We start from the raw sequence: 144,179 nt of genomic DNA on the forward strand, positions 1-144,179 counted from the left end.
AATAATCATCATTATGCCTCTTTTTCGGAATTTTTTAAGTTCATATAGAAGATATACATGTCTAAATTAATAATCAGTTTAATTTTTTCATTTCAGACAAGAATTGCGAGCGGCATCGTGTACGCAGATGGACAACTCCAGAGCCGAGGCGCTCCACACAGTAGCCTCTACATCCGCCATTTTCTATTAAATTGCTCCATAAAAATTCACTTTATACTCTTTGAATACATATTAAAATGAGGCATAAACGTTTAAGAAACTTAATTATTTTTTCCCTTCTAAAAAAATTCCCAAAATATTGCTATTTTTTGGCCTTGTAAAGCAGACTACCCCCTTAAGGTTAAAACATGCCCCACAATGCTATTTTATAGAGAGGAAGAAACAGTAACATGTCATTATACTTCTATTTTTAAATGACGTCATCGGTATGTGACATTTCGACGTGATTTTTACATTCCATTGACGTTATGTTTTGGTCATTAATGATTAACTTATGACTAAAATCTGACGACAAATCATGTTTGCTGGGCAGCTATTAAATTTTGACATAAAAACAGTGTTCCATTAAAAAAAATCGATTTGACTTTAACCTAATCTTGGTAATGCCCCATTACAAAATCTATTATTTTTACCTTCTTTCCCCTAAGAAAACCTATAACTTTTATATAAAACTTTTTCCTGTATCTCTCTTAGTTTCTGAGATATGCACCTGGGGCGATTAAAATGCCCTATCCTGTATGTCACAGAAGTATTTACTTTAGTATGTATACCTACATTGACAATAAATTATCCTCTGGGGTAAGCCAGAAAATGTCAACTATAAGAATATTGAATAAAAAGTGAAAGTTTTCATTACAAATTTTGAAGTTGATTTTGAGAGCTCCTATATCTGCGCTGAAGATCAGATGTGTATCGCTGTTTGATATATTTAATAAAACCTTACAATTTTTGTATGAAACATTTTCTAGTATTACGATTTCTAATTTCTAAGATTCCAACACTTCTGCAATATGAAAGAAAACTTTTTTAAGTAACACATAAAAATATAAAAACGTAATTGCTATCAATGATATAATTTGGAACATGAATAACAAATGAGCAAAATCAAAATTGAACTTTTACTCACGAATAATTTTAATTGAATAATAATTTTTCATAGAAACGTATTCCAGGAATTAGTAATGCTATCAAGTGACATTCTTCATCGGATTCTTGTCGTTTCTACGTTGAATATTCAACCAATATCCATCCTCTGGTATCATTATCAAATGTTTCTTGCTGAATTTTATTGGTAAACTTTTGACGCAAAGTTCCAACTCGCATTTCGCTAATATATGAAATAGTACTACTTTGACTATAAGTAGGCCAAATCTTTTTCCAATGCAAATCCTCGGCCCTAATCCGAATGGAAAATAAAACGGAGGATCATGATCATTATCTAAAAATCTTTCTGGACGAAATTCCATGGGGTTGTCGTAATATTTGTCATCATGATGAATTGCATAAATCGGAATCCATATAATCATGCCCTTGTATATAGTAAAAGGCTTTTCGCCCGGCAATGCAGGCGGCAATTTATAAGCTTCTTTACATACTCTTTCTACAACAGAAGGTGAAAAAAGTCTGAGAGCTTCCTTTATTACTGCATCTAAATATTTGAGTTGATTAATAGCCTCATAAGTTACGCTTCCGTTCAATTTGTCCAAGAGCTCATCTATCTCTTGTCGTAATTTGACCTGAACACTTGGATTAGTCACGATTTTATATGTTATAAAAGACATCACGCTTGAACTAGTTTCGAAGCCAGCAAAATAGAAAGTGTAGGCTTGAGCGAAAATATCGTCTATATTCAATTGTATCTGACCCTCTTTGCCTCTGTTATTCAACATCAATTGTATCATATCCGGACGTGTAACATGCTCGGCATTGCGAATGGCAATCTCGTTCTTTATCCTGCTCTCAAAATACTTCATTTCTTGATTATTTAAAAGTTTTATATTAAATATTCGTCCAAGCTTCGGGAAGGTCCTAACAAAAATGTACTTTATGCTGCGTATTGCTGACATATGAGTTATATCTTTGCCACAAACATAGAACTTGTTTGTCGGATCTCTTACAGAATCGATCTTCATTCCGTAAATACATAAGGCAATGACATCGTTCGTATATCTATCGAAAACATCTTTTATATTTACATAACTTTTATCCGCTGGTAATGTTGAAATTGTTTCAGCAAAATCCGCAGCATGTTTCGACATTAAATTAAACGTAGTCTTCATCTTATGAGATGTAAAGAAAAAATTTAGTAAATTTCTTATGTTTCGCCACTCTGTATTTTGTAAAGAAAACAGACTCTGCGTAATCATATAGTCATTAAAATTGTTGAAAGTGGGACGATTAATAAACTTATCGGAATTTTTGATGATAATAGCCTTGATCAGTTCCGGATCTCGTAGCATGAGAACTGGCTCCGTTGTGGCGTATAATCCAATGTACTTTGCATATCGATTGAAATTGTATATTCTTCGGGTAATATCAACAAATGACATTTGGCGAAGTATAATTGGTGTCATGACACCTAATATCGGAATAGATGGTATGTGAATGATACCATGTCTTTTAAAAAAGTTGAAATTTTTGAAGAGATAATAACCGATGAGAGCATTAATGATGATTGATAACACTGAGATTGACCAGTATTCCATGATAAGTATTACTCGAAAACTTTATATTTTAAGAGAATTAAAATGATACTTATTAAAGTTCAACAAAACTATTCGCGAGGATAATTGGTAAAATATATAACAGGCTAGCGATCTTATTGAGATCAATAACTAGAAGCGACTGTCTCCTCATTAATCCTAAGCTCTCTGTAAAGGCGCTAGTGTAGTTGTAGATGAATATGGAAATAACGGGATAAAAGAGGGAGAAAATACCGCGAGGAAAGAGGATCGCATGATATTACTATGACAGAAAGAAAGAAAGAGAGATTAGATTAGATATCATCAGTAGTAATATCAGGGCAATTCTAACTCCTCCGAGAGGTGAGCGGGGCGCGGGGGGTATTCGTAGGCGCGGGGAGGGAAGGGAGGGAAGGCCCAGTATGGGGCCCCGCCGCCGCCGCCGCCACAAAATAATCATTATGTATTATAGTATTCATTTTAAGATTTTGTAACGTCTATACGACTTCCTAAGGAGCACAAAGTTATGAGAAGACTTATATAACTTCATAAAACGTGTGTACCATTTACATATCGAAAAATTATACGACTAAAAAGTTAATGTCGGTTATATAACTATTTGTAGTTTATAAAACGTCTATAGAAACACATAACATTTAGTCAATATATGTATATTCATTAGAAATTTGTATAACGTCTATACGACTCTACACAAAATAATCATTATGTAGTATTCATTTTAAGATTTTGTAACGCCTATACGACTTATATGTTAACAATCTTATAATACTCATTACAAGTTTTTAAACCGCTTATGTAACTCCGTATATTTCAATTCAACTTTTGAGTTGAATTGAATGTCAGGTTTTTAGGACATTTATACAACTGCAAAGACAAACGTTGTTGCGTTGAAATAATGTGTATATTTATAAAACGGTACGTACATTATAACTCACATTCTTTCAAAAACCATGCTTTACATTTTTTTTATTCGCCTCTAAAAAGAACTGCAATGTAAAAAAATCAGTTTTTTCGGAAAAAATATAAAAGTTGAATTACATTGTTGCAAATTGTTTATGTCCTAATAAGGTTTTTGAATGTTACTATCCATTCAGTCACCTTTCTTACTGTTTGGCGTATCGCCGGGTAAATTTTGCCACCGAATGTGGTAGATTTCGATGGCAAATATAATATGGTAGTCTAGGGTTAAGTCTAGAATTGATTGAACAATACTTTGACAAATATAATCGTTAAGTTTTAAATTGAAATATTGATTATTAACCAAATTATTATATAAAATGTAAATGGATTACCATAATACCACCTCCGTTACTTTAATTTACATTGCTTAAATTCGTCGAGTTTAAACGCGCGAACTCGGTTCAATTTCTATCTCCCAACCACACATATCAACGATACTATTTTCAGACTTAACAGTGTAGAAGTACCTTAGCTCTTATTTGTCTAAGAGCAAGAGATTATTTTTATTGCTGAAAATTGCTTGAAATTGAGTGGAAACATTCGAAATCGATAGATTTAAGCAATGTAAATTAAAATATTTTATACACTTACGGATCACGTTCCACTTGCCATATTGTCTTTTATTAGTCCTTTTATTGCCTATATTTCTTACTGAGCAATTCAACAGCTGTTTCATATAAAATTGAAAAAATAACTTATATTTATCACTTACATCGCTTCATCGTTATCTCAAATTTATTGTCTGTCTCTAAATTTACAATATCCTGAATATATTTTATATATATATATATATAGAATATACTATGTATATTCTATATACCAAACGATTTAATAAAAATTATTTCGTCTTTATAGGCTTTATGTGCATATTACATTTGATGCTATAGTTTACTTTTTATATATTTCATTTACACAACAGATTATAATTTAATTATATGCTACAATTTATTTTATTTAATACATAAATAGTTATCTTACTATTTGTAAAATATTATACTTACAAATTGATGACATAATAAAACTTTCCATCAAAGAAAAAAAACAAAGTTGAAAAAACGAAGTTGAATTCATCGTTCAAATTCGAACGGAACACGTGTCTTGAGATTGCGTATGTCACTGTCAATCAATGCTACAACCTTTTTTTTACCCATCCTTTATCGACGACCGTCGGTAGCAGCAATCAGGACCCGCAAACACTCGAGTTGGAAATTCGATTTACGAGCTGTTTAATTTCCACCAGTTATTCATTAGCTGGTTAACAACTCGTTATTAGAGCGAACTGAATTATTACACGCGGGAGATTCCTCGCTTATATGCGTGTACATACATCTCGGTTTTCGAATCTCGTGATGTACCAATGTTGTGTTCCGCAAATGGACGGAACCTGGCATATATACTCAAAATGATAAACAACTTTCGTATGATAATATGCAGAAGATCGTATCTTTTCTCAAAAATTATTGGTGAAATAAAATTATCATTTTAACAAAATTAAATTCTAGCTGAATAAGATAATATCCAATATATAAATATATATAATGTATATTATAAAAATAAAAGCAATGTGCATATTACATTTGATGCTATAGTTTACTTTTTATATATTTCATTTACACAACAGATTATAATTTAATTATATGCTACAATTTATTTTATTTAATACATAAATAGTTATCTTACTATTTGTAAAATATTATACTTACAAATTGATGACATAATATATTATTATAAATTGTTATAATAATAAATTTTTATGATATTGCATAACTAAAAAATTAATTACTATCTTTACTCTCAACATTTAAAAATAGTAAATCAAACAGCTTAAATCTACACTATTGGAAAAAATGTGTCGAATTTAACATAAACCGCATGTTGCAAATGATCCACTCAAATTTTTGGATTAATTTAACACAAGATAAATATGTTAGAATGTCATACAAATATAATATTATGTAAGAAAATAAATATAAAAAAAGTAGTAATATCGACATAGTTTATCAGCAAACCGTGGAAGTATATTTTTTTCAGAAAATTAACATTTATATGTTAAATTAATTTACTATTTTATTCATTTGTCTTAGAATTTACATTTTAAAACACATTGTTTTTATGTTACTTGTTCACTTACTCATAAATTGTGTTACTTTGACACTAAGAAACATTGAATATCAATTTCGCAAAAAATCTTTAAATAACATAATCACATTATGTTAAATTAACACTCGAATATGTTAAAAAATTCAAGACAAACTGTTAATACAGAACGTGAGTGGACCATTTCCAACACAAATACACAATTTTTTTTATTGTGTATCCAAATAAATTTACGTTTAGAAAAAAAGGAAAACTTAGAGGATAGCCTAAAACTGATTTCTCAACGCTGGACAATATAAATAAGATGCCAAAAATTCGTGCTTGATTCAATAAACTTCAATAAGCTACTTGTGTTCAATAATAAGTCACTATTTGTCATCATCGTGATAATAATTTCAGCATTCCATCAAAGCGTCTCACATTCTTAAACGGTTTTATTATTACCAAGGCATAACTCGCATCGCACTGCGCGCGCGAATAATAATTCCGAGACAATAATATCGCGAAGTTGGATCGCGTTGCGCGAGTAATAAAATTTGCGATCGCAAGCGAATTTGATGATGTTAAAGAAGGGAAAAGTGGATTCCATTTAAATATCAAATTATATTCTTATAGATACGAAATTTTTTAAATAAATAAATTTATATGTATTATATATACGTTATTTTTATGTTTGTTGCAAAATTTTAGTATTTTTACATATTATTATAATTATTAAAAATATTCCTAGCAAAAAATCTCATTTTTGCACATTACTCTAACATTTTAGTAAAACTACATAATTTTATAAAACAAATAAAAGAATATAAAATTTAATAAAATATGACATATAATAAATTTATAGATATATCATTATTATTATTATTATTTTATTTCTAACTCGCGAGTAAAAATAAAACAATAAAAAAGACATAATGAACCGTAGCCATCATCGATGCTATATCACACATCGACACGATTTGTGAATAACAGATAAAAATAAGTTCCAAATATTCATATTACGTTAAGCAGAGTTATAAAACAATTTGTTACTTATAAATTATGCATAAGTAATGCATGTGAAAGAAAATAGTTAAAAACTAATATGATCGAAGAATTACTTATTTCTAATTTCTAAAGAGCTACTACAAGTCTAATTTAGCAATAATACATTCTTTAAATTGTATATCATATATTACAATATCTATGAAGAAATTATTAAAAGAAATTATTAAAAGAAATTATTAAAGAAATTATTAAAAATTTCTATCAAAACAGTACAATATCTTTGGTGTGCTATTTAAATAACTCAATAAAACTGATTTTTGCAAAATAAATATAAAAATATAAGATATATAATAAACTTATCACTATTATTATTGTAGTTCTGATGAACATGGATAAAAAATAAAATATTATAATATAAAAATACAATAACCTTTAGACATACTATTAATACGAAATGGTCGACACTATTAATACGAAATGGTTGATACGTTTTATGAACCATAAATAAAGAATAGCTTGAAACTAAATCTTGTGTGCCTTCCAACAAACGACACAGATGATACGGTATGACACAATGAATCATTACATCCTCGTTATTTGCCAATGTTAAACAAAGATGAGATGATCACTGTGTTGTATTATGTCGCTTGTTGGAAGGCACACCTTATCTATCAATAAGCATTTAAAAGAATAATTCTGTTGAATCTCAACAAAGATATTATAAAAACATTTTTCATTTAACATAAATTTCAAAAATAATTGACTACGTTTACACATCATCATTAATCTGGTTTAATAACATAGTTATAATCCTCTGAAATGTATACAATCGAAATGGTTTTAATTTATCCTATCATAATTGAATATAATGCTTTATTTTTAAATTGGCAGCATTATAGTCACTTTATTTTAAGTTGGCAAAACAATTTTAAAACATTTATATCTTCCTCTTAAAAACAGTTTTATATATAAATCTACATTTCTTCACTAACGAATTCACCAGTATAACTGTCCTTTATGCGACATTTTACATTAGCAGTTACAACTACTGTTGTTACTAAACCGAATTATCATGTAAACATAGTTATTGATAAAGATACTTTTCAAGAATGTCATAAAGAGTTTAAAAAAAAAAAATCAATCATGCAAATATTTTAAGCGTATTACATGCGTTTTTTAAGCTTTTATACATCATTTAGGAATCTATATATATTTGCATTCTCTCTTAGGACCATCTATCTGTATCGCTTTTGGAGCAAGCGAGACCAATTTAATTAGACGAAAACATAGTTACAGGCCCGAGGAGTATAGCGAGAGACAATATCCTCACCGGAGCATCACAGAGGGAAAGCCTGCGAAAACGCGGGCGTTAAATTGCGGTGAAATTTGCAAAGAGATCCGTCTCTTCGTGATAGTAATGCGTGCGACACCATCGGGCCAATTTCCCTGTGGCAATTCCTCACGGCATCGGGGGAGAGAATACGTCAATCCCGACGAGGTGATGCGATGGCTGAAATGTTGCAATCGTTTCATGGAATGTGCACCACATACGATAGATAGACGATCGACAATGAGTTCACGAAACTGTAACGGAGAATGTAGCACATAGTTAATTTTCCCGACTGCAAATATTTCATGTTTTTTCATATGACATACTAGGCTTTCTTTTTCTAATGCTTTGTATCGTTGATTATCATTTTTTTTTATTAACAAAGATACATACATAGTTGGAAAAAATGTGTTGAATTTATTATAAATCGCATGTCCCAAACGGTCCACTCAAATTTTTGAGTTAATTTTACACAAGATGAATATGTTAGAAGGTAACACAAATATTACGTAAGAGAATAAATACAAAGAAAAATAACATCGATTGTAAACCGTAGGAACATATATTTTTTTTTAGAAAATTAAAATTTATGATATGTTAAATTAATACATATTTCATTTATTTGTCTTAGAATTTACGTTTTAAAACACATTATTTTTATGTTACTCGTTTTTCACTCATAAATTGTGTCATTTTGACACTAAGAAACATTGAATATCAATTTCACAAAAAATCTTTAAATAACATAATCACATTATGTTAAATTAATACTCGAATATGTTAAAAAATTCAACACAAACTGTTAACACAAACGTGAGTGGACTGTTTCCAACACAAATACACAAATTTTTTTACTGTGTATATATTTGCTTAATACCGTTATATTCCTTAATAAATCTGGTGTTTCAATTGAAAAAAAGTTTACAAATGTTTATTTTATGAAAGTTATAAATAATCGAGTTTGGGGAATATATCATACCACGGTGTGAGGTTCCCGTAATTTAAGAGTTAGTATCCTTTGCACGGGTCGTTGTTACACGTTAGTTTAGACACGAAAAATGCATACGTGTCGATCAAGAGTAGGTTGAGTAGGCTTTAATAGTTAACTTATTTACATCATAGGATATTTGTTTAATAAACGAAAATTGTTCGTAGCATTTATCGATAACGTTCACGAGACTAAGAGTTGGCTTGCGACAAAGCGAGTTAGTATATTGCTGAATATGAGAGTAAATTCTTGTCGAATATTTATTATTTTCTAAACAAGACTCTTCAATCTTGAAGTAGTATTTTATTATTGTATATAATACATATATGTATAATTGTAATAAATATAATACATATGTATAATTAGCATAAACAAAATTTAACAGCATTAAATATAGTTTCATATAATTATATGATTTCTGTTTTTTAATGATTAATCACGGAAAACGTCAAGACAAGTTCGAGATTACTGAATGTATCAGAAGTAAGATAAATGTACCAGTTAGTGGATATGAATTATTCCTATTGTTGGACACACACAGAGTGACAAAACATTTTTAATATTAAAATTTTAAATATTAAACTTTTAATGTACGACTCTAAATAAATCCGTTGTTTATAAAAATTTAATAACGCGAATTTATTTAGAATCATATCATTAAAAATTTAATACCATGTATTCAAAATTTTTTATTACTTTTTTCCAATAAATTAGGTCATGTCCATTAACTATCCATTAACTGTACATTTATCTTACATATGTACAGAATGATTCTTAAACATTGTCTAATACTTCAAAGACTGATTTTTTATGTCATTTTATAAAGAAATATGGTATTATTTACATATAATGTTTATATGAATATATATGATCACAAAGCTCTTATTTCGGAGATATGCACTGAAAGAAAAAAATAATTGTAATTACCATAATTTAACTATAATTTATAGTAATTTTTTAATTATATATCTTTGTAAAATTGTAAATATAATTATTACTAACGTTACAGATGAATAATGATAAAAATAAAGCGCCTAATCATAATTATTTTTATCATATAATTTATTATTATAGTCATAAATACCAAACATTTTTCTTTCAGTGCAGAGATTTTCTAAAAAAAAGGATTAATTTTTACATCCAACATTTTTTAAAATATTTACATAAAAAAATTTAATATAAGTATATCATTAAATTAAATTATAATTAAAAAATATCTCTAAATATATCTTCCTAATCTAATTTTCCAGTGCGACGATTTAGCCACGCGCGTGAAAATGTAATATATACCACGGTAATATTTATTTGCGAACTGACGTTTCTTCGCACCCGAGATTCGTACGGTGCACATCCGATATACGTTCGCTCAATAGAAGGCGAGAAGTTCGCCGATTGACCCGATAATTCGTTCTATCAGACTTTTGTTAGCCGCAGCAGAACGAGCAACGTCTTCCTCCGTCTCCGGTGCAGTGCAGCGTAAGAGTACCGAACACTTACGGCTGCTTCGGAAAATAATCGAAGATCTTCTCTGTCGTGTTCCATGAACCATAGGAAGAAGCCGTGTAAATCAGATTAGACGCCATTTTGAAACTAATGAGCCGGGAAACGGGACTGAATCGAGAGAGGAGAGAAAGAGAGAGAGTGATTTCTCTCTCCACTGTACATGCGGCTCCTCTTACCCTCCTTTATCTTCTTTCTCTAACCTCGCTTCGCCTCCGACCTCTTCCGCTTCCTCTGAAATTTCCAAAGCATTTCGCTCTTATTTCCCTTTATTCCTCCTCTTTGTTCTCTTATCCCGTTCTCCCATCCCCTTCCCCGTCTATATATTCTTTCATCCATTGCATCCTGGATCGGCCTTCTGTCCCGTTTGCGTTCTTTTCAGTACTTGCAAACAATAACGCATTCCTGTAGCCGCGGCACGGTAATTAACCATTTGTTAGACGTTGCGGAAACAATGGTCCTCGTCCGTTTACTTGCGCGTTATCTCCTTTTACTTGTACAATAGTTCGCTGGTACAGCATGATTAGCTTTAAAACAAAAACAATCAGGATTTGCCGTTAAAAATACGCTATTTTACAGTATTCGACAAATTGACAAATTTACGAAACAATGAGATATTTTACTATATAGGTGCAATCTACTAATTTGCAGCTCTTGTTAATCTCGAAGTTTCGACAAGAGACTCCGACGATTCAAAGAATGGATAGCATATTTCTTCAAAGATGGCAGCATACCTCACTTTTTTTTCTCTATTTTTCTTCTATTTGCATTTGTCTCTCGTTTCTTCATAAAAATAATATTTGTTTTTTACACGTAATTTATAAAATTTTTCCTTTCCTATCTTCATTCTTTCTCACAATATCGTAGAAAGTTTTAATTTTTACACACACACAATTTTTGTAGCCTCGTACATTAAAAATCTGTAAAGCCTCCTTTGAACAATAATAATTCGTATCAGAGTTCGGCATAAAATTTGATTTACAATATTACATTACTTTTATTTATAATTTTATACAATGTAATATGAAAGAAATGTGTAAATATCACGCACATATAAAAGCATATATTAAAGCACACATACCTTGAAATGTACGCTGCATACAAATTGAAAAATATATTTAACGCAAGACACTATCACGTCTCCTGATAATTATAAATAGAAACACGATTTCTACTTTAAAATTATCTGACCCAAATTATAAATCTAAAATGAGTTTCGTGTTTTGCCGTGAGACACGAAATGAAGAAAGAAACAAAAGAAAAACTTCTCATTATAATTTTATTCAAATGTTCTCAAATAAATTCTACAATCTAATTGACTCTATAACGTCGAGTGTGATGTGCGACATGAGATTTATATGTCGAGAAAAGGATATGTCGAGAAATCATTAAAAACGTTAAATATTCTTTTCAATAGTTATACAAGTCTGCAAATTTTACTTTTTTCTACAATCTATAAAAAAAAAAGAAGTTTTTTGTGCGCCGAATTCAAATTTGCAAGGAGAAATACTGTATCACGTTAAGTTTAGAAGTTAAGAAAAATGTGGTTAATATTTCCTAAAAACGCGTTTTTACTAGTTTTAAAAATCAATTTAAAAATATACATATATTAGTTCCTCTTTTACAAGACAAAATAAAAAACAAAACGGTCACATATATAAGAGCAATATTAGTTGTAATGTAAAAAACTACTTTAAAAATTCGTAACTAACGAATCCATGTGCGAGAGATTTCAAAATGGGCTCAAATTATTGTTTAAACATTGTACTTTAATATGAAAATATTAAACCTTTTACCTCGATATCATCGAATCTCTTGCGCGCTTTGTTTTTAGGAACGGGTTTAGTCGCACAGTGTCAAGTAGAACAACTGTCTAATCTCATGCAGCCCCAGTGGGAAATCATTGCAAATAATAAAATTTTCAATATTAAATTTGATATAGATGTAAAAAATCATATTTTGTAAAAGATTATTTATTTCATTAATACAACAATATATAAACAATTATAATTTTTAAGCTAATGAAACAAATATTTTTTTACAAAATATGATCTTTTGTTCCCATATATCTAATTCATTACTAAAATTTTTACTATTCGCAATGTTTTCGCATTGAGATTGCATAAAGTACTTCAATTGTTTTACTTGACACTGTGCAAATAAACCCATCCCTAAAAAATGTACAAGAGATTCAATATAATATCGGTAAAAGTTTAAATATTTTCATATTAAAGTACATTGTTTACGTATTAATTTGAGCCCTTTTCGAAATCTATCGCACATCGGATTCGTCAGCTATGAATCTTCAAAAGTAGTAAAAAACACGTTTTCACAATTAAGTATCAATCCCATTCCTTTTAAACTCAATATGATAGAATTCAAGAACTTATTCGGATTCTGCTCACAAACAATTACCTACAAGAAGCTATTCTTGTTTTCGAACCTCAAAATATCATGCAGACTTGTGTTACCTTATTAATTCATGTGCATAATAAATGTTATGTTAGATAAGTATAGCAAGTTTTTGATTATCCGTAAAATTGACAGTGTCTATAATCCTCAGCTTCCATGATCTGACGTACCTTCTCCAATATCGATTATCGCATTAACTCCCGTCTTTAGCAAAATATTATATTACGGAGACACAGTGAGAGAGAACGGTACGGTAAATTTTCGTCTCTTATGCGGTTTGACCTATTAATTTGTTATTCCGTCAACGACCGTGCTCGTATCTCCGTTGCAGCCCTCTCTTGCGAAGTTAATTTCGTCCGGTCGCGTTAAATCAGAGAATTTAACGAACGTTTCCTTCTGACCGATAAAATTTGCAGTTTACGACGCTTGTTTGCATGCGAACGAGATGAGAAATGTAATACGGAGAAATAGTAGTCGTGCTTAATCGTTGAAACTCCTAGCGTCTACTAGCGTACAGCGAAAGTTTTACGTGTATGCACAGAGAGGAAAAAAAACTTTGACTATTAATCCCAAAAAATAGTGTCCCGTACGCGCAGTCTCGTCCGCGGCGGTGGCTGCTAATCAGGATGACGTTAAGCCGCTTAGCCGAGCGTGCGAAGCTAAATGGTGATAATAAAAACAAGAGTGCATAAATTGTACAAGTGAGACAAAAAATTTCCAACCATTCAGTTAGGGATTTAATTCCAATTTACAGATAGAATATTCAAGGGAGAGTATCTTCCACTCTCTTGTGTTCCTGCCAGTCGTCTCCGACAAGTACGACATCCGGGTTTAATTTTGATCGACGAAATACACATTGATCTGTAAAATATATTTAAAGAACATGCGCAGTTAATCCATAAAAAAATAGATAAAATATAAGAATATATATATGTATAACACTAAACAAACACTGCATATGCTCGTTTAAATGTTCATTTTTTCTTTTTTGTATGTAAAAAAGTGTAATGTTTTTGAAGTTAAAATTTAGAAATGTATTATTAAAATAACGTGACTAGTTAATTAGAATTGTCCAAAAATGTTTATTAGATAATAAATATTTCTTATATTTTTAATATAAATAAATAATTAATTTAAGTCTAATATAGATAAGAAATAAATTTAACTATTTATTTATTTAAAATATTGTCACTTATTTAGAGAATTAGTGATGAATCATTAATATTCGATTCATGTATAATAAAGGTGTCTACTTTAATTATAACCATATAACATATGATAATATAAGGACAGTTAAAAAGATCACATCAACTTGACAAGAGGATCTCAATAATCTAAATTACTGTGTTAAATTATATTTTTAGAGGAGAGAAGCGAATGTCGCGGATATATAATCAAACTGTATATATAACTGTCGCAGGTGGAATCGAATCTGTTCACCAGACCGGAAGAGCAACGATTGCAGGCGCGATAGTGAAACTATGCCAGACAGATTAGTACCAATGCTCTCCTGGGCGAATATACCTACAGCTAATTACCTACTGCGTCACGCTTCCGTGGTAGGAATCCTAATTATTCGCAACTTACATTATCTCGTAGTTGTTCGAAGAAACAACGAGAGAATTTAGTTGAAGGAAAGTGAACTCGAGTCCTCGTGTGATCAGATTTGAAACGGACAAATCGCGGTCACAAATTGATCAAATCTCAATTAAATATTCAAGGATAGAACACAAATTTAACTTAATTCAAAACACAGAAAATCGGAACGCGGAATAAAATTATTTTACACAGACACATATATTATATATAATAATATTGTATATAAAACGATCGATACAAAAAATATGATTTAAAAAATGAAATAAACCATAACATATAAAACATTAACAATAAAACACAATAAAGTTGTATGAAATCACGATAAAAATCAAGCATTTAACAGAAATACGATTAATAATCATTAAAAATTAATAATATTGTTTAATAGGTTTCAAAGCCTAATATTTTTATAACAAACAATATATATTTGATAGGACTCTCGAAAAACAAACAATAATAATAAAATATTAATAAATAGGCAATGAGAGCATTCACAGCGCAATACTTGGAGCGCAATACATATAATATATTCTCAATACTTTTTACATTACGTGTTACAAAGTTCAAATAAAACGTCCGTTATTTTGTAAAAACAAGTACTGCACTGTGAATGCTCTCATTGCCCGTTTATTAATATTTTATTATTATGGTAATATTTTTATATCACTACTATATGGTTACTTTTTATTGTATTTACGAAGCACATCTTAATTGTAATGATATCAAACGGTAATTTTTAAGAATTTTTGCGGCTATATGTATAACACTTATGTGTACGTTGATACATGTACGTATATCTGTACACTCACGCATTATACATATATATATACATGCGTAATCATATAGACACAGAATGCAACCTTGCTAAGCTAAAATAAACGGAATTATTAATTGGAAACGTATGTGTGTAAATTCTATTGTATCCCAGCATTTGCGCAAGTATATATGTTTAATATACCGACAATGTATATATTATTAAATACTGTTGTTACTTAATTGTTTTAAGTTTACGACAAGAAGTAATCAAATTTTTATTTTATAAATTTTAGAAAAATATGAAAATTTATAAAATAATAAAATATTAATATAAAAGTATATTAAATAAAATTTAAAAGAATATACATAAAAAAAATGCTTATCTTTATCTCCTAAGCATCGCTATGTTATTAAAAAGTTGCATCAAAATATTTTAAATAAAATATAATTATCATATTATCTACCTATATCTGAACAAAAAAAATTTAATCGTAAGATTAATTTGTTTCATTAAATTATTTCTTAAATAAATTCTTTAACAGAGAAGAGACAATATAATATAAATAATTCTTTATTATTTAACATTAAATTAATAAATCGTACGTTTGAATAAACTGCTATTGCTATAATAATTACTATGGCTTAGTCTTACTAGAGGTCAGTAAAGACAAGGTCACAAAAGTACAATGTATGGAATGTACATATGGAATTTACCTACAAATGAAACGTTAGATTTTTATATATTAAAAAAATATTTGTTAATATTAAATGTTATTTTATAATCAATATATTTAAAAAATAAAAATTCAAAATGCTAATAAATATATAATAATTAAATTTTTCTCAATCACAAATGGTAATGTAAAACATAACCGATTGTTGATAACTAAGTTATAATTTTACGGCTATATGCATAAAACTTAGGAATACAAAATACAAATCCAATATATTTTATTGATTAATTAAAATATAATAACAAATATTATTTGACAGAGATGACAAAAAAATTTTATGATTTAGAAGTATTATTTTTAAACGTAAAATTTATTGACTGCTTACTTATAATTAAAATTATTATTAATATATAAAATTATATTATATTTTTAGTATATAAAAATATAATGAATAAGTTAAGTAACATTTTGTAAAGATTATCCTATGTAGAAAATGTTTCTATACTAGAAAATTCAACAGTAAATTAATCAAAAAGCTCTAAATATTCAATTAGTAACAATGTGATAAAAATTTTATTTGAATTAAGGTGTTTAATTACAAAAGTGACCTTTTTTATTTTTCAAATTACCATTTTCCAATATCACTTCATCGACAGTAATCCGAGTAATCGTATATGTGAATCTGAATTGTGAATTATAAATTATATACGTGAATTTGAGATGAATTCAAAGAATACCGCGGTGAGTCGATTGTGCAGCCGGTCGATTGTGCAGCCGGTCGATTGTGCCATTACCATCTGTATTAACTCGTCACGTAAACTACCTAGATTGAATCTGTTCGATAATGCTGCCAACACAAGAACGTGAAGCACAGCAGCAAACATTGGCAAACACCTTTTCAACTTCACATGGAAACATCGGGCTTTTGTTTACGATTGATAATTTGACAGTCGTTGTGAAATTTAGCAGTCCTCTGAGATATGGAAAATAACTCGCTTAAGGAGCAACCCGTAGAAAACACAGGTTTCCTAACGTAATTTATCATTGAGAAATCATGCCGGGTAATTTATTATCATAATCTTTATTACAGATGTTAACCAGGACGAGTTGATACTTCAACAACAGAGACGTATCGAGAAAGAGGTTAATATGCTCTTTGTATTATGTTTAAAATATATCTTTGAAGACGTATTAGTTCTATTTAATTCATGTGATTGGAAGTAATATTTTTTATATATTCAAATTAGCCTCTTATAGTATTTTTTTTATTTGTGAGAGTCTCAATGTGAAATAAAGATTATTTATATTTTATTAGTTACAATTTATTACTCGATAAAACATAACTAGATTCAAGCAATTATTTTTTACTGTTTTTAATAATATAACTTCGTAAATACTAACTTGACAAATTATAGAATGTTTTCTTTTGAATGAATACTAAAATTTCCATTTTTTAATATTTATCTTCTATTTTTAATACTAAGATTTCCATTTTTTAATATTTATCTTCTACATTTCAGATTTCGGAATCTATAGCATTAGTTGGTGAAAAGGAACCACTAAAAAGCTTAGAACAAGAATATGCAGAAGACGATGTATATCTTTCAAAGGCAAAAGCCTTGGCTCAAAAATATTCTTACATTAGGAGAACTAGACCAGATGGCAATTGTTTCTTTAGAGCATTTAGCTATGCTTATTTGGAGAAATTAATTGGGAACAAAGACGAGTACGATAAGTTTCGTGATCTAGCTTTAAAAAGCAAGGATAGCCTTGTAGCTCTAGGTTTTCCTCAATTTACAGTTGAAGACTTTCATGATACGGTGAGACTCTACTTTTCTATCTTTAAATTATTTTATTTATACATATTAGCTTATAAACATGACACAAATTATGAGAATTATATTTTTAAAAATATATATATTATTATATAATATACAAGATTTCATAGCCTGCACAGTATATATAAATGTATGTGTATATGATGTTTGCATTAGCTAGTATGACGGCATAACATAGAATTTATTGTGAGGAACATGAGTTGATTTTCATGAATTTTTATTACAGTTTATGGAAGTCATTGACAAAGTAGGTGGTGACACAGAATCCAGTCATATGGAATTACATAAATTGTTCAATGAACAAGGTTATTCCGATTATGTTGTTGTGTATCTTAGATTAATTACATCTGGTCAGTTACAGCGTGATGCTGATTTTTACCAACATTTTATTGAGGGGGAACGTACTATTTCAGAATTCTGCCATCAGGTTTGTATGTTACATTTTTCGTTCTGATGTTAACATTTCATCGATCTTTTTATATTAATATTTATTCTAGTATATTTTATTATATTTATTCTAATATATTTATTATATTTCTTTTTTTGCTAGGAGGTCGAACCAATGTATAAGGAATCTGACCATATTCACATTATAGCAATGAGTAGTGCCCTAGGAACTGGTGTTAGAGTTCGTTACATGGACAGAGGTGCAGGAACTGAAGTGACTGCCCATGATTTCCCTGAAGGTGCTATACCAGCTGTGCACTTATTATATCGTCCTGGTCATTATGATATTCTTTATCCTTGATGAATCTGACGTTACGTCGATTTTTTTAATATGGTATGAAATGATTTCTAAAACGGCCAGATCTAAACTTTAAACTCTATTTTCAAAAATGTTTTAATTATAATACAATGTATTATCTTCGATTTAAAAACAAGAAGCAGATTTTGTGTACACATTTTAGAAACCCTTAAGTGCGTTTACATATGAGTTTGTCGATATATCATAATGTTTATAAAAATTATTTTTAATTTTAAGGCTAATTGTCTGGAATAAATATCAAAGAAACTGATGTATTGTGTTATTTAATTCCTGTACTCTTTTCCATTCTTGTTTCCTTATTTAAGTACTTATATAATTATTTCCCTATTTAAATATTTACATAAATAATGTACAAATTCAAGCATCTAAAAATACATATTGAAGTAATCTTAAAGAAAATATTTCAACTTTATATTCCTTCCATACAGAAATAAGTCGTACTTTTATTTATACATATAAATTAATATTTCGAATAATATATATACATATTCTTTCTTAATCTACAAATCACAGAAATTAGACATTTTCTAGTCTTCATATACTTATTCCCATATTATAGTCAGGCCTTATATTTAAGGCTTCCTTAAATTCATCTTCAGATACTCTATGAATTATTTCATTGGCTACTGAGCATCTAAAAATAAATTTAAGGAAGTCTTAAGTATAAAGTCTGAATACAGGCAATGGTATAGCAAGATTCATAACAAAAAGAAAAAGAAGAGAAAAACAATGTTACATAAATAATTTTCAAATTATATCACAAATTTAGAAAAACGCATGTTCTTAAAATTAATAATCAATCCTGCAATATAACATTTGTACAAATATTGTTTATATAAATACATATATCCTGCAGATGTTCATCCCAGATAGCAAAGTATGTCTCAGCAAAATCGCACATATCTATGATTGCTTATGATGCTGACAACTTGCCATAGATTTATCTTCAACGATTTCAAATATACCGATATTATAGCAACATGCAGGCAACAATGTGTATGCATATTGCCAGTAGTTTAATAGCACAAAATAGCTGTATCAATGTATCATCGGCAATATGATAGCATTATATGATGCTGTATATCATTATGGTAACATGATGACAGTAGTACGAATTTTGATGACGATTTTAAAGTCGTCAACAAAGAAAATTGCTAGCAAGTTGCTACTCAAAGTTATCATATCGTGAAGGCATCGAGTTACCAACAAATGAGGACTCAGTTGCTGCAATTCTGGTAATAACACATGCTTAGCAATGCATACTTAGCAAACAACATGCCAGCAACAAGACAAACACTATCTGGGATTGTATAAAACTCTTATGTACAACATAAATATATATATGTATATCAATCCTACATTATCGTTGCATAGATCGTACTTGCTCAGTGACTTCTTCTAACATCGCTGAACTTTTATCAATCGCATCCATTTGATATTCCAAATGATTAGCAATGAGTGCAAGCTTCTTTAAATTGGATTCTATCGTTTCCAATCCATGCTCCTGCTGTGCAAAATTCCTTGCTGCATGCATTAAAATCTATGAGGGCAACAGAATATATTTAGTGACAGAATCACTATAATATCAACCAATTTTCCTAGAAGCCAATGAGAAAAATAAGATATTACTTCGCTGCTTCTGGAACCTCGTTGTATCTGCCTGGCAAGCGAAGCAATATTGTTGACATTAACTTGCACTCTATCTGCCAATCTCATCTTCGACTCAATGAACAAGCTACGTGCGCTTGTACTGGATGCTGAAGCCATATTGTATTTTTCATTAATTGTCGGATAAACCTTGCTCTTAATATTATCCAGGATAGACCGTGTTTTGTTGATTGGTATTTTTATATGAGAGAGATTATTTCATTATCTGAAAACATTACAATTGAAAGCGATGTTCCTTGTAATTTGCATCTTATCTAATCTTACCTTAAAGATATCTTTTTTTATATATGTACGCTTTTATGCATTTGATGTTTTGATGTGTTGCATCTAAAAGAATGTATCGATCTTTACACACACAGGTCACAGCGTTATAAATGATTACAAATGCTTGCAACAAATTTGACATGCAACTGACTGTTGTTGACTTAGAGATTAGAATCTTTATTGCTGACTGTTCTTTGCAATTGCACTACGTTTTTAAACATTGAAAAGAGAAAGGAAAAGGAAAAAAGTTTGGTTACAAAAGTCTATTTTTTATTCTTACTCTCTCTAAACTAGTGCACGTATGTACACAGTGCAATAAGCAAGTGAAACAAAGGTTTGTTTTTTTAGAGGTTTGTTCGCATCGTATGCTCCAACATGCTCCTACCATTACTTCACGCGCTCATTGGAGTGAATAGTTAGGGCTACAGCATACAAAATTCCGTAACAGTGACCGTAAGATGTAAACTTAAGCCGATGAGCCAATCAGGATGCTTTAGGTCTACGTAATCTAACGGAAATAGAAATAATAGTAAAGGCCATCACACGTACAAAAATTTTAGTCGTAATCGTAAGACCGTAAGCAAATCGGCCAATCACAGTCGAGCGTTTTTAAACGCGAGATCGTAATTTTGATTGTGATTGGTCGATTGCCCAAGACACAATACGAGGGAATAGCGATAGCGATAGGAATAACATGATTTCAACCTATCAGAAATCGGATATATCGGAATACGCAGTTTCTGATAGGTTGAAATCGTGTTATTCCTATCGCTATCGTTATTCCCTCGCATTGTGTCTCGGGCTTTAAGCTGATTCTACATTAGTCGCATCGCAATGTCGCAAGCGTGTCGCAAGCGTTATGATCCAATCAGAGTCAAGCCAGCTTGATGTTGATTGGACCACAACGCTGCGATGCGATTAATGTAGAATCAGCTTCACTGTTTTTTATGCGGGGTCTACAATAGAAGTCGTAGAGGTCGTAAGGTCTTAAGTCGTAGAAAATTGACCAATCACAGTTGATTATTCTTCTCATATTCGACTGTGATTGGTCAATTTTCTACGACTTAAGACCCTACGATTGCTACGACTTCTATTGTAGACCCCGCATTTTGGAGCATGCGACTCGAACATATCTTTTCTGTCAAACGTTTAAAAACCGTTACACGTATGAAAATATAATCTAAAGTGTAAATTGTATAATAAAGTATTTTCGATAAAATATTCAATAACAATTCCGCTAGAAGTGTGACAATGTCAATATTTGACCTTCTACCATTCGAGACTTTATCTTAGGTTTTTGTCATTAAATAATTTCATACACAGTAGCCTTTACTCCATACAAATAGACAAGTGTAGCATAGTGCAAATGGTGGAATTGACGATCGTCATACAGTTTTAACGTATTTTAACCTATAGAATTCATCAGAAAAATAATTTTAAAAGCTATTTATTACATATTATTAAAAGGGTATTTATTGCATATTTTTTTCGAAAATTACAAGGTATATATTTTATTGTCTACGAAGAATATATGAGACAGGTAATATCATCAAATGTGTCTATTATTTAACAATTATGAAATCATTTATGAAAATCTATGAAATGACCTGAGTATCCTGTAAAATTTATGATATCTAATTGCTCAGGAATCGAGTTACTTTGTTCTTAATGTTATGATTTGGTATAAAACAATTTAATAGATTCAAATAGGGTTTGAATTTTTGGGTTTTAACTGTTTTTATAATGCTTATTTTTTTTAACCTTATTGAATAATACAAAACTTTATATATGTACATGATTATTAGTTGGTCTTAGAAAATAAGTTTGTAAAGCATATTACTTTATATAGAAAGTTATACAAAGTTGATATTTATTTATATCTATAATATAGTCTTTGAAGTTGTTAATAAAATTGGATTATGTTTTAGTAGACAGCATTACTTGTAATATCAGGATGGAATATGAGGATAATGATGTCCGCAATGAAAAAGAATCTCCTGACAAAAATATCAAAATTAAGATGGAAACATCACAAGATGAAAATAATGATTTGAAGAAAAAAATGAAAAATAAAGATATCCATAAAATTAAACATAGAACTAAAGATATTAGGAAAAGGACAAGAATGTCACAAAGTGAAGATAGTGATTTAACAAAAGAATCAGAGAATAAAAATGCTTATAAAATTATATATAGGGATAAATATATTGAGAAGAGAAAGAAAATGTCGCAAGATGAAAATAGTGATTCAATAGAAAAATCAGAAAATAAAGATACCCATAAAGTTAAATATAGAAATAAATATAGAAATAAACATATCAGGAAGAAGATAAAAATGTCACAAAATTCAGATAGTGATTCAGAGAAAGAATTGGACAATAAAAATGTCCATCAAATTAAATACAAAGATAAAGATATGTGGAGTAGAATAAAAATATCACAAAATGGTAGTGATTCAACAGAAGACTCAGAAAATGAACATGTCCATAAAGTTAAAGGTAAAAATAAAGATATTAGAAGTAAGATAAACACATCACAGGATAAAGGAAAAAGGATAAAAATATCACAGAATAAGAACGACAACCAGAAAAACAAATATGCTGATGAAGCTGGCTCTAGAGATAAAGATATGGAAGAAGAGTATTGCGTTGAAGCAACACACTTAGTCCATAAAGTTAAACACAAGAGCAAAAGTATCCAGAATGAGAAAAATACCTCACAGGATGAAGATAGCAATTCAATGGAAGAGAATAAAGATATCAGTGAAGTTAAATACAAAGGTGACAATATCCTGAATAAGAAAAAAGTCTCATGTGATGAAGATAGCGATTCGACGGAAAAATCAGAGAATGAAAATGCTCGAATTAAATGCAAAGATAAGAATATTAGAAGTAAAGTAAAAATGTCACAAGATGATAATGATTCAATGGAAGAATCAGAAAATAAAGATGCTCATAAAGTTAAAGGTAAAAATAAAGATATTAGGAGTAAGATAAACACATCACAGGATAAAAATAGCGATTCGATGGATGTTTCGGAGAATGAAGATATTGGAAAGAAGATAAAAATATTACGGAATAAAGAGAACAACCAAAAGAACAAATACACTCAGGAAGTTGGCACTAAAGATGAAGATGTGGAAGAAAAGTATTGCGTTGAAGCAATACACTTGGTCCATAAAGTTAAACACAAGAGCAAAAGTATCCAGAATGAGAAAAATGCCTCACAGGATGAAGATAGCAATTCAATGGAAGCATTAGAGAATAAAGATGTCCGTGAAGTTAAATATAAAGGTGACAATATCCAGGATGTAAAAAAATCTCACAAGATAAGGATAGCGATTCGACAGAAAAATCAGAATATGAAAATGCTCAAATTAAATGCAAAGATAAAGATATTAGAAGTAACGTAAAAATGTCACTGTTGGAATGCATGTGATGCATGTGATGCATGTGGTTATGACCTACAGGCGTATAAAAATAGATGGAGTTAGAGTAGGAGACTTTAGCGTGTAACCGGATGAATCGACAGGCGCTGAAAATTCCGGTTACGATGCGCATGCTTTTCGTGTTTCACCTTTTGCTTTTTCGCCTTCCGCTTTCTTCTTGTGTGTGACTTGTCTCATTTATTGTCTCATATATTAATTGTAATTAATAGAATGACTCACAAATCTTTTTATTTGCACTTCAAAACTCTTCATACGAAATATAAACGATTTAAAATAATAATTGTTACAACCGGAGGTTTTGTCCGGTCACGTACATACGAATATTATTGTCTTGAAAGCGTGCCTTTAGTGATTATTATTTCCAACGCACAATAAGTAGACCGACTGTTTTTGTAATGAGGACTGTTTATTTTATAAACGAGACAAATCACACAAGAAGAAAGCGGAAGGTGAAAAAACAAAAAGTGAAGCATGAAGAGCATGCGCATCGTAATTGGAATTTTTAGCGCCTCTCGATTCATCCGGTTACACGCTAAAGTCTCCTACTCTCTAACTCATCTATCTTTATACGCTTGTACCCTGTAAGTCATAATCACATACATCACATGCATTCCAACACAATTAAATGTAAGGATGGAGGCATAGTGGAAGAATATTGTGTATAAGAATATTATATAAAAATAATAATATTAATTTAATATTAATATTAATTTAATATTAATATCATGTAAGAATGTTATATAAGAATAGTATATTATATTCTTTTCTATCACAGATGAAGATATCGGAAATAGGATGAAGACATTACAGAAAAAAAATCACGATTCGAAGAAATTTTGGAAAAACAAATACATTCGTAAGGTAGAGAATGAATCTGAAGATGAAGGTATAGAAGAAAATTGCAGTGAAGCAACATATCTAGCGCGGCAAATGGCATCAGCAGAGAGACTTTGCCAAAAAGAAATATTCGTAATATGATCTTGAAAAAATTTTAATTTGACGAAAGTTTTTTAAATAAAATGTATATATATATATATTTATATAACTACTTTTCATTGCAGAAATTGTACAATTTAAAAGTGCAACTAGGGCACACGGTACCACCGCAGCATAATATTGAAACACGAGCTGGGTGTCATATGCCGACACGAAAGGAAATAGAAGAATTTGAAAAAATAATACCGATCAAGAAAGGCTCATATTCTTTTGAAGAGGACAATATTATTGCTAATAATTGGAAAACATTTTGCAAGGTTAGTATACAAGATATATCTATCTGATTAGTATCTATATAATTCTTAGAAATATTTTTAAAATAAAATTTAAAAATTTTTTCCATAAAAAAATATCTAATGCAGAAATTTTTACAATGTTGATTCTGAAACAGATACATAATTGGGATGTAAATGAAACTAAACCGTTTTTACAATTAAGAATTGGTAACATGACATACATGCGTAATATTAGAGAGAGACGGAAATTTGTACAATTTTTAGCCGAAGGTTTACCAGAGAGAACTTTATATAGTGTCTACCATAGATTTAGAAATTTGTATGAGAATAACCTGCAACGAAGGTAATATATAATAAAATATATTTATATACAAATATATTTATATATATTCTTGAATATATATCACATACAAAAACATATCACATATAATGTATACTGTATGATATTTATAGAATTTTTTTAAAAATTTTATTACAAAGGTTCTTGGTGAAGTTTCTTTGTCGATGCCATTTGCTGTGATATGTTCCTTTATTGCAATATTTTCCTTCCACACTTTCATCATCTTCCATCCAATGAATATATTTGTTTTTCCACATTTTTTCTCACTATTAGTATGCGATATTTTTCAAGAATAGATCCCAGTGCTGTTCACATAAATGCTGTCTTTTTTAATGTAGATCAGTGTAAGAATCACAACAATCTCATCCAATCGAACAAAGGCTAATGGCAGCATCAAATAATCTAGAAACTTGAGTAATTTGCTTGCTTTTTACATTAGTCTACACTCAAAAAGGATATCATTAATGCACGGCACATTGTACATGATCTTAATCTTATATGTATTTTTATATAATTGTGAAGTATAACTTTAGCTATACTTCACAAGTATAATTTATAACAATAATAATGAAATATTAAATTAAAATGGCTAGGTTTAAACCTGAAGAAGATCAAATGATAATAGATCATTTAGAAAATAATCCATCTCTTGACGTAAAACGTAAATATGCTGATTTGGCTAAAGTTCTTCGGAGAACAAGACATTCGATTTGGCGACGTTATCGAATATTAAAAAAGAAAAGAGTTAAAAATGAGGAAGATAATTAATATATTAATATTCTTAAGGCGTGCCACATGAAAATCATGGGTTTTCTCTGGGTCCAGATCCATTCTTGGAATGCCAACATTTCGTGAACCTTGCAGTCCACTTTATCAGGGCGAGGAACAGCCTGATACTGAGCTGTTCCTCCAGACCGTTGCCTTTATATTACGCTGCTTGTTGGAATGGTAGGGGAAACAGTAGATAATTGATGTATTATTTATTTTTAATAAAAGCGTTATTTTAATTACGATGAATTATTATAACGTTTTGAAATAAACTACAGAAATGTAATAAAAGAGAAACTAAAAAATTCCACCCTCTGTTTATACTTCTATGGTTTTTCATTAGCATATATACAGGGTTGGCAAGTAACGCGTTACTTGTAACGTCGTTATCGTTACAAGTTACTTTTTTCAGTAACGATTGGGTAACGACGTTACATTTTCTTCTGAGTAATGTTCATGATAACGCAGTTACATTTTTGAGGTAATGGTAACGATTTCACTAGTTACTTTTATCGTTACTCTATTTCTATTTACATAAAAGTTTTAATCGTAACTAGAGCGTATATACATTTATCAGTTTTTGAGTTTTATTTCTCTATTAAAAAATAGAATTCTGACATCTTTTTTGTATTTACCGCAGGAATTTAATTACGTATATAATGGCGTTTTTTATTGGCAGAACTAGTGCACATTCAGTGCACTTTAAAGCCGCTGTACAATCGACGTAAAGATGTATGATTAATAAAAATATAGAAACGAGCTAAACCGCGAAATCCTCAATACATTTTATTATGCAATTTGATAAAATATATTTTAGGCACTTCATCAATTGAGATATCTCATTTTTACATTTAGAGTTGTGTACAACGGCTTCAATGTGCACTGAGTGCGCACAATGAAAATACTATAATATTCTATATATTAATAGTGTCAAGAAAAGAAAGTAACGAAAAAGTAACGACTCGTTACGTTTTGAAAAACGGTAACGGTAACGAGTTACTTTTGCAAATCAATAACGAGTAACGATAACGAGTTATTTTTATAAGGTAACGTTGCCAATCCTGCATATATATAATATATATAATAACATGAAATAAGATTGTAAATATGCTAATGGGAAGCTCCTATTAGTTTTGTTAACATATGCTAGGATGAAATTAAAGAATGTATTTTTATATAAATATATATATAATAAGATATTATAAGTATATATGATAAAATATTAGAAATATACATACAGAAGTATGTACGATAAGACATAAGATATTAAAATTTTTTAAAATTTGCTTCTCTAATCATAACATTTTATTTGTAAAAAATTTATTTGGCTTATTAATGAACAAAATTTTTTGCATATAATGCTCTATATAAAATGTTCTATAAAGTAAAAATGTGTAAAAAGAAATAATAATAGCGTTACACTTGGTTCGCACAACTCTTTGATTTCATCAAATCAGACAATTTGATGATAAAAATTCGATAAGTGGACGTCTAATAGTTTGATCATTAACCCATGTATTAGAGCATTGTCTTTTATGCATTTTTCCGAATAATTTGTGTCGTGTGATTAATTGTACTGGTGAGGACCCGAATCGAGGGTCGAAATCCACGTCTTTATTTTCTTAATAAATTGCGTTTAAATTACACTCGAACATCCTGTGTTGGCTCATATCGACATTATTTATTGTTTTAGATAAAAGAAATAATGTTCATTAAATTTTTAATATCGGTTGTGTTATACATATTAGACTAAAAATTATCTCGCACATCATTACGTGTAAAATATAGTAGAAATGGAACTCCCTATATTTTAATCTATAGTGTGTACACATTACTCAATTCTAATTTTATACTAAATTAAGTATGAAATACTTGTCACCTAATTAAACGTTTATTATTAATTAATTTTATTTATAGCTTCTTTGAATGCTACTTTGTTCATAATGAAAAGAATTTAGAATCATATAACTTTTTTTTATTAATACATCTTTTTATAACAAATAAATAACCGACATGCTAAATTATGCAAGCGCTGTGAAAAATAAAACAACTCGGTAAATATACGTATATTTTGATTGATAAAAAACTCATTTAATTATATATTGATAATCACATATTGGTGGAGAGATCTATGTCGCAACAAGATTTATAGATTGAAAGCTAACACTTCTATTAGCAGTACAAAAAATATAATAAAATGAATAATGCTAGCCAAGATTTTAAAACAATAAACTACCTTCATTCAGCATTTAGGAGAATAAGATTTACAAACTTTATATCATTAAATATTTAAATGAATGATGATCAGTCTCGTCTATAACTTGTTATTATATGTATAATATAACTAATATTATGTATATGTATATTTGTACATTCCTTACTTATTTATTTGCTCCGTTTTTAAAATAATTATTATTAATTACTATTGTTTTCATCGTTCCGTTTAATTAAAAATTTAAATAAATCTAAATTCTAATGTTTTAAATATGATCTGAGAAATGTTTTTTAACTGTAATCAACGATTAAATGAATCATATATTCTGATTATTACTTTCAAATACAGTATTTTCAGTTAAAAGATTATATATATCTCAGTATCTATATATCATCTACCTAGCATATGTAACGTTAAGATTTTCATTTTTAATGAAGTTAAAAAATATGATTGCAGAATTCTTCGCATGATAATCTTTATATGCATTATGGTATGATCATTTTCGTATTTTATATAATCTAAGTAATTTTTGTAAATGTGTACATACGTAGCATGAATATGATTATCATTCATTTAATTATGAATTATTTTGATGATGGAATACACCTTGATCAAAAAGTTCCCGGAATTCATTCAGAAAATTCAAAATACAAGTTTATTCATCAAAAGTGATATTGTTCCCTTCAAAGTACTCCCCATCGACTGCAACGCACTTATGCCAGCGCTTGATCCAGCTCTCGAAACATTTCTGGAACTCTATTGTCGGTATAGCCATCAGAGCCGTCTTCGATTTTTCCATTACCTCCTTTCGGCTGTTAAAACGCGTTTCCCATAGTGGTTTTTTGACTCGATCGAACATAAAAAAATCGCAGGGAGCCATATCGGGTGAATTCGATAGCTGTTGGATGGTATTTGTTTTGTTCTTGGTCAAAAATTCACGGATAATGATAGCACTGTGCGACGGTGCGTTATCATGGTGCAAAATCCATGAATTGTTTGCCCACAAATCCTTTCTTTTTTGGCGAATTGCCGCAAACGTCTCATAACGCCCAAATAATACTCTTTATTAACTGTCTGATCTTCTGGCAAAAATTCGTGCTGTACAATACCGTTGTAATCCATAAAAACCGAGAGCATCACTTTCTTTTTCGACTGAAAACGACGTGGTTTTTTTGGTCTTGGCTCATTTGGAGCTCTCCATTCACTCGCTTGATGTCTGGATTGGGTGTCATACTCATAAACCCACGTCTCGTCTCCAGTAATGATGCGTTTGATGAATGTTGGGTCGGATTCAGCCTTGGAAATCATGTCTTTGGCGATGTCAACGCAGTCCCTTTTTATGCATGAAATTTAGTTCCTTCGGGACCAGCTTTGCAGCAACACCGGCGCAAACCCAAATCATTAACTACAATGTCCTGAACGGATCCATAAGCAATGTTTAAGTCCTCTGCCAGCTCTCTGATAGTTAATTTGCGGTTATTGATCAACATTTCTCTCAATTTATTGATGTAATCGTCGGTTTTCGATGTCGACGGCCTGCCACTGCGTTCGTCATCCTCGACGGATTCACGACCACTTCTGAAGCGTTCATGCCACTCGTAAACGGTTGTTTTCTTTAGAGCATCACTGCTGAAACAGTTTCCCAACATTTCCAAGGTTTTCGCACCATTGGATCCATTTTTAACGCAAAATTTAATACGAACTCGTTGCAAATTCAACTCCATTTTTAAAATTGTAAAAAATCGAAAACACGTGCAGAGGTAGATGTACTCAAGACGGCGTAACTTTTACAAATGTCAAGCTGTGGCGATAAAATTTGGTGGAAATGTCAATGATAGATGTGGCAACCTAACCAAAAAAACAGAACTCAAATCAGCTGACTTAGAGCATCACCTGGTGGTAATTCCGGGAATTTTTTGATCAAAGTGGTATGCCAATTAAGTTTATTAAATGAGTAGATTGTATCAATGTCTTTCATTCGATTATCATTTACACGATAGTTACAGCCCAGAAATTGTATACCTGATATTACATTTATAGCGCTATTATTTCTGCATAAATTACCAAATTTTTTAAGATATACTCTAAAAACAAAAAAATTAATAATTACGTTTACGAATGTCTGCAGATACTAATGCGTTTCTATATTTTTTTATTAACATTAAGAATGAATCGACTTCGAATTCTCTTTTATCTTCATTCATTTATTGATTTAATTCTCAAAAAACTTTGATAAATAATATCGGATAAATAATTCTACTGACGAGAGAAAAAATAAAACTCAACTATATATACGAAAAAAATCATTCCCTTTTAAAATAACACAACACGCAAACAACTATCATGTAATATGTGGTATAACAAGATCTGGATATATGAACATACAAAAATATATATGTGTATATATATATATATATATACAATGTTGAAACATGTAAAATCCACAAATATTCATACCTATGATATCAAATAATAAAAAAATAGTTCGCAATTTTAATAATAGTAATTATTCCATTTTGAAAACTCTTTTACCCTCGTATAAACATGAGTACGTTTTATTTTATTACACCACAGATATTTATTTACGTGTTTTTAAAAGTAAAGAATTAGAATCTTCGAGCGCAGAGTATATTCAAGGAACATTTTTCATTGTGAAAAATGAGTTGTATGTACATTTATAGAGACGGCGTGCAGCTTATGTTACACGCATTTCGTATATAGGAGTTACAGCTGCACACAACAACTTATACACAACACTCATCGCAGATAACGCTTGTAATCTGTGACACCACTTTGTTTTTAGAACATTTGACCTATCATAGCGACCGGTCGCACTGCTTGCCCGTTATTGACGTTATTCATATTTACGTGGATATGAGTGATTGTATGCGGTATGTGATGATGATTGTGATCATCAACAATCATCTCGCCGTATTGGGCGCGACAACGCTTCTGGTGTGCAAAGAGGCTGCCACTGTGGCTGTACGCGGCGCCGCACGTCTTGCATACGTACGGTTTCTCACCAGAATGAGTGTACGTGTGCTCCTTTAACGTGCTGAGCCTCTTGAAAGCCTTACCGCAGGTTTTACATAAGTAATTTGCCTCACCCGTATGTCGGGTTAAATGTCTGCGAAAAGCCGAGCTCACAGCGAATGCAGCGCTACATACGTGACACACAAACGGCTTGTCGCCCGTGTGAATACGAATGTGATTCGCCAGACTTGTCGTGGTCGTAAAGCCGCTGTTACATGTCTTGCACACATGTGGCTTAATGCCGGTGTGAGTTCGCATGTGGTAGGTGAGGGACGAATTGCTCGGATACACCTTACTGCAGATGTGACACAGGTACTCGCGCAGTACCTTCTCTTTCGGTTTATGGGTTCTCTGATGGAGAACGAGACGAGCCTGACTTGCACAGACTTTCCTACAAATCTCGCAAGTAACCGGCTCGGCCTTAGGCTTGTGCATCGATACGTGCCGTCGCAGACCTTTCTTAGTGGCCATGACCTTGTCGCAGTGTTGGCATTTGTATTCTCCGGTTCCTTCCTCGTCGCTCTCCTCTTTCTTAACGTTTTCACTCTCCGGCGGAGGATCCATCGTGTTGTTGCTCGGCATATCGTCATCATCCGAATCGTACAGTTTATTATCATCCATCAAATTATCCAACAGCCCGTGCCCGTGCTTCTCCGCGTGTTTCTTCAACGTATCTGGCCTGAAGAACCATTTCTTACATACGGTACAAGAATACTTCTTGTCGCCATGCACGAGAGCATGTCTTCTTAGATTCTTCAAGGATGAGCAATACTGATTGCAAATCTCACATTTGTACAACTCTGGCGCATTCTCGAATTCGTCCGCTTCATTCGCAGGTCCAGTCTCGTCGTCGGTATCATCTTCGCTCTTGAATTCTTTCTTCGGTTCTTTATTATCCTTTCGCTCGCTTGTGTTGATCTGCTTAATCATATCGTTTACTTTCTCTGTATGTGACTTCAAGTGCCTCACGAGACTCTGAGACTTTGAGAAGGACGCATGACAAAGCTGACACGCATGCGGTTTCGATGCATGAATCTTCTGATGATTCTCCATGTTTTCCTGCTTGTAAAACATTTTTAAACAAATATCACACTTATACTTCTTTTCGTGGACCAACGCATGCTTCTTCAGACCCTTCTGTGTTGCATATTGTTTGGAACAGATCTTACACTTAAACTTTGACTCCACTGAATCTTGGCTGTCACTACTCGGTTCGTAATAATTGTCAACGACCTCGTCGTCGCTGTACGTTTTAGCAGATTTTGTTTTTCTCGCTGATGTACGTTTCTGCAGGATGTTTTCCTCTTCTTCTATATTATCATTGGATAAACTTTCATTCACGAATTGCTCCTCTTGGACTGTATTATTCTTTTCCGCATACTGATCGGCTTCCTTAATTTCGTCATCCTTGTTTTGTAAATTGATAATGTTAGTATCCTGTGCATCTTCCTGTACTATTGTCATTTGATGAACCTCACTCTCTGATATGCAAGAATCCTTCACCTCTTCTTTACTTCCTTCAAATCCGATAGAACAGATGAATAACTTTTCATCTGGTATTTGAATTTGATTGGTGTTCAGATTGACTCTGGGAAATGAATCAGTGGTTTGAATGTACTCTTGTGTACTTGCAACTACTTGCATGTCTTCCTTAAAATAATCCTCTTGAAAGTGGTCTGACTTTTTTGACTGTACAAATCTCGTTTGTAGATCTGTCTGTGTATAAGAATCCTGCAAATCCTGAAAAATCACATAAACTATCATGTATTTTCATACGTAGGCAAATATAACTTGAGAAGACTTGATGTTTTTACCATGGTGGACTTAATAGATTTGACAGGCTTATTGTAGTACATGCGTAATCTTGCGTCAGAGTATTGACACTGTTGTCTGAACTCATGGGCGACGCTGGCCTTGTAAATGCAGTCGTTACATATCAGGGAAGGTAATCCATCCTGCTCGTCTATCTCGATGGAACCACAGACTTGTATTTTTTGAGAAAGACCCGTGAGATTGTTCACTTCTTGTGTAGAGGAGAAAATTGATGACAAATTGGTACCCTCTTGAAGACAGATCCTGCATACTCTGTCCATATTAACTGGTAAAGTAAAGTAATCCGAAGTCATTGTTCCGTCGAGGATGAAACGTTCACCTGTGACAAGTTACCTGTAAGATAAAAAAAAAGTATGCAACAAAAAATAAACAAGGCGTTCTTCTTTGCAGAATATAATTTTAATCAAACGATTATCAGATATAATTATAATTATAAATATTAAGTTCTGACGAGCCCATACATGTATAAAAGATAAAACAGAAGTTTCGTCGTCTAGTAACAATAACGCAAACAAAGTACAGACGGCATCGTTGCAATATGTTACATTAACATCGCATAGTACGTTGACGAACGCTTTCGCATGGCATGGTGAGCAATCTACGAGGCAATTTAATATATCTCATGACGAGAGTCCTGCGGGATCGGATCTCGTAACCGGGCGCAGCCATGCGAAACAAGATACCGACATGTGACGCCGCGAGAGACATTCCATTCCCTACGTCGCGCGAATTCCGTGCGCGTACCGGGAGAGAGAGATAAGGAATTAAATATACAAATACCGGAGCGGTTCTCAACTTCTCGATGCGGGGCGCGTTCATGCGTCGTGCCACCCCCGATGCTGCACTATGACAGTGACGCCCAGTGGACGCGATGCACTGCTCTCAATCTCTTCAGTCTTCGAATCTCTTGCTGCTGAACGGCGCTTTTGGCTTTTCTTTTCAGAGCTGTTCAGAGTGCTGCGCGCTCACGACGGCTTCGCATCGAATGGAGGCGCGATGCGCGTCGCTCCATAATCGATCCGTCGATTCGTGGAGATTCCGGACACTCCGAATTCCGTCCTCGACTCCGCTCGGCCTTTGTCTCAGCTCGCTCCGATCGGCGATCGGCGGGGCTGCGAAAGTTGAGAGCAATCTGAGATGAACACCCGAAGGTCCCAAAGTGTGGGTGGGTCAATACAAACAAAAGAAGAGCCGAGAGCGTGAGAGTGCACATACGTGTGAGTGCAAAAATCGGTTATATCGGAGACTTCGATTAATTGGTCAGCGACTCGCCATCTCTTTCTAAACCATCTCTACAATACAGCGGAGACGAAACGTATATACATACATATATGTCTGTCGCCTAATGAAGTTAGCATGCAATACGCGCCTATATCTATATAAGAACTGATAAGAACAGCTCCTATGATGCTATGAAATAAATGGCCTCCGAAAGAAACACAGAACTCATGCGCATGCGTCATATGAGGAGCACGACAATCATATCTGATTGGTTGATATATATATTGGTATATATCTCATAAAAAATTGTCCATCATTTTCCACATAATTTTAAAAACTCGAGTTATTAGATATATCGATATTATATTATATTAAACTCAATTATGTTTGTAAAGTATCCATCCCATATGGCATAGACTTCCAAAAGATGTTCAAAAGATGTTCTAAAGACGTTCTATGGCCGATATTCATAGTCGGTTCTTATTTCAAGACCGTTTTAAGTAATGTCTTAAGACGCTAATGCGGCTCTCTGATTGGTTCATGATACCTCAAGGCTGAACTTAAGACAGTCTTAAGATCTGACTATGAATACCGGCCTATGTCCTAAAGATGTACGATCTCGGGACATATAGGGTGCATTCGGGGAGCACTATTAGTGCTACTTGTATCATTCTATCTTCATTGTTTATTAAACGTAAAACAAAGATAGAGGACACAATAGCGCTAATAGCGCGCTCCTCGAATGCAACCATAGTACACTTTGTCTGAGAAACGTCCTGAGAACGTTTTTACAACATACGGCACGTTCTCTGATAAAGTATTTTTTTTTATATCATTATGTAATACTTATTTATATTCACATATTTAAACTACAAATACATAATTGGGATTATATTATATCGATAATAGCTTTTTATTTTAGAAAACAATAATTTAACTTAATTTTAAAAAAATTTTAATGTAAACAATTAAGTCTTTTCCCGACAACAATTAAATTTTGCTATGATAATACACGCACACACACACATATATATAGTGTACATATTATAAATAAAAGTTTTTCTACTGTACTGCAATATAATAGTATAATATAAAAGCTTTGGCACAATGGACCAGTAATTAGGAATAGAAACAAACAATTATATTAAGATTTCATTCTATCAGAAACCGTATATTTTGGTGTAACCGGCGATTTCTAAGGTTGAAATATTAATATTTATTCCTATTCCTAATATTTCTTCCATTATGCACAATCCCTATAAATGATTTTCTTTTTTTCTGCATTCTGCTTTTCCGTCTCTAATATGAATGCGCCCTAATGCATGATACTATTAAATATATTTACCTCTTCCAAATAATTTATTTTTACTTCTTTTTATTTTATAATAGAAGAACTGATTAATCAAGCAATTTAATAATGTAAGCATCTTGAAAAGATATTAATATACAATTGAAAAATAGCTAGAATTACTTTTCTTAAATCGATTGTTTTTTTCGTATAATATTTTTAATTTTTTAAAAATACATTTAAAAATATATACATAAAATGTATATTTAAAATATACGTATTAAAATGATAAGAAATAATAAATACATATGTATATACATACCCAATGGTTGCGTTTAGTAGAGAAAACAGCTTTACAACTATTGTAAAATTCGTTAATATGATTGGTTTATATATTTAGATTCAGTGAGAAACTAAGAGCAAGGCCAATCATATTAAGGAATTTTACACAGTTGCAAAGCTGCTTTCTCTGCTAAACACAGCTATTGGACGAAGATACAGATAACTCAGTTTGTCTGCCCCTCGGTCTACCCTCTTGACATTTCTCACTTAGGTATGATTCCCTAGTATCTCGCTCTCTCTCTCTTGCTCGTCCACCTGTCTGTCAAAAAATGTGAATATAGGACTGGAATTTATACGGATTTACGGTTAACTGTAATGGTATCAGGGCCACGTGTCGTCTGGTCGAGTCGAAACGTACGGCCGATGCGCGAGGAAGTTCCCTGAGCGGTGTAGTGCGAGCGCATACGGCATTTAATATTTTTTTTTTTAATGCGACCATGGCACTCCGCAAGGTAAAGGGGAACTTCGAGCGGATGTTCGACAAGAATTTGACGGATCTGGTGCGCGGAATCAGGAACAATAAAGAAAACGAGGTGATTCCCGTGTGTGTTTCATGATATATATTTCCTGTCTTATCCTTTAGTCTAAACCTAACCTAGTTTTCCCCTGCTCGCTCTATCTGTTTTTGCAACAGTTCTTTGGATACTTTACTCCTCTTTTCTGTACCAGGCGAAATACATTGCGCAATGTATCGAGGAGATTAAGCAGGAGTTGCGGCAAGACAATGTGGCAGTCAAAGCCAACGCCGTGGCCAAGTTGACATATGTAAGTCTCTAACATATGTAAATTTTGACAGATACCGGGATCAACTTGATACAATTTTTACAATCGATTTATCACGAGTTAATTTAATTCAGTTCAGTTCAATTTGTTCCAAGCATTATTGATTTTAATTTATACTTACTATCTTCAGCTCCAAATGTTGGGGTATGACATCAGTTGGGCTGGCTTTAACATAATAGAAGTAATGTCATCGACAAAGTTCACTCACAAGCGAATTGGTTATCTTGCTGCCAGTCAAAGTTTTCATGCGGAAACGGAGGTAAAATCCATTGTCGTATAATAATATATACTTATCAAACAATTTATCAAATGTACTGATAACTCATCCTATATATGTCTTATATATATTTTTATTTATTGAGACCACTTGCATGAATATTTTATATACATTTTCTAGGTGTATATATATATATATACTTGATCTCTCTCTCTCTCTCTATACATATATGTGTGTATGTGTGTGTGTGTGTGTATGGACAAAGACCCTGTTTTCTATTCCTACACTAGACTGCACTAGAACTCTTTTTCTCGTTTTCGAAGTATCAAATATACATCTATCTCACTTTAAGTTCCAAAAGTGTACACTAGTTCAGTCACAGAAAACAGACCTAAAGTCCACAAGTGGACAGTGTCGGCATTGCCCAAGCTGTATCAACATTGTCCAATACAAGTGGGCTGGACAATGCTGACATTATACAGCAGGCAACTTGGACAATGCCGACACTATCCACTATGGTGGACTTTACCTGTAACATGTACAATATTTGTTACATACAGGATATGTAACAAATATTACAAGATACAAAATGAATCATAAATATGTTTTAAAATTTCGTGTTTTTCAAAAATTTTGAAAACCATTTGCCTTATTTGATCGAAAATCGAATTTTATATGTTTAATGAAAAATAACTTAGATAGTTTTCAGTTTTGGAAAAAATGAATTTTTTCTTTCAACTTTGATATTCTATATCTTTGAAACTAAGCCGTTTCCGACATAAGGTTAATATAAAGTTTCCATCTTGAATTAATGTAAAGAATCGTGTTTTAAAATCTTTTAGTATTCCTAAAGATCATCCCGTATACACATTTTAATTATATATGTTTACTTGCTTTTACTATAAATTTAAATACGAAATTAAATACATCAAATAAAATATGTAATAGATTATTAAGGAAAATTGTATATATATTTATTTACGTATATCTATACTACACAATATTTAAAATGTAACTTAGCAAATTACTAAATTATTAAGTTTATAGAAAAATAATCATCTCGTAATTTATTAATATTTTTTTGTTATAGCTACTGATGCTAACAACAAATATGATTCGTAAAGATTTAAATAGCCAAAATCAATATGACGCTGGTTTAGCACTGAGCGGTTTGTCTTGCTTTATAAGTTCAGATTTAGCACGTGACTTGGTTCATGATATAATGACATTATTGACTTCTACAAAGCCATACTTGCGCAAGAAGGCAGTTTTAATGATGTATAAAGTATTTCTGCGGTTCCCTGAGGCCCTGAGGCCTGCTTTCCCTAGGTTGAAGGAAAAGCTTGAAGATCCAGACAGTGGTGTTCAAAGTGCAGCGGTAAATGTAGTTTGCGAATTGGCCAGAAAAAATCCAAAGAATTACCTGAGTTTAGCGCCTGTTTTCTTTAAATTGATGACAACTTCTACGAACAATTGGATGCTCATTAAAATTATCAAATTGGTGAGTGTTGCCGTTGTATTAGATTTTTAAGAGATAAATGGTATTTCTTTATGTTTCTTTCACTTTTAAAAAAAAACTTTACATCCATAACTATTTTTTAATATTATTAATTATAAATTTTGCACATATACATCTTTTTTTTTATTGTAAGTTATGTTGATTTTATTTCTCACACTCAGTTCTCAACTATAATCCTGATCGAACCAAAGCTGGGTCGACAACTTACTCAACCATTAATTGATCTAATTTCAAGGTTTTATACATTATTCATTGTTTTAAATAATTGTAGATACAAATGTTTATTTCTTGCAATAATATTATTGGTAGTATAGAACGGTATCCCAGAACGTATTTCGTAGAATCATTTATAAACATAAACCAATAATAAGGGTTACGAACTAATAAATTTATTGGCTCATAGCTCTTATTATTGGTTTATGTTTATTTATTATTATTGAGCCATTATAATATTATTATTTAATAGAATCATTTATATTGTTTTTCATATATTTCTATTATACATATTTCATCTATTCATAAAATAAGAATTAAGCTACTCCTCTGTACAAAAAAAATTATTAAGTACATCTTAGAAGGCAATATGATATTATTTTCAGTTTGGAGCATTGACACCTCTAGAACCTAGGCTTGGCAGAAAGTTAATTGAACCCCTTACCAATTTGATACACAGGTATTCTAATATATTTTGAAAGTATCTATTAATTATCGCGTTTGTAATGTTATCATTGCTTACTTAGTTTTATATTTTAGTTTAGCTCTTTAACGTTTACCTTATTTTTTATTTATATCTTGTAACATACATAATATTTTACACTGTATAATATCTTGTTATTTTCTTCCTTACGAATAAATTATTTCTTGGTATAATTTATAACATAATAATTGATTGTTTTAGTAGTAATTTTATTTCTAGTACATCTGCAATGTCTTTACTGTACGAATGTATCAATACAGTAATTGCTGTATTGATTTCTATCTCATCTGGTATGCCAAGTCATTCTGATTCGATACAGTTGTGTGTTCAAAAATTGAGAATATTAATAGAAGACTCTGATCAAAACTTGAAATATCTGGGATTGTTGGCGATGTCGAAAATATTGAGAAATCATCCGAAGAGTGTGCAATCTCATAAAGATCTAATTATGCAATGTCTTGATGACAAAGATGAAACTATAAGACTGCGTGCCTTGGATTTGTTGTATGGAATGGTTTCCAAGAAGAACCTAATGGAAATAGTTAAGAAATTAATGGTACATATGGATAAAGCCGAAGGCACTATGTATCGCGATGAATTACTCTCAAAGATCATTCAAATTTGCTCACAAAATAACTATCACTTCATTACCTACTTTGAGTGGTAAATATAATATATTTTCATATAAATCTTATTATCCGGGTCATCTAGGATAAATTATAGCAAACTTCACATATGCACAGGTACATATCTGTATTAGTGGAACTTACGCGAATGGAAGGCACCAAGCACGGACCATTAGTAGCAACTCAATTACTTGATGTAGCAATTCGTGTACAAGCTATCCGAAAATACGCGGTTCAACAATGTGCCTTATTGCTTGAGAATTCGTATCTTTTAACCGGCCAGCCAAGGGCAACAATGTCCGAAGTTTTATATGCAGCAGCATGGATTTGTGGAGAATTCTCTAGGTATTAAGAATTTTATACATATTAAGTATTAATCTAATTAATATATAATAACATTTAATGATCTGTTAAATTAATAGTGAATTGGAAAATCCTTTGGCAACATTGCAGTCTATGTTGCGATCGCAAGCTTCTAGTTTGCCAGGACATATACAGGCTGTTTACGTTCATAATATATTAAAACTAGCTGCAACGACATTTGCTAAAGCAGAAAAAGAGGAAGATACTGAAACTATGGAAAAGGTATAAAATATATAATTTATGCTGTATATATATTTTATTTAATAATAATAAATCTTATTATTTTTATCGTGCAACAAGCAAAATATGCACCATGCAATTAGTGATATTTTAAGAATAAACATATTTGTATGAAATTAAAATAAAATCTCTAGTTCTAATATTAGCTTTCACTTTACAGATTTACGGATTGAAAGACAAAATAGCAGCTTTTGTTTGTAGTGGCGACTTGGAAGTTCAGGAAAGATCAAGTTCTGCATTAGTATTATTAGAATGTTTAAAAGAAAATTCTGGTCTTGCGCAAGAATTAATCAAGACATTTGAAGGTGAACTTAATCCAGTTGCACCAAAGGCTCAAAGAAAAGTAAATATCAATTAGTAGTATTGTATACATGTATCATTTACTTAAAAATATTTTTTATTTTGATATAAATTGTAAGAAAATATAAAATGTCATATTAGTTAATATATATGTGCTGCAGATTATTTATACATATTTTATCATAAAAATTTCATGATGTCTTCCAGGTTCCAATACCTGAGAATTTAGACTTGGATTCCTGGATAAATGATCCACCTTCGGAGAGCTCAGATTCAGAGGATTTAGACATGAATGATATTTTCATTAAGACAGAGAAATCGAATTCATTTTCCAAACGGGATTCGAATGAACCATCCTTGGAAGAACTCGAGAGGAGGCGTGAAGCAAGAAAACTAGAACAAGAAAATAATCCTCATTATCTGAAAGGCTCATTTAAGACTCCTACATCATATCACAATTCATCGAACGCATATGAAGATTTTGAAAACATTCCTGTCACGGAATTAGACATCCCAATCTCTTTAAAGATTTCTAACTCGCACAGATGTCGCGATATAGATAGCAGTCACAAAAGACATAAAAAGCATGAAAAAAAGAAGAAGTCAAAGAAAAATAAAAGTAATTATTATGTATACAAATCTTATATTACATTAATTATGTTATTAAACCTTTGAAATTCTTAACGTTGAATATTTTCAGATAAAAGATCTGCATCAGAGGAGGAGGATGAAAAGGATGATAGTTTACCACTACAAATAGTAAATACTGGAATTGGTGAACTACCTCCGGGTGCAGAAATAAGTGATAGTGATGAATATGATTTAGTAGATTCAAATGATCCACATAGAGCTTTAAATATCGATTTGGATATGCCTTTACGAGAAGATGAACGATTGCCTGTCTTGGAACATAGAGTTACTGAAAATAAAATAACGAAAAAACTTGAAGAAAAGGAAAATAAAAAGGAAAAGGTAAATTTCTTTTTATATCAATAAATATTATAATTTGAATTTATTCAATTTATTTACATGTCTTTAAAAATATTTTTCGATAATTTATACATTCTAAATTGATAGGGACATAGAAAATCTAAAAAAAAAGTTAAGAATGCCATGGAAAACGAAGTGATGAACGAAAGGGAGCCTAACTTGTGGTTAGAAACTAATTCGTCTCCGGAGAAAGTGCAATCTTCTGCTGTAGGAGAGTACATAGAGGTATCCAGCGAATTACAAAAAGATAATAAACGCAAGAAGTCGAAGAGTCAAAACAAACACAAAAAATCCAACGACGAAGACGCAAAGCATAAAAAATCGAAAAAGTCAAAAAATAAGAAGGAGAATAAGTCATTGGATTATGAGGAAACCGCTGGAATATCTACTCCGTCAAAAGAAATATTACCGGAAATAAAGGACGATATTATGAATATCGAATATAACACAATTACTGAAAAAATACAACAAGATATCTCCTATGAAGAATTAGCCAAAAATAAGGTCCTTTCCATGAGGTATGAGCTGAGACAGATCCCTGACGACTCAAGTAAAGTTATCGTATCAATTTGCATTACAAATATAGGTCAGCCGCTAGTAAAAGAATTAGTCTTTGATGTTCCAGACACATCGTCACTCAAATTAGTTAGGAATGTAAGTTAATGTACATTTGGAATTTACGCTTTAATTCACAAAAATAATTTTGTAATGTGTCATTTTGTTCTTTTAGCCTGGAGATGAATTTGGAATAAAACTGCCGTTCCAACTGCCTCTGCAATCTAGTAAAGAAACTGAGTTCACCGTTCTAGTCTCGGACGTGACATTTGCTCAGAGACTTAGGGGTACATTGACGTACATGTTTGAAAGTAAAGAAGGAACGCAACAAGAAAAACTCGATTTCACCGTGCCCTTGTCATGTAGCAAGTTCATGGTCGGGCATCTCTCTCACAAGGACATACTCACGGAACTTCTCAAAAGTGGTCAACTAGTATCTAAGATTAGAAGAGAAGTAATGCCTTCTCAGGACTTTGACACGGTTCTGAATATTATTTGCCGCAAATGTAATCTCACACTCGTGGAGCAAATTGACGATACTGCATCTTTATACGGTCATTCTCTGAAGGGACATCATGTGTGCCTTTTATTAAAATATAATGTAAGTTAAATTATCGCTCTGCTCTACAGTAAATAATTTTTTGATGGCCAAAGTTAGAATATTAATTAACATAATATAAGGCAAAAATATATACTTCAATATCTCCTATAAGTACTATGTTTGCATTGATTTAGTTGAAATTTGCATGAAAATGTTAACTTTCTAAGATTAGCAATGTATATTAAATTATTTTATGGCTTTTTGTTGCAGAGAGCGACAGAAAATCTAGTAATCGAAGGTAAAGGTGACAATAACTCATTACTGTCGGCAATTGGAGAAGAAATCTTTAGGCTCTTGACATAATATTGATCAAGTGTCTATGTTTTGCAATTATTGATTCCTATCATACATTGCAGTTATGTTGAACATATACTGAGCAGAAGAATACTTTGATTGTGTCCGCTATACATAAAATACAGATATGTAGCGACTATAGCGTATCTGCAAACTGATTAAATATTTTCGAAAAAGATCTTACCTAAACTACACGTGTAATCTAGATAAATTTGTTAAATACTTAAGAAATATACATATATATATATATATACATACACATATTACATACATGCATAAAAACACACACATGCATAACACACAGTACATAAACACACACATGTACATTTCTATATATGTGAAGCGAAGTTTCGTAAAGAAACTGTGAGAAAAAGGGGAGGGAAAGAAATTATTGCCAAGAATTGAAGACACTGGAATAAAAGTAGATTGATGTTTCTATATAGGATTTAAGTCTGGTATGGCACTGACGTGCAATAAATACAGAAATTGTGAGAGTATTTAGTTATCCCTTAAGATAATTTACTTACCACTTTTAGCTATCTTATTGAATTACATCAATATCTTCCAAAAAAACTTCTGTAAATTATTACACTTTCTTATCTTTACAATGTTGCATTTATACAGTATGTAATAATTGAAATAACTTATGAATAAAGACTAACTGTTAAGGAGCAGTTTGTACAGTATGGAAATAAATGTTGCAATAGAAACGATTGACCCTACTTTCATGTTCAATGCCTTCAATTTTTGCCATCCAATTGGGATAATATTCCATCGCTCTATATTGTTGAGATCTTTATTATTTTGTAAAATATATAAAATATATTCATTGCGATATTGCGTCCGATCTTTGTAAACATAGATTAACGAGCATAAGTGGTTAGCGTATGTATATGCGACGCTTCCATAACACGAGATTATGTAAATTTAAAATTGTAAATAACATATGTGCATATGTATGTATATGTATGTGTATATATATAATATATATACACATATATACAGGCACATGATCCATGTATGCATAATCGCGAAAAAATATGCTCTTATGTTATTTTGCAATGGACTTCAATTGCATCAAGTTTTATATCCATTTTTCTTTCTTTTAATATCTTCTGTCTTCTCTTGTCTTGAGATATATAAAGATTTTTATATTTCAACATAAATTCTAGATTTTTTATGTTAATTCACTCTAACATCTTAAGCTATTAAACGTGTGCCAAAAATCGTTAGAACTTTCAATATCTAAACAACCCTTTTATTCCTAAAGCGACGTTGATTTTTGTCATTGCACATTGACCTTTAAATATCCGATTACACACACATATATATATATACATACACAACTATAATTGTATGTTAATAATTTCTCTTCATAAATACGCAGCTTACGATGCATTATAATAGACGCAAATAAATGTCCTCAATTTTTAACTTTATCTTACACGCATTGACATTGCAGAAAAATAGCTGATATCTTCTTTTTAAGTACACCATTCACGTAAGAGACGTGCGTGCATGTTGACCATGACATATTCTATTATAAATCACACGCCGTGAGATTAATGTCGGTAATTATTTTATTAACCGCGTATTTTTTCTTTGAACTTTAATTACTTCTTGCGCTCGCAAGTGTGAATGATTGTATAATAAAATTATGACCGGATTGTGCAAATCTCGTTTGCAACAATTTATTACTCAGATGTTAATACAGAAGAAACCCACTCGCCCGAATTTTACAAACAAAGATATACCTATTAAGCTCTCTGAAGGGGGTAATAGAGTTTATATTTAATCAATTAAATTGGAGGCAGAATTTGCCAATTTATTTCAGAGAAAGGAATAAATGGATACATTTCTGCATTTAGATGATAGTTTGCTTCGAATATTTTAGATGTAGAAAATTAGTTTGTAATACAAAAATTATAAAAGTCTTTGTCATTGAAGACAGGCCCGAAAATTTTAAGTTTTGCCGTGAGATTTAATGACTTTTAAACAAGTAATCCGCTAATCTATTTTCTGATCTGATTTTCTTCAGAACATTGCTTTACAGAATGAACTTAAAATAGATTATTAGAAAAATGCCATTACAAAATGATTCTACATAAACGTAGAGTTCTAATTTTCGCATAGAAATTGACGGTATTTGTGTTGTTACCATTTTGTAATAATTTTTCTACGTCTATGTTCAATCTGTAGAATATCCTGAAAAAAACTAGTAGATTGCTTCATTACAAGGGAGTTGTGGCAAAACTCGAAATTTTTCGATCTATAACAGTATATACACAAAGAATTATATTTTTAATAATTTCAAATTACAAATTAATTTCCTACATCTCAAATATAATAGATAGTGAATATAACACCTATCTCTTTATTCTTTTCCTTAAAATAAATTCGCAAATTTCTAATTTAATTTGATCACATAAACCTTTTTATCGCCTCCTGAAAATATATAACTTGCGTGCTTGCGTAACCAACTGATTTAGGAGATTTATGTATCACGAATACAAAACATTTCATATAAATTCTTTTATCAATAGTATATACGCCGCGAATTGCCGTATTTATTCCGCGATGTCTAATTCAGGTCGAGTGAAAAGCGCATTTAACAATGCACAGCGTTCCGGTAAGTGACATGCGATTCTCGATTATCGCGACTATTATTCGCACTTTTGGACAATGCTGGGGCTGGAAGGTGAACCGCGAGGACTAAAGACGGCCGTGATTCAATCAAATTCATTAACCTCACGCTACTCCCACGCGAAATTCATGGTCGTGCAGTGTCATGTTCTCAAAACGAAGTCGTTTCCAGGTGCAGCCGCGTTGACGCTTTATATCGAAAGCGTTAATTGTTTCGCCGCCGCTTAATTTAAATCGAAAAATATAAATTATTTGATTTTTCAATGTCTGCGCAAACACTTGTCTCGAAACACTCCGTAACGTTAATGGATTCATTCATTCATTCCAAAAACGGAGGAAGTGTTCAGTGTAACGCATAACTTATGCACGACGTGTCTACGCTTCAGGAAAGACACAGAAAGACTGCGCTTCCCGAAGGTACTTTCCCGCACGTTTTATTTTTATCTGCACGATACTAGGAATTATTCACCATTCATTTCTGTCACTGCAGTGCGGTGCAACGCGAAATAAGTCGTCGAGATAATGAAATATCGGCTTTCACTAGAGATTATCATTTCAACGAATAAATTCTTCTCCTCGGTTTATCGAATAAAATACATAAATATTTACAGAAAGAATACCGTTCTCGTTCTCTTTTTTCAAGTATGCTTGCGCGAGCAAAAAAATCACAAAGAAAAAATAAGTTTAATGGCTATTATTCCATTCCAGTCACGTTTTAGTCAAACGAGCATGCATGTTTTCTTCAAGATTTGATATCTTGATTCGGAATGCCAAGCCGACAGAATGACACAATATGATGTATCGGTGATTCAATTAAAAATCCTTTATCGTTTCTACAATTTTTCTTTTATTTAAAAACAAAGAAAAATGAAAGAGAAAATTGTGTTCCGAGAACATCTCGTAACTCGCGAGACAAAGTTGTAATAAATTTTAAGTAAAGAAACTGTTGCACGTGAAGCGTATAAATGAAAATTTTAGTCAATATGTATCTTTCATCATCGTTAAATGATGTCAGCTTAGATATAAAAATTAGATTATATCGATTCTTGAAACTATAATTAATGTCATTTTGTGATTTATTGTTACTGTCGAAAGAGAATGTATTCTTCGCGAACGGTAATCGCTATAAAATATCTTCATCTTGAGATTACAACACTAAGATTAATTGATACACACGTGCGATATGCATGCAAATTTTGTATTTAATACACTTTTGGTTTTTCATAAAATATATTTCACATCCCTTTCCATTTTCCTGTTAATTTGAAAATGTATAATGGAGAATGTATCTTTTTGAAGAATTTAAGTACGAGGATGAATGCAGATATTCATCTTCTGTCATAAAAGCGAAGCTACGTCAACGAGTAGATTGATGATTGTTACCTAACTCGGATAACACTTAAATATATGTGCCGGACGTAAAACGAAGGAAACATTAAATCGATTATTTATTCGCAGAATAGAATATATGTGCTGTAAAATAAGTTTAGTAAAGCAAAATGTAATTTCTTTAACAAACTTTGATGTAGGTCCGTATTAACACCTCGCTTTTATTGATAAATAAATACGATAAATAAATAACTATATTTACCGCACATAATTTAAATTACATATATATTCTCAGAAATAAATGCACACATTTATCGATAAAAAAATAAAGTGTGAATACAGACCTTACATAATCTTCTGATCAAAATAAAGATTAACCAATCATGGTTAATCGCGATGTTTATCAAATACTTCGATAAAAGTCCAGACATTCAGTCTAGCAAAGGAATTATCAATATATATCTTGAAATAACATAAATTAATTTTTATCATTGCGATGAAAATACTTATTAAGTCTTTGAAATTTCAAGTATCATTCATCGATAATAAACTAAAGAAAAATTAATATACATATAATAATCGCTAATCAGTAATCATAAAATAATTAATCTTTAATCAAGATTTAAATATTACATTTTATATTAGATATATCTAAAGTACCATTAAAATATTTCTGCATTTTTACATTGCTTCAAGCAAATCCTTCAAAATTTTTTTTGTACAAACGCAAAACAAGCGAGACTAATCATTACGGAATAAATGCGCATAATATCCTTGTAATAACTTGATAAATCCTAATCTGGTTGAAATTACTTAATTTTTTTTCTGCTTTTTTTCAAAATGGAAGACTAAAAAAAAATACGGAAACGTTAATGCCCCATTAATCAGATTTATTAAACCAGTGCGCGAAAGTATCGCGCGTACTTGTCCTTTTATCCTACTTATGTGTACATTGAAAAAAAAAACGCACTCTTGCTCGGTACAAGATAAGTATTTACCCTCTCACGCACACAGAAACGCGAACGCAAGTGGGTACCGCCCGCGCCATTCGGTAGCACCGCCGCTCGACTCGGTGACTTGAACGCTCGCCTTCGAATGTACATTCGACGGCAGGACAGCACCGTGCTTCAAAGTCCTTAGGTGTTGATCGACGTGCGACACGCGGGGTTACGCTACCTCAAGGTGCGACACGTGTTCACACGAGCCGGCGCCGTTGCCGTCAATCGGACCAGTTGAATGAGCGACGAACACAGTACGCACCACGCGCCAGGAATTTCCCTCGCCCCTCAACACATCGGTGCGCCGAAATGATACGGATACGAAACGGTACCGCGAGCCCGAGTCGCACACACGCCGCACGAGCGACGCTATATAAATAATACTTCGCGCTAAGTGAAACCAGTCGACTTGCAGCGGCCGTACCTGTCGCGACGCACAATGCAACGGACCTTCAGAGATTAAATCGTCTCGACCCCGTCGCGCCTTCTGTCTTCTATCGCTCGTCTGCGCTCGTCTATACCCTCCGTCTAACCAACCCCTCTCTTTCGCTCCTCATCACTCGATACTTGGTTACTATTGCCGTTGCGCGCTTATCGCATGCAAGGATCTATCGGTGATTTGACATTGTACAACTAAGCAAATACATCCCTCAGGATGTCGCACGACAATTTGGGATTTACATCGAGCACGGTGAGTGGATGACACGAATGTGAATACATTGGAATACATTAGGAATCGATTTTATAAATGCGTAGATAGATGTCCGCGTGTGTGTGTTTACACACCGATCAAAAAGAAATTCAAATTGTCATGTGTTGATATTCCTGTAACGATTTTTGATACATATATAACTTATCAGACACAGAATATTCTCTTCGGTTTCTCTCGGGAGAGGATATCTATTCCCTTAATGATTTGCGCGATAAATTTTTCTATTTCTTTACCAGCTTTTTGTTGTCATGTTAGTCGTTATCTTCGAAATCATTTTGTGCAAAATAGAACATCTTAATATATAACTGTAAACACGTTTCTCTCTTTGTTCTCGATGGTAAAAACAGCGGAGTGAAACGGATAAACGGAACTAGAAATCTAAATTTTAGATAACAGTTAATTTTTAAAAGCATGATTTGTTAGAAAAATATCATCCGAAAATAATAAACACGTTTCTCTCTCTTTTTTCAAAAGTAAAAGCAGCAGAATGAAACCTTGACATAATTGAAATAACGCTAGAAATGTTAATTTTAAATAATATATTTTATTAAATAATTTAGAATTGTAAAATTTTATTAAATAATATAGTTATTTTTCCTCCCGAAAGGTATGATTTAGAAAAATATCCGGAAAAACGTTCAGTATTGATAAACAAATGCAAGTTTTTCAAAATAAGACTTTGCTGCTTTATGTCTTTAAAAATTACGCAATTTTTTTTTAGCGTTTATGTCAAGAATAATTTGTTATAAAATTGCGTAGTTCAAGTTAGTTCGAATGTCGTTTCTTTTAAGATAATTTTAATGAGTTATATAAGAAAACGTTTACATTTGTACGTAAAAAACAACTTAAAATTCTACACGCTCGTATGACATTAAATTTACATGAAAAAGGATAGATTTGTGTACAAAAAACAGATCAAGTTTTTCTTGTAATTTGTCACGTTCAATTCTTTCTTTTTTGTAAAAAAAAATCGGAATGCTTCCGTCATTTTATAGTTTGTGATAATGACAGTGTATGTATATTTTTCTACTTCATGTAGGTTTATCTATGGGCATGCATAATACAAAAGATGATAATGCTAATAATACTAAATAGAATATTACTTGAAAATGAGTTATTTTAATGGAATATTTTTACGAATACATTTAGAAACAACGCGCGAGCGTTTATACACAAATTCAACGGCTAGAGCAGCAATTACGAAGTTGATTCCTCTTTTGCGCATATTTTAAGGAAGGTTCAATTACTCTTAATGTTGGACTAAATTAAATTAACTTAGAAAAAAAACTTTCTTTAGAAAAATTTAGTTGGCAGTTTTGCACATTGAAGCACAAAAAATAAAATAAATTTTATCCTTATATAAAGAAAAGACATAATTATTGTTGCAAAAGATTCGCGTTGCTCGAAAATTTTTGCATTAAAAGAAGATAAATGTATATTCGGACGTTGAAGAGAGAGAGAAAGCGAAGATGCTGAGTGCAAAAAGTACAAGCAGTGCGAATAGACCTAATATCTCTCGTTGCAGAGCATGCTTCGTGGCATTTCTTTTTATAGCGACGATTATGCAGGACAGGGATAATAATAAGCTCTCGACTATTGCACACTCGATATACTTGTGACGATTTCGCGATCGCACGATGATTCGATCATGAACCGATCACGAGAATGGAAAGTTTCTATTCATATTATACGAATGAAACTTTCGCACGAAGGACGATCGTTCGTTCATCGCGTTGACGTGCGAAACGATGACGTTGATGTAGTTACTGCTGTTTTTTTCCCGCTCGTTCACGATAATTATCGTCGACAATAATTAGCGATTAGAATTGTTGCACAACGAGGAAATACCGAATAAATAAACAAACCGTGCCGGCTTCACTGACTTGATATCACGCTTTCGCGAGGTGTCCTTCTGTTCCAGCTCTTTCCAGGCCCGCCTTTTTTTCTCCCTCGCTTTTTCTCCTCGCGCTGTCGAAGGCGACCAGGTACAATACCTGTTCGATCAAGCGCGTACGATTATTCGAAAGTATTGCACCGAATTGTTGCACCAAGTGTTCCAAAGGTTTTGCGCCTTTCCCTCGTAACATCGGCCTGTGTAAATTTTTCAACGACCTTGCGAAGTTGATTTCTTCTTAGTGCATATTTTAGGGAAGGCTTAATTACGGAAACGCTTAATATTGGACTAAATTAAATTAACTTCGAAAGAAAAACTTGATTTAGAAATTTAGTTGGCAGTTTTGCACAAAAAATAAAATAATAAATTTTATCTTTATATATAAAAAAAGATTATTGTTGCATCTGTTAGAAATTAACATATTGAAATAGAAATAATATCAATATAACGTCTAAAATAATATCTAAATAAATATATATTGAAATAAGAAAAATGCGAATGTAATATTTTTAATGTTAGTCAAGAAAAAAATGTTTTATATATAATTATATAAAATTATATATAATTATATAAAAAATATGTCCATTTATATAACATTTTTTCTCGGGTACACGAATTTAAATTGTACGTACAATATAGCCTTATGTCATAATCTTTTATCGATCCGAGCAGGAAATGCTGCGCCCATCTTCCTCATCGAACGTAATAATTTTTCCTGCTACTTTTTTTCAATCGCTTCTCCATCACCAGATAAAGACGAAATATCTGAATTATCACAGTCAAAGTGTTAATTTTAGTAAATGTATATACTAAGGCTCGCTATTATACGTTTAAACGAAAAAACGTTTACACGTATAATTAGTATATTCGTTTATTAGAATCGTTTTTCCGAATATTTTCACTTTTTTTATATAAACGTTTATCCCTTTATTAAGAAGTGTGACGAATTGAGAAAATGCAAAAAATTCGATTTTTAATTTTATTAAAAAATTCGATTATTAAAAAACGTTAAAATATTCGAAAAGATATTTTTCATAGATGGATTTGTTAAACATACATGTAAATATATTTTCGTTTAAATGTATAATAAAACACGTATATTCGGAAAAATGTTTCTTTTATAAACGGATATACTAATTAAACGTGTAAACGTTTACCTTCAAATAAACGTTTTTTTGAAAGCGAATATAAACGGATAAAATTAGAGCCCTAGTATATACTTATTAGCAGGGTTGGGAAAGTTACTTTGTAAAAATAACTAGTTACAGTTACAGTTTTTTTCTTTAAAAAGTAACTAGTTACAGTTTCAAGTTACCGAGATTAAAAATTAACTCGTTACAATTACAGTTACTAAGAAAGTAACTTTTCAGTTACTTTTTAGTTACTTTTCTTATCATGACAGAACAATATGAGTGACATCGATATTATTAGGGCTATTAAAGAAAATAATAATTTACGTTTACAATACAATTTTATTTAAAAATTCCTTTAATTTCGCGGGAATAGACGCGAAATAATTCAAATAACGGACAAAATAATAAAATACTCTCTCTGGGCTGCGTTCCAAAACACAGGGTGTGTTCCACTTACACCTACAACGCTCGTATCATTTTATCCTTGTTGTTACAGATATTAAACAATGAAATAATACACGCGAGCGTTGCGGATGTTAAGTGGAAACGCATTAATTTTAGTAAATGTATATACTAGGGAACGCATCCTTAGCGCTACAAATGACATTGACTAATAAGCAGGATTGGGAAGTAACTAGTTACTTGTAACTAAGTTACAGTTACAATTACTTTTTATCAGTAACTGTGACTTAACTTAGTTCCTTTTTTCCATCTATAACTGTAACTTAACTTAGTTATATTTCTTCCAATAACTAATAACTAATTTAACAGTTACTTTTACAGTTACTTTACATTTTAAACTTATTTGTCAATTTAACATGATTGGTTAAAATCTTAATAATAATTAACTACGGTTCACTTGATGCTACGAATGCTTCGAAGTATTTTTTGATTAGTCAGTTTGTAAAATTCTTTCTTTCGATTGATCAATCAAATGCTTCAAAAATATAATATTTACTGAAAAAAAATAACTGTAACTGTGTGTAACTTAGTTACAAGTAACTAGTTACTTCCCAATCCTGCTTATTAGTCAATGTATACATTTATACATACTAAATGTATATGTTAATTATAACTGATTACAGAAAACGTTTAAGCCCGATTTACATAGCACACAGAACGCAGGTCGCAAGTGAAACGTACGTATTTTATAATACCTATATTATAATAAGTCGTAGATCGCAGGATGCAGGATGCTACAGTTGAAGTTCATCCAACTTCCTGCGTCCTGCGTTTTGCGTCCTATTATAATTAAAATTAGGATAGTTTATAGTCCTGCGACCCGCATTCTGTATTTTAGATCGAGCTTTATTGAATTAACGCTTTGACTGTGACACACACACACACACACACACACACATATATATATATATATCTATATATATATAACATCAAGGCATTTTTGGCACTGCTGGGATTTGAACTTACTATAGGTCGATATTCATAGTTCGTTTTATTTTAAGACCTCAGTTTCAAGTAATGTCTTAAGATGTTAATACGGCTCTCTGATTGATTTATGACATCTTCAGCACTGGCTTAAAACCATCTTGAAGCTTGAGCAATGTTTGTAAATTCTGCTTTTAGATTCCTTTTATGAACCACTCTCTTGATACTTCTCTATTTTATCTACATATTTTAATTGTTTACAATATACCGTGAATTAATAGGTATCTCCCTCAACAATAATATTATCTGACATTAATGATTACTCAGCCTGTCATCATCCATCCATCAGCTTGGCATTTCGATTTTTGGAAGCTGCATCTCCCCGATAACAATCGCGCACGGATTACTTTTGTACCCTGCATTGATAAGGATCGCTCGCGCGTGTTTGCTGCAAACAAGCGTGAATCTTCCTCTTTTCAAAGAAACGTTTTCGCGCGCGTTGCGTTCTCTTGAGTCGTATCGTAAAGGTGTAATAACTTTACCGAAGTTGATGAATAGTTCGTGAATAGTTGGTAAACTATTAATAAATAGTTCGCGACCAGTTATTTTAATTTGTTCGCTTGCTATTTGCGAACAGTTCATTTCAAGTTTGTTCTAGAAAATAAATTAAAAAGCGATAAAATCAAAAGGAAAGCAACGAATCCAAAATGAACACTGACTGTAGACATGTTTAGTTTTTGTATTAGATGTTCGAGAACTGTTCGCAAACAAACCGAAAGTACTTACAAACGGAGTTGATGTGTATCTCGAAACAAAGTGAAAATTACAAAAATGAATAAATTTATACTAGCTATTGACTAATGGAATTATAAATATTCTATTTTAAATTCGCTTACTTTTTATAATTTTTATTTCCCTTCAAGATATTACACAATCGACCCTCAGATCGAGTAATGGCTGTATTCAGCAGAAAAAGCAGCTTTGCAACTGTTGTAAGATTCTTTAATACGATTGGTTCTTGTCCTTACAGCACAAATGACTGTTTCTTGCTGTACACATTGTCGACTTAGTTTCTTGTTGGATCTAAATGTATACTCCGGCAAATACGCCGTGCTGGGATTTACGCCGCAGAAGTCAGAAAAAATAGAAGAAGTGGGGATAATTTTCCCGTAACTACTCTGTTACATGCCTTTATGTTATATTAGTATTGTGTTATGATTTCAGCTTCTTACTGTTAATATTAATGAATTTATTGTGAGTCGATTTGTCACTGTAATAAGTAACGTCATCATAAGTTATAATCTACATAAAATGATTAATGTAGGACGTGTAAAAGACTTAGTGGTTATTTCGTGATACATACGTGTAGTAAAGCATGTTTGTATTATTAAGCATGTTTGCATTATTTGTAAATTTTTCATGAGCCGTACATACCCCCTTTCCCCCTATGAGTAGCCATATATCCCACCCCTATGAGATATGCGGCAAAAATACAAGGTTTCAAAAAGTTTATTTTTTAATACGAAAAATAAATATTTCGGATTTCTAATATTTTTTTCATAGTAGTAGACAGTATAAAGTTTTTACTGATATAGTTTGTTTAATATAAGCATAGTAAATAATACTTAATAAATTAAGTTTTTGATAGGTGCGGCGCATATACCGGAGTTACCCTAGGGGAGAGTGGTCTAAATCGGACCTATTTGCAGTTTTTGCTCTCTATAAGGCGTAAATAAAGTCCGATCGTAAAACCGAAGGTGCCATTGGAAAGATCATTTAATTCCCTTCATTTTTGCTTCAGACCATTTTGACGTATCTCTCATCTGTGTTGAATTATAATGGAAAATGTAAAAACGTTTTTTTCCGATCCGATTTGGAACCAATGGTTCTAAATCGGACCATCCCCTTGTTCAAATCGAAAATTACTATTTTTATGGTTTAGAGAGAATTTTAAAATATTTTAATGAATTTTTCTTAGTATTCGAGTAAAAACGAGCAATTTGACAGTTAAAGATAAAAAATTTTTTCAGAAAAAGAAATTACTGACAGTTTATATTATTAGAATTGAAATCAATAAAACTCAACTAATCTGAGTCATCAGACTCATGATATTTTACTAATTTAATTTACGAACTATTTTTGGATAATTACGTACCTCAAAGCCAGTGGCGGATTTACACATTTTTGCATCCTAGGCCCTGTACTTCTTGGCACCCCTTTCAGACAAATGAACAATAAAAAAAAAGGTATCGAAATATATCATTTTTTCACCAAAATGTTTCACGTCAAGATTTTATTTTTGTGCGTCAAAGCACTACTTCAAGGTGCCATCTTGGCAAAAATGCGTCACAACTGCCAATTCTGTTACAAATATAAAATTAACTTTTTGTTTATTCTTTTCCGAAGAATTCTGTACTAGTTCTGAACTAGTGCAATATATGTTAGAGTGAAACAAACTATACCTGTCTCACTCTAATTTACTGCATCAGCATACATCAGTTCAGAATTTGTTGGAAAAAGAACTGGCCTTTTAATTTCGATCTCTAGAAGGATGACGCTCTTGTGCCCCTAGAAAGATGGCGCCCCTAGGCCCGAGCCTCGTGGGTCTCTGCCTAAATCCACCATTGCTCAAGGCGTGGTACCTCAAGAGTTAGAAATCCACGAAAAAAATAGACATATAGTGTCGGTACTCGATATCTATAGTATACGTAACATAAATTATAGATCTAATTGAATAAGAGGAATCCTATATTTGGCCAAAGCGGATCTTATTCATAGTCAGGTCTTATGGCCCATATTCATAGTCGGGTCTTATGGCCATTCTACAATAAGCCATTAGTCACAAATCAAAAGTTAGAAGCTAGAAATGGACCAATCACAGTCGTCAATATTTTTAGCTTCTAACTTTTGATTTATGACTTATGGCTTATTGTAGAATGGCCATTATATTTAAGGGTTCCTTAAATTTATCTTTAGATGCTCTACGAATTATTTTATTGGCTATTGAGCATCTAAAGATAAATTTAAAGAAGCCTTAAATATAAGGCTTAAATACAAGGTCTGACTATGAATACGGATATTAGTGCTTGAATATTTCTGTGTGAATTTACATACCTCTGATAGAATGAAACGTGACGAAATCTTTTTTTGGTCTTGGAACGCAATCATGAGCAGAATCAGCTTAATAATATCACTTATTAAATTATCAAACAATTTAATAATTTTTAAGACTAATACGTATCTTTATAGGAACTCTCTAAATCTGAATCAGTGGATAATTACTGATATCAGTGTCAAGTATGCCACTGGTAATCAGTGAATTAAATGTAAGATTCCTAACCTAGCTAATCTTTATTATGTGATCTAACTAACCTTGTTTTAATGGTTAAATTTAATGAATATGGTATTGGAAGATTGAAATTAACGTACAAATATCAGTATTTTAGTCAAATAATGCTCAAATATTCTTTCTTTTTTTAGTTAAACTTCACTAATTATCAGTGCCAAGTATGCTACTGGGTAATTAGTGACTATCCACTGATTCAGATTTAGAGAGAATATTAATAATTAGAAGATTAATAATAATCTGATATTAATAAGATTCTTAAATCTGCGAATAATTTTTATTGTAAAAAATATTGCTTTAGCTAAAATTCGAACATCCTTACCATTCGATCACTGAGGCATTAGATTTTCAGTATTGGCAGTGTATATTGGAATATGGCCAAAGAAAAAGAAGTTCATAAAAGCGTCACGCCAGATACGCCGATGAAATAAGAGAATCCGCACGTGGTTCAATCGCAGCCGATTGAATCGCCTCCAAGATAACTTGAAATTCTGCCTGAGATACTGGTTTTTAATCTCGATCGGTGTATACGATTTGTATAATGGATATACGCAGCCGATCAACGCATGTAACGAGAACCTCTCTCTACGCGATTGTTATGCGCATTGCGCATCTAAAGCCACGTGCTGATCGGCCACACGTCGGATCAGCACACGGCTTTGATTCCTCTGTTCTTTTCCGGCGGAAATGCATACCGTGACCGAACGTAACGTCAAGAGCGAAATCGTGTTGCGCCATGAAACGTGAAAAATCGCAGAAGTCACCGGCGGTCAAAACGCGTTTTCTGCCGTAGAGCTCTTCCTGAAGCGGTTCGCTCTTTGATATTTATATTTTCTATCCCTTTCTTTTTTGTCTTTTAACGCATTCCGTGCGTTTATTGGAAAACGATTGTGTAACTATTGTGAACTTTTACCATAGTTTCCTACTGTCTGCCATAGTTTTCTACTTGCTTCTGTTATTATCTTCTCCGCTGTCATACGGAAAATATTATATAAATCGCGCATATTTTGAATTGCAAATCCTTAGAGGCCTTCGATCATAATTGCTCTCACACTTGCAACTACGAAATGATACAGGAATGACCTTAACATTCCAAGGCATAGCAATATCGTAATTGCGATCATTTTGAGGAAACGGAGCGTTTTTGAAGCAGAATCGACTAAAGTCGCGCATAATCGTAGTCAATATTCACGACGGAATTTAGAATTACATAAAGATGAAATTCAGAATTACAAAGATTGAATCAATTTTATTAAACGCAGTTGCATCGTTTTAAATTTCGAAAAAGATCGTCTTGATAACGAAACAATTTTCATTTTCGTTTTCGGCTGAAAACAAATTCGAGGAAACTCCACGTTAGAGCTTAACGTTACGTAAAACAACACAATTTTAACAACATCCAAGAGCAGAATATTTTTTATTGTTAGTGTTATGTATACTATAAATAAAATTAATTACTTCTTGCGCATTTCTGAAGAACAAAACTTGCTATTTGCTTAATAAATTTTCCTATTGATCTTTCACTTCTAATTGCAATTATTAGAAACTTTGATAAAATAGAAAAAAATACAATTACCACGAAAGTAGGTAAAACACAGAAAACTGATCTTTTTACATATTATGTAATATAATTATAAAAATTTAAACTATCTTAAAAACTTAATGAAACGACGGAGATAATGAGATAAATTATGACGTATTTAAAATATTCTGTGATAGTTAAGATATATGCACAAAAGTAAAAAATCATACCTTCTTGTAAAACCTTTGTACCCTTGTGCGTATGATGATTTAAGATTATATCAAGAGTACTTTGATAAATATAAGAACAAGCTTTGTTGATTAATCGCTCGCTAATGGATTAAAAGATTAAAAGCACTCGAGTTTATATAAAATATTTTTTTTCGTGTAACAGACACATTGCAACAATAGAGGAATTTTATTAGATAACATATTTCATTAGATGAAAATTTTATTATTAAATTTTATATATTGTATTATATGTATAACATTGTATTTATTATTATATTTATCATATATATATGTTTAATACATTTATGGAGAATTACGTTATAAAGAATTCGAGTGTATTTTGAGTGTTATTTCGAGTGTACTTGTATGTGTAATAAAATTAAAAGAAATTGTAAGGAATTTATTTACAAATTAGACATATGTAGAAAAATTGTAACATCAATTTTCAAATATTAAAATGTGATACGAAATTTTGTAAAATTGTGAATAAAAGAGTGCGAACGAAAATGTTAAAAGGAAAATCTTTTGAATGCATTTTACATTATCGACTATCTGTTAATTATATCAAAATTCAATATCAGTCTCATTGATTAATAACGATTATCACTAATCAACAATACGTCATACTTATACGTCATTTTGATCGCCTTTTTTCGGCCATCGTTAGTTTATCGACTTTTTATCGTATTTGTGAACTCGGTTCATCGAATCTAACAGCAAACATATCAAGTTTGATTACTATTTAGTACTTACAGACGTATGTTTTAATACATTATAATTGAGATAACTATTTATAACGTAATAAAAAAAGCTAATTTTCTTAATACCTTTGACATTCCTGTTCGTGCCAAAGGCAACTTTATTCGATGTTTCACAATCACTTTTTTGTGGTATGGACAATTAGCACGCCTATTAGAGCGTGCGCTAATCTCATGGAATTTTTCCAAACCCGTAATATTCCACCGGTTTTCTTCCACGCCTAATCTTGTCACCTGGTTTGAGAACTTAATAGTATAATCGTATTTTTTTCCATGATAGGCAGGTAACATCCCACAGTTATTTCCGGACATCCAAGTTAACAATTACATTATAACAATTATTATTGACTTGCTGCATCACATCGGATTGATAATTACCGACGCGAAGAGTTAATAAAGTTACATGTCTCTGTGTATAATCTTTTAAATATTCGCACTATACATCGGTTCTTTGATTTTATTAAAACTATATTGGTATGAATGTTTTGTTAAAGAAAGGCATAATGTACATATAATCTTTACGTACGATTGAAAATTGTTATGTACGCTTTATTGTGTTGGTTGGAAACTTAAATTAATTTTACGCCCAATAGAAATTTATTTACATTTTATCAGAATTAGGAACGCTACTTCATAAAAATAATGCGTTACCGTTATCGTTACTTAAACGATTCGTTACTTTTTTATAATGTTAAAGTAAGATATAAGATTTAAAAATTATTTATAAAAATCAATATTAATTGTAACAATCAATATTAAAACTTAAAATTTTAAGTTAATCTCCACACAGCAAGTACTTTTCTTTATATTAAACTTGTCTCATAAATTGTCTATAATTCTCTATATTAATATTATACGACCGCATATATGAATACATCAAATATGATAGAGAATGCCAACACGGTCAAAGTTTAAATGTTTTGAATAATACAATATTATATTCTTTATTATAAATCAATTTATTTCAGATATAATTTAATAAAGAATATATATTGCACTATTCAAAATTATTTATCATATTTAATCTTTATATATTAATGTTTTTTTTATATAATATATTTTTCTATACGAATTAGATTGTAATTTATAAACGCATATTTTATTACATTTTTATTAAACATTATTTTTAGACACTAATGTCATTATTAAAAGTGCATTCTAATATTCACTGTCAATACTGAAAATTTATAGTTCATGTTACATATATTACAGATTTTTAGTATTGACAATGAATATACATATATATGTGTATCGGAATGCAAGCTAAAATGTAAAGTACAAAATCAGTTTCAATATTTAAATTTCTGTGTAAATAACATATTTCTATAGCTAATTAAAAATAATGTAATCTATTGAAAATAATCTTATTGGAATTATATCAGAGATTCCCAAGTATAATACAAGAGATACGAGTATAGTATTGCAAATAAGTGGATTTAACAAGAGTTGATAAGGACATTTACATTTCGTGTCGGAAAGATAGGTAGAAGATATGTGGAGCATCCACCTACTTGTCTAACTATGTTTACGGCTTTGTCAATTTTCGTACCGATACTTACACAATGTATGATCCATCATTAAACATGATCTTTAATCAGACATGAAAAGCGTGCACAACGTGACAACTGTGCGAACGGAATGCGAGGTAACGCGTAGAATGGTTAAAAAAGAGTTATACATAGGTATATCTGTAATCTTATTTGTAATGATTTATCACCGCCATTAATTGGCACGTGTAAAGTAAACATTTAACATTTCTTAGAGAAATAATAACAGGAGGACTTCGACACATCGGCGGGTATACGAGAGAGTTAATACTTCTCTCAGCAATATCATTGGTAACATAAATAACGCGTTAACAAGATAATCATATTTTCTCTTCGATGATTTAAACATCATTGACACGACACTAATCCCTTTTAATTTTTCGATGCGCGTTAATTGTATCAAGTTCCAATAATTCTGTTATTGTGCACTTGTATCTAATTTCGAAATATTGTTTATATTCCAAATATGAAACCTATGTGAAAAAATGTATGTTATATTCGTCTCAACACAGTATAAATAAAAAAAATGCGAGATTTTTTATTTCTATTATGTTTTGTGGAATATCGAAGAAAAAGAAATTCTATCGCAAAAGGGTATATTATCAGATGCAATGTTGTTGACATTTGTGAGTATAACGGCAAATTTTTCAAAGCCACGTATTTGCGAATTGAATACTTTTATATCTGTGTATTTGATTTTTAATAACATTAATACGACCTGACAGAATCTTCCACTGCTCGACATAAATCATATGTACCGTTACTGACGCATAGCATTACTTTTGTGGGCGTAGTATTGTTTTGAAGGTCATATTAAATGGTTCTATCCGCGCATTATGCAATTTATACATTTGCACAGCGCGGGATAAGAAAATTTTCTCGTATTCGTCACATTGACAATTTAACTACATATAAAAAAGATGTATGAACCGCTAGAAATTATGCAGATGTAAGTTACTCTTTAGAATCGCGTGAAGGTTAGTCTTTTTAAGTTGCAATTTGTACGGTTACGTCGAAAATTGATCGAGTGAATATTTGACCGACATTTATTGAATACCTAAATTTTTATAAGTTTTTCTTCGTACAGATCATAAAACCGTGCCTAAAAACCATAGAAACGTAATTCGCTCATACGACGAAATAGACATTCGTTTTGTGCAAAAACCATCGAGAAAAAATATTCGTCAATCCACGATTTATGCTTTAAGATTACAAGGAGATTGGTGTTTTAAGTCGCATTTTTTTTGTACGACTTATACGTCGAAAATTATCCGAGCCAACTTTTGACATTTACTGAATTCCTGAATTTATATAAGTTTTTTTTTACGTAAACCACAAAAACTGTGTTTGAAAACCGCAGATGTCTAAGTTTTCATACGACGAAATAAGCACGCTTTGCACGAAAACCACTAAGGAAAAATTTCATCACTCGACAATTTATAATACGTTTTAAGGTCACGAGTTTTGTTTTTTTAAACCGCAATTTGTACGGTTATGTTCAAAATTGTCTAAGCGAACGTTTGATACTTATTGAGTTTCTGAATTCATAAATTTTTGGTCATGCAAATCACAAAACCTTAACTTGAAAGAGCCTAGTTATTTGGGCCTCGATTCGCGCCTGTGACGAAATAGGCATTTGCTTTACACGAATCATCAAGGAAAAGAATCATTTATCGCAATAGAGATAGAGTAATAGCAGTATACTAATATTAGACGATCGGTTGATTCAATCAATTGGACTTGACGGAAAAAGCCGGGCGAAATTCTTCCTTATTAAATTGCTATCTATAACCATTCATGTCGCAATAGCTGCAGACGCGGAATATTACAGGAATATTAAGGATAATTCAAAAGCAAGCATTCGTGCGTTTAAGCGATGACCAAGCTATTAATCAATGTGCCATACGATATTTATGCAGTTTATTAACTGTTGGAGAAATTTTCAAAATTTCGTATTTTTTATTCATATCAATGAACTTGTATATTTCGATGTTGATTTAATAAATACATTTATTGCTGAAAAACTAGCAAATTCGATATAACTTAAATTGTAAATGTATATTGCATAAATAAAATAATACCGTAGAAAATGCATAAATGTGCGACCTTTGTCTGTATAACGTTCACATATATATGCAAGTGTACTCATCAAGCGATAACATCTTATCGTAACTGTCTAGTATCGTCATAATGATTATACTTGCGTATATACAGTGATAGATAGTAAAATCGGAATCAATCGACGGATATAACATCATGCATATCGTTGGAATATAAATGTGTTATGAGTAATAGATGTGATATACGACATGCAGTAAATATCAGCGACAATGATATTTGAAAATTGTATATTGTGTATATAATGTGTATCCGAAGAAAGATTTAAGATACGTCTAAAAAATCGTATTTAGATATATTTATATTTATTATTCTAATTACATTTGTAGCAGACAAAAGTTTGTGCGTTGTTTATAAACAGGACAAAAAACTGTTATTTTATTTTATATCAATAAGACTTTTATAGTTATAAACACAAGTATGAATTTTATTTAATGAAAACATTTATGATTTATTTTTACAGGATGCTTTGCAGGATTTTAAAAAGTCTTCTTCGTCTAAAAATCATCATGGGTGAGTGTCTAATGTGATAATGTCTAATATAATAAATTTTATAAAAATATACAGAAGATAGTTTATAATGTAAATAGCTGTTTATAATGTACCTACATAAATTATTTTTAAAAATTTCTAACTTCAATGCTAAGGAAAGATGCTAATGCCAATTTAAAATTAATATAGAAAGGTGTCATTACGCGAGTTAAATATATTGGCTACTTTCATTATTATTGTATCACAAACAAATTTCATTATTGTATCATAAGCCTCAGCTCATGTGCCTAAATTGTTTAGGGCGCATGATTTGTATAAAAGTTGTATTCTCTCTTACAGCTACAAATCGACCGAGAAGAGTGACGGTATTTATGTTCTGGAACTCGAAGAAAAGAAAAAGAACGTATACGAGCAGGAAAATGATTATGACCCATATGAACATAGAGTGGTAGAGCATCCGACTAAGTGAGTTTAATAATTACAATATGTTTTACGTTAATCAACGTTAATTTATTTCATTCGTAATGTGATATAACATGGGAAATGGAAAATAGATTGGTTATCGCATGTATAACAGGTAAATATATTTATATCTATTAATTTTGTTTTTTTTATTTTTCATACCTTTTAATACTTAAATTCAATAAAAGGCAACTGTTTTAATATGATAGTATTAATATTAACATTAACATTAGTATTAGTATTAGTATTAGTATTAATATTAATATTAATATTAATATATCGCAATCCTCCAAAAGAAAAGTGACATAAGTCAAAATTTTTCGTATTATGTTCGGATTGTGTTTTAAATACATCATTCTTCAATCAGGGAAAGTGATACAAGTTGAATTCAAATACTTTCTAAGAAGAAATGACATAAAAGAAAAATGATACAAATTAAAATAAGGGTAGTTTTTAGAGGGATACGCAACTTAAAGATATTTCAACAAAATTAATTACATATCTATATACATTAGTTCTACAGAACTTGAAATAAACAATTTGTGATTAGCTCTAAATTAAATTATGAATATTTAATATCGTCATAATATGTAATTAAATTTTGAAATACATGATTTTTTTCTTTTCTTCTGAAAAATTTTATATTTTTGACTCGTATTTTTTATTTTTCTAACGAGGATGCGATATGTAAAAGCGAGTAAAGATAAATTCAGTATAGTAAAAAATGTATTTATGTACAATATATACATATAATATATACCATAGAGATGAAAAGAGGGGGGTGAGAGATTGATATATCAATTCTGTTGTTTTTGTTACTAAAAATATAATGGTATTATTAAATCTATTCGCTAAAAGATTAGACGCATTCCTCTTTAATGAAAAATTAGTAACTGTTTCTATCTAAAAACGATAGACGATAACTTGAAAATAATATATCTTTAGATATTTGTGAAAATATGTGAAGTGTATCATAATACAATCAAAAAGGGACATCTTTGATGGTAAAGATATCGGCATAACATCTCTTCTATTTTTGTTATTTTATCATCTTGATAAGTTTAACTACTAGTAATTAGTTTCTTTTTATACATAAACCTTTAATTGATAAAGATCATAATAAAATAGTTGTCTGGCGATTGATTGTCTGATATATGTATTGCTAAATCGTCCAATCGAAATTTATTGAAATATCTGATTTATTGAAGTGTTAATTAAAGTGAAAAACAATACAACTCGTCTCATTCAAGGTGACCAAGAATATTATATAACTCGTATTATTTCCCTCGCATGCAAAATGACGTTTGTCTCATACGCGTTAGTTGCCTTATTAGCATAATTTTCTAATCCGATTAAATCATGTCGAATGAACGATAAAACGTCTTCTTGATGAAACATGAAATGCATACTTATCATATTCTATATATTAATTATTATTACTGCAGAGCTATTAATAACTTATATTAATTATTAATAATTTTAATATATTTTAATATAATATATTTTAATGTTATAATGTTCGATGTTAATTTTTTTCATTGATTTATTTAATGTCGGTAAATCGAGCGATGTGTAAGATCAGAAAATTGCGTACAAACGTTATTTCTTTCGAAAATCTATTCAATTTGGATATTTTGCAATTTTAAAGCTAATTTCTCTTATTTGTATTATTCACTTATTGGTCTATTTTCTACTCATTATTGTTTAATACAATTGTTAATGATCATGATAAATGTGCGGTTTCTTCATAACGTGGTTTTTCAGCAATGCGGAAACCATGCTTCATCTAGTGAAGGGCAGTTTGGGTACCGGGATCCTCGCGATGCCGAAGGCTTTCTATCATGCTGGATACGTTGTCGGCATAATAGCCACGATCATTATAGGGCTTCTCTGCATATATTGCATGCGAATTCTCGTTCGCTCGGAATACGAACTGTGCAAAAGGAAAAGGGTGCCGGCCATGACGTATCCGGGGACTGCGGAATCCGCTCTGCTCGAGGGACCGATGTTCCTTAGACGGTTTTCTAAAGTCTCTATGTGAGTACATTACACTTTTTCCAGCGTAACTTCAAGAAATAAAATGTGCAATATAATTATATAAATATCTTCCTTTTATATTTTGCGCAACATTGTTGGTAAGAATAATTACGTCCGATAGTTAAATGTAATAAGAGGTATTTAAGAGTTATTTTATATTATCATGTTTCCGTATTGTATAACCGAAATAATGGCTGTAATTAACAATAATAATCGCTTTTAAATACATCTATATAATGAAAAAAACTTTTTTCTTCTATATTTATAGATACGTAGTAAATATCTTTCTGCTAATCTATCAGATGGGCACCTGCTGCGTCTATCTAGTTTTTATTGCTACAAATCTGCAATCGGTGAGTACCTTTGCTATTTTTGATTTATATTTTGTTTTCATACCTTGTGTTTCTCATAAACATTGACTGCGTTTCGGGAGCGCGCTTTCAGTATTATCAGCGCATTCGGTTTTCGTTTTTTCGGTTGAAAAACTATGAAGATAGAATGATTCACTACAGTTGAAAACGCGTTTTCGAAACTTTTATCTTTAAGTTATTAGCATTACATACCTAACAGAAAAGTAAAGACTAATGTTTTTTTTAAAGAATAAAAGATACTGTGTTTCTTCTTAAATATGTCTTTAATGCTTCAAATATGTTTTAAACAGTATTGTAAAAAAAACATATTTAAAACATATTAAAAACATCAATTTAGCATGTTTTAAATTGTTTAAAACACGTTTTTTTACCAACCCTGATACCTAATACGCGATACTTTTTCGATATGTATGAAGGATTTAAATCGGGCAGTCGCGTTCAATATAAAATTTTGTTTTTTTACGTATTTCTTGCATTATAAGATTGTAATATACTGATAATATATTGATAAAAAAACTTGATTTTAATAAATTATGCCATCTTTGAACGGGCGATATAAAATGAAGAGAAAATCGACTATCGGTTTTATTGAAACAATATTAGATCCAATATTACGATATATAATTTTGAGGTACGTAATTTTATAATAATTCAATCTCATATACATGCACGTTATTAATTTTATTTCGTACTCGTTTGTACTACATTTATCGATAATTTTGTTTGAACTCTTTCGGTGGTATCCAATCAATCTGATATCGCGTATCTGCCTGCATTACAGTGCGTAGGCTGAAAAGTGAATAATCTAGGTCAGGGAAATACACCGTAAGAGAATATGCAAGTAGACAGTCACTGATAATTAATGCGTGTACGGTTGAGTCAAGGTGATTGTACCTAACACAGACGGCTGGTCATCGACATTCTCGGTGACGTCGAGATCGAAATCGAAAACACGAACTTGCTCGAGTTTCACCAAAGTTTGTCTTACAAACTTTATCAGTCTCATTGTGAGTCAAATTCGATCATTCTTATGTCTACATATATAGGTGCCGATCAAGAAGTTGTTAAAAATAAAAATAGTTATTATTTTATAATAAATAGATAAGATAAAATAAATTTTAAACATTATGTTATAAAGAAAAAACCAGTCAACACATTTTTTATTAGCACGTAATGTAAGAAAGATATAAATGTGAATTTATAAAAACGAACATTACGAAAAGGAATCAACAATTTGATTACGATATTGATGTTTGCTTTCGAATTAACGACCATTTGAACTCGCACAATAATCGAGGCGCTTTAAGAACTATATATATATATATATACATAGTTCGTAAAGCGTAACTATATATAACTAAATTTTTAGACATTTCAATAAAACTATCTTTTCCTTAGTAATGAAACATTGTATAATGTGATTGTACATAAATAAGACTTTATCCTCATAATATTTAATATTTAATATAATATTTAATATAATAATTAAAATAAATATAAATATAATATAAATATAATAAAATTAAATATAATATTTAATATAATAATTTTAATATTTAATATAAATTTTTGAACGACATAAATAGTTACATAACAATATAAAGTAAAAGCACTATTAACTATCGATGGGGATAAAGTCTTATTTATGTATTCACATTATACAATGTTTCATTACTAAGGAAAAGATAGTTTTATTGAAATGTCTAAAAATTTGGTCAGGTACAGGTCTGAAAATAATTTTGTTGGATCATCAAAATAATTATGTATAGGATACTCAAGCATAACGATAATGTTGCAAAAAGTTTTGATTTTAGCAATCAGTTTGTGAGCGTCCTACACGCAAAAAAATATTTTGCTGCTCCAACTAGAATTATAGCTGTTTTTTGTATCTGATAGAAAATTATATATCATACGCATAGAATTTATAGCACAAATCTAAATTCTATCTCTGTCAAAATTTTATCTCTGTCATCTATATGATTAGATGCAATACATATCCAATATGGCAGTATTTGCTAGAAATTTATCTATTTTAGCTATTTTTCGTAATTAGATAATTTTTGCTATAACTGTAAGATCACTTTTTTGATACATCATTTTCTATCAAATACAAAAATCAACTATAATTCTAGCTGGAGCAGCAAAATATTTTTTTGCGTGAACACAAATTATCGTAATACCTTCGAAAAAACTATCACACAAATAAATTCTTTTTATAAAAACAACTACTTATTAAAGAGCTTCTGAATATAAGTACGTTATATGAAACAAAATGATATAATATATTAACACAGTATTGAAGCTAACAGTAATCTGAGAATATAATCTCGTTAATTTAATAATAGTATATCAATGAAATGAATAGTACCTTCGTATCAAAGCAAGAACATAACGTATATTTATTTTATTAATACTGTTGAATTAATAATTAACAAAATTATTTTTAATTAAACTGTTATTAGCTGTTACTATTAATAAACATCATATTTTTTCCGTGTTTTACTGAACTACGCAATCAGCAAAATTTTTGGCTTTTGCGTATATTTATTTTTACAGGTTTATAAACGTACATTCTTCTGGCAATATGTGCTAAAAAATAACGAATTTTTTTTGTAGAATGTTCAATTCATTTAATTGTATCCATTTAATTGTTACAAAATAATAGCTATTTAAAATAATAGTTTTAACGACTTCTCAATTATCATCCTAATAATAAGCAACTTGCGTTACTACGTTTGACATATCGCAATAGACAGGTGAATGTAAGCGTCATATGTAAAATGTAATGTAATTGCAGAGAGGATGACACTTTGTACGATATCCTCGGAGTTTTTCCTCATCGGAGGAAAAATTATTTTTTATATCATACTAATGTATTTTAGTATGAAATGATAAAAGCGGATTGTAGAAATTACATATTTACGTCAATCGTATATGTCAAATGAAAATATTTACCAATCGCATTCTCATCCTATTCTTGTATTCCATGTATGTACGTCGTGCGAAGTCTAGTACATCCGCATCGAATGATTTATTATGGAATTTCACTATCTCACCGGTCGCACAAGAATCAATGCAGCAACGCAAAACGAATGGAATCTTATCATGAGTGTAAGATCAAGCAGAAGTAAGAGTCGCTCACTAGGATAGAATAAGCGTCAACTTAAGTATCGTTCACATTACGATTACACGGTGTATAATAACGCGAGAGAATTTTTTATATAAATTTTTTTTGCAAGTAAACCATACTCGATCGTTAACACTCGCTCTTAACGTACTTAAATGCCGTTACATGACAGATTGGACGGAAAGACCAAATTCCTGCGATCCAGCCATTTAGAACGCAATTTTCAAAAGTTATTAAATCCTCGATGTATTCTTATCGAACGAGTCGGACACTTTGATCGCACGCGAAGTAAGAGGCAATGGCCGGAGAATTGACGCTGATGGTTAACAGATATTTTGTGGAATACGTTCCATATACGAAAAGGAATTTTCACATGTCCGCACTGTGAAAATGCAGTTGCACCGCGGCGCGTTTATGGTGACGCAATTTTGTGAAATACGACGGCGCTAAGCCTTATGTGGACGACACCTTAGCCGCGGATTGGAAGGCGTTGCGTAGTGCGCGCGCGATGTAATAGATAGTTAACTATCGTTACGACACATATGTTATTACGGCATCTAAGTCGAGTGTACGTGTGCAATGGATGCGTTCCGCGTTGAACTATGTTGAATGCCGCCTGTATTCGTGGTGAACGAGCATGCCGCGACTTCATGGTCGGATGCGAAGTGAACGGAACTGTGTACAAAGTTGTACATTAATCGTTTAAAGAGTCATATAAATATCAAAGTCCTTAAACTGCGGTTCTAAGTATCGGAACAGACATATGTCAGACTCGATCAATAAATTTCAATTACAAATATGAAAAGTTTCGAAGATATAGGAAAAATTGTGGAGAAAATTATAAACTACGTAATATTACGTGTAATATAATTTTTGCAATCTATAAAAATATAATGTATAAAATAATATAACATACACAATATATTTTTTTGTATGTATTTTATATATATTATATATTTTTTTAAAAATTATGAGATATATTAAGTATGACACGTAATATTAATTATAATACAAATATAATATTTAAAGTTTGTGTATATAAAATTTTATTAAATCTTTGATAATTTGAGCAGATAATTCGGATATAAATGTCCTTAATAAATGTTTATACCAATAACATAAATGTTGAATAATAATAGATAATAAATATGATCTATAGTACATAAAAATAGCAAAAAAACATTAAAAGAATATATAAAATTCTTTTACGAAAAGAAGGATAGTGATAGAAGCTAGAAAAATAATAAAACGATGCTAGTTTTATATAATACTTAATATGTAAAGAAATAATGCTATCAATGCAATTTAAATATTCGAAAAAATCCGAAAGAGTGACTTATAAAGAAATTTCAAGAATTTAAGGAAAGAGTCCTAAAAGCCAGTCTAACTTTTAATATATACTGCTTAGGTATACTATCTTAAAAGCGATTGAATAAATTATTTCTATAAGGTACTCGTAATTCTTGGCGGCAGATTATTTGTTCCAACATATAGATTCGCGAAGCAATTTAATGCACGTTATATAACAATCCAATAACGAATACGGTAAACGAAGCAATTACTAGAGACTATAACTGCTAAAAGATGTTTTGACTTAAATACTGAACGTAAATGATGCAATTAATTTTGTTTCTAAGATTTTAGTACCACTAAAGAATTTTATAACATCTCACATTCTAAAGACTTTAAATTCACTACTTATAGTATCTTTGATAAGAGTATATAGTATAATACATTTATATATAATATATACATATATATATACACAATACAATATATTTAACCGAATATAGGAATTCTCCTATTTAATTTGATTTAAAATTACAAGCATAGATATATATATATATAAATTTTTATAGCGATACCTTTACATATACATAAATGTGCGCAGTAGCATAGATTCATTTTATGATTAAATCAAATCACGTATTGCATGTAGTTAATTGATAACGTATGATACGGTCGATTATCACGAAGTATTATATATGTATTTTAGTGACAATCAATTGAGGGCATTATAACGAAAAGCTGCTCTATATATCGCGTATCTTTGCAATCGACAAATAACAATATTCCCTAAACGGAAATCTTTAAAATGATTCAGATTTAAGGCATAAGAGAAAATTATCGTTTTATTTTGAATTTCTTTTATCGAATACTCATTTTTGTCGATAATTTTAATTTCTCTAAGCAGCGGAAGGATACAACAGTAGGTATACATCTTCGATTGAACGATAATTAATAGTTAACGACAATTGATTTGTAATTCGTTTACATAACGAATATCATTCGCCTAAAGATACATTAACTTTCAAGGGTGAATTCAATATCGATTGCATGTCAGCGGCATGTTGTTAAATCTAGCTTACGTAAGACGAAGGCTAGATTCGATCTAGTGATAAACGAAAGCTTAAACGATAGTAACGCACCCATTTCCGCCCTGTCCTTGAAATCAAAGCGTAATTAACGACAGCACATCACATATGCGAGAGCACTATCATCATGTAACGTAACGTATTAGCAAAATATTTGCGAGACTGCGTGGCGTCAATATGACTTTGAACGCGAGCTCTCAGAATTATAAGTCTAGATGTAACAACGCCATATGGTATGCCAAGCGGTAATTTAAAATTCTTGGAATCGTGATAAATAGAATGCACGAACGTGTATTTGATTCAAAGTGACCACATAATGGCGATAGAATAATTTAGTTAACGTACATCATTAATCATACGCAACAAGCATGGTGACATTTATTTTGCGGTTTTAATATTTTTTTTCCTCATTCAGTACGTATATATGTTATGTCGGTTGCATAAATTAGCAATCTGAGATACAATGACGCACGCATTGTGAAACCTTTTTACTCATGTTCACATTTATTTGGAATTGTAAAAAAATTGGCATTCGTTGAGAATTAATTCTATCAGAGTAATTTTGCAAATGTTACACGATATAATTATATTTTTAATAATTGTACTTTCTATACATCAAATGATTGAGAAGAGCTAAGCTGACGATGTTTCGTCGAATTATAGCATGGTATATGTTGTAATTAATCATCTATTGAGCTTTTATTTATATTACTCATTAAAATAAGTAAGGATAATAAAATGAGCAAAAAGATGTACTTTGATAAATAATAACAAGTGATATATATTATTGATTTTTTTCTATCGTTTCAATTTACGTTTGTATTTTTTTAATTTTGCTATTTTGTGCAAATAGAAAATCAATTTTCAACGAAATTCCGAATGAATGAGAAGGTGAGCGAAAATAATCAGTTATCGTGCGTCGTTATGTTTTCAGATGCTATGTGATTGAAACACGTAAGTGTCGTAAACTGAGGCGAAAAGTTTTCTATTGAGGACGTACATAGGAAAGATGATGAGAGATCAAGATCGCATTGATGAGAAAAAGAACGGTATGTATACGCCTCGAGAAATCCAGCACTTAATTATACGCATTCAATGTCAACGGAGTGTGACAGAAGGCAGAAGTGCTGATTATATTCCTCTCGACACATGGCTGTCAATATGATTAGTCGTATTAACGGAAATAGCTTCGTTATCTTTTCAAGGCTTCCTTGAAATATTTCGAAGATTCTGTTGTTTTTATAGGTTTGTGGCGTAATGCTATTTAACGCGTTGTAAAATGCGTACGGCATCGTATATTTAATCGGTTTTTTGTTAAATTATTTTGAGAAATTACAAAAATTCAGACTTGTTGACATCTGCATTCGGTATATAAAAGCTGCATATCCATCTTCATTAATAATTTTTCATGAACAATTTTTATTTAGAAATAAAGTCTATAGGATTACATCTGTAAACGTCTAAAAACGTCCATAAACGTTCATTTATTCATGTATCTTGATGTTAAGTTTATTATATATTTAAGAATATAATTTATAGGCGTAACGCTCTTGTTAAACATCCAATATTTTTAATACTGCATTTAAAGATTAATTGACAAATAATAACATAACTCTTTCATTGGTATTAATTTAAGTGTCTTAATAAAATTCTTAATAATTAAAAATTGAAATTCTTCTATGTGGTTTAAAATAAAATTTGTTCGATAAAAAATCGAACTACCTCCGGTAATATTAAGTAAAGTCAATTTTACATCTGTGTGCATTACTAAATAATCACATATATTTTCTTCTTTTAGGGATTGAGCCCATATTTCACAATGGAGTTGGAGAAATACATGGCGATTATCCTGATACCCTTGATCTTAGTTAATTACATCAGGAATCTTAAATTTTTGGCACCATTCTCGACGCTAGCGAATGTTATTATGCTTGTTGGTATCGCTATTATACTCTACTATATCTTCCGAGAACCGTTGTCGTTCGAGGAGCGTGTGGCATTCGGAGAGGTTACAAATTTTCCGCTTTTCTTTGGCACTGTTCTGTTTGCTCTTGAAGCTATTGGTGTAGTAAGTAATCGAGCGAAACAGAACATTTTACATATACAAGAGTCTTAAATGTATAGTTTATTATACAGATACGATAACAAATAAACGTGAAAAGAAGTAGAAGTTACATTTGCATAAATTAAATGAAAGAAGATAATAATGAAAAAAACTATTACGGAGAATATATTAGTCATTTATTTATATACTTCTAAGGCTGCGTTTGATTGAGACGCTCACGCGCTAACTTGAGTCTAGCTATCTTTTTTCTGTATGTAATAAGTGATAAAAATAAAGTGAAGCTTACAGTGCGTGAGCGCCTAAACTGAACCTAAGGCACAAGTTTCTTTTTCATTGCAATTTCCACGTGTATAATAGCTTTAAATAGGCACTAATTATTTTGAATTCTTTATATCTACATCGTTCCTGAAGATATTTCCGAAAAGACCGTACACAAGTTCGACTATACAGAATTATTTTCCGTTTATTGACAGATCATGCCATTGGAAAACGAGATGAAAACCCCTAAATCCTTTATGAAACATTGCGGTGTCCTGAACATCTCAATGGGCATCATAGTCGTGATGTATGCCGGCATGGGATTCTTCGGGTACATGCGTTTCGGTAGCGAAATCGCTGGCAGTATCACGCTTAACCTATCCGCCTATCAAGAAAAGCTAGGAGATGCAGTGCAAATTCTTCTGGCTATCGCCATCTTCTTCACGCATCCCATCCAGTGTTACGTCGCCATTGATATATTATGGAACGAGTATATCAGTCACTTCTTCGAGAAGTACCGTTCTAAGCTGTTCTGGGAATATGTAACTAGGACTGTTATAATTTTGATTACCTGTGAGTACATTTCGATACAATCTTATCGTTAAACATAGACAGATAATTCCGAATTCAAATAAAAATAGCATGTCTATCCTGCTGAACGAAATACATGTTACATAAAGAATTCTAGAAAAGGTGTAAACTTTCTCAGCATCTCTTATATGTATATATACAATATATATTTATAGTATATATATTTATAGTATATCCTTGATGTAGAAAAAAAATTAATCTGTATGACCCCGTTTAATCATTTTGTCGATCTATTTTAGTCGCTCTGGCGATCTCAATCCCGGAGTTGGATCTCTTCATATCGCTGTTTGGCGCGTTTTGTCTATCGGGCCTGGGACTGACTTTCCCGGCAATCATACAACTGTGCACCTTTTGGAAAGTGTTGGGACCCACCGAAAAGAAGATTATGGTGGCGAAGAATACGTGTCTGATACTGCTCGGGACCTTAGGCCTGATTGTGGGTACCTACACGAGCCTTCGCGAAATCATCAAGAAGTTCTCATCATGAAGTATTAAAAAAATTGTGCGACAAAACTGTAGGGTAGTGAAGTGACAGAATTGAAGACGGAAGAGAACAGGAATCTTTCTTCACGAGAAAAGACGACGACGTGATACGTAGTTAAAGTTGATCATTGCTAAAAGTGAGTGCAATTAAAAATACAAGGCGCAGAGGCATTGAAGCCGATGGACCGAAATAACGTTAACTTCTTACGGCTCGTATCACACTACGGCTTCGATTCGTCGAGGACGGGATGAAGTTCCTAAGTGCATTCGTTGGTTTTTTATGCGTGATACACAAGACTGCGAGTGAAGATACGGACTGTACAACGACGCGACGAGTTCTGACTCGCATCAGCGTCAGCGTCAATGACGGTACAGCAATATATATAGTATATATATGTATAAATATGTAAAAAGGTTTTACTTTTATTATAAATAAAAGTATTTTATTTTCATACTGCTGCCCCTTTTGCTTCTGTAGTCTTTTTCGGCGCGGGCGACTCCTGAATTAGCTATCGTCGTAACAATTGTGTCATTTAATTACAGAAACATATACATCTCTGACTGTTGTTTTTTTTTTTGATATTTTAAAATGACAGAAGAGTAGATATAAAAATACATATAAAATATCGTAGATACATTACTATTGTACGATGAATTATAGTACTAATATATACACAAAAACGAATCGATATTCCAATGTAAAAGCAGGTCATTGCCTAAAAGAGCAAGTATATTCATCAATGCCACTCTATTATCTTTATTTATGTGTTTTATATAGGTTTTCAGACGATCAACATTGATTATTAACAAATCGATATCATATTCCTGCCTCAAATGGAGGCGAAGAACCGTTTCATTTTTCTAAAAATAACCAAATATATTTATAATATTAATTTTATGTTGTACATCACAGAGATAATTGAAGATTTCTTTTCTATGGTTTTGCGAATAATTATTTTCATAATTACTTGTTCACATTTGAATAGCACTTAATGAAATATTACACGTAGCACCTATATGTTATTTTATTTAGCATACATTCAAGATTTAAGAAAGATGTGATAAAATTACGAATGAATAAAAACTTGATGAAATCTTTGTATAAAGGCTTTGTATGAAAATATCTTTTATATAAATATCAAATATTAAATTTTGTTTTCAAAAAAATAATAAACATTTTTTAATTATAGATTATCGGCAAATTATATTTGCCTTAGTTTTTAAAAGAACTATTACTATTCAAAAGAACTTGTTTGAAAACACTTGTTAATATTTATTATTATATTACCTAAATAATTCTTTTCTTTAATATTTTAATCTAATAAATAATACTTTAGTTACTTCAATTTTTCGAGAAATTGAATTACTCCGATTTTGCCGGTCTGGTACGTAACTTTTACTTTCAATCAGTTCACCTTGATTAAGCCGAATACTCATGCGCAAGTCTGATGAACTTTTCGCTTCATCCGCCGCTAGACGTCGCTGGACACTGTCGTCGTATGGATCGCGTGAAGGGTAGTTACCCTCTCCGGCGTGACCTAAAGAGAATCCGGCGGCCGGCCTTAATTCTCGGACAGTGAAAAGCGCCGTGGTTGCCGCGGCATTTTCTCGTTGTTCAAAGCAATCCCTCGTACTTGACCGAATGCGCAGTCCACGTCGAGGGTGCTGCCAGGGGGCGCACATCCGCACGCACGAAAATTCGCCTTGCATTCTTTCGTCCTCTCCGTCATAACTTAGTTTACACGCCTTAGCCTACGAGTGTCACTCTCGTGCATAGTGAGCGACAGACGAAAAAGCTCGAACGTAAGTTGCACGGGGTTGCGGCCTTCATTAGAGCACCATCATCCCTTCGCGTTTAGATTAGTGATATCAACTATATATAGTTAGTATAGCTTGTAATATAATAACGATTAATGCATTCTTCAGGCTACATTATTCTTCTTTTTTTTTTAAAGCGAATTCTGTACATTATTTATGTGCAATTTTTCCATATATGAGCTTTTAGACCTTGTTTCAAGAAGAGACTTGTGGTAGAACTCAAACGTGTAGGTTCTTTTTTATTTACTGCATTTTTTTTAGATAGCGCGGTAACAAAGAAAAAAATGTGTTTTGTATCAAGTATTTATCTATTAAAATCTTGAAAAATTGTAGATTTCTATCGCGTCGATTTATCCAAAGATGCACATTTAGTTGTTTATCGAAGTCACTGAAAATTGCATAAAATAAGATTGCACATGACATAATTCTAATTTCTCACATTTGATGATATTTAAACATAAAAAACAAGTGTTAAGTTTTTAACACTTGTTTTTTTATATTTAACAATTTCACGGTTTACTCAAAAATATCAATTGAATTTAATTATTTTGACAGTCATCTCTCTCGAATAACTTAAAAATAATGAGTTCACAATAAAATTTCATTATACATGCACAGGGAAAACCATTCAGATCAAGGACGTTACGGGAAAATACATTGGGGACAATGCGCCAGAATTATATAATCCCACTTATCCCTTTTTTTCTTAACAAGAATCCAAATAAGTCACAAATTTATTGCGAAATCTACTTTCGATTTGAAATCATTAAATTCCATTTTAGTAATGGCAGACAAAGTAATAAACAACTTTTAAAACTCTAATCAACTTAAGACTTATTGTAAAAGATTAAGAATCTGGAAAATTAAGTTCTTGTAAACAAAGAATAATGGTCACTGAGATTGATTTCTCTTTAAAAGTTTCGAAAATTCGAAACTTTGACAGAATTCGAATTTTTGAAATTAATTCCAAATCTTCAAAGTTTAAAGTACTTCGAGCTTAGAAGTACTTAGCTTTGAAAACTTCAAAGCACCTTATAAACTTCGAAGGTTTGGAGTTAACTTTGAAGATTCGAATTGTTTCAAAATTTTAAATCTTTGAAATTGTCAAAAGTAACAGCCCTAATTGACTCTTTTTGCTCCTTTTAATTCTTCGTCTGCTTTAAAAAGTAAATCTTTATTTGACGGAAAGAATTTAAATATCATGACATGGTATTCTTATATAATGCTAACACTATGAGAGAAAAACCGTTAATAATATATTTATCGAAGAAAATCAAACAATTCTCAATGTAATTTACATAAATATTGTCAAACATTTTCCTTTACTTCGTAATCTTTCCAAATGCATTTTCATTGAGACAATACTAATAGATCGGAGTTTATAGATTAAAGTTTGTAGCAAAGTTTATAGATATACAATAAGTAACTGTTGCGTAAACAGTTGTGTAAATACAACATCGATTTGTTTACAGTCGTTATATATTCTAATCATCTTGTTAGCAAGATATATTGAACTTATAAATCGATCACTAATTAAATCCTTTTAATAGCACGATTTGAAAATCAACTTGTATCACTATAATTTTATAACGATACAATAATTGGAAAAACTTAAAAAAAAAAAAGAAAAAATATACATCAAGTGCATAAAAACAGTATTAAATATTACATTCCTCCTAATAAAAAATGGATATGAAATAAACGCAATTAACTAGTATTTCATTATTCATAAAAAGACCTCGAAAAAGCTTATTTGTAAAAAGCCTGTTAATTCTAAGAGCCATGAGACGAACTGATTAAAGTAATCAATTGGATTATAGTGAAAAAAAAACGGTGTGCTCGCGGCAAAATGCATTAAAACTCAATGTTTCAGGACTAATGTCAAGTCAAGTTATGAAAATTATTTATAATAAGAGTGAATAAAAAGATTATTACATATAATATCTCTGTAAATATATGTAATACATAAAGCAATAATTTGACAACAAAGAAATGTTAATAATTGTTTACTAATATTGCAAATTCGTTATTTTTAATGATTTACATCCAAATATTACCATTACAATATTGTATTACGTCTATAATATTGTATTATGTCTATAATATATAAATTCACATCATATTTATTTTGTAGGTATATTTTTGTTCCACATATAATATATTGTATGTCATTAATATGTCCATTATTCTTATATTTCTATAATGCAAATACTGTGTTGTGATAATATTCATAAAAACGCAATTAATGCGACCTGGGCACGCCAAGTTTTTTTGCTATAATCCAATTGATTAGTCACTTTTAGTCTTTGCATCTTAGAATTAACAATTAATAATTTCATTAAAAACTAGTTTTTTCCCTTTGAAAAAAGATAGAACATATCACTTCCTTACTTCAAAAGTAGCACAAATTATTAAATTTTTTAGAGAAAGGAAAAAACTATTTTTCAATTTAACAGAAAATTATTGACTGGTCAAATAATATCGACAAAAAGAATATATTCTTAATATAGTCAAATGTTATTTTCAATTTTTATCATTTTCATTTCGTAACACTTACAAACTATCTTTTTTTAATAATGTGACGATTTTGATAATTAGTATAAGGATTAATATGTTTACTTAACTCATTCATGATCGTAATTAAAAAATCACGTTTTTTAAGTTGTTACTTTTAAAACAAGGGAGCGTTATTTAAATAAATCGAGAAAAATGACAGCGTTTAATTTTGGTATGGATTGTATTGTTCCCTTTCAACATGTGCTTTACAAAACGCGTTACCTCATCTAATCTATCACTCTCTCTGGTTTCGAACTCTAATTTTATCAACGCAGCCTTCGAATACTTTCTCGCTGCTCCGCGCTCGATGCACGCTAAGAATTTCGTCCGTCATAATTTTTTCAAACTTTTTAACGGATTATATAAATATCTTAGCGGTCACATGTTTCATCGTCGCGGAAACACTTATTAATTATGTAACACATTCTCGAGCACTTGTAAACTATAAAGATAAATGTTGACGTCTGTGGAAATATGAATTAAAGCACAGATATAAATCAACCACTTATCGATTTATGCAAACGATGACTAAAGCCATTTTAAATATTGATTTCATCTCGGGATGCAAAACAACAATTGAGAAAATGAAGCGTAATGTTTATATTATAACAACGTTTATATCATAACATCTCTTATTTAATATGATAAAGAACGATTTCTTTTTCCTTTTCTTTTAGTTTAAACGATATACAAAAGAAAATTGTGTGAGAAATCAAGATTAATACTGTAATAATTTATAAATGTCAAGGAATATTTGTAACTTTCAACTATAATGTATTACAATAATAGATACTGGAAGTGCTTCTCTTAATAGAGCTTGAGCTTCTCCCCATCACAGTCGTTATTATTGCGCTTTAGAGTACCATGTACTGGTCGCATAAATCTCCACGTTTTCTGCACGCTACCGACATACATATGTACGTGCATACCGAATAATTTTCCCTCACATCGTTTATTGTTAATACAACACTATTCCTCATATTAAAAAGTTTTTATTAATATTAATATCACAGTAAAAGTTAAGTTTATTTTTTACTACCGTTATTATTAAGAAGGGCGTGTTGCACTCTTATTTATACATTTACTAAAAATTCTCTCTCTTTCTCGCTCTTTTTATTGATCATCATAGATATTATCTGGTAATAAATCGCTAGTCCAAGCAATGTCAACGAAACAAATATTGGATTGCTAAAACAAATTTGTCATTAGAAATAAAAATTTAAATCGCATAAAGTTGATCGGCAAAAAATTGATCGCGCTATTCTCGCATTTCTTCTTCTGAATTACCTTTGTGCGACGTAGACATAAAATTACTCGATGCCTAAATCTCTGCCGGCGTGCACTTACGGGATGCCGTTTTAACTGACCGCATCACGTGACGAGCTATGCTGAATGCGTACACCACGATAGAAATTGAAGTGGTTCGGGGCAGTCGCGAGACAACCTCGATCGGTCGCTGACGTATTAACACCCGCGGGACAGTTACTTTCATAGAGTCGGATTACATCCGGGGGTTGTAGTCGCGTTTACGGATGCATTTAACCCGGTAAGTCGAATCCCCCAGTCGTTCCGTCTATGTCGAATCGAATATCGATTGGAATGCCTTTGGCAACAACCCATCTTCATAATCTTCTGATCGCGAAATAAACCTTATTGTTTTTTTTCTCCTTATTTATTAAAATATTTCTCTAAAAATTGTTGTAATTAATCCATTTTTAATCCATTTTTTTAGTTCTAATCAGGTACTTGTTGATCATAGTTAAACTTTAAAATAACTATATTATCTGTTACGATTCTCTTGCCAACCAACGATCCCTATTATCAATGATAATGCGCTCAAACAATTGGCCTAACAACGCGTTAGATCTTCTTTCAGTGGCATTCAATCGTTCATAGAAAGCCATTATGCTAGTTAATCCTAAGAATTTGCTATAACGATTGAAGTGATTATTTTTAATAAATTTTATTTTTAATTTGTAAGCCTTTGTAAAGAACACATTGCACATTGCGTGAAAAAAATCATTTGTTAAAATTGATGTCATTCTTTTCATGAATTATCTTATTTATTGATAATGTTATAATAATCAATAATTCATTTCTTGATGTTGTAAAGTATTTTTAATACTTGAACATTTGAAGATAATTGTTCCAAAATTTTTATACACAAACTTCTAATCAGCTTCGTTTTACATCAGTTTATATAAAGTACTTATTCAATACGAAATCATAAAGCAATTTCAAAATATGTTTAAAAATCGTAAACATGAGATAAAAATATATCAACTTCTAATCTCTAATTGGTAATCTAAGGCTTTGATGGTAGAGTTAACTTTTTGTTAAGAAAATAATTTTGCAGAAAGAAAAATAATTTAGGTAGAAATTAAAACGTAATATTTTGATTTTCGTATTTATTTGTTTTCTCCTATGAACAATAACTGATTATAATTGTGTTGCATTCTTATAAAAATGAATGAATGTGATTTAAGTGATTTACACTATACTAATAACTTAATTAAATTCAATTACTAACAAAACCGATTCCTGTTCTTTAAGATTGCTGCACCTGTCGCCAAGTCAGAACACAATTGTTCTAAAGTTCTAATGAATAGAACTCTTACTTTAACTCTGTAAGCAATGAAATGATAACTATTAAGCTCGATAAAAGAACTGTTACGTAATAGTTGAACCATTTATCCGATTCAATTGATATTGCGTTGCATTAGTGATCCGTTAAGTCGGCAAATGGCAACGACAGGTTTTCTAATTGTATAAAAAGACTTTGTCACTATTTAGCCACAATATTGCATTTACGTCTAACATTTTCGGGCACTTCTCACTTTAGAGGAAATAATTTACAAACTGTGCCTTGTTCTAAAATTTTACAAACAGTATTTTTTTCTAAAATAATGTTAGTGGAATGAAATCTTATTTTAATTTTGTATGCATAAAATATTGCGACGCGTAAACATCTTGTATAATATTTTAATTTTTTTCATTGCTACAATTTATTTGAATTCTGTTAAGAAAAAGATATTATCCATATAATGGAAAACAACGTAACGAATTAGGAAATATTTATTTTAATTGGTTGGTCAATTTACATCTTAATATTTAATTTTGTCATACGCTAGACTGGTATACATATTTATCGACTTTTCTATCCAATTTGCATCGGGTAAATTTAACGGTGCGCGTCAGCGATACAGAATTCAACAGATTGAATGATTAAACGGATGGAAGAGTACTGACTGTGAGTCTCGATGTAGTTTAACCATATCGTAATACGCATCATTTTAAACTGAATCATTATCAGCATTGTTAATACTATACAATTTTTGCATCAAACTTTATTTCTCAAGTCAGGATAATTTGATGTTTCTTTTCCATTTATTTTCTGAATATTCTCATTAAAAATAAAAACGTTTCATTAGAGATACTATTTGTAGCAGAAAATTGTAGCAATTATGAATTATGTGTATTAATTATATGATTTAATATTTATTACCTATTGGATAACAGGATTACATTTTGTGTTATAAGATTTCTGTTTAATACCCAAATTTTTAAGTAAACTTTTAGTTACTGAGAAAGAATATAAAGTTAAAAAAATTCCATTACCTATCTGATTTTGAGAAAACAAGAACTTTATTTTTGTAAAAAACTTCTATAAATTTAAATAATCTACAATTTTTCTTTTACCATATGAAGTAAAATACACAAGAATCACCATTTAGGTGTTGAGAAACAGAAATTTTATAAGTTAGTCTAATTTTTTGTTACTAAATATTGCCAATAAATTTTATCACTTTAATATATTACTTAAAATTGTACATAAACAATAAGAGGGGATTTATATTATCACATTTACTTTCACATATTGTAAAAAATATTTAAATTTCTTATATTACGTATATTACAAATTTGTTTTATTACATAAAAAATTTAAAGCGTTATTACAAAAAAATTTAAATCTTTCTAAAAATTTAAGGAGGTAATGGAATTTTTTAAAAACATCCTTTTTTTAGTATAAATTCGAAAGCAGCCATTATTTATTAAAAACAAAAAGTTGATTAAAATTTGTTGTATTGTATTATTACTGGCCTTGATAATAAAATTAATACTTATAATCATTATGTAACCAATCAATTTTACGAACGAATTTATTTTCGAAATTTTTCGAAAATAAATAATTATAATATGAAAAAATATTTTTATAATAGAATTATAATTTCAAAAATATTTTTGCTTTATCTATAATAACATAAAAATACGCGAAACAAATTTCCTTCCGTATATATCCGATATATATCTGCGTCCTCATTTCTCGTGCTTCCGAAATAGCATGACACTTGTTAAGATAGTTTTGGCAGAGGAAACTCTCTTCCAAGCTTAAAATTAGTAAATCGACAAGGTATATTCCAGTCATATTGTCCCAAGCATAAAGCTACATGGTTCGCTAGGTCCCCCCATGCACTGAGGAAGTAAGAATTAGGAGGACTGATTGTAATACTTAAACGACTAACTCGCGTACATTTAATGTACACTTAGGCGAATATTCTTGTTAACAAATCGTATATAATACGTATTACTAGCTTTTCCCTTCTTTATATATTACGATTCATTTTTATATCACATTGTTATTATATTATTATGTCATTATTAATATTATTACTTTTCTTGTTACGTTAATTATATCAATGATTTACAAGCAGCATTATTGTTGATGTCTTACTTTTTGAGATGCTGCTCTACTTGATTTGCTTTTATGCATAACATCTCATATTTTCTGCATTTTATAAAAATTATTATTATTATTATTTTCAAAAAATCATGCTAACAATCATGTGTTTGCATTTTAAAGAATTTTAATGAAACTTTTACTTATAAACGTGCTAACGTAACTGACAATGAGCTGTATTATCACCTAAGATGTTTTTTCTGGTTTCTATTATAGGTGTAAAAAACTGCAAACGGAGGAAATTACAATCTATGCCAGCGATTGCTGAAAGTTGATTGGAATTATAATAGGTGAGTCAGTCTATGATTTAAAGAAATCCTTATAAAATTTGCTGTTTTTAAGGCAAAAGATAATTGAATTAACATAGATTCAGTTGAAATCTTAAAGGATAAGAATCAATATTTAAATGGAAAATTGAACATAAGACATGAATTTATTAGGGACGTCAAATCTAAATACTTTGATCAACTATTTTAACTCTGTCGGTCATTTTAATCGTATTACAATGCAATTACAAAATTTAACAGCGCAGTCTGCCTGCACGCAGACAGAATGCGTTGTCTTTGCTGCAATCTCTGTGAAATTAGATAATGATTTCCTTCTTCCCGGATATTTCTGTCACGACCATGACCTTAGAAAATAGAAAAAGCTTCCCCCGTGTAAAATCAGATGTCTGTGTTATTATATTATTGAGTTATTTGCGTGTCAGAACTTCGTAATACAACGGTGCCTCATACAACACCATAAACAAATTAAATAATTTTACATATTAAGCAAATTACAATTACTTCTGATAATAATAATTTCTATCATAATTCGAGATACATTTATTAACAATATTTTTTAACCTGGAGAGGTGCGCCGTTAAACGCGAATTTACATTTTCCGAGAATATAGACTTTGTCCTCGCTCGCGTATTTGAGATCAATCGTCCGGTTCAACGATGCAAAACGGTCAAAGGCGTAAATAGCGAAGTGCGAGGATATCTGAGTGCAACCTTCAGTAAGTTAAGTTCAAGCTGCATTTGACCTCAATGCAATAATTAAGAGCAATCAGTTCGTAAAGAATGTGCTAAATCCGCGTGCGTGTATAACGAATTTGCAATGGTAAATTGACACTTTTCCTTTATTCTATTGCTCCATATTTATGCCAATTGATTAGAGATTTAATGTAGCAGACCGCATCGATGTAGGTCGATTCTCACAGCTTTATGTTCTAATCTACTATGAGCCAAGTGAACTGAGTGATATCTCATCACATCACCTTTATATTTAATTATTTATAATTCTTTTAGTTAATTATAATTACATTAATATAACATCCATTTATTAAAATAGAATGAAATCAATAATTATTTTATTAATTTCATAAAAGTAAATTAATAAATGTTACGTAAAAAATTTGTAATATGTAATTTGTTTAATATTTGAAATTATAATGTATTCTGCTCTTCTTCTACTTTCTGTTAAGACAAAATTAATGATTTCTTATTTGTACAAAATTTGTAAAATTGTATTCGATTATAAATATATATAGTTTAATAAAAATAATATATAAAAATGTTTTAGAGACACAAACGAGTCAAAAGAAATTGTATGACCATGGAAGACTCGGAAAAAGAATGTTTACGTATGGAACCGATTGTCTCTCAAAGTCCTACTAAGTATGATTAAATAATATTGAGTATATTGAATAAATTGAAATTTGAAATCATATTTGTATGAATATATAATAGATATATAAGCATGTAATCTATATAACAAGACAATACTAATTTATTTAAAAGTAAAATACTTTAACTTTTCGTTAACCATTTCTGTCACAACATTGTCATTTAAAAATTTATACGCAGGGGGAACAACGAAGTCACTGCAGATTGTGTAAATAATGCTGATGGTGTAAATAATGTTGAAAATATGTTATCTCAAAGCGAAGATACGGATTACGATCCTCATATGCATCGGAATAGACCAAATCCAACTTCGTAAGTACAAAATAATGATTGAGTAATTATGTTAAAAAACGTTGTATTTAAAGAAGATAATATATTGTCACTGTCCTTCGGAATCCTTAATATTTTCGTCATATTACATCTCGCATGACATACTTATATTACAATTTGAAATATTAGTAAAATTAAAATTATATAAAAATTTGATAAATGTACTTGACATATACTACAATTGTAGTCTAATAAACTGTGCATCGAAATATTTCTGGACTAAACACAATTAAACCACTGTAGTAATTTCGCGAATTAAATTAAATTCTAATAATTTCGATACTCAGACTACAAGCCTTAATAATATTCTTCGCAATAATCGGTATATATAAGGAAACAACATCATTCTCGGGGCGACGAATAAACAATATTGTTTATTATGTTATGTAATCTAATGGCTCAGGACGCTCGTACGGAATACAAGAGATTCGGGTTCGACTTCCGGCCGAGGTAATATTTTTCGCAATAAGTTTAATTACAGTTTTTTTCAGCATATTAACATCTTTGAAATATGATGCCTGATTGAGCATCAAAATTATTAGAATTTAATTTAATTCACGAAATTACTACAATGGTTTAATTGTGTTTAGTCCGGAAATATTTCGGTGCACAGTTCGTTAGACTACAATTGTGGTATGTATGTCAAGTATTATACATATATCATATTTAGTGATTCAAGATTGAATTATTTAAAGCATTTTAAGATCTAGCTTCGACCGTATAGGGCTCTAATTTATCGGTTGTGTCTCTCACATACACGGTCTAAAAACGATGTTATTTATAAATGTATTTTATCTTATATGAATTAACTATTGAAATTACTGAACTCCATACTCGCTATCGAATTATTAACTTGAATTATTCTTTATTGAATTGTTAAAATGCATTATGTATTATTAATATTTAACATGTTAATTCGTTATTAATTATTAAGATAATTAAATCTGCGTATTCTTTGAAACTTAGCTGAAAATTTCTAGAAGTTTTATTAATCTGAAAATGAATGATTAGTTATAAAAATGATTAATTCCGCACATTCTTCGAAATTTGATTAATTGCGAGAAAAAAATCAGCTTTGAATGTAAATATTTATAATAAGACAAACAATTAGATGTGCATGGATTATTTTATTAGGAACAATCCTGTTAATCTGAAAATATCTTTTCTTTTAGAAATTTTGAAACCCTGGTTCATCTACTGAAAGGCAGTTTGGGCACGGGGATTTTAGCAATGCCGAATGCATTTTACAATAGCGGTCTGCTGGTTGGCGTCATTGCTACAATTATTATAGGCGCATTGTGCACGTACTGCTTACACGTACTCGTAAAGGCGCAGTACAAATTGTGTAAACGGTTAAAAGTTCCTATATTGAGCTATCCGCTTAGCATGAAATATGCTCTGGAGAAAGGTCCTCGATGCGTGAAATGGTTTTCACCCTATGCACCGTAAGTATCTTCCATTTATAGTTTAGTCGATATAATTTAGCGATGCGCTCATTAATATAATGAATATAGAATTGTAGTCGCACTTGGATATTCTAGCTTAATCTTTTAAAGAAGAATAATATAGAAATAAAGTTTTTATATATATATATTTATATATATTTATATATACATTTCTTATAGAAACGTAAAACATTTATCATATCGAACTCTCTCTATCACAACATGTTAAATAATTAAGTGAAATATATATAAATATATATTTTATTCAAAAACAGATACATGCAATTGTAGTTTGTGATTATAAACATAAAATATTTTTATTACTATTTATATATATAATTCTAGAATTTTTGCAAGTAACTAAAAATTAATTTAAACTAAATAAGTCAGTTTATTTGAAAATAAACTGCCTTATTTTCAATTTATTACTAATTATATGAAATAATAGAAAATAATAGAAAATAGTGTAAAGAAATATTAGTACAAACAAATATAAATGAGACATTTATTATAGATGTATTTCACTAAAAATAATGAACATGAGCATTGTTTTGCCGCTGCGTTCATATAGAAGCTAAAAAAAGATATCGATTGCTACACGAGATGAAAGTATAACTGTTTCTCCGAGTTTTGTGTGTTACAAAGACATGCACGAATCCGTTAAATCTTAAAAATTCTGTTATTTCCAGAGGACTCGTAGACGGGTTTATGATAACATATCAATTGGGAATTTGCTGCGTTTATATCGTGTTTGTAGCATCAAATATCAAACAGGTAAATCCATGATGGCAATAAGAAAGAACCAAATCGAGGAATCGATTGTTCCTGTAACACGCTACCTATCGAGAAAGCACTTCGCTGATCGACAACGAACTTTAACCATCGGACCCATGTCTGATGGACGTGAGCAGCGCATTCATTGTAATTTTATTAACGAACGCAGGTGACAGACGAGTATTGGGAACCTTTGGATATTTCAACCCATATGCTCATTTTGTTGCTTCCGCTGATTTTGATAAACTACATTAGAAATCTGAAGTTATTGGCGCCGTTTTCCACGCTAGCAAACTTAATTACGTTCGTTGGACTCACCATGATTCTTATAAAGTATATGTTTCAAGATCTACCGCCGATCAGCGACAGGGAGATGTTTGGTGAATTAAGAAATTTTTCTCTCTATTTTGGAACGACGTTATTTGCGTTAGAAGCCGTCGGTGTGGTAAGTCTAGAAAAGATATATTCTTCTTTGAGTTGCTATCAATATAATCAATCTCCCTCGGGAAATAAAAATCTTTTTGTATGTATGTATGACAGAAATTAACATATGGAGAGCCATATGCAAAAGTCCCAGTAAACATAATCGTTATAATTAATAATGTAATTGCTCGTATTTATTATTTATCAAAATATTCTTAATTATAGTTATTTATTAAGATATTTTCAAAGCTTCATTTTTGTTAAATCTGTTTATCTCATCATTATATTATATTTAAATATTAAACGTAGAATTAAAGATAAAATTAAAATCGATTTTAGGAGTACTATAAAAACTAGATAAATAAAAAATTTGCTTGCTTGTGCTATTGTTAATGTCGCAATGATATTAAAAAAAAATATTATTGCTACTTAGATTATAGCTCTGGAGAACAACATGAAAACACCACAAAGTTTTGGAGGCTATTGTGGTGTACTAAATATAGGGATGATTGTGATTGTCATCTTATACATAGCTATAGGTTTTTTCGGCTACATAAAGTATGGATCCAATGCCAAAGGAAGTGTCACTTTTAATCTGCCACCAGAAGAAGCGTAAGTAGAAAAAAATTTTTAATTTCAAACAAATCAGATAATAAAACAAATCAAGAAATTGTAACAATAAATCAATTTCGTATAATTACTATCATATAATGAAACTATCTTAATTTTATCTATTAAAATATAGAAAAATGCGAAAGAACGTTCAAATGATCTAAAATCGTTAAAAAAATTTAATATAATAAATAAAGAAAATTTCTCGAATTAGCTTTAAATATAATTAAGATCTAAATTTAATCTAAAATAATCGAATTATTTTCTCTATTATATTGTAATTTTTATTTTAAAAAATCTTGTTTATTGCAGTATGGCTCAAAGTATTAAAATAATGTTTGCAATCGCCATATTTATAACATACGCCCTTCAAGCCTACGTACCCGTCGAAATTTTGTGGACCACCTATTTAGATCACCGAATACAAAATCGCAAAATTTTATGGGAATACGTTTGTCGAACCTTTGTTACCCTAGTCACATGTAAGTAATATTAATAATAAATTTTTTAGCCAAATAATCAAATAATTATTAAAATTTTTTAATTATTAATAATAATTATTAAATTTTCAAGAGGCGTTAAATAATATTATGTAAATTAATATGAAAAGTTTCGTCTGGAACTTAAAGTACTTACGTAGTGATGTTCGAGTACTTAAACTCATATAAAACAGATATCAAAATTGTATAAATTTGAAGGTCCCTTTGAAGGTTCTCAGATATCTAATCTTTATGGTCTTTATCATTTTCAGTCGTTCTGGCGATCGCTATACCGAGACTCGGCCTATTTATCTCCCTCTTCGGCGCGCTCTGCCTATCCGCCCTTGGCATCGCTTTCCCGGCTATTATCGAGATATGTGTATCGTGGCCGGAGAACGATTTCGGTCCCTTCAAAATCATGTTAATCAAGAACTTTCTCCTGATCGTATTCGGCCTGCTGGGTCTCGTGGTGGGAACCTTCGTTAGCATCGAGGAAATAATAAAATCTTTCAAGCCAGTGTCGGATTAAGCATTTTACCGCCCCTAGACACATCTAGCCGCCCCCAAGTGGCTTCATTAATTTATAAATTTGACGAAAAGGAAAATGGATAAAAAAAAAGTTTATACCACCGCATTAGCTGGGTATTTATAATAACCCTTAATAAATAATATAAATATACATTTTAACTGTATATTTAAAAGATATCGTTTCTGATAAAATATGCTCGGTTTAACTCATGAAAAAATATTAGATTAACAAATTAAAAACTTATCTCAATTGTGTGAAAACTTTATGTCTTCAAAAATTTGCCGCCCTAGGCAAGTGCCTTGTTTGCCTATGCGTTAATCCGTCACTGCTTCAAACATTGAAAAACATAATCAGACGCGCGCAAATATTTCACGAAGCAGAGAGAAGTATGAGACACAGCTTACGAACGAGCTGCGACGATGTCAAACACGTCGAAAAGCAAATTAAGTTCTTAAGCTTGTCCCTTTTTCTTTTTCTGTCTCTCTGTCTTTCTTTCACCGCCATGAATTTACTTAGATCTTAGGTAGGTAATAAAAAAATAGACGTGATAGCTTGTCGAAGAGCACTCGAAATCTCGCGACAACAACCCTCGATCGCAAATAATCGGGTGGTTCGATCTGTGATGAAATCTCTCCTAAGCATCGATAATGTATCGGAAGACGTCATCTCACGCGGGTCGTTGTTAAAGATTTTTATTATCCACTTTAGAAAAGTGCATATTTTTATTCTTATGCGTTCAATCGGACCGCGCGTACAATATATGCGTATATATAAGGCTTGTTCCTTTTGGCTGAACTTTGCATCAATTCATCTTTCTTCCTTTTCTCTTCAAGAGGAAAGAAAAAGAAGAAAGATGAAGTGGTGCAAAAGTTCAGCCAAAAAGAACAGGCCTATGGGCTGTGTTCCAAAATTGACTAAAAATCTATATGCACTATAGTGCACGTAACGTAAACTGTAGTATTTTCAGTGCTGGCAGTAAGTTTGGAACACAGCCATGTACGTACATACATCATATACACACTGTAGGTACGAATGGTTCACTCTAGTATATATAAAAATGTCACGTCTAAAGCGGGTTTTTTAGTACATATGGATGTCGAACAGATATTCGGGAAGAATTTTTTAATTAAACAGTTATTCATAAAACATTTGCGCTTAAGCTTCTTATCTCGATGATACGAGTACTTAGAGACAACTGGCATTCATCATTTTTTTTTGTAAGATGGATGTCGCAATAATCGATACTCGTGCGACGTAAATTCTTCAGGAATTGGAAAATTTTAAATAAACATACTTTGTATTCAAATTATATATATATATATATATATATATATCAATGAGACAGAAAAGAATTGTTAAACCGTTTTATTGACATTTAATAAAATTAAACTGAAACAAAAATTTAAGTAAAAATTAGATCTTTTGTTTATTTTTTTTGTATGTCAGTGGATCTTTCTCGTGTTGACGATCACTTTAGAAAAAGCCATTCTGTGACTATGTGATTTACCCAAAGAAGTGCCCTGAAATTAAGGGCTTTTTTATTTTAGATTTTTTTAACAATCTGGGAAAAAATAATCAGAGTAGTTTCCAATGCCTTCTCTCTGTTTTTTAATCAAAATGTATGATTAAACATACACAAATTAACATAAATAATGATTATTGCGATATTCTAATTGTGAGAAATGTCCAAATGTTATATTGTCAATAGGAAACATTTTAATTTCTATATGAAATTTTTATAATACTCAACAATTTTTATAATACTCAACAATTTTATTTAACTCCAAAGTGTGTGTGCGTGACGTGCTAATCAATATAATGAATTCTGAACTTTAAATCTTCTGACTTAAATATGGAAAGTTATATGTTTAATTTCAGAAGATTTATCAATTCCTAAGCTCATAATCAGATTTCTTTTTGAGGAAAGAGATATCGACGAATTGAATTGAGATATCAAAGAAAAATTGCATCTTTTTGTTAAAGAGAAAAAAAAGACACCGTTTCAACAAAGCCAATGTTGAAACATTAAAAATGAAAGTACACATGAAAGTTATACATATATTGTGTGTGAAAGTAAATTGTTATTATTATAATATACATATAATATACGTTCCATTTTTGTACGAATGAAATTTTAATAATTGCTCTTCATAGATGCACGCTGCAGGATAAATGAAAAAATATTTAAAAATAAGCATAAAAATTAATAATGCAATGTGAAAGCGAATCTACATCTCAATTATTTTAAACTACATTTGTAATACGGATCTTTCATAAATTATTTATAGTGTTTATGAGTACATAAAGGTTAGATAAAACCATGAACTAAAATAAACTTGTTAAGATAACAATCAGAAAATTAGAATAATTATATAAATATCGCGTTCTTTTTTATACAATTCAAGTGTTCCGTTACGATAGAATTTTATGTCAAGGTTTATCTCTATTACATAATTTTGTTTAATGCATAGATAATTGTGTATGATCATGTATTATTTCATATGAAATTGAATATTTCGTTCATGAATATCGAACAATAGAATCATTTTTCTCTTTGAATGAAAAATTTGTAGTTTCGTATATATCATAAACATATTATTCTTATTTGTACATACAAAATAGTCCATTTAATATGTATATTTTAATATTTTTGTTATTTTGAACAAAACAAATTGAAGTTATAAAATTTTAAGATACTTTTAAGGAGCATTCGTAATGTACTTATTGGTAATATTTTTATGCATAAAAATAGTAGCTTGAGTTTCTTTAAATGGAATCTTGTAATTTTTTATATAGCATGATTCTTTTATTTATTCTATATACAAAAATATAAAAGTAAGATATTCAAAAGATCAAAATAGTTAATGAAATATTTTATACTTTATATTTCTATAAAATATTAATTTTGAATTATCTTAGTTCGTTTCTCTCTTATATGAGAAATAATTTTATTTAAAAAAATAGAATTGCTCTTAAAATCTCTTTTAGACTGTGCTACGAGAACAAAAAGTATTGCCTATATTACCTGCTCCTCGCAATCTTAAAACATTGTAGCTTTAATACTTACTTTTATTATTTAAAACGGCAGAAATATTTACAGTGCACTAATTAAGTAAACTATTTTGTATATTACAGAGCTCTTGTATATTAAAGAGAAAAAATATTATACAACAGAGCTGGGATTTAGTTGCACATTTCGGTCGATTTTTAGCTTGGTTCCTGCCCCTTGCCTAAATGCCAATCGGCATTTACCCGCGCGGGTTGGTGAAGTAAGGGGCAGGAACCAAGCTGAAAATCGGCCGAAATGTGCAACTAAATCCCAGCTCTGTTGTATAATATTTTTTCTCTTTTCTCACATTCACATAGAAATGGGAATCTTTGAGTAGAAAAACAACTGTCAATCGATATAATGTAGACTGAGAAAAATATCACTATATGTTATAATCGCAAATGTAAAACATTCATAGACTGAGAAAGTAATATTGTAATCTGAAAGTAACTTTCAAAAATCACGAGATGTTATTGTTAAATAGTGTCTTTGACTATGATTATTAATATGTTATTGTTGAATAGTGTCTAAATATATACTCTTATCTAAGCAAATCTTAAATTAGCTTTAAGCTTTAAGCCAGGAAAACATATAGGATCTTGTTAGAAATAAAAATTATATTGATATTTTTAATAAAAATATGTCACGCAAGACTATAATAGTTGAATATTGACTCTCATGCATGTCACGAGCGATATCATTGATAAACACGTTGCCTCGTTCTGATACTTGTTATCAAGATAGTAGTATAACACAAAATAGGATGATTTGAAATTAGAGCAAAAACTAGAAAAAGCCTGTCACCAGTAGTGAAATATGTAGAGGCGATAATAACTATTGCGCTAATAGCTGCGACGCAAGTTGTAGATTAGTAATGATCTCACGGAAAAGGAACAAATGTAAAATTAAACATCTAAATATACCGTTTTATACGTGAAAAAAAGGAAAATACTTCCTGTGTGTTTTTAATGATTCTTCCCTGAATCGTTAATGTGTTGTCAATTATACATATAACATACTTAACAATTAATTAAACATCTTAATATAACATCTTAAGCCTCCGTCTGCAATTATATTCTTACTCTCTCTTATCTGCAATCTAGGTCTTTTTTTGCCCAAATTTAAATTTTTTTCTGTTCTAAGCTTAAAAAATCTGGAACAAGAGATTATTCAGAGTTATTTTTCAAAATCTCTATTAAATTATCAAATAATCTTTTAACTTATATTTTAGAAGAGAAGAACTACACCCCGCCTTTTTTCATAAAACTTCGTTTGTCGCAAATAAAAAGATAAAAGTTTACATTAAGACAATTTTGTTTTTGAAAGTACATCAGAGAGATTAAAAAAGTGCTTTAATTACTGTAGAATTTGTTCATTAAATGTTCTACATGTATAATAATATAATATTATATGATATAAACGATAAAAAAATCTAGAAAAATTGATAGTATAGTTTTTATAAATATCGACTTTATTGTCATAATTATTATTAGTTTTATTGTACTACTATACATATTAATAATAATGTGATAGCCAGAGATTTATCTAGGTAGTTTATTAAAAATTTTTTAAGTATTCTTAAAAATTGACAGTATCAATAATATATGTAGATAATAAAAAATATACGTATAGATATACATAACATATAAGTAATATATACGTACAGATGCCAATTGTTTAAAAAATTACAAGTATTGTTTCAATTATTTCTTCTATCATATTCACTTTTCTATTTTATCTTCTTTTACTTTACATTTTTAGCTCGTTTATTTATTTTACTTAGGAAAAAGTTTTTTATTGTGATAATTTTTCTGCAACGAAGCTGTTGAAAGCATGAAATGTCCACAGGAATAAAATCTTTATATTAACATAACGTTAGTTTTAATGCATTCGATGTTCTTTGTCATGGAGTGAAAAACATGATTAAGGAAAACTTAATAACTATTCTTCGTGGCGTTTTTATGAATATGCATTTATTACACACAGAGGATAAATACACATTTTTTTTGTATCTGAAACGGAGAAAAAAAAGCAAATATTTTTGGAGAATCATCCATATCGTAAATTTAAAGTTTAGAAATACATTAAGTCATCTAGAAAAAAATAAAAGTAAAATAAAATTTTTACAATATCGGCCAGATCAGATTAGCAGCGACCAGCGTAGAAAAAAAGTTTAAATTCGACAAACTAATCGCAATTATTTCAACGCTGAAAATTGAATAATAATGCTATGTTGGCTTCCTCGTTGACAATGCAAGTCGCTTCGTAGAACGGGTAAAAGGACGCAGAAGAGGATGAAGGCGACGAGAAATAAGCGACGAATTCCAGAAAGACAGTGACAGAGGGAGAAAGATAGAGAGAGGAAGAAAGAGGGAAACTTGGATTACGCGTGATCGCCGCTGAAGTAACTACTTTGCATCATGAACAGTTTGTCGATGGGATTGTTGATGGCTGCGTGCAGACTCTGCGACAGCGACGGGGTGTCGTGCGATGATGAGCCATGGTGGGAATGCGAGGCACCCTGATGACTACCGTCCGCGCCGCCGCCATCGTTCTCGCCGATGTCGAAGCCGCCGTCCGTACCATCCAGGGACAGATCGCTGCTACAGAAGCTCTCCCCCGAGTGGCCCGGGTACGCGTCTGGAAGAAAAGATATGCATTTCGTTGTTTCTCGCGAAGTACCATGGCAACGAGGTGCAACGATATTTCGTTCCGAGATGTTGTATGAGGTGTCTCTGAATGGCATGCAAGTTGCAACAATGAAAATATTTCTGGATTTTACCCACAGATGTGTGACATAATACAAAATCAGACAATGCAGAATGTATCGCGGAAAAAATAAAAAGGTTTACATAATCTTTGATCAACTACATCTATAGTATCTATAGTTTAACACTGAATTTATTTACGTGACATATTAATGCTTTCTTTATATTTTTCTTTGTATGTTTTTTAAGAAATAATTTCTATGTATAAGATGCTTACCTCAAAAGTGACCTAAATTTCAATTTGGATTTCTCCCAAAATTCCATTTCTAATTTTAAAGCGTTAATAATTTCATCAGTTATCAATTTATGAAAAGTAATCTAACTTATGAAAAATGGTCTAACTATCAAAATTCGGTTTCCTATTTCAAAGTGTTAATGGTTCAAATTATTAATTTTTACGGTAAACGTCTCATACAATACGAAATAAAATTATTTTCAAACATATTTTAAGACAAACTAGGAAAATATTATCTAACACAATAAACTATATATCTTCTGCTGGACAAGAGGAATAGAATAAATTCCTTTATATCCAATAGTTGGATATTAAATAATAGATTTGATTGTAATCAAAAAAATTATATTAAAAATTCCAGACTCGAGATATAAAAAAGAATTGTCGTTCTCTATACAGAAACTAAAAATATTCGGTTTGAATTTGAGTGGACGCATGACATTGTTGGATGCTCTAAAAAAACGTATAGATATATCCGAGCATCTATCTTTGATTTAAAAAAAAATTGAAGTAAAAAATTTTGCCTAATAGAAACTTTTTATAGAAATGTTCTCGAAATTTATGTATGCCGAGATATAATTATTACAGAATTTTTAATATATTCAATTTATGCTTCTCAATTTTTTATGATAAATGTAAAAATAAACATAGGAACGTAAAATAATTTTACCACATTTTTACCAAGCAAAAATTAGCTGCGGAATGCAATTGACATGCATTTCCACTGCTTTCATTTAATATTTTTAACAACGTATTTGATCAATTTTATTCATTCACCTTTTGAACATTATCATAGTCATTATATTCTAATTAATCACCAAAAATACGAGAAGTAACAGAGAAAATATATGTCAATTACAATCCGCAATTAACTTTTCGTTAGTAAAAATTTGATCGACTATTTTATATTTCTAAATTGATTTTTACGTTAATTATTATATTAAGATAATTTAGGGATATAAAGAGATTTAATAGAGCATTTTTAATAATAAATATTAAAAATTAAATAATTGGCTGCACCAACTACAATTCATAAATTTTTACATTTCCATAAAAAGTTAGTGAGTCTACTACGGATCAGCCGTACGCGCAGAATGTCTGTTCCCAAAAATATCATCCACGCGTTCTGGAACATCTTGTAAACAACTCGAGACACAAACGCGTTACGCATATACCGTCTGAGACACCGGTGTGAAAATAAGTTTCTACGGTGAGTAAAGACTTACCGTCGGGCGAGTACGGGTTATTGGGGTTGAGCGGTTGGGTGGCTGAGGGGAAGCTAGAAGATTCCCCATCGCGCATGTTCAGGGCGTTCAAGTAATGACCTGCGAACGAGATTAGACAATTGACATTGAACTCATTCGTTTAGCAAAGCCCCATTAACCAGTCTTCGCAAATTCGCGAAGTTTGTCGATTCGCGTTTTTCCTCGATTCTACATTACATACTCGATTTTTTAAAAATAGAAAACTCAAATATGATAAAATATGACAAAAATCATTAAAATTTATTAATCAGGGAATGAAAGTAATGCATAGAAACAGTAACGTTTTCGAAATTTCATGTTTAGATTCAAAAAAGTATTTCAGGATCAGGAATTCAGGAGTAGTCGTGCACAAATTAAAAAATAGAGCTTGAATTCTCGGTAGAATTCTGGATTAATAAGATGAAAAAGGCCACTTACTGTGATCGCTGTGTGGACTTTCCGTCCTTCGCTCCTCCTTTGGTTCTTTATCAGATCCGGGCTCCGTTTTGGCCTTCCGCTGAAGTTTCTTCATCTTCGCGCGCTGATTCTGGAACCACACTTGAACCACGCGCACGCTAAGGCCAGTGTCCTTAGCGAGTGCTTCACGAACTTTCCTACAAGGCTTCGGAGACACCTCAAAAGACGCCTTGAATTGACGTCGCTGTGCCGACGTAAGGATCGTCCGCGGCCGTTTCGGACCCCGACGGCCATCCCGTGGTCGATTCTCGTCCAATAAGTCATCATCTAGCAATACGATCCATTTATATTATAAATATTTTACATGTACAGCATCGCTCTCCTTTTATTTCGTGCTAATTTTTTATTTATTTTAAGTGTCTACTTTTCAATACCAACACTCCACACATTCACACATAACTAACAGCAACAAACAAACAAATAAATAAATAAAAAATACAACAAAATTAAGTAATATGTACAGAATAATACGTTTCTCTTTATAATTTTTAATAAAAAATAATAAAGAAATTGAATTAATAGTGGACGAGCGTTATTCGCCCAATTGTCTTTATTTTTTTTATTTTAGAAAACATTAATTTCTTATTTATTTATAATTTTTAATGCTACTGAAACATATTATATTTTCGTACATATATTCTCTTATTTTTTATCATATATGTTATATATTAATATTTTTAAATTTATTTTGACAAAACATCTGTTTTTACAAAAGTTAATAAAAGGGCCAATTAGGCTTGTTCCTTTTAGTTGAATTTCTTGCACGGGTCATCTTTTTTCTTCCACGTTGGAGAGAAACAGAGAATTGCGTAAGAAGTTCAGTTAAAAAGAATAGACCTCTATTATTAAACTATGACACGAAAGCTTATTACATGAAAACATTAAACGACAAAAAAGGATGGAGAATAATAAGAGCGAATAAATTAATATCGCGGAAATAGTGTTCGCGTTTCGAATTTCGTGACCTCCGTATGATGGATTGATCGTGAGACGCAAGAGCAGTGGTTGAAGTCGAGCAGTAGATACGGGTGGTTTCGATCAGACAGTGATCCGACAAAGCACAGGCCACGCCTACCGTGCAACATATGTACCGCGGCGCGCCAACATGTCGGCCGCGAACAAACGTACCGGCCATACGCGCGCGGATTCCATTTTCCGCACGAATATTTCAAGAACTCTGGGAATTCCATTGTTAAAAATTGTTTCGCTCCGTGGGAATACGGGGCGAACAGTGGAATTGTCGATCAAATCAATGAGCGAGATCGCTGGTAAATCGCGGATCATTCATTGTTAATAAAAGCGCGATGAACAATTAAAACCGACGCGGTAGAAATATTTGCACGATACTGATATAATTTAAAAAAAATTTATTTCCAATGCTTCATTGCCTCGTGAAAATTTTTAGATTTATTTTAAAATTTTTATTCGAGATCTTTTTTAATGTTTCGCTGTTAATGTGCGATTTCTTGCATTCATGTTTCATATGCGTAATAGAGAGAGGGAGAGAGAGAGAGAGAGAGAGGAATATATATAGAAATGGTGGCTCACAAACTGCTCTTTTATCATTTTCTATCGTCATCGATAACACATAAAATATCTCGAAACGCGTGCTATAAATTTATGTCGAGATATCGGTCGGATAAACGCCATGGAATAAATTCCACATCTCTTTTGGTAGCAAGATATATGATATTATATATTATCACACGATATTTTGATTATATACGAGAAAGGATTGGCGAATTCAACGATCTAGTTTCAGGATGTCGCGAAACACGCGTCCACACGATATAGCTTTCGATCATTTATCGCTTGATTTAAATGTAATTACCTTGAAAAGGAACAGCCCTGTTTCGAAATTCCTGTAGATTTTTACTTTGGATGTCTTTAGATTGTAGTACAACCTGCGAACAATGCAACAAGGTATGTACAATGCGTTTCTCAACGGTTTTTCATTTTATTGTTATTCGGTGTATTTTCAAGCATTCCGCGGTAATGGTCCAGGGAAGGCTTTGTGAAATTATTTCGCGGCCAAAAGCTCGTATCGCTCGCCAATCTCAATTCCCAATTCATTATAATTTGATGTCGGAAACGGCACGTTGATCGATACGCGTTTAAATCGAAACAAGGCGATACGAAAGATAATGAGCAGTTTGTTTTGTCACAGAAAACAATATATATAAGAAACGTTAGATCTCATCCTTTCAGTTCATTCTGCACGAGTAAACTACGCCGAGTTATTTACTTAACTAACAATAAGCCTTTCGCAGAGTCGCTCAATTGTGGTATCAGTTAATGCTTCTACCAACGAGAGGATGAAAATAGAACTTGTGATTTCATATAGAAATGAACATGTTGTGGAAAGTCATTTCATGCAACATAATACGCACATTACACACTTTCATTCATGCCAGTATTCATTTATGATACATATTTCACGTAAAAACGGTGTCTCTGTTGTACGAGAAAAATGATTATTACGTCCGTGCATACATTGTCAATACATATATTGAGCTCCTTAAAGGAAGACAGTAAATTGAAAACTAGAAAAAATCAATTTTTCGTTCTTATATTTTCTTAAATAAGTCTATATATATAAATCAAATCCAGTAAAAATTAACAAAGCTATAGAATTTTATAGTTGCGGGATTTTCGTTGTAATACACTAATATATGGCTTCCGACAAATGCTAGAGGGTTAGAAATATTCTATGAGATTCCTAGTTTAATATTGCTAGAGAGAGAAAATATGTTTCAAAATAAAAATCATTCTTTATTTCTTTCTGAGAAGAAAAACGAGCTATTGTATATGATATACCAAAAATACTTGAGAAATAGTAAGTACTAATTGTTTAAGATATTCATAGTTGAAAGTTTAAATGTGTTTTTTTTCAAAACAGTGTTTTCAAAATCAATATTCACGATATCTCAAAAACTGTTTTTCTCCATGTAGGATTTTTCCTAAAAACGTCTAGTTTTTTTATTGACAAACAACAAGTCTCAGGCAAAAATCGCTTTCTTACATCTGTCATTTAAAAAAAAATACATAAAACAAAAACAGCTCTATAGGAAGACAAGATTTAAATTTCCTCTTTAAGATTCACAAAACACTTTTGCTTTCAGAACATCTTATGAAATGCTTATACGATAACCATCGTACGTTTTAATAAGCATGGTCCGCGCCGATTAGCTATTATTCATAATAAATTTGTATAAAAAAATTTTTTTAATATAGATAATAATGCATTATATTTAACGAGGAAAACGTTTTATTAGATTTATTACCTTTTTCTTAATATAAAATTCTCGATGACCAACTACTTTTAATGCAAACTACTATCTCCCTTCAATTAGGATACAATTTCTACCAGGCTGTAACATCGAATATTCTTTATTTACGTTGCTGTTTGTATATGTATATCTTATTAATGTATACCGCAAACCAAATTTATATCAAAAAAGCTGTTTATAATTTATCATATTCTTTTAACAACAAAGTGATCACTTCAAATTACTTTCCTATTACTTAAAATTAAAATTATCCCAGTATTTCCTACTTTAAATCAATCCCTTTTTTTTCTCACTTATGTACATGGATGTTTATGAAATATATATAAAGACTCAGTTTATCTATGTACGTCTTAGAAGGACGATAACCGGAATTAAGTGCGCTATTTCAAAACGGTTGAATCGAGTGAAAACTCGAAACTTAATCCAGATGGGACGCAATTACGCATACACGCAATTACGCATACGTCCATAAAACACAATAAAACAGGCGACACTCACCTTGCGGACTATTTAGAAACAGTTCGTGTTCGAAGTCCCGTCTGCAGATCGGCTGGCCCTGTCTGAGGATGTAGTGAGCGCCCCGTGGCAACGGCTGTCCGCACATGCAACACGCGAAGCATTCCACGTGGAAGATCAAGCCGGATACCGGCCGCATTACCAGATCCGAGCAGCTGATCTTCTCCATGCATCGCGCGCACTTCACCCCGAAGATCCTCTCGTAATCGGAACGGCAGTAGAGCTTGAGGTCGCGTATAAAACACGAGTGCGACAGCATAGCGCCACACGCCGTGCACGAGAGACACTCCTCGTGATAATTCCTCTCGGCGACTCGCATCACGTACTTGTCGGCGATGGTGCGGCCGCAGCCGGCGCAGATCGTCTCAAGGAGGCCGGACTCCGTCTTCACGGAAACGGATGGTTCTGCGGGAACAAACGACCGACGTATTATAGCGGCACTCGCAATAATCTTACTGTTTATAAACGCGATATCTTGAAATCGAAATCGATTGAGTATCATTTTTATGGATCGAAAGCAAGTAGAAAGAAACGCAGTAGTGCGAATAGATATATGATCCGCCTTGCTGTTCCGCTGCGCGTAACTTGGCGCGAGACGCGTGTATCTTTCAACGTAAATTAATCTTTTTTTTACTTATAAGACACGTAAAATATACAGCGTAGATATAACATACTTAATAGCTCTATTTTTCAAATTATTTCAAATTATTTTTTATTTTATTAAGCAAGTAATTGATAGTCGATGTGTGGTATAAATCTTTCAAGAATTTAGTGCTAAAACAATGTCATACTTTTAAAAAAAGTTTTAAAATTTGCGTGCATCACAGTACATATAGTATATAATTAATATATTTTATGATTTTTTGAAAAAAGGATTAATATGAAAAGGTATAAATAACAAATGATGAATATTCTCAGTTTGAATATAGAATACACATTTATCTCTCCTTTTTCAAAGTAAACAATAAAATCACGATTCTTCAATTTCAAAATATATCTGCAGCAATTATAATATTATTAATTATAATTTTTTAAGTTGATATTTTTATTTTATAATTTTCTATTGGACCAAATTTCTTCTTGGTAATATCATTAATTCTTATTTGCGATATATTTTCGTCAATACTGGTATGAGTATATAAACATTACTTGTAAAATAAATTGTGTATTGTGAGATCAACCTTTACTTTTAGCAATTATATAGTATATAATATTTGTAATACCGTTCATAAAAATTTTAGACTGATATTCATAATCCGATCTTCTATTTTTAAAATAAAATATGCTATTTTATTTTATTTTCTCGAGATACTATACGATCATTTTATTGATTGAAGGACGTCGCAAGCAGTGTTTATACAATGAGATTTTAAGGTGTAAAACTTAAACTTAAACCTTAAGCAGTAAGAAATTGTCCAATCACAGTTGAATGTGAGGAGAATAATCGATTATGACAGGTCAATTTCTTACGGCTTGAGGTTTAAAGTTTAAGTTTTACGCCTTAAAATCTTATTGTAGAAGCCCGCGCCGTTTTATTTTAAATCGTTACTTAAATAAACCATCACTTAAACTTCAAGCCTTAAGCCGTAAATCCCCAAACACAATAGATGTATTAAGCCATAATCAACCAATCATAGTGATTGATTATTCTTCTCATATTTGACTGTAATTGATCAATATCTTCCCGTATAGAACATAAAGTCTATACAACGTTGTATTTATGAAAAATGAAAACGTTAGCTAATGTTGGAACAATATTATAACACGTTGTAAGACTTCCATATAACATTTAAATATCTCAATTAAAATTCTCAGATAGTTCCTATAGGCATACAATATTGTCTAAAACTTTTTGTGAACCTTTGTAACTTTTGTATATAGGTATATACACAGATTCGAGAGAATTTTCTTTTAAAATTTACCCTAAAAATTAAATGGTAGTGGAACAAATTAAAAAAAATTTTACTATGCACTTTAGTAAAATTTAGTTATCCATTTAATCTAGTTAAATTTAGTTAAAATATAAGATTCAATATATATGATTAAATTTTACTAAAGTGTATAGTAAAACTTTTTAAAATACCATATTATCCCACGATTACTTAATTTACAGGGTAAATTTTAAAAGAAAATTCTCTCTGTGTAGGGACGAAATAATGCTCGCTTTTATTTTTTTATATGTTATGCCAACTATGTGTCACAAAGGGAATGAAAAGTTACTTTTTAAAAGTAACAAGTTACAGTTACTCGTTACCGACTAGAAAAAGTAACAAGTTACTGTTACTACTTACCGATTTTTAAAAGTAACTTATTACTACAGTTGCCGTTACTTGGGAAAGTAACATTTTGTTACCTTTCCGTTGCTTTTTTAAAATCGACGACCACCAATCACAGCGGACGGTGCCTAAAGGTTTTTTAGTCTCAAACGCTATGAGTGGCTTGTATCCAATCGAACCGTATCCAATAGTGTCCAAAATAACGATAAAAGTAACTGTAAAATTCTTTACCGTTACCAAAAAAAATGTAACTACATTACAGTTACCAAAAAAATGTAGTTACCAGTAAAGTTACCAAAAAAGTAACTTGTAATTCGTTACAAGTAACGAGTTACTTCCATTCCTTACACAAATATTTAAATAAACAAACGTTGCCTGCTCATAAATAATATACCTAATTTCTTAATTTATCGGAAATATTGTGCATGTGTGAAGGTAATATTATTTTATAACGCTCTGTATAAATACAATTCAGAAGAAACAGAGTTATTAATATAATACGTATGTACACTCACGATTTTGAAGCAAAAACTGCAACGGAAAACATTTAAATACTATGGCACAATAAAAATAGCTAGCATATCTCTACAAAACGTTATATGCCCTGCTTCAGATTACGTTTAAAAATAATAGTGTAAGGTAATTCATAAAACATTATCTTTTTACTATTACTTTCTTTGAACATTTGAACGTTTTTACAACGTTATAGAAACTTTATATTCTATACGGGTTACGGTTTAAATCATACTACATCTATTATGTTTCGGAACTAAGAAATTGTTCAATCATAGTCGAATGTGAGAAGAATAATCGATTTAATTAGTCAATTTCTTATGATTTAAATTTAAAGTTTAGATTTAACGACTTATTATAGAAAACGTATTAAGACTATCCACGATCAGACTTAAGATAAATATAACGCGTCATCTACAATACACAGAATAAGAAGTAAGAGTAAGAAATTAATCAATCATAGTTGATTATTCTTCTCACATTTGATTCTGTGATTGGTCAATTTCTCATTCTAACTTCTTACTCCGTATATTGTAGACGACGCATAAGAACTATGAATATCGCCCTTAGTTATTTTTTTAATTTTCTTAAAATAATATTCTCCGCTATTGCTAAGTCGCGTACATACAGGGTGTCCCAGAATGACCGCATTTCTTTTTACGAACGTATTCTTGAGATAATTTTAAGACAAAAATCCTAATACGAAAATATCGAGATTACAATAATTTTTTGAATTATAAGCTAACTTTAGATACTTATAAATCAAAAACAATTTTACTTTTATAGCCTCTATTATTATTTCTGAATTCTTTTAAACATTATAAGACGAAAATCCTAATACGAAAATACGAGGCTATAATAGTTTTCGAATTACAAACTATCTTTAACCAATTATAATTCAAAAACTATTGTAGCCTCGACATTATTAGGATTTTCGTCTCAAAATTACCTCAAGAATACGTTCTTAAGAGAAAATGCGGTCATTCTGGGACACCCTGTATAGACTTATTTAGAGATTATTAAAGAATTCTTAAAGCATCTCTTGGAATTTAAAAACTTATATACCACGGAATGAAAGTACAAATTTTTTATGTGTTTTATTAATTTGTTCTCACCTGCATTATTATTATCAGTTGAGGACCGAAAAGGAATAGGCGGAACCGTCGGCAAGGGTTGGCCCGGTTCGCTTTGACGATTGAAAGAACCAGGTGCTGGGGGATAAAATTCCAACATGGTGTCTTCTCACTGGAACCTTGAAGATAGAAAGTTTTTGAGCTGTAAGGAATCTTAAAGTTTTTGCAGCAAGCTTTCACTGGAATTCTAAACACTTGAAGGCCACACAATGTCCGAATAAAAAGTCTTTAGATCAAATAGAGAGATGGGTTAGATCTCAGAAAGAAAAGTTTATCTTCTCAAGAAAATTCTTCCTCTCTTTTTCTCTTGCCTGTTTTTATTCTTGACTTCTGATTATTTCGAAAACCTCCAGTTGTCTTCTAAGTCTTGATAGAACTTTTGATTCAAGTTTTTCGACGATAGATCGACGATAGATCACACTTCACTTGTTTCTCGTCTCGCGACTAATTGATCCTTCAAACTGTTCAGCTTCTTTAATATTATTTATCATTAAAAATCAGAATATCGCGTCGTTTTACACTAAATATATATAGAAATGCAACAAACTCTCTATCCAACACTTCAGTAAATCAGTTCAGGCCTAATCTAAATTAGTCCTTTACATCGATCTTGTTTCGATTAAAGTACTTGTTCCTCCGAACACACAGCGGCGAAAAGCGACGATAGGACAATCGTCGCGTTTAGCCCTCACCGGTTTTTCGATACGGGCAATGCCGTACGTCATCCAAGTCTCATGACGAACTACCGGGGATGCGACGTGCGAGTTTAACGCGACGATCTTCTCGGACGACCTCGAGGCGCGAGATACCACGACCGCATCGCATTCTGGACACGAAGACGATGACCGCTCTCGATGTTTCCGCACTCGTACCCCGTCCACTTCCACATCCACTCATCCACTATCAGCACCGAACGCACTCCGTACGTGACGGTTTTGTACGTGTCATCAGTGCGAGTTCCGTCGCTTTTTTGACGAAACCCACTGACTTCGCCGACAGCGAAAATCATACCCCTCTCCCTCCTTTCTTCCCATCCCCCAAATCCCATTCCCCCACACAGCTTTCTCTACCTTCCCGTTTGTGTGAGTGTGCAGGTGTGCGTCTCGTCTTCGTCATTGGAGATAGACGAGGCATCGACGCGAAAGTGAGGAGGGCGGGTTCAACCCCCGTGGAAGCCAACAGTGGAAGCGCGATTGGCGTTGCTCGGAACCGCCCTTGCTAGAGCGAGCTGGTGCAGCAGTGGGGTGAAACGACACCAGTGGTCCTCAACCGGCGGCGACGTACGAGCAGAGATCAATATCCGGCCGACCATTGCCGGATTCAGTGACGTATCTTGACGAACTTGTCAGACATCAATTTTGGGCGCCGCTAGCATCTCTCTTTTTTACAAACAATCATACAAAATAAAAATTTAAATCAATTTAAGATGAATTTATAAAATGTGACAGCTTCCTCTACCCTCCTATATGTGTACCTCGTTTTTGTCATTGTAGGCATCAATATAGGAGCAAGCAGCAGGTTCATCTCTCACGGTAAAAAATACATGTCAAAAATAAAAAATCAAACTGATGTATATACTATTGAGAGCATATTGCTGATTTTTAATATTGTAGAAATAATTATATTACTAATATAGAAGAAGATTAATCTAACAATACGACACATAATTTTCTATTCAAAAAAGGTGTAAAAAATGAAAGCTTTAAATGGTCAAGCTGAATCTTTAACGTTTAAATAATTTCGTGAGAATTTACACATAATCCTGCAAACTACGCCTTGAATATAATTTTCAGTCTTGAAATCCGATCTTAAAGAACTAGATATAATAACTAGTAATAATATCACAAAATTAAATTGACAAGCAACAATATTAATGTTCATAGGCATCTTAGAAAGATATTCATAATCTGATATCCACTAATAAACATGACATCTTAAAACCTGTAAATAATTTTATTGCGAAAAATATAATAGTTCTGTTAGAATTACGTTTCAAAATTGAAAATTAAACTTGGCGCACAATTTGCAGGATTGGACATGTGTATAAATTCATATCGAATTATTTAATAATAAGCGCTAAAGATCCAGTTTGACCGTAAGGCTCTCATTTCTCAGTTGTTATGTATTTATATTACAGTCTTGAAACTTTATTTAATATAAAAAAAGATGTACTTAACTTATTTATTTTATTTAAAAATAAGCCATACTTGATTTCAAAAAGGACATAAAAAAGGGAATAAAGACTTATATAATTATTTATTTAGTCTAAGAAGAATATTATCAAAGTATAATTAGAAAATTAATAATCTTAGCTAACTCAACTTTTAGATAATTTGAGCAATATAAAGTTTCCACTGGTGAACATCGATAGCGATCATAATGTAATTTTATATAATATTTATTTTAGATAAATAGAGATGTCTGTTTGAACTATTTCATAATGACTGTCCAATTTAACATAAAAGTCTATCGAAAAATATAATACAGACAAAATGTTGTAAAACCAAAGAGAAGATATTGAAACGCTTGACATGAATCTATTTGTGTAGACTTGAGTAGCTCTCGTCGTCGATCAGCCTCCACTCTTTTTTCGACGCATATAGCTTTTGCCCCCGCAGATTCAACTAATAACCGATGCCATTTTCGAGCAAGACTGCCTGCGGACATATTTTTTCGTCGAAAGTCGGTGCGCACTGAGTATTTGGCCGTTTGTCAGTCCGCGTAAATATGCGACAATGCCGTCCTTTGTACGGGCCGTCTATCGGCGATGTTTGCCAAATAAAAGCCTATATAGATCTCTTTGTCTCTGTTCCTGTGCTGCGCGCGGTACGAATCCCCCAATGATACGCCTAGTTGGGAACGAAACTACGGCATTGCCCCTCCGATGCACGATACAAAGGGGCATCAAGTTGACGGTAATGGTGATGCAAAATATTCGGGGGAAACACGTGCAGGTCGAGGGAGCCCCCGTCCCCCTCCGCCCGAGATGCCCAGTTAGTATTCAGACTCGCTTAATCGTACGCGACAGTCACCATACGTCGCGTAGGATCGATGGATCCTTTACTTAGATCCCTTAGATTTAGATGAAAAAAAGTAGTAAAATTGTAAATTAAACCAAATTAAAAAAGCTTTTGTTTTTATTTATTAAAGAAAATCCAAATTTTTTATTTACTTATATTTTATTTACCTATATTTTATATTTTATTTTATTTATATACTTTATTTACAAATATTCTATTTTAATAATAAATAATTGAGGTTTTTTAATGTTTTAGAATAATTCAGTTTGAAGAACCCGACTTTTATATGAAAATATATTACAAGAAATAATTTTTTTTATATTATATATAAGCTTTTCTATATATGTAATTTTATTCATAATACAGAAAGGATAGTTTCTTCGTTTCTATTTTAAATTATTTATTTAATTTTCAATAATTTTCTTTTATTTTATTTAACGTTAGATATGGCAATACGTGTAAAATTAAAGTTACACACAAAATTGTGTTAAAATAATTTAATAGGGAGAGATTTTGTATCTCATTTATAGTTAAGAAACTTTTAAAACACGGCAATGCTGTTTCAATAGTCTTCTTGATTTAATTTGCGGTTCTCTATTTTAGTAAAAAAAAAACGAGTGATTTACAAAGTTCGGCATACTCTCGAAAAATCTGTGTAATTTAATCTGTGAACAATAGCTTTTATCACACTTCGGGCGTTAAGAGTTAAAGCCGCGCGATTCCAGATGTAATCCGAATCTCGATCTAGGATCCATTTATCGATTCCGGTCTTATTTCTCGGGACAATGAAAAATTAGGGATGCTCAATGACCCTTACCATTTCACGGCACGTGAAAGCACAAAAGTCGCTGCAGCATCAGATGAAATATGGGGCCCTTTGCAGGTGTATGCAATCCGAGACCCTACCCTTCTTCGGCATATTGTTTAGGATGTGACACTAACGCCGGCCGTGTAATTATGCCGATACGGTTCGAGCATTATATATCCTGTGGAGAAAATCCCTGTCCGTACAGGCCATCCAATTTCCCTTCGGTCACGCAGAGAAAGGGTGTCTACGCAATGTCGTACGGTGCTACGATGTCAAAGCCTTGAACGCTTTGTTTTGCACATGTTCTGAAAGTGCAGGATATATACTGACAGCGGAGACAAACTTCTAGACATGTCTTTTGTGTAGGTGTGCTGTATGTGTCAACAATTTTACAAGAGGAATGACCTTTTAAAACGACCTTTTAAACTGACTTTTCAAAACGGTTTAAAATTAACAGTTCAACATAGACAGCTATTTAAAAAAAAACAATACCTGGAGTAAATTTACTAAGAAAAATGGAGAAACATAGACATCTGGACAGAATATTTGAACCTACCTCTCGCAAAAATATCTGAATAAAATATCCTTTAAAAGTATCGTTATGCTAATCAAACTGTTAATCCCAATTTTCTTAATAGATTCTCATTGATCGTATCCTGATAATACACCGCTAGTGAAAATCTATAGTGCACGTTATGTATACTACAGATTTTTTATACTGACAAGAGGCCTGTTTCTTTTGGCTGAACTTTTGCACCAGTTCATCTTTCTTCCTCTTCTTTCCTCCTGGAGAAAAAAGGAAAAAAGATGAACTGGTGTAAAAGTTCAGTCAAAAAGAACAGGCCTAATGTAACATCGGACCATTATTAAAACCATGCTTACACTTATTTCTTTCCTACACGGCGATTACGACTCTTACAGCTCTATCAACTCTCGCAGAAAATTCGAATATGATATCATTCGCGGTGTGCACAACACACATGCCCCCTCGCGTCGCGACAAAGAAGAAAAGAAAAAAGTCGCTATCGAATCGCATCGTCGCTTTTCGGAGGCTCGGTAGAATTCAAAACTTGACGTCATCCTGCCTCCCCGCGCTGACAGCCGCGGGATGAATTCTAATAACGTGTCCTCTTTAGTCTAGCGCGCACGAATCCATCTTTTGCTAACGAGGGTGGAAGTTCACGATTGCGTCCCAGGAATGCGTGATGACTACTTTGTTAGGAATGCGGCACGGCGCGGCTCCCATACGAGAGCGAAACGAGAGCGGTATATGCAGTGGCGGAGAACATCCAACGCCCCGAGCGCAAGCTTGAGCTTTCGAGATCTCCCATCCAAGATGCATGCCGACAGGATCAGTTAACTCTTGAGATAAATTCAGAAGAGCATTATATATTATTTTCGACTATACAGGATGTAACCCCTATTAATAAATTTAATAAGAATTTAAAATGATAATACATATCTAAAACAAAGTTTTAGTCAAATAATCAAAATAAATCATAAGTTGAAATATAACCATAGAGATTAATAATTAACAGTAAATAAATAATTAAATGAGATACCAAGATGGCAGCTAATTCAATAATTATTACGCCTTCAAGATAAACTGTCGAGAATCTCTATACTTAGCGAAACAACTGTCTCAGTGATAATCCGCCACTGGTTATACGGGAAACGTGGCTAAAACGCAGCTTCAGGACGCGAAGCGTAGCTGAAAGCAGCTGCGCGCCTCCCTGGAATGCGTCCCTGTTACCCAGCACCAGGATACTACAGAGAAAGAGAAAGAGAGGAAACGAGAGAGATAAAGAGAAAGAGAGAGAGAGAGAGAGAGAGAGAGAGAGAGAGAGAGAGACCAAGAAGGGTTCGTACGTTCCTTCCGATCCCGCTACTCTTTGGCATTCGGGCTTTAGCATCGCACGGTTCAATAAAGGAACGCCTCCCGGCCCGAGTTCAAACCGAATTCACTCGTATTACCCTCGAGTATCGGGGTTGCTACCTGCGCAATAATGTAAAACAATGTAACTATCGTTTTGCATGTGCTATCATAGGGTGTAATTGATAAATTCTTCTTGCAAATCGTGTTAGGTCGATACAATAGGTTTGTCATATCCGTCGAACAAAGCTGAAAACAAATTTTCACCAACGTCAAAGCAAAACAGCCGTTCCAGCCTTCAATAAATTTTCAGTAACATTATAAAGCGAAACAGCCTCTACAACTTTCAATTATTCAATTCTTTGTCTTACATAACAAAAAATTTCTCTAAGTCTTTGAAAAAATATCTTCTTTTCGAGAGCTTAAGTTTTATAATCCTATTTAATATGATGAATTGAAAAACAATCTTTGCAAAACTATTGCACATATCGTGTGTGTATCCATTATCGTATACGTAAACGTCTACTCTTTTAGCTATTTCTTCATATAGACATTTTTTCTCTTAACGTTGACAAATTGATGAATAATTTTTACCTAGAGGTTTTGATTGTCCATGCCTGAATTGCCAATTTTGGATAATGTGGATAGAGATAATTGTTTAATTTTAATCAATTAAAGGATTCTTGTAAAAATAACATGCAAAATATAATATAACATATCATAAAACACTTTTTGCATTCTACAATTCTCGACATCTTGATTTAAATAATAAACAGTTAATAATACTGTTAATGTAAAATCAATAAACAGTCAATAATAAATAGTTTGAAGAACTAGAAAAGTATAGTAAAAATTTACATAGAAATTAGGCACCAAGATGTAGCCTCCAACCGTATTTGACGCTTCTTTATTTATTTGATTTATTCATTCAGCAGTCTAGTGCAACTTATTAATGCTTAAGTAACAAAGTTTTTTTGCAAATTTAAAATGAACGCAGTAAAAAAATTTTTATTGCTATTAAAATTATGTCCGAGAGAGTGCGCTATCTTGTATATTATTCAACAAGAGCATACTGTCGCATTGCGTTCCATACTAAATAATTACCGAAAATTGTAACCCACATAACTTTATGCAAAGCATGCCGTTACTGCATTTCAATCGCGCATTTATTTGGCTTACACGTTAGGGATTTAATACGCTGAAAATTGTGAAACGTAATAAAGTTATAATTCAAATTTTTGTACATTTCGCGATAGATTTCCGGGGAAAAAACCTGTGAAAGTCGATGGACTTAAAAGCGGAATAATTTTCGTCCGCGCTCGTTTCAATTTACATTTATATCATTGTCGGTGATATCAGCACCTAGGATAATTGTCCGGGGATATTAAAACTATCACTGTACGTATGAATATTCATATCGCTATTACAAGAAACGTTTTATTTTCCGTAGCGCTTCGGTCATAAATTCAAATCGCAACCGAAGGAAAGATTTCTTTTTTTCGCTCTCAGCTCTCTTGAGCTGGTATTCTTGAAAAATGAATGCAAACCTTGATACCGCCTCGGCAGGAGTTACACGCGAGCCTCGGAATGTCGGGCATATTGCTATTTATCATAATAACTATTCATATCGCCAGAAAAGTAAATATTCCGAGACACGAAGGGCGCACCTGACGACAGAAATTGCGTTTTACGTGCCGCGCCCAGATATACAGAACGATCATATTTCGTTGCCCCTAAAAGTTTTCAATAAAACGACTAGCTCTTATGTAGTCCCCGTATTTAAGATAAAATTCACACGTTTGCGAAATTGCGGAATTTTTAAAGGTTAGAAGGTATTAAGTTTTAAAATAATTCTTTGAAAAATCTTATCTCTTTTACTTACGATCAAATTCAAAGACATATCTACAGCACAGACTCCATTATTGCTAATTTTTCCATTGCTTTTCCATTAAAGAATCAACAATACATTTTCGATGCCAAATAATTCACGTAGAACAAGAGATAACAATAACATCAATAAAAATAAGTTATGAAAAAGTTTCAGATTTTTCTATAAGGTAAATGTCCCAGTAGCCGAACGTTTAAGTGTTAGGTTTTCATAAATAATACAATTTATAATATCAAAAAGATTTTTATTATAAATATTTGTATTCATTTGAAAACTCAAGACTCCCTTAAGCAAGGAAAAATTATTTGAACTCACTTATAACAATTATTAATTAAAATATTTAAATAAATAATAGAATGCGTCAATGTACTAGTGATGGCCGAATAAACTAGTCGGACACTGAGATGTAATTGTCTCAGTGTCCGACCACAATTGGAAAATTAATATGCTGACGGAAAATAATAATATAAATAGATGTTTAATGACAAAAAACAACTAATTCAAATTGATCTTTAAGGTAAAAAAAAGCATTTGAGATTAATATAAATAAATTAAGTTTTGTGTAACTGTCCGAACATAGGTACTGTCCGATCCCAGTGACTGGACATGTATCTATGTATGTTCGGACATAATCTATGTCCATTTACATAAATTTACATTACTTTATTTATTTAAGTTAATATTAGTCTCAAATACGCTTTTTAAAACGCAATATTATAATTTAATTGTAATCTTTAAATGCAATTAAATTATAATACTGTAATAAAAAAAGCATTTGAGATTAATAATAATAAATTTTGTGTAAGTGTCCGGACATAGGTACATGTTCGGATACTGGGACATTTATTTTACATGGTATTTGGAAGTAAAATACGAAAGGTTTGACGGCGATTTGAAACCTGGATCAAAAATTATTTTAATAGAAGTAAACGTGTTTTTAAAAAATTGATTAAGATAAAATGAGAAAACTTTCATTTCAACTATAAAATTGTGTTATTAAATGTAAATATTGACTTTATTATTGAATCTGTTTCACGAGCTGTTTGACTGTTTCATATATAACAACAATCACTTTCATACGGAAAGTAAATTTCCAATTCCAGTCACTTTTTGTCCAAATTATACACCTGATACATCCTTAAGAAATCGAAAGGATTTTTTTTATCGAGACCCCAGCGATGAAAAATCATCTGAGAATCGCCGTGATCGATTACAATGTCGCCATGCGATGTTTCCCCGATACCAGCCGAACGCGCAATATAGACGCTTGGCAAACAATTACCTCATCCCACCCCCGTCGTCCCCCAACGCCCCTGTCGTCCTGCGCGTCTCCACCTCCCGCAGTTCTTCAACCCCCCATTTTGCGTATCTATCTCTGTGAAGAGATTTTGATTTGAGCGCGAGGAACGAAGGAGTAGAGGGGGAATTTCACCCTCGCTCGACTTCCGCTGAAAAACATATCGCCCGGTCGCGACGAAGGTGAGCGTTAGATCGCGATTAACAGTGAATTTCAGGACTTCAAAGAGCGATTTTCCGCACGTTTGAGCATCGCGCTCTCGCGCGACCACGCGTAGCAAGGGCGCGCGCGTGGGCGCCACGTGCCGTCACGTGTGGGTTACAGCCGTGTGACGTTACACGATCGGCGATCGGTCGCTACCGGTACGCCTCCCTGTTATTCGCGCATCCCTTATTGTCTCCCACTCGCTCTCTCCCTTTGTCTCCCTTTCTCTCTGACTCGATGAGACAGAAGAAATAACTTGTCGACGGTGAGATGTGAGATGCGAGATACGATATGAAAGATACGTCGCGAATCGTTTAGTGAGAGATAATCGAAGGATCCAGACTAACCCACTCATTCAGGACTGTGAAACACCTTGCAGCAAAGAGACTGATATTATATGTCATTTATGAGATGTTATATGCGATCGTGAATAGAAAACTTAAAGATCATTCTTGAAATTACAGAGAGAGAGAGAGAGAGAGAGAGAAGATAAAAATTATGTTCATGTAATTATAAATATACTATACTAATTTATATAGTTTATAATTATATTATTAATATTATTATAAATTATAATTTATGTCAAGTGATGATGTTACATCTTAAAATGTTAGTTTATTGAAATAAACATACAAATAAATCATATACAAATAAACCATCAACTTACTTGTATTATAATTTTATAAAATGTACAAGGCGTAAGGCCGGAATCAGATTGCGCATTGAAGATTGAGATTGAAGATTCAAAGATTGAAATTTGATCAATAAGGACAAAAAATTTTAGCTTCTTTCGCTTCGATTGGTCAAATCTGAATTTTTCAATCTTCAATCTCAATCTTCAATGCGTAGTCTGATTCCCGCCTAATGCGTTATAACTTAAAAGCTCGTTCCGCCTAGCCATAGAATATTTATCGTTTCGTCGATCTCAGCGACGTTTATTTCGCGCTGCGTAAATTCTCATCCGCAGACTGCTGCGTTTATTTGCTCGGGAAAATATTCCCAGGTTTGGGCTCGCGTTTCGCCCTTGTTTTCTCGGCCGCGTAGTCGCCAATTTCGGAAACTCGGCCACTTTGCAAATACTCGCTCTCCCGTTTGCGACGCTGCGGCGAACCCGGAAAGACATCGCGGCCGTTTGCCAGTCGATGGGTCCCGACGGGTATATCCAAGTGCGTCCTATTGACACAAGTCACGTGGCATCGACGTTCATGGGAAACCCGAATCGAAAGCCGGAATTGACGGATTAGTTCGGCGAAATGCCCATCTCTTCATCTGACGACGAAAAGAAATTCTCGTTTTTCTATTTGAGAAATTCGAATATTACTTGTTAAGAACGATGAAGTCCATTTACATAGCTGTGTATAGAATATTCCAATACCTGACCTAAATTTTGATTCCAATTTGTGGTCGTACGTAATTGCAGAGAACATATACAATTAATATATATGTATTATATATAATATATATTATATATGTGCACATTACACACGCGCGCGCACGCACGCACGCACATAATATCAGAGAAGCATAAACCCACACAAAAAAGTATATATTATATTATACTATATATATATATACATATATTTATACACACATATATATACATATGTATATGTATATGTACACGGAGAGAATTTTTTTTCAGAGTTTACAGAGTTATGATAGTCGTGGGACAACAATGTATTTTCAAAATTTTTAATGTAAATCTCTTTCATTGATTAATAAAACTACAATAAAGTATAAAATAAGTTTGATTAATTTTACTGAAGTGCATGGTAAAAATCTTTAAAATATTATATTGTACCATATTTTCGGGGTAAATTTTAAAACAAAATTCTTTCCGTATATAATATTGGACGTAAATAGATTGGTAGAAAGAGGGAGAGAGAGAGAGAGAAAGAGAGAGAGAGAAATTTTAAAAAATCAATCATTATATGAAATTCAAAATTTTATTTTTAACCTTTATTTTAGAGAAAATTCTGCGCTTTTTCTCTCTCTTTCTCTCTTTCTTTCTAACTTAATATATGTGTGAATGTTTGTCAAGAAAAAGTGATGAATAGGAAAGTCGATCTTTGATGTTTTCAAAGCGACATCCAAATATGGGAAAGTAGTATACAAATATTATTCTTTGTCGAAATCACACCAGGCCACGCTTTCGATTCATATCCGGTCTGCATATGCGTTACGCAAACTACAATTGAACGTAGACGATTTTTCCTGGAACAGACCTGTTTGTTGAAAAAAAAACATAGATTTGTGACGCGAATTTGTTTCCGTAAAAAAAATATGTACTATTTCGCTTGCCAAATACAATGTTGTCGACGAAAAACATTTGCATATTTCACGTGAGAACGTAAAACATCGGTAGTTTATATTGGAAATAATAGCTAGGATGTCCAATATCCGACGAAAAAAAAAACCATTTTGGAAACAGATTCTTCAACGAATATATTTTCTATTGTGCGTAGACACATATAGACAACATTTTCAAGAGCGAATACTTTATACTTTAATTAGAGAGAATTTTGTAATTATACCTAAAGATATAAGCATTTTTAGACTGGAAAAAGTTTCTATAATATGTAGAAATTTCTATATGAAAAATATTAAGCATCGAATATAAATAGCACAATTCTGCTTTCTGATTCTTTCTGAATAATTTCTCACAATTAAACGTAAAATATATTTACCTAATTATATTACATTACAAATATCGCTGAACAGATCGTAAAATACTACTACCTCTTACTCCAATAGTGTTCTCTTTAAGAATTTCTTTAAGTTTTTCATATATTCTCATTTCTTATGTGCGAAAATCAAATATCCCCACGTTGCCTTCCCCTCTCCCCTCCCCCCCCCTCTCTCTCTCTCCGCCTTAGGCAAGAAACTTTATTCATACATCGGAGCTGTGAATAGCGGCGATGTTTGCTGTACCAGATATTAACTGTATCTATGCAGTGTGCCCACTGGGTTCAGGATATTATGATCGTTCTTGGGGCATAATTAGTAATCCCTGGCACGTGACAGCCACGTGACTGCGGCTCACATGCGACGTACACCTTGGCCCAGAGGGACCCATATAAACGATCGCAGTAACGGAGAGGCAGTAACGGGGGATCCGAGATAGTCAGACGCTTGCACGTGCGTCAAAAAGCTCTTCTGAGTATCATCGGTTTTATTGATTCATGCGTTCCATCACACTTGTGCATTTTTAATTTATGTTTAAACTTTAAATGTATTTTGCGTAAATCTTGAATAGATATCTGAAGTTTGTTAAACTTTGACCCATTTTTATTTTGTAACGAATGATAAGGAAATACATGAGTGCTTTACAATTTGTTGTGAAGTATTTATACATTATTTTATACTTACATTACATAAGTATTTACAATAAACACTACACAGATTTTAATTTGATATTACATCAAGGAAATACATTCTAAATTTCTGAAAGTAATTAATCAATCAAACAACCTACTTCACATAGCCATTTTTAGTAAAAGAGATTTATTCACAAAAAAACTTTGTGAGGATAATGATTAAATTATTATAGCAAAAATTTTCTAAAACATGTCATTTTCTATGGATACAGGAATATTGCAATTAATAATACCCAAGACTTGTCAGACAAATTATATAGGTGATAAGAAAAATTTATTCATCAACTTCATTTCTTAAAAAAAGTCATTGTAAATAATATACTGTATATATAATATAATGTATAATGCTTTTGGTGCAAACCATTTTACACAATTTAACAAATTAATATTATATCAGCAATCTACAATAAAAGAAAGAGATTTTTTTCGTCATGTACTGATTGAGTTATAAGCATTTTAACAATCAATCTCGTATAACAACCCCGGTTTCCCTTACCTCTAAAACCAGATCAACAGGCTCGATAAACACAATCCGCAATACACGTCCGGCTGCCTTCATAACAAATTCAACTCGATATTTATTTCATGCGGAACATGAAATGCTTTTGCCAGTGATCCCGATGCTATGTGGGAGAATTTTATTGCCATAATGTGTACGAAATTTATCCCATACAAATATCAAACTGTCCTGGAGAAATTCTTCAATTGGGGACCTCACTTTATGACTAATGTCCTTATTTATTCCAAAAATAATATGTTAGAAATTTAATTTCATTCCTTTTTTTAATTTTAATTATGCAAAAAAATACTTATATTTTTGTGTTCTCTTAATTTTTATTATAAAATAATTTTTCGATGTCAACAATACACACAGAACACATAACAATATTCGAAAAAATTCTGAATAAGATTTATAAATGATCCCAAGAACACGAAATTTTTTTTATAACTCTTTATTTACTTCCAATAAATACTTTTACATACATCAATGATCCGTAAAATTTATTTTAAACATTGCGATGTGTCTGTGTATGCAATTGCTATTGCAAACCTGCGGTAGACAACGCTTCGAACACCACGTAGATTCATGACGCGCGAATGTTCCCACCGCACCGAGTCATTTTCACTAAACCAGGGTGCAAGCCACATTTATAACCGCCAGTAAATGGTCATTAATTATTTATGTGCGGCAAGGTATAACGACTTCAGCGCGTGTCGAAGCCTTTAGCGCTCTTTCACTGGCATTACAGCGAAAGCCGCCGGGGCGTCACCTTTACGTCCTCCATTCCCGCCCTAGAAGGATGTGGACGGCTTTATTATCGATACATCAAGCTGGTTAACTATCTCGACGTACACGACTATTAACATAACTGATATCAATCTAATTAATGTTATTAATTTCATCATTTAAAATTCACATTTCACGCAAAACGAAACTGTCTTAAAAAGATATAGTGATACTTAGAAATTATCGGGAAAACAATAAAAAGCAATTATTATCATTTCGCCATATGCTATCATTTTTTGTTTAATTCTTCACGTTTATGTTATAAACTTAATAAATACAGCATAAATTTCATATTATAACATTTTCTGTCATAATTATTTATAATGTTTTGCAATAAATGCATCGTTTATTCAGTCAGGCGAATATTTGAGGGAAGCTGATAGCTAAACGAAAAATAACTGTTCAGTTTCTCCGCGTACGTGTGATTTTACGTGAAAATATAATGACACTTCGGGAGTTTCTATTGACAACCTATATCGTGTAGCGTGCTATCAGAGCGTTTTGGTTTAATTAACATCGCCGCGCTCACATATCTTACCTTCAGATAGATACTGAAAATGATAACGATGTATGGACAGCCTTCTATTCTCAGGAGATGAAAAATATTGCCGATTATGCGTTATCGTTTTCAAACATTGACATATGTTGGAGTTTCTTGCGTGAACTAATAAATGCGCTTTAAAACAATTGTCTTTATTTCATTTAAAATCATTTCTTCTTTGAGCCGATGATTAAAAGATACTTTATAATTTATTTAGAAAGAATACAGAATAAAATATAAGAGTATATAAAAGTATTTAATATAAATGAAAAATCTATAAATTAATAAGAAAAATTAAGCAATAGCAAAATAAAATAAATCTTTTACTTATTTCTTTTTATAATATTATAACTTTAAAAAAAGAAAAAGATTAAAAAATTACATATAGAATTACTAAATTTAAGATACTAGAGAGTGTTCTTTAAAAAGAGATCTTTAAAAAGTTACAAAAGATTTTTAAATTAAATAATTACTAACAATAAGAGAAAGTCTTCTTTTACAAATATAACGGTGGACGATTAATATTCAATCATTTTTTTAAATCTCTCATTACATTATTAAATAAAGTTCTGTAAAAAAGGCAAGAAAGGTTTTAAAAATCATTCTAACTTAATTGACATTTTTTTCTATAGTAATAGATTTTCCAAAAATAGCAGTTCTTGAATGACGCGCGTCCTATTAGATGTCCACCAATTTTTGGGAAACGAAGATCCGCCAGCAAGATGGCAGCTTTTGTCTACGCTTTGGATCGCTGCGGATAAAGGGGCTCTAGCTTGGTACAAGGGATCAACATGAGCTTAACGGCAGGCGCCAATATATACCTATCTACCCCCCACATACCAACCAAGCCGTCAAGCTGTGGTATTAAACGGGGCATACGTGAGGTCCACGGTGGTTGATCACGTGTATGCCTTCAGCTTTTCTTTTGTGCACATAGATTCTTAGGGATTCTAAGAAAGCGCGCGATATTCGTCCGCTACATTCGTCTTTAATAACGATATTATTAAAAAGATAGCTACGAGGTAAATTTTAATCGATCTTCTTTGAAGGAGTGCAATTTTACTGAAAAAGCTATTGTTTATACTTACTGAAAAAACATATTTTTTATATACAAAAATTTCCTACAAATTTGAAGAGAATGTATAAAATTTATTAATTATATTTGAAGAACTTTTATTTGATTTTTCTAAAATGGTTTATTCGAGAGAATTACAATAATGAAAGAATTACATTCACATTTTTCCATCGATGTAGCATCAAGATCAAAGTATCGAATTTAATATCATCTGTATCGTCGAATACATTTAGTGAACTTTCTGATTCCGATTAATTACAATCGCCCAACGTCGCCAGTGTCCGTTTCGAAAATGCGCCTTTCTCAATTTCGAGAAGCAAGGCTTGCTTAAAAAGCTGTTAACGCTTGCGGGATAAACGAGAGTATTTTGGTCCTTTCAAGCCCGATGTCAGCCGATGTGTAAGAGGATCAACGTCTGAGCTTTTATCCCTTCGAGTATCCTACAAAGTTTAATTAAAAACCAGAGAAGGAAAGCGTATAAAATATACGTCTGCCATCTTCGTTTGTCACGAAGTGTTTCATAACGCGGAAACGGACATGGAATAACCGCACACGTGTATAGTTTTTGATAATATTTTCGTTAGAACGTAGATTCCCGTATGCTAACGAAATCGATAAGAAATATCAGTTTGCTGAATTGAAGCCATTCTTGATTCAATGACAAGAATAATATATTATTTATTATTTACTGATAACGTTTGCATTAAAATTTAACAGCTTTCGAAGCGTTAAAGAAATTTCACAAACAATTTCAATATATTAAAAATCAATACGTATTACATAACAATACAGTTTACAGCTTCATTAAAGTTTACAACAATTAAATTATCATATACATGATGTCAGCTAGATATCAGACATAAGAAAGTTACTATCTTCAGATTTATTTTTTGAAAGAGAATCTCGTATCTTCTGATTTCTTAAACGATATATATGTTTAATTTAATTTATCGCTTCATGAAACACGCCGCTCATTTTCGTGGAAATAAATTCAGTCGCGAAGCATCAAAAAAAAGATTATAGAAAAATTGCAGGAGAGACACGCGAATATTTCCGTGAATCTCTTTCGGTCCTTGGGCTCTAGGCTGTGCTGTAGCATTGTATAAAGCGCAAGCCTCGTCCTGTAGTAGGAGTCTCCCTGCTCCTCCTCACCGCACTATTGACGGGAGTTTTAATAAAAGTACCCCCACCACAGGAAAGCGCGCTAAACGTCGCAGTAGAAGGACTCGGTGAGCGCGCGGAGCCAAGAAGATATTGGGTAAAGCAAAGATCGTAAGGACACTTAGAGACATCGGGACCCGGCAGAAATTTCGGTCGGGAAAAATTCAGTCGAGCCCGAGCGTTGACGCAAAAATAATTACGATCTTCATAGACGATAATTGCGATAAACGACATTCGACTGGATGAATATTTCATCGGGCGTTTTAAAAGAATTTCGAAAAGATTGCCAAATTGAAAGTCATTGATAATGACGCGCCAAATAACGTAAATTTGAATTATATTTTCTACGTGATTAATTTATAATAAAAGAAAGAATAAATAAATAAACAAAGGAAATAAAAACAAATAAAAATTGAGTAGACTTTTGATACTTTATGAACTCAATATTCATAAACTATAAAGAAAAGAGAGAAGGAGAGTTCTTTCTTTATTAAATAAATATAAAACGTTTTAATTAAATAATAGTTATAATTTCCTCAGATAAAGACAATTCCAAATTTGTCAAAAAATCTATAAAATAAAATATTTTTGTTTCAGAATATTATACTCAAGCAAACAATATTATATGAATGTTTATGAAATAAACATGCAAGATTTAGATAATATTTTAATATAAAAATTAAATCTACCTGTGCCTTTTTTTCTCCTTCTATTGCTCTGCATTTTAATACCTATTATATTTAATACATTATACAATGCCAATAATTAATATTTATTTTTACATATTACTAAAAGGAATGTTCTAAATTATAAGATAGTATATGGCGTTATATTCAATATATAATGTAAAATGTAAAACATTATGCAGCTACATAATAAATGACTATTTTATTATTTAGTTATATCAATATACTAGCAAAAATAAATACATGAGTGAATTCAATTCGATCGGTGCTAATTAATAAACGTAGAGAAATACACATATATTGAATCGCGACTCCGGCATGTATCTACAAAATATAAATCCTCGACAGTTTGCTTGTTTCGACAATTTAAAAAAAGCTCTCTCTTGGTCAATTGATCGACCAATTGCCACTTACGGATATAAATACACACATAACAAGCGGGCGTTTTCACGTGCGGACGCATACGATTGCTTGACGATTTGAAAACGCAAATAGGAGTAACAGTGGGATTAAAACAGTTTGTGGTCAAACACAGAGAGGCTTCCTACATGAATAGTAATAGTAGATCATTCGTGCGAAGAGCGCACCATACGTATTGTATAGAATCCGTGAGAGTAGGATTTATTTCTATAGACTCGACGATGCGTTATAACGACCGGTGTGTGCTGTCTCTCCTCGAAAGGAAAGGGTGATGTCTCTAATGTCTACGATGTGCTAGCCGCACATATATAAATCACATTCCAATAACAATACGTTCAGTCACACGAATGCTTTCAGCACTCAGCAGATTTCTCGATATATCTATTAAGATAGACACAAAAAAAACCGAAGCACCTGACGAAGTGTTGTCCTTAAATGAAAGAACAAAATTCTGAAGCAATACAAAAATCTGTCATCATCTAGTATTCCACTATCTTTTCTTGTAGATCAAGAAATTCAACATGCAAGAATTTATTTGTATGAATATCGTATTAAACGATATTAAAAAATGTTGAAAATATAAAAATATTGAAAGCTATTAATTATTCCAAAAATGTAAAATATTTTACTTGTTGGAAAAATATTACGTCATCGTTATATTTTGTATATTTCAAGTATGTATATTTTTATAAAATTATAAAGTAGTGTGAGTTTATATCTGTGTTATAAAATTAAAATAACATCCATTGTAAAATTGTATTAAAATAACATCAACGAACAATTAGATAAAAGTAACAATTTATATATTAAATATTGGCTAGTATAACAATTTACATAATATTAAATATTATATTTGAAAGTGTAACTACATATGTAATTACATACTATTTTTATATCATCCCTCTTAACTGCATGTACATCCGACGCATTCGATTAGCACGCATCGATGCTTGTTTCAACATTAATCTTGCCTCGGTCGAAGATGCATGACGGAAACACATGGACACGTGCATTCGGACGTACGATTTGACGAACCAGGCCAGTACAGCAGTTCAGCTAATCGATAGTAATGTCAATATTAAAACTGTAATAGCGCGTTAGTACTGCCGAGGGTAATCGCCGTGACTTGTCAGCTGTGTCCACACAGTGCTTTACAGATTCCTAATGTCCTATTCGAAGAGCTACGGGCAATTGATTTATTGACCTACCGAGATATTACTGCATGACTTATCGTGTCCGCAATTTCGTCGCGGAGCATTAACTTGCGGCAGTGTTCCCGACATCCGCTTTTACGCGGCATTAAGGAAAGGGAGCATAATAGAGTTCTCAGGTATATAATCGACATGTAATTACATTTCAATCAATACATCTCTTTACTGTCTTTGTCTAATACCGTCTTTGTGTCTCTTTTTTATTAAAATAATTTTAATTTATAAAAGTACACACAGACGTAACGTAAAGCAACATTAAAACCAGCGAGATAAAAAATTGAGATTGTTTATATACTTTTTTGTTACTATATATATTTTGTAATTTGATTTTTTCTATATTAATTCAATTATTATGTATATATATATCAATTTGACTCTATGAAAAGAATAAAATAGTAACAGTGGATTCTTGTGGTATGTTTTAAAAAATAAAAAATATAAGTTCAGTGAAATGAAAAACAGAAAGCATTTTTTAACTTCAATTGTTAGCTTCTATTATATTAGGTTCTCCTTATTTTTATCAACGAGAAAATTAATTTGTGGAACGTTCTATTACGTATATTGCTCTCCAGTTTATACATAATTAAGCCTTAAATGAGAATTAGATTCAATATCGTTATCCAATTTAAATAAGAGCCTCCGATTGCATTTGCAAACATAGCGTGAATAGTGATACGTTATTACAACCCTGTAATGAAACACTTTCGATCCGAAAATATATCCTCTATCGATCGCATGCATATGCATGCACGACGCGATCGTTGCGAGCGGACGGTTGAGCACCCTTATCAAATATTCCTAGAGCGCATGTCAGCTGATCGGGGGTGGAATATCAAAGGCGCCGAGGGGCGGGGCTGCGAGGACTCGCATGGCTTCGCTGTCGCGAGGAGCCTCTTTTACCGTTCTTCGCGAACAATAACCTTTAACCTTATCTTACTTAAACGCCAACTTGGCTCGAACTTCCGAATATAGATAAAGTTCATTCAATGTTAATGTTTCGCGTAAATTAAGTGTCCTTTATCAGGGATAACATTTATTCATGGCCTCGTCCTCGCCTACAATTCGTTCTACATTTCCACCTAGTGATCTTCATCAATTTTTTTCTCCGTCTAAGCGAATAGGTATCTCATTGTCGTGATATTATTTTATTGGTTTAAATATTTTGTTCTTACACATTTTGTTGTTATATATTTTGGGTAAGTGTGAATTGCTGTTGTCTTTGGAGTCTCGTTTTATTTTAAAAAATTAGCATTATAAATAAGAATAGTACATGCAAATGTTAATAATGTTAGAAATGTTTACGTCATATATTTCTAGTAATATTAATATCGCTCAAATTTATATACAATAACTCGTAAGTTCTTACTTAGTAAGCAATTTCCTTTCAAATTTGTTCTTAAACAGAGAAATAATTTATTATTCATAAAAACATATAATCATTTGCACAAGCTGGCATTTTAATTGTTAATAAAGTAAGGTACATTGTAGTAAATTAAAATACAAAATAGATTTCTTATAATTTATGATTATAAAAAAGATCTTCACATGTTCAAAAATTTGTTAAAATGTTCAATAAAAGTATGACATATTTTACTTACAATAAGAAACTTTATTTAATTTTGACTTAACTTTACTTAATATATCATAATTTTGATAACATTAATATTGCTTGATTTAGATTTCTTAATTCTTTTTACACTAATAAAAATATATTATTACAGCTATTTATATATTATACAATTTGCATTCTACTTACTCCGATTTTAGTAATCTTAAGAAACCAAACATTAAAAATTCAAAATTATTGACAACATAATGATATGTAAGAGAGCAAAGTATTTAGATAATATGTTTAATATATCTCGCAATGGTTTTTTTATAAAACTCTCTTCCGAATAAAAAGCTTTCGTGAAGAATAGCAATATTTTATATTCTCTTGAAAATAAATCCCTTGTAGCGTATAATTTGTTCTGGCAAAGTATCCGTCGCAAAGTGTCTTTCAGTCTACAAATCCACCTGTTAATTACTATTATTAATATAATGACTTACACAGAGCCTACCTCTTGCTCACAATTTATACTTTCAAATGGACGTTCATAACTTTAATTATTGATGACCCCATCAAATACTCCTTTTATTCGTCGAATAGTATTCCATTTTCTACTAATTAATTTTCACCTCGGAACAAGCTATTTTTGCATGACACGTCACCATCGTGATGTTTGTTTTTGTCTGATGCTTTTGAAATTGCAGTCTGCTCCTTTTTCTACGGTGCATTGCATCACAATGCAGCGATATCGCCACAGGTTTCCGCCCTGCTTCTATACAGGAGGAACAAAACGATGGACAGGGATGAGAAGAAGGGAGGTCGAAATGCGGACCCTATGCTGGCATAATGCGATTATGCATAAAGAGTGAAAGAGAGATGGAGAGAATAGGGAGAATTAAATATGACTTAAAAAGGCATTAGACTAATTTTCACGCGTTTGAACTTAACTGTTGCTCGAAACTTTTCAATTTGTACAAATATTACTCATATCTAAAAGTCAGCTTTCTCTGATGCTCAGGTACGTAAAATCTTAAAGATCCGGACGATTTTTCTTAATAAAGTTTAAATTCTTGCTAATTTTTAGCGAAGCATATCAATTCGAACTGTCATACTTTATTAAACATCTTTTTCTTTTCGTTTATATTATTTATGAGTTTTATTATATAAATTTAGTTTGACATTATTTTAATTCCTCTATTTATCAAATCTCAATTATTCTTATATACATTAGTATTATCGCATTCTTAATCATCTAATTGTATAGTAAAGATTTTAAGACGTTAAAACAACAATTGTTGTAAGAGAAAAATATAAACGAGAAAACCAAGATACTTCTTCAATTCACGAATTTTCCTCAAATTCATAAATTTACGTTAACATTTCAATTATCACAGCAAGAAAGATTAGTTTAACATGGTCATATTTTTTACTTTTGATAACCCTACTTATTTGTAAGCCCTCACTTTCGTTTGATAGACACTTTTAATAACAAAGTGCAATGCACTAATGCATTAACATTATTTTTCTTCAGTTTAAACAAGATTACATCTTTGCAAAGTAGAAGTAATATCAATTAACGATACCTTGTCTTTTTGCACGCAACTACAAATGCACAGAAAGCTACATAATAAATTAACAATCATGACATAGAGGTATAGATGCAATATAAAAGAGATAGTATTAATTAGAAGCTGTGATAAACGCGAATATATAATCTTAAGAATTACTTTTCTTAATTTTATTCCGTAATTTCCGTTTGAAGATACTTGCATAGAGCTTAGTGCGCAATAATAATCGATATGATAATAATAATGAGAATAAAGACATCCGCTTTAAAGCGTCCTGTAGCCACGTTGGGGACGCGTCGAAGGTGGCATCAACGTCGACGCACGAAGGACGCGTGCAATACGCGTATCCGTCGGCTTTGCCGCGGATTGAATCCTGTAGCATCCTGTAATACGCTCTCTCGCCCTAACAAGATTGACCTCCCACGAACCGCGTCCGTGTATCGAGAGGGGTTTTTCGCCGGCGATTAATCCCCGCGGTGACTTTTCGTTTCTGCCGAGAGAGAAAGAGAGACAGAAAGAAAAGGAAAAAGAGAGAGAGAGAGAAGTCGGAGAGACGAGGGGTCCAGCTGTCGACGGGGCACCGGCTGCGCGTACAATATCACCGCGGCTTTTGGGGGATCCAAGATGACGGCTCTTCCGTCTCGCACGTTACGACGAGGGGTTACTGCCGTTACGACGGTGGCGGTGGCGTCAGCTTGCACGCAGAAGAAACGACTGACCCCATATCTCGCGGCCGTCGCCGAGGAGACGTCGCCGCCGCCGCTGCTAGCGGTGGCGAACAACCCGGGGAAAAAGTCGACCCTCGCGGATTTATTACGAGTAACGATTTGTTCGAAGATTCGGTGGCCGCGCGCAGTGGAGGAAGGAACCGGCGGCGACTCCCGCCGTCGGGTGAACAGCTTCTAATTAATATTATTCTTTGCCGCGCAGCTGTAATTTATATCACGGCTCTTTTTCGTTCTGCCCGCGTTTGTTAGAAAATAACAGTCATTCAGTTCCAGCAAACTTCCCGATTGTCATCTTGAATATGATTTTTTATATTTTATCTAGATTTTAATTCATATTTTAATGTCTTTATCTACATTGTGTGTGGTTATGTTAGATCTTTTTCTTGGCCATCTGTGACTTCTTTCATTCGAAGTGCTCGGATTACGTATCTTCGACACGAGACAAAAATTATGACAGAAAAAATATACTTCGATAACAATTTTTGAAAAATACCAAATATAGCAAAAACATTTTTTAAGTAGCCGTTTCTTTTCTTTTAATTGAACAGGTCAAGTAATCATTAAATGTATTGATATCGAAAGCACGTGATAATATATTACAACTACTTTCAGTATCAGATTAAAAAATTTGAAATCACCTTATAGTACAGAAATAATTAATCGGAGCGTCGCTGTGTGATCTCACATTATTTTATTTTAATTTACGAATCTCTCAGGCTAGATTTACATAAAATATGATTAATCGGTATAACGCTTGCGCATATAATACATCTGTAATACCGAGAAAAATATATTGCACGTATTTTCTACATCTTCAACATCTTTACATATACAAAGTGCGCGAACGCTGCTCGGTGCCGCTCGCAAGGTGTTAGAAGAAACACAAGTTGCGAGCAGAGATCCTCGCTTGATCTGTCTCGCAAATCGTGATTTATCGAAATGGCCGGAACGAATCCGACCTAATCCATCACCACTTTTCTCTCCCCCGTGGAGAAAAAAATCTTCTACACGGTCACTTCTACAGCCATCCCGTTGTTCGCGACACGTGTCGGCATTTCCGACATTTCCGCGATAAATGCACGAGACACACATAAAAAAATGCTTGAAGTCTGGAATCGGGTGACAAATAGTACGTGAATTCCAGGCGAAAATTGACCCGGTAAGTAAGGAGAGAAAAAAGTTAGTACAAGCGAAGATGCTTGATAGAAATGTACCACTAAAATTCGCATTGAAACCAAATCTGTGCTTCGGTAGAGACGAAACATCCGATTAGAAGATAACAATTTTGTCTCACTTACAAGTCGCCAAATCGAAACAGATGGAAAGATAAGCTTGAGATAGAAGGATGTAGTGTACGATAAAATCAATGTTTTTCGCTGACAATCATCTTCAATTTATGAAATAATTATATCTTATTAAAACCGTTAAATCGTGAAAAAAATAATCGCAGAAGTCTTTATTTTTCCATAAAAATATGTAGATACACCTTTCAATTAAATACAATATGCTTGTAATTTCTTACGAGTATAAATAATAGTAGTGCTACTACTTGTTCTATGTGGCCACAATTTTGATTTTAGAAAACTTTTTCTTACGTTCGTTGAATATAAAATCTGGAATATATATATTCCCTTATTTCAAAAGAGACGCAACTCGAAAAACATGATTTTTAAATTATTACTCTGAATGATTTAGACAAACTTTGCCATTACTCTATATGGAACATTAAAAGCAAACTAATTTAACTTCATAAAATATCATCAAAATGTCACAACTCAAAATGCCTTAGAAAAAAGAATGATTTTTTTAAGGATTGTGAAATGAAAATAACATTTTATCAAGAATATATTCTACTTTTGTTGATATTTTTTGATTAGTCAATACTTTTTGGCAAGTTGAAAAATAATTTATCCTCTTTTTTGTGAAACTTAATTTTTTTAATTAGGTATATTATTTTTAAAATAAGAAAGTGATATATATGCAAACAATAACGATCTCGCTTGTACTATTCTTTTTTTTAATCCTAAAATTCGCATGTTGAGAGAATAGACTCGTGTGTTCCGCGTTCGATTGCACGCGGAACGAACGACAACAAATTTACACGGACGCATTAAAACGGCGGGGTATCGTTACAGGTGGCGATAGGGGTGGCCCTGTGAATGGTAGGAAGTGATTTATAAAAGTACACCGAATTTCGATCGTTGCACGTGTGCTAAAGCTCTCGTTTTAGCGGCCACTGCGTCAGTTTCCAGCCGGTTCTACCTTTCGTATTTTTTTTTTGCAATTTTATCTCGCAATTCATGGTCTCCAAAATTAGTGTCTGCGTGTCGCCGTCGAGAGAAATTATTATCTCGATGCATTCGTACACACAAGGGGAACAGAGAGAAGGAGAAACAGAGACAGACATAGTGCGAGAAGGTTCTATTTTGAGATCATGCGGTGTAGCGTGATTGGACGAAAGATAGAAAATATCTGGAAAAATAATTAACGTCAAATACGTTCACATTAAAAATCATGCGAACAATACGCGTGAAGCTAGAATGTATACTTGCAAAATTTACACAATATATTATGTTTTCACATACATACGGAAATATTAAAAAAAATAATTAATTCAGCAAAGCATCGATTCATATAAATTATCTGACTTTGTTCTCGAATCACAATCGTTTTTGTTTTTCAATAAAATTGTTTTTGTATTTGTCTTTAAATAAGTTCAGAAAAATCGGTAATAACACATTTAGACTATACGAAGTCATTTTGGAAAACAATTTTGACAAAACAAAATAAATAAATACGTACGATACAGAACGTACATTTGTAAGTAAATTCAAATGAGATAAAAATATTCATGTAAAATTATATTATGAGTTTACCTCTGAAATTATGTTTGCATATTATGGCAAACATCCTGTATAAAAAATTTATCAATTTATATAATGCTATCAGTTTGGATAGATTGCGATTTTTACTTAATGCACACAATAGTTAAACATTTATATATACGAAATTAACTAAATTACCTTAAGAATATATATTTCGTATTTTAACATTACCAAAAATATAAACATTTTATGGAGTGTTCTATTATTACGTATGAGTATCTATATAAAATTTCAATATAATTGTTCTATTGATTTAAAAGTTATTTAATTTTTCTATTTGTTTTGATTTTTTTATAAAATCGTGTTTTGTAATACTTATTTGCAGAAAAGATGAAGAAATAACATTACAAATGAAATCAAATTTTTTTTATATATATTAATAAAACTTTAATAAAAATATTTGAACAAAAGTTCATTTGGAGATCTACTCTAATTATAAAAGTTATTTACCTAAAACTGCAGCAAAATTTAAGTATTTTGTATCAGTTACTTTCATCATATTACCTAAATTGATAGCTTTTTTTACCAGAGGATATTTAAAACCTTAACATGCGCTGGAATATAATAATAATAATAGTAAAATACTGCGCTTTGCAATTTAATTAGTTACATATTTTCTAAAATAACAAATAATCTTGCATCCAATCTCGATACATCATTTTTATCATGAATTTTATAAAATTGTGTGAAAAAATAATATATTAATTTTTCCATTTCTACGTTAAAGTAAACTTTCTTTTTTATAGTATTTTATTATAGTATTTACTAATTTCTCAAAGTAGAGCTTTTGCTCTTGATAAAAGCAAAACGTTCCTTGATGAGATAAACATACTTAACAAAAATGTGACTACAAAAATTACTGAAAGACTAACAGAGTATGGGAAAACTAACTCATGATGCACACAATTATAAATATTTGTCTCATCAAATTGCGAGATTGCAATGACTTCGCCTACTTTTAACAATTATATATGTAGATGCTGTAAATGTATTACGAAAATATATCAAGTCATGAAATCTTGATAAACGATATCAATCTGATGACTCACATTTATCGTACAAGAGAAAAATAATTGTAAACGCCAACGACGGACTCTGCCAGTCACATTGAATCTTCACACATTTAAAGCGCGTGCTTTAACACGTAATTCAATAATTAACGATTACTTATGAAACAAAATACATAATTAAATCGGGAGGGGGAGATTTAAACGGAACTAGTTTTTGGTAAAGGTTTTAGTTTGGAAATTAGCTCGCGCCGCTGGTCATGGTACTCCTGAAAGCACGGCACGATGCACAAATTGATCTGGCATTCGGGACAATGGTACTTGGTCTTCCTACGGAGTATTCTGCCGTGGGCGTCTATCGTGTTCCAGCAGTGATTGCAGCCTAAGGCTGGACCCTGGCGCAATACCGGACAGTGACCTAATCGTTCCCTCGAAGGAGGCTCTCTGCTACTGCTCGTCTATGTAAGCAGATATTTATCTTATCAAAGAAACTATATAATGATCTGCTTCATCTACTACGTAAGCAGATTATTATATAGTTCCTTTGATAAGCCTTGTAGCAATTTTAAAGTAATATTTTAAAATAATAAATTGCCTAAAGAAAAATAAGAAATTAATTTTGCGTCAATACACTACAATCTGCTATAAAACAAGATTAATTCAATTTTTCAAATATTAATGGCTTAATATTGACAAAGTATATAAATTAATTATATTCAAATTGGGACGTTTTAAATTTTTACGTCTAATGTCTATATATACTAAAAATTTAATACATTAGTAGCTAAAATCCATCTTTGTTATAGTTTAATTGATGTCTGAATGCATAAATTAACAATTTCGGTGATTTTTTTCACGCAAATGTTTGCCATTGATCTCGATTTAACTCGTCCAACATTTACCTGTGGCGATGAGGAAGTTCGTCGCAACTCTGTCGTCTTCACCCTCAATCCACCGGAAGTGCTGCTACTGCTGCTGGTCCCTAACTCAGAGGCGATAGATGGTGTCGCCGAAATCGTAGTTTCCTCGAAGTCTTCCTCCGTTTTAAGAAGGGGCGCCGGCTCAATCACTATCGAAGGGCTCGTGGTTCTGCCAGGTAGCTCCGGATGTGAATGCTGCCGATGTATCAAGTATGTCCCGGACGTACTCGGTTGCTGGCTGGACAACAATGGATGTGAGTGCTGTTTCGTTAGATAGGACTGCTGGGGAACCGTCAGTAAGTTGGACGGCGTCGTCACCGTCAGCAGATTCGGTTGGCTGACCAACATGGTGTGCGGCGGTGGCGATATACGGGACTCCTCGAAACTCCTTGACGTTTGGGGAAGATTCAGTGTCGGCGTGGCTAGATGAACGGAGGTCGAGACAATGTGCGGTGAAAAGGAGCCCATCTCGCCATCCGGTGACAAGTGACTCGGCTCCTTCTTCACTCGTGGCTGTCTGATTAGCAATCGAGTCCTTTTCGTTACTTGCGTCTGCTTGCAATGAAGAACTACAATAATAAATAAATAAACTTTAGTCGTAGCGAGAAAAATCAATACATTACCGTTTAGATGTAAAGTGATGTTAATTTTTATTCTACAATAAAGATTGATATCTTATGTCGAAGATTAATTACTTAGTTAATTAGTTAAGAACTCCTTATTCGCGGATTAGTCAGCTGGTATATATTAATATAAAAAAATTAATAATTGTGTCAAACACAATTGTTCAATAATTGTAAATAAATGTTATATAATATAATATTACAAGAATAATCATAAAATTAGATTGTGCTTTATCATCTTTTTCTCTCTCACACATACACACGCAGGTACGCACACACACATACATGCACACATGCATTTCTTCTTCAAATAATTATTTTCGCAAAAAATGAATGGATTAATAACAGCTATGATAATGAATTGTAATGATATAGAGAAAAAAAAGGTCGTAAAACATTGAAGAAAAGTAAGTAAGACTTCCATTCTGTTGCAAATTGTTAGAATAATTTTTATTCTTTCTGAATTATTTTTCAATCGTTTATATGAGGGATATAAATGCTTCTTAACAGTGCAATTAACAGCTAATTTTACTATATATTAAGAACTAATTTCTATTTAAGTCAAATCACTCAAATGTGTATTTTTCGATCTTCGCGCAAAGCAGTTTTGTCTTCACTCCGCAGTAACCAAAAGTTTGTGATTTACAGAAACAAATTAAGGATATGAGATACAATCGTAAAATATCTTTTGAATTATGTTAAGCGCCTTCGTATTCTTTTGTGCTCAATACATGCATTACTTTACTGATTCAATTCAGCTATTAAATATAACAAATAGTATAACAAATAAAAAAAATTTGTTCCTGCTAAATTAGGAACATTAATCTTCATAAAATTTGTATATATATGTGTACGGCCTATATTTATTGTACAATTAATATTAAAAAACCATATTTGTTTTTGTATCAAGTATCTATTATATTTTACATATCGTGATAGAATTATACTAATCATTATTACGATTAAACATAACAGAATAACAAATGTCAGAGAAATAATGTACATTTATATACGAGTGCGCCTTTTCTAAAGCTAATCATATCTCACATTAAATTTACATTTTGCTTCAAAATGATAGATCTATTTTCACAGAGTTTGATTTGATCTGAGATATTTAATACATCGAGTATATAATTGCATTTGTTCATCATTGCATTTGCATTATTATTCAGCATTACGTTTCTATCAACGTAATTTTCCGTTTTTATTAACAAAAAAGCAGATAAATAAATGTACCTGGAAAAAATAATGTATTAAAATAATATTCTATTATAGTACATAACAAATATCTAAATTTCTTGTATGCAATATAAAAAGCACAAAAAATTAAACAAACTTCCAGGTATAGAAGAAAATATATAGAAAATTTATGTGTCTCATATATTTATCAACATAGTAACAATTAATATATATTATAATACTAATTGTAATACATGTATTGATAAATTATCTCCGTGTGTGGATCATAATCTTATACTGTGATCGTGTCTTCAATGAGCTGTATCAACACATACGTGCAAATACAGATAACGCAATTCTTTATCATATGCTTCGTAATTTATTATTTACAAATAGACTATAATAATCAGTCGATAATAATTAACAATAAAATCTTTATTATTCTGACGTTGGGTATTTTGGATAAAATGATTAGTAATAATATAAGTTTCTTTTATGATGTAGTAACGGCATTAAATGGCAACATCTGTCAACAATTTGCCATTTGTAACTTCATTAATAACACTAAAAGAAAACGAAGATCATCAGACTTTAATAGTATGAAAAGATAAAAAAGGCAAAACTTTACCATAAAAATAATAAACATAAAAAAATATATAATTTTTGAAAAAAAAAGGACAAGCTTAATCAATTAACATTGTTTCATCGACAGCAATAGAATTTAGAAAAACCGATTCAAATTGAGAAAAGGTGATAATTAATAAAAACCAACCGCAACTTTAAACTGAAATAGTCAAAAGTCAAATTATTAATTAAAAATACTGCATAACATATTGATAAAAAAAAAGATAATGTCAAAACTAATCCAAAATTTTTACTATTAATTATTGACTGACTCTCATACTTGTAACTCGTAATCGTAATAATAAATGGTTTCATTATTACTATTACCATTCGTTATTATCAATGACATTCTAATTATCGAAGCAATGAAATTGCGTCGTTTTAGATGATACTGAAATCTTCACTTTAATTACAGCGTCTAACATAACAAAAAATTAAAAACTACGGATAATAATCTGTTATAAATATCAGAAGTTGCTGACACGGCACGTCGTCGCTATAAATCTGCTCATTTATCACATTATAGACATTCAGCTCGGATATGAATCGCGTATCAATAGAGAAAAATTAAGAGAAAACACGAGAATAAAACAATTCATTTTACAAAAAGAAATTTAGTTCAAAGAACTTGGTATCAAAATAACGAATGTGTCCTGTTATTCACTGGTGAGTACTAACAGCGTAATATCATTATAATACAAGCACTAATATAAGTGTTCCATTTTCACAAGCGTACAGTCGATGTACTAAGACATAAAGGAAACGCAAAAAATATAAATTGTACATAATATTCAAATAAATTTGAATTTCAATAATAATAAATCTATAATTAAACATAAAAATATCGAAAAGAAACTGCATTTATTAATATTGCACGCGTTAGTGAAGAGTCAAGTATTTCCTACAGTATTTCATATTGTATGTTAGTCTGCGCATCGAGCAAATTATTTTTTCTTTTTTATATACATCATGATTCTTTTTTGATCATCTAAATTTCTGTCAATCAGATAACAGATAGAAAAAAATATTATAATAAAAATTATATTCAAATATAAAAATAAAATATTTTAAACACTGAAAGTGTTTAAAATTTGTATTTATAAAATATATATATCTATTCGCTGTTACTTTGCCATTTAATGCTGTAATTGCATTTTCCAGCGGCAGCAGCTCGTATAAGAAATGATAATAAAATTTATGACAAAATTATAATGTTATTTTCTCACTGTTGCATTACATCGCAACAATTTTGAAACGATTTTCATAGTATTGCCAGCGCTAGCAGTGAATTTCGGAATCAATATAGTATGGATATATAGGATAGATAAAAAATCAAGCAATGTTACTCTATATTACAGACGATTTTTAAAGAATTTGAATCCTATTTTTTAAGTAAGACTTTTACACGTTCTCATAAAATATTTTCATACAAAATAAAATTTAACCCTCTATAACCCATTCTTTGTTTGAAAAAATTATATAACGTGTAATTAACAAACATCTCAGATACAGGGATCGGCATTAATGATTTTTTCAGTAATATTTTTTACTTTAATTACTGATTACATGATTAATCAAGTAATCAGAATAAAATTTTTTTAATTACATGATTAATCAAGTAATCGGAATAAAAATTTTTTAATTACCTGATTAATCAAGTAATCGGAATAAAAATTTTTTAATTATCTGATTAATCAAGTAATCGGAGTAAAAAATTTTTATTATTTGATTAATCAAGTAATCGGAATAAAAATTTTTTAATTATCTGATTAATCAAGTAATCGGAATAAAAAATTTTTATTATTTGATTAATCAAGTATAAAATCGGGATAAAAATTTTTTAATTACCTGATTAATCAAGTAATCGGAATAAAAAATTTTTATTATTTGATAAATCGAACAATCAAAATAAAATGTTTCAATTACTTGATTAATTGATTAATTAAAATAAATATATCTCGTATTATCATACTTAAAATCGCAAGTAATAAAAAATTATTTTGTCATGATTACTTGATTAATAAATAGTTAATGTATTTATTCTTGGAACCACAAATTATTTGTCTATTTAATTTAATTACAAAAATAATTTATAACTTTGAAGTAATGGATATGCTGGGATATAACACTTACGTATAGCATATGTATGTATAGAATGATACAGTATAATAAAATACTTTTGTTAGCGAAATGACGGAAAAATAAGACTTGAAAATATATAGATATATGAATATGTAACCTCTCTGTATGAATATGTGAATTAAAAGGTCATTATAGAGAGTTAAAATCTAGTACTTTCTCAGTATTTCAACGTAAAGAAATTCGTCTCAGACAGAAAGTTTTATAATCTCTCCTTATAATCAATCCTTAATAAGCTTTCCGAAAAAATTAATGAATTCATCTTTTTAAAATCGTCTATAGAAAAAATATAAGCTATATCTGAGAGACAATTAAGAGATGCGATTGTCTCGCGACAAATGAACGTGACATGGGCAGAGAGCAATACTTAAAAATCTGAGTATAGCCAGGCGAAAAAGTGTCTAAAAATAAAAATGTTCGACTTTTCAATGCCTTGCACTGATATGGAGAATCACGGTAAATTCATTTGTATATAAGGAGTAGGAGAGGAAAGGAAAGGGCGATAGAGAAGAATAATTTTCAAGCTCGTCTATACAAACGACTTTCTGGGTAGGATACAGTTCACATGGTATTGTAATTAACGCCATGCAGATTGATCGGCATCGTAGAGCTCGGTAACGTATAGTCCGTATGCCTGTCAATATAACCACTGAGCATCGCGTGGGGACTGTGGCTTGTCAGCATAGTGTGCGTAGTATGTGTGTTATGTGTGCTATGTGGAGTTGTGGGCGGGCCCATAGGCGTTGGGCTCTGCGAGTTCATAGGTTGCGCCGGGGGTGCCGGCGGCGGCGAGGAATTGACCTCCTGCTTAACGCGGGATTTGAGGCTGGGCCGATTGTTCGGATAGCCGCGTTTCTTGTACTCAAGCCAGAGCGTTCGGTTATTCACGCCGAACATCCTGGCCGCTTTGCAAAATCCTATACCACCGTAACGCACGGCATCAAGCGCGCGTATAAAGTTCTCGTCTGCCTGCGGATTAGTCGAGCGCTTCCTCTTAATCGCAGTCTGCGGGCTGGCACAGGGGCTCTGGCAGTTGCTTGGGCACTGCGTCGATGGCGAGGGGCCACCCGACGACGCGTGCTGCAACGTCCCATGGGAGGAGTTCGGATAGTTCGTCAGGGCGCAACTGGAACCAGTCGTGCTGGTACCAGAGTACTGATCGCTGATGGTCGAAGATGCTGTTATTTCGGGCGTCGTAAATGCCGACGACGCTTGGATCGACAGATTCGTTTGACACGAGGACAGAGCGAAACGTGTCGGATGATATGTGTGCTCCATAATAGTCCATTGTAATCCTGTAGAACAGACCGATTCATCTTTGGTCAGAGCACAGGAATTATTAACCCGTTTTGCGTTTTCAGCAAAGATAAATGATAAAGTCGGAGAGAGAAAGAAAAAGAGAAAGAGTAATATGAAAGAGTAATATTATGAAACATTACAAAATAAATAATAAGCAAAGAAATGTTTTTAATTTCGATTTATATTTAAATTTGTTTTGACATAAGAGTTACGAGATTCGTTCAATTCGTTGATACAGTAATTAAATCTCACATAAAAATTTTATTTCATCTATATCACGTCAAAAACTTCAATTCTCAAAAGATGCAACTTTTACACAATTATATTGCACTATTAATAACGTAACTTGAACTATGAATAATAACGAATGTCATATATCGGCATATCTGTTCATATAAAACAAGGCATACATAAATTATGATCTAATCAAAAGAAAATAGTTTATTCTATGGTATGTAGAAAAACAATACTAAGCTAAATAAGCGAAAGATGATAGATATTAAAAATAAAATCTTGTGAAGAGACGATATATGAGCGCATAAAGTATGGAGTTGCGGCATGGCACAGATACATTTTTAAGCACATCATTGTTTATAATGAAATATGTGTACGGCATTTATTACATTTATAGGGCAGAATAAGGCACACATACATAACTTCGTTAATGTCAAAGGCCTGATATGCTATCCTTGCGGAAATATAACATACTATGTGCTATGTATCTGTGTACCATGATGATCTTTCTTTTATGAATGACAAACAATATTTTCTTTGCACATTCGCATTATTAGAATTTCAATTCCGGAAATTTCGCTCTATTTTCATGTCAAACGTCTGTTGATTCTCCTTGTGCAATACATTTAAACGCATCTGTGCCAGCATATAATGTGTGTAACTTTCGCTTATCGACATGCAGTTCAAATACCCACCACAGTCAGTATGCATAATTTAAATAACAATTGTCGGAGAGATTTGCTTAAAGGGAAGGTGTCATGCAATTTGCTAAAGTTACCGGAGCATTCTGCATGGATTTACAATGTACAGTCTACTAAGAGAGAAATTATATTATTAAATCTATAACGTAGCTAAACATTCACGCATGACACATTTCCCATTGAATTAAAAACTATATCTTCAAACTTTCGTATCATTACGCCTATACACACAGTCAATTAGATTATTAACGCTATACTCAATCAATCTATTAATAGATAAAATATTTATCTAACTTATTTTTATGAAGACAAAAAAATTAAATGGTTGATAAGTAATAAAAGTTGAGTATAATATATATATATATATTCTTTATTATCACATATAACTCTTTCTCTTTTAATTTGGATTAAAACATAAATTTTATGAAATAGAGTCCAGAAATTATATTTTTTAAAAATATAAAAATAGAAAATTTTTTAATTGTAGCTTTTAAACCTTTACTTTTAATATATATTAATATAATATGTAAACATTAATTGATTAATTTATAATGTATGATTTTATTTGACTCGCATAAAATATATATAATTCTATTATATGCTTTGAACATGTTTAATGAATTGAATATGTTGTGGATAAGCACTAAAGTTTTGAATCTATTTTCATAGAATATAATTGATATAAATATTAATATAAATAGCACATTTTTAATTATATTATTAGGCAAATTATATCACATAAAAATAAGATGCACAATTAAAATACATATAAAATATTTAGGGAAACATATCTATAAAAAAAAAAAAAACAATTTCCATCTACATGTGTGAAGGAAAACTTCAATTCACAGCCATGTACAAAATTATACATGCAGCATAAAAAAAAAGTGATGTGATAAAATTATTTGTCTTTATAGTTTTATATATTAATTTATAATATATCAATTTTTTCTCTGTACATAATACATATGTAGTTTATGTTGTAAGTAATACCTGAATGTGTGTGACTCTCTCCTTCAAATATCTTATAGAGATTTATATTTGAACAGCATAAAATATATTTATTGACATCTTACCTTGATGAACAGGTGGTTGCGAAGATACAGAACTTTGTCCAATGTTTCCTGCCGATTGTTGACTTACATCTTGAATAGAACCGTCACTTTGGGCTGGCGTATTAGCAGAACTAGTTTCCATATTACTCATCTAAAATATAAAATATTACGTGTTATTTTAAAACATTATTTTATACTTACAATACTACTAACTAACACTTGTGGTTTAGCTATTTAAAAATTACAAGATTGTGATTAAATAATGAGCGCGAGCGTGGCGTAACAGACAGCACACTGGCCTGCTATACTAGAGATTCCAGGTTCGATCCCCGACAGAACCGAAAATTTTCGTACGCTCATAGCTCCTCTCGAAAGGCAATGACAAGCCACCGAGTAGTATACTTGCCCTTTACCAATTCGTCGTTCAAAATCAACGTTAAACTGTAAGTCCCATATGATACAAGCAGCGCACCACAGGCATATGAGAGAAGTCACCACGCTCGACCACGAGCAATAGGACTAAGAAGATTAAATAATACAAGGATCGTACATCATATTTACTTACAATTGATATTTGATCTTCATCAATACTGCCTTGAGATTCTGTGCTGATGTTTATGGGTCGCCTCAAATTTTCTCCACTCTCTTGCGACACAATGAGGGGTTCAGGTTTGACAATGTTAGTAGCCACTAATGTGATTTCATTCATTTCTTCTGGTTTGTCACCTGAACCAGACGTTGAACCAGTTGAAGACTTCCTTAACCTTTTTCTGCGAAAAGAGGGAGATAATGGAGAAGGACTTGGCGAGCAGGATTCACCACGATCCCCTCCGCCTGTTTCGCTGCTTCCACTTGGCCATTTAGTTAATGACGCTGTATGCATTTCCGCGAGTCCCTTTATTTTTAAGCTCTCCGCCGTCTATTAAATAAATAGCACGTTACTCATCATGATCCACAAAGTGTAACAGCAAACTGTTTGATTACTCAGATGAAACATTTTATTTTACCTTTATGATGGATGGTAATTGGTCTTGAGATATGTTCACTTCTCCGTAATACATAAAGTCCACCATAATCTTGAGGTCGGAAAACTTGATGTCCTTGAGTATGACAATAGGGTGCTGACAAGGATTCACTGTGAATAGCGACTGAAAGTACGTGCTGCATGCTGACAGTACGACTTTATGAGCCTGAATCTGCCTGCCTTCAGCAGCGAGAGTGACATCCACTAGGGTCTCATTATTCAACAAATTGGAAAAAACTGAGATGAAATTCGGTTGATGATTGTTCCACCGCAAACAGAACTGTTGCATAGACATTGTGATAGCTTAGGAAGAGTCTTTTGTGAACTTTGACTGTAACACGAGAGAAAAACATAGTTAAAATTAAACAAACATATAACGTAAACACTACAAACAGCGACATGTCACCACTTAACAGAAAGATTGGACAAGAATTGCTTTCATAGGAAGATTATCACTACATATTGTTTAACACGTATCACGTTATAAGAAATATTAACCTCTCTTAAAACAGAATATTTAGAATTTTTGTGCTTAGAATAAATTATCAACTTATAGAATATCAAGTAACATTATAAAAAGAAGATTATTTCATGAGTAACAAAAAAAGTATTTTTCTCTGGTTAAATGAAAAACATCTTGGCTAACAAAGCTCATGAAGATGACACATATGAATACTTCGCGAATGATGAATGATCTAATGGGAGGAGACTCCTGGTTAAAAAGGAGTCACGAAAGCATGACGCAGAGGCAGGTGCGAAATGTCATGCGAGGCGACATGTCGTCGAGGTATCGACGAGCTTCGGCGACGCTGCCGACGTCGTTCGAGATGGATATGACAATAAACAACACGATGCACGACAGGTTCGGTTAAGAAATCTTTCTTCGTAGTTTCGCGCGTAGCTGGCGTGAATAATGTTGATGATCGCGATGATGATCGGCGGACGATGATGCTGGGAAAGAGAGAGAACGAGAAAGACAAAGAGAGAGAGAGAGAGAGAGAGAAAGAGAGAGTCAAAGGAGAGAGAGGAGCGCTCACTCTTGGTCGCGATGCACTTCGTCGTGGTTGCCGACGAGGGTCATACGCCGGTCTCGCTCAAAGGACGACGCACCTCACCGCTGCCACCATGGACTCCGTGAAATTTTCCACAACAGACTGAACGATGACGCTTGTGTAATTCGCGAGTGACGTCATGGGCGAGGAAAGAGGATTTTGCGCGACGACGCCGCGACTGCCGGGGGAGACGCGCGCGCGGACCCGAATTCGCTCGCCGCGAACAGACACCGAACGACGGACGTCAAACACATACACACGGACCCACGCACACGCGCACGCACGCAGGCACGCACGTCACGCGGGAGGATTACGTGGGATTGCGTGTGGTTGCGTGCGATCGAAAAATTTCGCGAGATCTTATCAACGTGCGTCTCACAATATCTAACTTGATCAATATAGCGGCCGACCGGCGCCGCCATCTGGCGAGCGATCCGCGCGAACGCGAGCGCACGGCGGTTTTTCGAAGCTGAGCGAGATACCTCGTCTCTCGCGAAACTCAATTTGGAAAAATAATATTCGAGAATTTATGGAAATGTTGTT

The 144,179-nt window shown here is 31.7% G+C and overlaps 11 protein-coding genes across 20 annotated transcripts; 5 read left to right on the plus strand and 6 right to left on the minus strand.

The window, feature by feature from the left end:
• Positions 1-1,187: 1,187 nt before the first annotated feature.
• LOC108720648 (cytochrome P450 9e2) lies at positions 1,188-2,705 on the minus strand. Its single transcript, XM_018444770.1, has 2 exons — positions 2,044-2,705; positions 1,188-1,953 (listed from the first exon to the last, which is right to left on the minus strand). The coding sequence occupies exons 1-2, from the start codon at positions 2,703-2,705 to the stop codon at positions 1,188-1,190; spliced, it is 1,428 nt and encodes a 475-aa protein (XP_018300272.1).
• A 14,139-nt stretch (positions 2,706-16,844) lies between these two features.
• On the plus strand, positions 16,845-18,742 carry LOC108720723 (ubiquitin thioesterase otubain-like). Its single transcript, XM_018444863.1, has 5 exons — positions 16,845-17,028; positions 17,096-17,148; positions 17,526-17,825; positions 18,070-18,270; positions 18,394-18,742. Exons 1-5 carry the CDS (start codon positions 16,986-16,988, stop codon positions 18,589-18,591), a joined length of 795 nt encoding a protein of 264 aa, XP_018300365.1. The 5' UTR covers positions 16,845-16,985; the 3' UTR covers positions 18,592-18,742.
• A 722-nt stretch (positions 18,743-19,464) lies between these two features.
• On the minus strand, positions 19,465-20,914 carry BORCS7 (BLOC-1 related complex subunit 7). 2 transcript variants are annotated; one of them, XM_018444877.1, is made up of 4 exons: positions 20,822-20,914; positions 20,542-20,604; positions 20,239-20,482; positions 19,465-20,149 (listed from the first exon to the last, which is right to left on the minus strand). In XM_018444877.1, exons 3-4 carry the CDS (start codon positions 20,374-20,376, stop codon positions 19,970-19,972), a joined length of 318 nt encoding a protein of 105 aa, XP_018300379.1. In that variant the 5' UTR covers positions 20,377-20,482; positions 20,542-20,604; positions 20,822-20,914; the 3' UTR covers positions 19,465-19,969. The 2 variants fall into 2 exon arrangements, with proteins under 2 accessions (XP_018300379.1, XP_018300378.1); XM_018444876.1 differs by lacking the exon at positions 20,822-20,914 and having other exon boundaries at positions 20,542-20,807.
• Positions 20,915-22,021: 1,107 nt separating this feature from the next.
• On the plus strand, positions 22,022-26,533 carry LOC108720687 (uncharacterized protein DDB_G0287625). Of its 3 annotated transcripts, none has more exons than XM_018444812.1 (6): positions 22,022-22,081; positions 22,470-23,834; positions 24,765-24,958; positions 25,051-25,242; positions 25,377-25,564; positions 26,155-26,466. In XM_018444812.1, exons 2-6 carry the CDS (start codon positions 22,496-22,498, stop codon positions 26,327-26,329), a joined length of 2,088 nt encoding a protein of 695 aa, XP_018300314.1. In that variant the 5' UTR covers positions 22,022-22,081; positions 22,470-22,495; the 3' UTR covers positions 26,330-26,466. The 3 variants fall into 3 exon arrangements, with proteins under 3 accessions (XP_018300314.1, XP_018300315.1, XP_018300313.1); XM_018444813.1 differs by having other exon boundaries at positions 22,039-22,081; positions 22,473-23,834; positions 26,387-26,533; XM_018444811.1 differs by having other exon boundaries at positions 22,039-22,081; positions 22,473-23,834.
• Positions 26,534-29,881: 3,348 nt separating this feature from the next.
• Positions 29,882-30,268, minus strand: LOC108720649 (putative uncharacterized protein FLJ37770). The gene has a single exon (XM_018444771.1). The coding sequence runs from the start codon at positions 30,266-30,268 to the stop codon at positions 29,882-29,884; it is 387 nt and encodes a 128-aa protein (XP_018300273.1).
• An 867-nt stretch (positions 30,269-31,135) lies between these two features.
• Positions 31,136-34,800, minus strand: LOC108720853 (zinc finger protein 271). 3 transcript variants are annotated; one of them, XM_018445098.1, is made up of 4 exons: positions 34,626-34,800; positions 34,191-34,522; positions 33,392-33,743; positions 31,136-33,317 (listed from the first exon to the last, which is right to left on the minus strand). In XM_018445098.1, the coding sequence occupies exons 3-4, from the start codon at positions 33,701-33,703 to the stop codon at positions 31,344-31,346; spliced, it is 2,286 nt and encodes a 761-aa protein (XP_018300600.1). In that variant the 5' UTR covers positions 33,704-33,743; positions 34,191-34,522; positions 34,626-34,800; the 3' UTR covers positions 31,136-31,343. The 3 variants fall into 3 exon arrangements, with proteins under 3 accessions (XP_018300600.1, XP_018300599.1, XP_018300598.1); XM_018445097.1 differs by having other exon boundaries at positions 33,392-33,729; positions 34,191-34,800; XM_018445096.1 differs by having other exon boundaries at positions 33,935-34,800.
• Positions 34,801-36,488: 1,688 nt separating this feature from the next.
• Positions 36,489-43,677, plus strand: garnet (adaptor-related protein complex 3, delta 1 subunit-like garnet). 2 transcript variants are annotated; one of them, XM_018445006.1, is made up of 14 exons: positions 36,489-36,803; positions 36,931-37,026; positions 37,175-37,303; positions 38,352-38,762; positions 39,380-39,453; positions 39,697-40,140; positions 40,221-40,448; positions 40,526-40,688; positions 40,867-41,049; positions 41,214-41,625; positions 41,707-41,978; positions 42,084-42,650; positions 42,727-43,152; positions 43,363-43,677. In XM_018445006.1, the coding sequence occupies exons 1-14, from the start codon at positions 36,699-36,701 to the stop codon at positions 43,453-43,455; spliced, it is 3,603 nt and encodes a 1,200-aa protein (XP_018300508.1). In that variant the 5' UTR covers positions 36,489-36,698; the 3' UTR covers positions 43,456-43,677. The 2 variants fall into 2 exon arrangements, with proteins under 2 accessions (XP_018300508.1, XP_018300509.1); XM_018445007.1 differs by having other exon boundaries at positions 36,489-36,794.
• Positions 43,678-48,664: 4,987 nt separating this feature from the next.
• LOC108720803 (proton-coupled amino acid transporter-like protein CG1139) lies at positions 48,665-75,695 on the plus strand. The gene is made up of 8 exons (XM_018445008.1): positions 48,665-49,107; positions 63,526-63,575; positions 63,894-64,019; positions 65,781-66,053; positions 66,322-66,406; positions 73,725-73,994; positions 74,465-74,822; positions 75,080-75,695. Exons 1-8 carry the CDS (start codon positions 49,072-49,074, stop codon positions 75,325-75,327), a joined length of 1,446 nt encoding a protein of 481 aa, XP_018300510.1. The 5' UTR covers positions 48,665-49,071; the 3' UTR covers positions 75,328-75,695.
• A 1,136-nt stretch (positions 75,696-76,831) lies between these two features.
• Positions 76,832-90,821, plus strand: LOC108720699 (proton-coupled amino acid transporter-like protein CG1139). Of its 4 annotated transcripts, none has more exons than XM_018444833.1 (10): positions 76,832-77,126; positions 84,652-84,725; positions 86,004-86,098; positions 86,288-86,419; positions 87,610-87,882; positions 88,572-88,656; positions 88,826-89,101; positions 89,513-89,691; positions 90,004-90,173; positions 90,443-90,821. In XM_018444833.1, exons 3-10 carry the CDS (start codon positions 86,031-86,033, stop codon positions 90,697-90,699), a joined length of 1,440 nt encoding a protein of 479 aa, XP_018300335.1. In that variant the 5' UTR covers positions 76,832-77,126; positions 84,652-84,725; positions 86,004-86,030; the 3' UTR covers positions 90,700-90,821. The 4 variants fall into 4 exon arrangements, with proteins under 4 accessions (XP_018300335.1, XP_018300334.1, XP_018300333.1 ...); XM_018444832.1 differs by lacking the exon at positions 76,832-77,126 and adding an exon at positions 81,139-81,243 and having other exon boundaries at positions 84,652-84,733; positions 86,006-86,098; XM_018444831.1 differs by lacking the exon at positions 76,832-77,126 and adding an exon at positions 81,139-81,243.
• Positions 90,822-95,886: 5,065 nt separating this feature from the next.
• On the minus strand, positions 95,887-106,511 carry Lmx1a (LIM homeobox transcription factor 1 alpha). The gene is made up of 5 exons (XM_018444864.1): positions 106,183-106,511; positions 102,261-102,683; positions 98,434-98,739; positions 97,978-98,076; positions 95,887-96,388 (listed from the first exon to the last, which is right to left on the minus strand). Exons 1-5 carry the CDS (start codon positions 106,298-106,300, stop codon positions 96,132-96,134), a joined length of 1,203 nt encoding a protein of 400 aa, XP_018300366.1. The 5' UTR covers positions 106,301-106,511; the 3' UTR covers positions 95,887-96,131.
• Positions 106,512-132,705: 26,194 nt separating this feature from the next.
• BtbVII (BTB-protein-VII) lies at positions 132,706-144,019 on the minus strand. Its single transcript, XM_018445116.1, has 7 exons — positions 143,622-144,019; positions 142,568-142,915; positions 142,126-142,479; positions 141,582-141,711; positions 138,893-139,566; positions 133,689-134,303; positions 132,706-133,244 (listed from the first exon to the last, which is right to left on the minus strand). The coding sequence occupies exons 2-7, from the start codon at positions 142,877-142,879 to the stop codon at positions 132,987-132,989; spliced, it is 2,343 nt and encodes a 780-aa protein (XP_018300618.1). The 5' UTR covers positions 142,880-142,915; positions 143,622-144,019; the 3' UTR covers positions 132,706-132,986.
• Positions 144,020-144,179: the final 160 nt, after the last annotated feature.

The sequence above is a fragment of the Mycetomoellerius zeteki genome, unplaced genomic scaffold, assembly GCF_001594055.1.
Source record: "Mycetomoellerius zeteki isolate Tzet28-1 unplaced genomic scaffold, Tzet1.0 scaffold155, whole genome shotgun sequence".
In the NCBI taxonomy this organism is placed as follows: domain Eukaryota; kingdom Metazoa; phylum Arthropoda; class Insecta; order Hymenoptera; family Formicidae; genus Mycetomoellerius; species Mycetomoellerius zeteki.

What these genes read in the sequence shown, in the direction of transcription:
- LOC108720648 (XM_018444770.1), bottom strand. Translation starts at nt 2,705, where the DNA reads ATGGAATACTGGTCAATCTCAGTGTTATCAATCATCATTAATGCTCTC. An exon ending in TCAGCAATACGCAGCATAAA is followed by an intron (nt 1,954 to 2,043) that starts GTACATTTTTGT and finishes TTTTGAGAGCAG; the next exon opens with GATAAAGAACGAGATTGCCA.
- LOC108720723 (XM_018444863.1), top strand. Translation starts at nt 16,986, where the DNA reads ATGGAAAATAACTCGCTTAAGGAGCAACCCGTAGAAAACACAG. An exon ending in GCAACCCGTAGAAAACACAG is followed by an intron (nt 17,029 to 17,095) that starts GTTTCCTAACGT and finishes TCTTTATTACAG; the next exon opens with ATGTTAACCAGGACGAGTTG. An exon ending in TTGAAGACTTTCATGATACG is followed by an intron (nt 17,826 to 18,069) that starts GTGAGACTCTAC and finishes TTTTTATTACAG; the next exon opens with TTTATGGAAGTCATTGACAA.
- BORCS7 (XM_018444877.1), bottom strand. Translation starts at nt 20,376, where the DNA reads ATGGCTTCAGCATCCAGTACAAGCGCACGTAGCTTGTTCATTGAGTCG. An exon ending in GAGGTTCCAGAAGCAGCGAA is followed by an intron (nt 20,150 to 20,238) that starts GTAATATCTTAT and finishes TTGCCCTCATAG; the next exon opens with ATTTTAATGCATGCAGCAAG.
- LOC108720687 (XM_018444812.1), top strand. Translation starts at nt 22,496, where the DNA reads ATGGAATATGAGGATAATGATGTCCGCAATGAAAAAGAATCTCCTGAC. An exon ending in CCGTGAAGTTAAATATAAAG is followed by an intron (nt 23,835 to 24,764) that starts GTGACAATATCC and finishes TTTCTATCACAG; the next exon opens with ATGAAGATATCGGAAATAGG. An exon ending in TTTGCCAAAAAGAAATATTC is followed by an intron (nt 24,959 to 25,050) that starts GTAATATGATCT and finishes TTTTCATTGCAG; the next exon opens with AAATTGTACAATTTAAAAGT.
- LOC108720649 (XM_018444771.1), bottom strand. Translation starts at nt 30,268, where the DNA reads ATGGAGTTGAATTTGCAACGAGTTCGTATTAAATTTTGCGTTAAAAAT.
- LOC108720853 (XM_018445098.1), bottom strand. Translation starts at nt 33,703, where the DNA reads ATGACTTCGGATTACTTTACTTTACCAGTTAATATGGACAGAGTATGC. An exon ending in AATCTATTAAGTCCACCATG is followed by an intron (nt 33,318 to 33,391) that starts GTAAAAACATCA and finishes GTGATTTTTCAG; the next exon opens with GATTTGCAGGATTCTTATAC.
- garnet (XM_018445006.1), top strand. Translation starts at nt 36,699, where the DNA reads ATGGCACTCCGCAAGGTAAAGGGGAACTTCGAGCGGATGTTCGACAAG. An exon ending in AAGAAAACGAGGTGATTCCC is followed by an intron (nt 36,804 to 36,930) that starts GTGTGTGTTTCA and finishes TTTCTGTACCAG; the next exon opens with GCGAAATACATTGCGCAATG. An exon ending in GTTTTCATGCGGAAACGGAG is followed by an intron (nt 37,304 to 38,351) that starts GTAAAATCCATT and finishes TTTTTGTTATAG; the next exon opens with CTACTGATGCTAACAACAAA.
- LOC108720803 (XM_018445008.1), top strand. Translation starts at nt 49,072, where the DNA reads ATGTCGCACGACAATTTGGGATTTACATCGAGCACG. An exon ending in CGGTTTTCTAAAGTCTCTAT is followed by an intron (nt 66,054 to 66,321) that starts GTGAGTACATTA and finishes CTATATTTATAG; the next exon opens with ATACGTAGTAAATATCTTTC. An exon ending in TTGCTACAAATCTGCAATCG is followed by an intron (nt 66,407 to 73,724) that starts GTGAGTACCTTT and finishes TTCTTCTTTTAG; the next exon opens with GGATTGAGCCCATATTTCAC.
- LOC108720699 (XM_018444833.1), top strand. Translation starts at nt 86,031, where the DNA reads ATGACCATGGAAGACTCGGAAAAAGAATGTTTACGTATGGAACCGATT. An exon ending in CGTTAGAAGCCGTCGGTGTG is followed by an intron (nt 89,102 to 89,512) that starts GTAAGTCTAGAA and finishes ATTGCTACTTAG; the next exon opens with ATTATAGCTCTGGAGAACAA. An exon ending in CTTTGTTACCCTAGTCACAT is followed by an intron (nt 90,174 to 90,442) that starts GTAAGTAATATT and finishes TATCATTTTCAG; the next exon opens with TCGTTCTGGCGATCGCTATA.
- Lmx1a (XM_018444864.1), bottom strand. Translation starts at nt 106,300, where the DNA reads ATGTTGGAATTTTATCCCCCAGCACCTGGTTCTTTCAATCGTCAAAGC. An exon ending in AAGTCCACACAGCGATCACA is followed by an intron (nt 98,077 to 98,433) that starts GTAAGTGGCCTT and finishes TCTCGTTCGCAG; the next exon opens with GTCATTACTTGAACGCCCTG. An exon ending in TAACCCGTACTCGCCCGACG is followed by an intron (nt 96,389 to 97,977) that starts GTAAGTCTTTAC and finishes CTTTTCTTCCAG; the next exon opens with ACGCGTACCCGGGCCACTCG.
- BtbVII (XM_018445116.1), bottom strand. Translation starts at nt 142,879, where the DNA reads ATGTCTATGCAACAGTTCTGTTTGCGGTGGAACAATCATCAACCGAAT. An exon ending in GCAACCACCTGTTCATCAAG is followed by an intron (nt 139,567 to 141,581) that starts GTAAGATGTCAA and finishes TCTGTTCTACAG; the next exon opens with GATTACAATGGACTATTATG. An exon ending in GAACTTCCTCATCGCCACAG is followed by an intron (nt 133,245 to 133,688) that starts GTAAATGTTGGA and finishes CTGCTTACATAG; the next exon opens with ACGAGCAGTAGCAGAGAGCC.